General features: G+C 38.7%; 2 protein-coding genes, 1 long non-coding RNA gene and 1 pseudogene across 17 annotated transcripts; 3 read left to right on the top strand and 1 right to left on the bottom strand.

The window, feature by feature from the left end:
* Positions 1–20622: 20622 nt before the first annotated feature.
* LOC117080128 (60S ribosomal protein L18) lies at positions 20623–21303 on the top strand. The gene has a single exon (XM_033204745.1). It carries the CDS (start codon positions 20669–20671, stop codon positions 21233–21235), a length of 567 nt encoding a protein of 188 aa, XP_033060636.1. The 5' UTR covers positions 20623–20668; the 3' UTR covers positions 21236–21303.
* Positions 21304–26437: 5134 nt separating this feature from the next.
* EMSY (EMSY transcriptional repressor, BRCA2 interacting) lies at positions 26438–139026 on the bottom strand. Of its 13 annotated transcripts, none has more exons than XM_033207857.1 (22): positions 138824–139024; positions 137052–137160; positions 130762–130861; positions 129022–129096; positions 127619–127660; positions 124010–124185; positions 122271–122423; positions 118284–118543; positions 109507–109783; positions 88300–88554; positions 69799–69948; positions 67029–67199; positions 59803–59939; positions 56153–56326; positions 54007–54205; positions 42859–43023; positions 40969–41124; positions 39280–39321; positions 36556–36707; positions 33799–34362; positions 32323–32823; positions 26438–28676 (listed from the first exon to the last, which is right to left on the bottom strand). In XM_033207857.1, exons 2-22 carry the CDS (start codon positions 137119–137121, stop codon positions 28482–28484), a joined length of 4014 nt encoding a protein of 1337 aa, XP_033063748.1. In that variant the 5' UTR covers positions 137122–137160; positions 138824–139024; the 3' UTR covers positions 26438–28481. The 13 variants fall into 13 exon arrangements, with proteins under 13 accessions (XP_033063748.1, XP_033063756.1, XP_033063749.1 ...); XM_033207853.1 differs by having other exon boundaries at positions 26548–28676; positions 36556–36755; XM_033207854.1 differs by having other exon boundaries at positions 27249–28676; positions 36556–36755; positions 122271–122420.
* Positions 84485–85204, top strand: LOC117081660 (annotated as a pseudogene). Its single transcript, XR_004436236.1, has one exon. The product of XR_004436236.1 is annotated as a 40S ribosomal protein S8-like (transcript).
* A 128-nt stretch (positions 139027–139154) lies between the features above and the next one.
* Positions 139155–142314, top strand: LOC117081661. Of its 2 annotated transcripts, XR_004436238.1 has the most exons (3): positions 139155–139670; positions 140113–140272; positions 142264–142314. It is a non-coding gene; the product is annotated as an uncharacterized LOC117081661 (long non-coding RNA). The 2 variants fall into 2 exon arrangements; XR_004436237.1 differs by lacking the exon at positions 142264–142314 and having other exon boundaries at positions 140113–141815.
* Positions 142315–144179: the final 1865 nt, after the last annotated feature.

Raw genomic sequence — 144179 nt, 5'->3', positions numbered from 1 at the left:
GATAGGGTGTAGACTCAGCCAGGCCCCGAGGGAAGGCCTACCCTTGCATACTGGGGCAGGAAGGATGAGCAGGCAGGAATGAGCCAGGGATCAGTGGCTTCCCAGGGAAGAGCTGTCTGAAAGACCTCAAGCTAGAACATCAGACCTGGCTAGATTTTTGTCCAAATTCTGTCACTTAATGGCTGTGACTGGGGACAAGTCACCCATCATCTCTGACCCTCAGTTTCTTCATCTGTAAAGTACTTAACACAGTTCTGGCACATACCTCGGGAGCCTGCAGTGTAACCCTTATGGAAGCTGAGACACTCCTGGTTCAATCTCAGAGTTGCATCGTGTTTAAGAAGTACCCCTACATGGAAAAGGCCAGGAAGACACCATTCTTTGCTTGATTCTCTCAAAGAGAAAAATGAATCTAAATATGCAGTCCAGGCTGGGCGCGGTGTCTCTCACCTATAATCCCAGCACTTTGGGAGCCGAAGTGGGCGGATCACCTGAGGTCAGGAGTTCAAGATCAGCTTGGCCATCATGGTGAAACCCTGTCTTTACCAAAACTTAGCCAGGTGTGATGGTGGGTGCCTGTAATCCCAGCTACTCGGGAGGCTGAGGCAGGAGAATCACTTGAACCCAGGAGGCAGAGGTTGCAGTGAGCTGTGATCGCGCCATTGCACTCCAGCCTGGACAACAGAGCAAGACTCCATCTCAAAATAATAATAATAATAATAAATAAATAAAATACATATGCGGTCCATGCAGCAGAGTCCACTTTCTCCTCCTGTCCACTTCTATCCTAGGCCTGGTTTGGCTCCTTTCTTCTCAGACTCCCTGAAAACCCCACCCCCAAGCTATTCAGTAACTTATCATCTCCCCTACTCTGCTCCTCTCACCTCCAATACTTTATCCTGTGGATCCACTCGGCCTCTCATCAGCAATAGAGAAATCAAAGGGGAAGACTGCAGGGTCCCTCATAGGACTAGCTGGGGGAAGACCAGCCTGTGTTAGTGACCTGTGTCTCATTCCAGTTACCGATATTATTTATAGGTGTCACAGGACAAGACTTATTAACATATGAGAATTCAAGGCTTCTCCTAACTAACCCCTGCCAACTTGCACATCTCTGCCCTATTTCTTCTCTCCCTCTCCCATCCTTGCCGTTTATGGAGGGCCTTACACTGCCAGATAGGATCTTTTGGGGAATAAAGAATTGAGAATTGAGTTGATGAGCAGAGAGGAACCAGATCAGAGGGCAATAGGGAGGGAGAAGGACTTGGCAAAAGAGGTGAAGCCTGTTTGCTTTCTTAAGAATACAGGAGGGGCCAGGCGTGGTGGCTCATACCTATAATCCCAGCACTTTGGGAGGCCGAGGCAGGTAGATCACGTGAGGTCAGAAGTTCGAGACCAGCCTGGCCAACATGGCGAAACCCTGTCTCTACTAAAAATACAAAAACTAGCTGGGCATGGTGGCAGGCGCCTATAATCCCAGCTACTCGGGAGGCTGAGGCAGGAGAGTCACTTGAACCTTGGAGGTGGAGGTTGCAGTGAGCCAAGATTATACCACTGCACTCCAGCCTGGGTGACAGAGCAAGACTCCATCTCAAAAAAAAAAAATAATACAGGAGGGAGAGTCAGGCATGGTGGCACACATCTGTAGTCTTAGCTACTCTGGAGGCTAAAGCCGGAGGATTGCTTGAGCCCGGGAGTTGAAGACCAGCCTGGGCAAAATAGTGAGACTCCCATCTCTTAAAAAATAATAAAATAAAATAAAAATAATGAAAGAATGCAGGAGGAAGGTTTTACTACCACCCAAGATATAGGCAGCTAATAAAAACCATTGCTCCCATCCCAGCAAGAAAAAGCCAGATAAACTACGAATCATAACTTTTCTTGAATCCATCAGAGATCTGAGGTCAGAGAACAACCAAATACCCTGAATTCCGACCAAGGAGAGATGAGATCCAGGGATTGGGTCACTTGTGACAGAGCATAGGAAGAGGCACTGACCACCATACAGCTAGAGAAGAAAATAGCTTGAAATTTGGCTAAAAGCCAAGTGTTGGCTAGTTTGGCAGTCTACAGCCCCAGAGGAAAATTTTAATGTACTCTCAGGCCCTTTTCCTTGGGCTTCCATCAGGTACTGATGAGCAAGACTGGGGAAAGGCTGAGCGATTGTAGAGAGCAGCTTTGGGTAGTGCATATGTGCAGGCAGAGTTCAGTGATGACCACAGCAAAGACACACTGCCCTGTCTCCCTGCCCAAACCCTGCTCTCATATGGAAAAAACCCGCAATATATGAGGGGAGAGGTAGCAAACCCTGTTACCCTCAAGGGTATGGACACAGGCAAGATTCCATTGCTGATAGGTGAAGGATAGAAGAAAAGGAAACTGTTCCAGGCCCAGAATCCTAAACAAATGCCACTAGAGACTTCTTACCAATGGAAGAGGGCTGGAAACCCTATCCAGTACAGACTCTGCACAGATATGAGGCAAACTGTGGCTTCCACTGGGATGAGGGGCAGGAATCCTGAGCAAACCTCCCTCTTGCCACAGAGGCCCAAGGACACAGGGCCTGCCTAACACTGAGACTGGGACATAGCAAAGAGAACGCCTCCCTGTCCCCATGATGAGCCTGGAAAGCATTTGTAACAAGCAAGATCAGTCTGCTAACTGGGAGAAGAGCAAGAATGTGGAGAGGAAGCCCGTATGTAGTACAGGAGTACAGAGATGGCTGAAGCCTGAGATCACTGAGAAAAATCCTTCAGCATCCCAGTACCAGTCCTAAACCTGAGGCAATTCTAGAAGAATTAGCAGACTGCAACACACTGAAGATAACCCTAGTAACAACAAAACCCAAACCCAACTCAACTCCTGACTAGATTGACTCAATTCCACACACCAATGAGCTGACAGAACAGGAGACATGCCTTTTTCCAGGTGTAATAACTGTTTATCTCAGTGTCTACTGCTCGACAATGTCTGACATTCAATCAAAAATAAAAACACGCCAAAAAAAAAAAGGCAAGAAACAAACAACCCATTGTCCAGAGACAAGGTAATCAATAAATCCAGATGCAGACATGATCCACATGTTGGAACTATCATAAGAGAACTTTAACCCAAATAGGAGTAATATGTTACAGAATCTAATAGAAAAAGTGGACAATATAATCACCATACTAGAGATGAAAAATTCCTTCTGTGGCTTGTCAGAAGACTCAAAACAACTGAGGAATGAGTCAATGGACTTGAAGATGGTCAGTAGATATTACCCAAACTAAAAGAAAACAAGAGTAAAAACAAAATAAAACAACAACAACAATAAAACAGAACAGAGAATGCACGAGCTGTGAGACAATATTTAACAGTCTAAATAAGTGGAATTGGATCTCAAGAAGGAGGAGAAAGAGAATGGGACACAAGACATATTAAGTAGATAATGGCTAGGAATTTTCCAAAAATAATGAAAAACATACACAGCAAACCACAGATCCAAGAAGCTAAGAGAACCCCAAGAAGAATAAATAACCAAACAAAAGCAAAAACCAACCAGAAAATTGAGATATTTCATCCTCAGAAACAAAATAGATACACAAAAAAGAGAAGATCTTGAAGACCCCCGAGGAAAAAAAAGAAGGTACATTGCTTAGAGAGTAACAAAGATCAGAGCTGTAGAAGAATTCTCATAAGTAATTACATAAACCAGAAGACAGTTAGGTGACATCTTCAAAGTACTGAAAGAGAAAACAATAACAAGAACTGCTACCCAAAAATGTATTTCCAGTAAAAGCTATCTTTCCAAAGCAAAGGCAAAATAAAGACTTTTTCAGATAAACAAAAGCTGAGAGACATCATTGCCAGAAGACCTGAGCTGCAAGAAGTGTTAGAAGTTCAGGGAGAAAGAATACTACGCTAGACAAAATTTAGATATACACAAAAAAATGAGTAGCTCTAGAAATTTTTTTTAATGAAGGTAAGTGGAAAGATTTTTTTTTTTACTTCGAATTGCTCTAAAAGAAAATTGATTGTCTAAAGCAAAAATAGTAACATTGTATTTTGCGGTTTGTAGTTTATATAAAGGTAAAATGTGGACAACAATAACACAAAAAAAATGGTCAGGAGGAATTGAAAGTATATTGTTGTTGTTAAATGTTTGCACCTATGTGAAGGCATGTAATATTATGCACGTATATTATTTGAAAGTAGACTGTGACAAAGATGTGTATTTTAAACCCTAGGAACCTCCCCCCGCCACCAATTTAAAAATTGGTATGAGTAATAAGAAAATACTGGAGTGAAAATGGAATTTAAAAAAGACTCCATCCAAATGCAGGCAGAAAAAAGAAAAGTGGAACAAAGAAAAGATGGAATAAACCGAAAAATACTAGCAAAGTGGTTGATTTAAATTCAGCTCTATTAATAATTACATTAAATGTAGATAGTCTAAGCACATCAGTTAAAAAAGATTGTCAGATTAGAGAAAAAAGCAAGACACACTACTTGTCATCTACAAGAAACCCATTTTAATGTAAAGATATAGATAGGTTAAAAGTAAACAAATGGGGCTGGGTGCAGCGGCTCGCACTTGTAATCTAAGTGCTTTGGGAGGCTAAGGTGGGCAGGTCACTTGAGGTCAGGTGTTCAAGACCAGTCTGGCTAACATGGTGAAACCGCATCTCTACTAAACTAGTGCCTGTAATCCCAGCTACTCAGGAGGCTGAGGCAGAAGAATCGCTTGAACCGGGACATGGATATTGCAGTGAGCCGGGATCATGTCACTGCACTCCAGCCTGGGTGATAGAGTGAGACTTTGTCTCAAAAAAAAAAAAAAAAAAAGTAAATGAATGGGCTGGACAGGGTGGCACACTCACACCTGTAATCCCAGCACTTTGGGAGGATGAGCTAGAAGCGTTGCTTAAGCCCAGGAGTTCAAGACCAGCTTGAGAAACGTGGTGAAACCCTGTCTCTACTAAAACAATACGGGCATGTAGTCCCAGCTAGTCAGGAGGCTGAGGTGGGAGGATCATCTGAGCCTGGAGAGGCTGAGGCTGCAGTGAGCTATGATTACGCCACTGCACTCCAGCCTGGGTGACAGAGTGAGACCCTGTCTCAAAAAAAAAAAAAAAGAAGGGAAAAGAATGGGAAAGAATATACTATTAAAACATTAATCAAAAGAAAGCTGAATCCTGAATCAAAGACCAGAGAAACAAAATTCAAAAAAAGAAGAAAAAATTAAAAGAAGACAGCTGAAGTGGCCAAATTAATATCAAACTAGACTTTGATCAAAGCAATAACAAAAATCACGATAGTAACCATCTGTGTAAACCTCACAAACATAATGTTGAGCAAAAGAAGCCAGGCACAAGTAAATACATATTGTATGATTCTTTTTTTATAAGGTACAAAAGCAGGCAAAACTACTTAGGTTGTTAGAGGACATGATAGTAGTTACCATTTGGCAGGTCGTAGTAATGACTGAAAAGGAGCTTTCAGGGTGCTGATAATGTTATCTTTCTTGATCTGAGTGCTGATAACATGGATGTGTTCAGTTTGCAAAGTTCATCGGGTCAGCATTTTTCTATGTGAAAATTTCTGCAGTATATTATACTGTGAGAGAAAGTTTTTTTAAAAGACAGTGATAAAATACACAATAACAATAGCATGTAATTTAGGAGTGGAAAAAAATGTGTTTGAAGGTCCTTTTATTGCTCAAGAGGAGGGTAAAGATATTTACTACATTAGATTTTGGTAAATTAAGGATGATCTTTTAATTTCTAAGGAAAACACTAAGAAGATTACAACAGAGTGTATGTCTTTCAAAGCAGTAGAGGGAAAGACTGAATGATACCAAATAAGTCAATGAAGGGGAGAAAGGGGAGAAAACTAAATAAAACAGATGGAATAAACAGAAAGCACAAAATAAGTGATAGATATAAATCCAGTATGTCTGTATTTAAATTAAATGTAAATAGAGCAAATGCTCTAGTTCAAAGGCAAGTTTTTTGTTCATCAAAAAGCCTTATAAAGAGAAAAGCAAACCATAAAGTAAGGGAAAATATTTGTGATACATACCATCAGAAAAAACCTATACCCAGAATGCATAAAGAAGTCCTAAGAAATAATAAGAAAAAGATAAGAAATAGGCAAAATCTTGAACAGGCACTTCATGAAAAGACAAATCAGTTGGCCAGTAAATCCAGAAAAATAAATTCAACCTTAATAATAATTAGAAAAAGGGAAATTAAAAATACAATTACCCTCAAAATTATTTGTTATTAGGGGAATGCAAATCAAAACAACCATGAGATTCCACCTATTAGAGTGGCTGAAATACAAAAATCTGAGAATAACAAATACCAAGGAGGATGCAGAGGAACAGGAACTCTCATGCATTGCTGGTGGGAATGCAAAATAGTATAGTATAGCTACTTTAAAGACACTTTGGCAGTTTCTTATAAAGGTAAACATAGACTTACCATACAACCCAGGTATTTATTCAAGTGAACTGAATTTATAGGTATTTATACACTCCCAGGTATTTATTCAAGTGAACTGAAAAGTTAACTAAACACAAAATCCTACACGTGAATGTTTATAGCAGCTTTATTCATTATTGCCCCAAACAGAAAACAACCAAGATGGCCGGCTCCTTCAATAGGTGAATGGATAAACGGTGTGTATCAGTCAGGGTTCTCCAGAGAAACCAGAGGATCTATATCCTATTGGCTCTGTCTATCTGTTGAACTAGGAAAGAAATTGGCTCACATGACTGTAGGGGCTGGCAAGTCTGAAATTTGTAGGGCAGGACAACAGGCTGGAAATTCAGGAAGGAGCTGATGCTATGGTCTGGAGGCCAAATTTCTTCCTCTCTGGGAAATCTGTTTTTGTTCTTAAGGCCTTCAACTGATTAGATGAGGCTACCCACATGATCAAAGGTAATCACCTTTAGTTAAAGTGAACCGAGTATAGATGTTAATCACATCTACAAAATACCTTCACAGAGACACCTAAATTAGTGTTTGAATAACTGGGCATATAGCCTAGCCAAGCTGACACATAAAATTAACCATCACACTGTGGTACAATGGAATACTATGCAGTGATAAAGATGAACTAACTATTAATTCACAGAAAAATTATCAATGAATCTGAAATGCATTTTGCTAAGTGAAAGAAGCCAGACTTCGGAGGCCATATATTGTATGATTTCATATATATGAGAATTCTGGAAAAAGAAAAACTAGAGAGATGAAATATATGCAATCATGTGGTTTTTCATCTCCGGAAAAAGAAAAACTAAAGGGATGAATATGCAGTCGGTGCTTGCCAGGGGTTTGGGGAAGGGGAGTTGACTACAAAATTTAGGAAACTTTTGGGTGATTGAATTAATCTGTATGGTTCTGGATGATACATGATACAATGCAATGCAATGGTCAAAACCTTAGGAATTTACAGCACAAAAAGTGAACTTTAGTGACTGTAAAAATATTTTTTTGATACAAGGTCTCACTCTGCTGCCCAGGCTGGAGTACAGTGGTGCAATTACACTACAGCCTCTACCTCCTGGACTCAGATGATCCTCCCACCTCAGCCTCCCAAGTAGCTGAGACTACAGGTATGCACCACCACGCTGGCTAATTTTTGTATTTTCTGTAGAGACAGTGTTTCGTCATGTTGCTCAGGCTGTTCTCAAACTCCTGAGCTCAAGAGATCTGCCCACCTCCACTTCCCAAAGTGCTGGGATTACAGGCATGAACCACCATGCCTGGCCCAATGTTCATATATTTTAAAAATCAATCAACCAGGAAGTCAGGGGCTCCTAGGATGGATTCAGACTGTGACAAAAGAATCTAACTGTGTTACAAATGTATAATATAACATTTGAAGGGGATAGAGAAGAAAGGAGCAGGCCTAAGTAACTTTGAAAAAACAGTGTTTGGCCAGAAACTGTAAGGCTAAACACAAAGGAATTGTATATAGGCACTGTATTCTAGTTGGTAAAGTTATTTCTCACAGGGATATGGCTTAACAATTCTGAAGCTACTGTGCATGTATACTGAGGTTGAATAAATAAATAAATGGATGCTGGATGATTGGAGTTAGATTTATCACTGTTAGGGAGAGAAGTTACATATGCGCGAGAGGGGAAAGCTAGAGTGAACAGTGTAATATTGGATACAGCAAGACACATCAGTGTGGCTAACTTAATATAGATACAGAAGGATAGATACAGAAATAATTATAGATATGTATATGTATCTATGGATTTGATGTGCATATTTATTTCCTAGCTCTTTCCACTAAGAGGGCCTAGGATCAACAACAGCCCAGCAGCAGTGAGCACACTCAAGACTCAGGTCTTGGTTTTTAACACCATTCTCCAATAAAAGGAACGAGGGCTACTTGGGGAAATGGCTGGTTCTAGAGCTGGGGCAGGAAAAAATACAAGATAAACCTTGAGAATATTATAGAGGCAGAAAATAAGGAAGTGTCAAAGATATAGGAGCCAGTCTGAAAGAGTCTCCAATGGTCCAAGCTGGAACAATTTGAGCAACAAAATAAATAATGTACAAAATAAATATTCCTAAGTCATATTAATATAAATAAGTGATAGAGTAAATAAATGGAGAGAAGAGACAAATCTCCCATACAGAAGAACTGCAAATATTTTACATAGATATTTCCCTCCCCCAGAAGCTGGGGCATAATCTTTTTCCACCTCAAGTGTGGAGTATGTTTAGTAATTTTCTTCCAAAGAGTAGAGTGTGGAAAGGATGGAGGGAGAGTAACTTTACAGTGGAAAAACCTGGCAAGCACTAGCTTGGCCAGATGAAGAAGATTAACACCATCATTGATAAGTCGTGTGTCCCTTTGATATGATATGATGAGAAGAGAACTTCACTTCTGTGGTTTTCTTCCCCCAAACCCATTACCCAAGTCTAACCACGAGGAAAATGTCAGACAACCCAAATTGAGAGACAACCTTCAAAATACCTGACAAGTATTCCCCAAAACTGTCAAGGTCATGAAAAACTAGAAAAGACTGAGAAACTATCACAGACAAGAGAAGATTAAGGAGACATGATGACTAAATGGAATGTGGCTTAGTGGGTGGGTTCCTGGACTAGAAGAAAGAACATTCATGGAAAAATTAGTAAAGTCCAAATAAAGTGTGCAGTTTGGTTAATAGTAATGTACCAAAGTTGCTTTCTTGGTTGTGACAAATATATCATAATAATGTAAAGATTTTAACAATAGGAGAAACTGGCTGAGGCATATGCAGGACTTCCCATACCATTCTGGCAATTTTTCTCTAAATTTAAAACCATGCTAAAATTTCACTTATTTTTTTGAAAATATGGTTACCTATATATCATATTGCAAACATTATGTAGTGTAAAATTATCTATTGTTAACCAAGGTGGGGAGCAGTACTAATGGGACTGTAAATTAATCAATTAAGAAAATTATTTGGTATTATCTAGTAAAGCTGAATGACTCAACAATTCATATATATACACACACATATATTCATGCAAGTTTATATATAAATACATACATGTATGTCAACTAATTTTGATGAAGTTGGTTTGAATTCATCAAAATTAAGAAACATATATATTACATATTATATATCATACTGTATATATATCATGCTGAGCCTGAAGAAACTTACATATGTACAAAATATTTTTAGCATCATCTTCATAATAGCCAAAAAAACCTAGAAACCATCCACCTACAGTAGTAGACTGGAAAATAAATTGTGGTGTATCCACTCAACAGAATACTACACAACAGCAGTGATAAACAGCCGCATCCATCAACACAAAAGTATCTTGTGAACATAATATTAAGAGGAAAAAAAGCAAATCATGGAAGAATGCATTCATTATATCTCCATTTATATAAAGTTTAAAAACTGAATAAGATATTATCTAGGTGTACAGAAGTAGATGATAAACTATTTTTTGAAGCAAGGGATGATTATAACAAAAATCAAGAGAGTTGTTTTGTCTTAGAAGACAGGAGGAATGTGATCAGGGAGTGCTCACTGCAACCTCCGCCTCTAGGGTTCAAGCAGTTGTCCTGCCTCGGCCTCCTGAGCAGCTGAGACTACAGGCGTGCCCCACCATGCCTGGCTAATTTTTGTATTTTTAGTGGAGATGGGGTTCACCATATTGGCCAGGCTGGTCTCAAACTCCTGACCTCAGGAGATCTGCCCGTCTTGGCCTCCCAAAGTGCTGGGATTACAGATGTGAGTCACTGTGCCCAGCCTAATGTCCTATTTCTTAACTTGGGTGGTGGTTACATGGATGTTTGATTTACAGTCGTTCTTTAAAGTGCATATATATGTTTTATGCATTCTTCTGTATATATTAATTTCTAAATTTAAAAAATTATTAAATAAGAGTGCAGAAGCATCCATTCCTACCAACCGAGCCTCTCTCTAAGCATTTTATTTAGCCTGCTGACCTTCAGAGAGCAGCCAGCCCTGCCCTCCACCAGTCCCACTGCTGCTGGAGGTAATGTTGGTTTCATTTAGGCATGACTTTCACTCACTCTTGCTACCTTCATCCCTAGCTCCCTGCTGCTACTATTTCTACCCTCAATGCATACCTCTGGTAATTCTCTCTGGCCTGGATGGCTCTGTTTTAGTCAACAATCATGTGCCAGGAAATGTTCTATGAACTGTGGATACAGCAAGGGAAAGAAAAGAAACCCTGTCTTCACCAAGTTTACATCATGATGATGATGACGACGACGACAAAGATTGCCATCTTTATGTTGTGTATCATTGTAGCTTTGAATTGCATTTCTCGGATGGTTAATGATGGTACACACATTTTCTTTTTCTTTTTTTTTTTTTTAGTATACTTTAAGTTCTAGGGTGCATGTGCACAACGTGCAGGTTTGTTACATATGTATACATGTGCCGTGTTAGTTTGCTGCACCCATTAACTCGTCATTTACATTAGATATTTCTTCTAATGCTATCCCTCCCCCATCCCCCTATTCCCTGACAGGCCCCACTGTGTGATGTCCCCCTACCCTGTGTCCAAGTGTTCTCATTGTTCAATTCCCACCTATGAGTGAGAACATGCAGTGTATGGTTTTCTGTCCTTGTGATAGTTTGCTCAGAATGATGGTTTCCAGCTTCATCCATGTCACTACAAAGGACATGAACTCATGCTTTTTAATGGCTGCATAGTATTCCATGGTGTATATGTGCCACATTTTCTTAATCCAATCTATCATTGATGAACATTTGGGTTGTTTCCAAGGGTTTGCTATTGTGAATAGTGCCACAGTAAACATATGTGTGCATGTGTCTTTACAGTAGCATGATTTATAATCCTTTGGGTATATACCCAGTAATGGAATCTCTGGGTCAAATGGTATTTCTAGTTCTAGATCCTTGAGGAATCACCACACTGTCTTCCACAATGGTTGAACTAGTTGACACTACCACCAACAATGTAAAAGTGTTCCTATTTCTCCACATCCTCTCCAGCACCTGTTGTGTCCTGACTTTTTAATGATCCCCATTCTAACGGGTGTGAGATGGTATCTCATTGTAGTTTCAATTTGCATTTCTCTGATGACCAGTGATGATGAGCATTTTTTCATGTGTCTATAGGCTGCATAAATATCTTCTTTGGAAAAGTATATGTTCATATCCTTTGACTACTTTTTGATGGGGTTGATTTTTTTCTTGTAAATTTGTTTAAGTTCTTTGTAGATTTTGGATATTAGCTCTTTGTTAGATGGGTAGATTGCAAAATTTTTCTCCCATTCTGTAGGTTGCCTGTTCACTCTGATGGTAGTTTCTTTTGCTGTGCAGAAGCTCTTTAGTTTAATTAGATCCCATTTATCTATTTTGGCTTTTGTTGCCATTGCTTTTGGCATTTTAGTCATGAAGTCCTTGCCCATGCCTATGTCCTGAGTGGTATTGCCTAGGTTTTCTTCTTGGGTTTTTATGGTTTTAGGTCTAACATTTAAGTCTTTAATCCATCTTGAATTAATTTTTGTATAAGGTGTAAGGAAGGGATCCAGTTTCAGCTTTCTACATATGGCTAGCCAGTTTTCCTAGCACCATTTATTAAATAAGGAATCCTTTCCCCATTTCTTGTTTTTGTCAGGTTTGTCAAAGATTAGATGGTTGTAGATGTGTGGTGTTATTTCTGAAGCCTCTGTTCTGTTCCATTTGTCTATATCTCTGTTTTGGTACCAGTACCATGCTGTTTTGGTTACTGTAGCCTTGTAGTATAGTTTGAAGTCAGGTAGCATGATGCCTCCAGCTTTGTTCTTTTTCCTTAGGATGGTCTTGGCAATGCAGGTTCTTTTTTTGGTTCCATATGAACTTTACTTTTTTCCAATTCTGTGAAGAAAGTCATTGGTAGCTTGATGGGGATGGCATTGAATTTATAAATTACCTTGGGCACTATGGCCATTTTCACGATATTGATTCTTCCTATCCATGAGCAGGGAATGTTCTTCCATTTGTTTGTGTCCTCTTTTATTTCATTGAACAGTGGTTTGTAGTTCTCCTTGAAAAGGTCCTTCACATCCCTTATCCCTTGTAAGTTGGATTCCTAGGTATTTTATACTCTTTGTAGCAATTGTGAATGGGAGCTCAATCATGATTTGGCTCTCTGTTATTGGTGTATAGGAATGCTTGTGATTTTTGCATATTAATTTTGTATCCTGAGACTTTGCTGAAGTCGCTTATCAGCTTAAGGAGATTTGGGGCTGAGACGATGGGGTTTTCTAAATATACAATCATGTCATCTGCAAATAGGGACAATCTGTTCCTCTTTTCCTAATTGAATATCCTTTATTTCTTTCTCTTGCTTGATTGCCCTGGCGCGTGCTCATATTATGTCTCTGTCACATTTTGATAACTCGTTTCATTCTTTTTCATTATTATTATATGTGGTATGTTAATCTGTGAACAGTGATCTTTGATACTACCACTGTAATTGTTTTAGACTGCCACAGGGCACACCCATAGGACAGCTAACTTAATCAGTAAATGTATGTGTTCTGACTGCTCCACCAACTGGCCATTTTCCCATCTCTCTCCTTCTCCTCCAGCCTCTCTGTTCCCAGAGACACAATAATATTGAAGTTAGGCCAATTAATAACTTCAGTGACCTCTAAGTGTTCAAGTGAAAGGAGGAGTTGCACATCTTTCAATTTAAGTCAAAAGCTATAAATGATTAAGCTTAGTGAGGAAGGCATGCTGAAAGCTGATACAGGCTGAAAGCTAGGCCTCTTGCACCAGTTAGCCAAGTAGTGACTGCAAAGGAAAAGTTCTGGAAGGAAATTAAACATACTACTCCAGTGAACACACAAATAATAAGAAAGCAAAACAACCTCATTGCTAATGTGGAGAAAGTTTCAGCAGTCTGGATAAAAGATCAAACCAGCCACAACATTCCTTCATCCAAAACCTAATCCAGATCAAGGCCTAACTCTCTTCAATTCAATGAAGGTTGAGAGAGGTAAGGAAGCTACAGAAGAAAAGTTTGAAGCTAGCAGAGGCTGGTTCATGAGGTTTAAGGAATGAAGCCATCTATGGGACATAAAAGTACAAGGTGAAGGAGCAAGTGCTGTTGGAGAAGCTGCAGCAAGTTATCCAGTATATCTGGCTAAGATCGTTGTTGAAGGTGGCTAAACACCAGATTTTCAGTGTAGACAAAACAGCCTTCTGTCAGAAGAGGGTGTAATTTAGGAATTTCATAGCTAGGAAAGAGAAGTCAATATGTGGCTTCAAAGCTTCAAAGGACGGGCTGACTCTCTTGTTAGGGACTAATGCAGTTGCTGATTTTAAGTTGAAACCAATGCCCATTTGCAATTCTGAAAACTCTAAGGCTCTTAATAATGATGCTAAATCTACTCTACCTGTGCTCTATCGATGGAATAACAAAGTCTGGATGACAGCACATCTGTTTACACCATGGCTCACTGAATGGTTTAAGCCACTATTGAGACCTACTGCTGAGAAAAAAAAGATTCCTTTCAAAATATTACCGTTCATCGACAACGCACCTAGTCACCCAATGTACAAATGGCTCTGATGACCATGTACAAGATTGTTTTTGTGCCTGCTAATGCAACATCCATTCTAGAGTCCATAAAGCAAGGAGTAATTTCAACTTTCAAGTCTTTTTAAGAAATACATTTTGTAAGGGTATATTAGCTACCACAGATAGTGAATCCTCTGATGGATCTGGGCAAAGTCAATTAAAAACCTTCCTGAAAGGATCACTATTCTAGATGCCATTTAGAACATTCATGATCCACGGGAGGAGGTCAAAATTCAACATTAACACAAGTTTGGAAGGAGTGGGTTCCAGTCCTCATGGATGATTTTGAGGAGTTCAAGACTTCGGTGGAGGAAGTCCACTTCAGTAAATGAAGTCTAGAGATTTCATCTCTAGAAATTTGATCTGAGTCTTTAATATCTTCCATGTCTCCACTTAACTTTTGAACACATATAATGTAGCTATAACAAATGTGTTAGTGTTCTTGTCTGCTAGTTTTTACATCTGTGTCAATCCAGGTCCAGTTTTGATTGATTTGCAAGCCTGTAAATTTTTTATTTGATGATAGTAATTATGAATATTACCTTGCTGAGTGTTGGACATTTTTGTATTCCTATATTCTTGAACTTTGTTCTGAGATGCAGTTAAGTTACTTGGAAACAGTTTGATCATTTTGGTATTTCTTTTAAGATTTGTTAGGAAGGACTAGAGCAGCAGTTAGTCTAGGGCTTACTATTACCCACTACTGAGGCAAACCCTCCTGAGTACTGTACTCAATGTCTTGTGAAGCATGAGGTTTTCCAGACTGACCGGTGGGAACAGGCACTATTCCGGCCCTGTGTGAGTGCTAGCTATGATTTCCTCTAGTTCCTGTGGTGCTTCCCTTAGCTTTGGATATTTCTTCACAAGCATGTATGGATCACTGTAAATCTCAGGAGTTCTCTCTCTGTGAAGCTCTCTCCTTTACTACTTTGCCCTGGACATTCTAACTACCTTGGTCTCTCTGGACTCTTAGTCCAGTTTTCTCAATTCACGGAGCCCACCAGGCTCTACCTGGGTTCTCTTCCCTATGCTATGGCCTAGAAACTCTCTCTTGTGCTAGGACAACTAACTTCACCCTGTTTCTTTCCCATCTTCTGGCTGCTGTTGCTTGAGGCCCAGTGTCTTGACAACCACGGTGTCATATAGTGTTGTTGTTGTTGTTATTGCTATGGCTGTTTCAGGCACATGAGAAAATCCAGTCACTATTGCTCCATATTGGCTAGAATCAGAAGACCATGGCCTGAGGGGTCATCTCAGGGCCTGTTTCTAGGTTGACATATTCTAGGAGAGAGGGAGACAGAGGAGGAGAAAAGTGAGACAAGATGAAGCGAGAGGGAGAAGGAAAGATGATGCCACAGAGAAGGCAAATAATATCAAGAGGGAAACCTTGAGAAGGCTGTAAGGATGCGATCCAGGCCCCTCATGGAGGGTCTGACCTCACCAGGAACTGGAATACTTCTCCACTGTGATGAGAGGAAAATCAGGTATATGGGTTTAGATGTAAGTCAGTAGAAAGAGTGGTTGGGAGAAGTGCCTTAATTTGGGTCCCTCCAGCAGACCCTAAGACAAGGAGTTGAGTGCAAGACATTCCTTTAGGAAGGGATCCCAGGAACTAGTATTATGGGAGTGGGGAAGTGAGACATTATCAAGCAAGTCACCACAGTAACTGAGGCTTGATGTGGGGGAAAATGCCACAGAGTTATCCTTACTTAGAAGAGCTTGATTATTTTACATCAGTTTCCATTAGCCCTTGGTTGACTGAGGGGCATTAATTTCCCAGCACTTCAATGCCTTGTACAGGGCAAAGTAGCCCCAGTGGCCAGAGAAAGCAGATGCTGGCAGATCAAGCCCAACCAGCCTGCCGCCAAATGAGAAGGGGTGACGGTGGGGCAGCAACAGCATCTCAGCATGTGCTGCAGGGACCACTGCTGCTGGTGACACAGTATTTCACCCATACAGTAAGATGCCAGGGCTTCATTGGTACTGGGAGATGGAGCAGAGAGGAAATGTCAGTCTCTGCAAAAGGGTATCCCAAGTGAGACTACATGGGCCCCATGTGCTATAGCTGTTGCTAATCAGCCTTTCCTTTTAACACAGGCACGCACATCTGTGCACACATACAATTCTTCTCCCTTCAGCACTGAGAGTCCACAAGGCTATATACGGCACAGAGCACAGATAGGAGGGGAGGCAGCAGAAAGGGGTGAGAAGCGCACTAGACACGGAGCCATGAGCTCTGCCTCCATCTCCTAGGAACCATGTGATGTCAGGAATTGGTGTCTCAGTTGGTAAAAGGGTGCTAACTTACCTCCTAGGACAATTGGGAGGATGAAGAGAAATAGGTGACCATTTTATAAACTTTAGAAGAATTATTACCACCAGAGTCCACCTGGTGTGTGTGAGAAGCCCCAGAGAAAGATAAGCTTCCAGCAAAATCCACTCAAGATCACAAGAAGACCTTTGGGAGGTCAACTTGATACAGAAAGATTTGATATGGAAAAGGTGGTCTGTGGTCTGGCTGCACCAGCATCGCCCAGGATCTTGTTAAAAATGCAGAACTCAGATCCCAGCCCGCAGAGGAATCTGAGTCTACTGGATCGGAACCTGTATTTTAACAAGATCCCCAGGGGACTCTGGTGCACTTGAAGCCTGGGACTCACTGGCCCTGTGCTTGGGGTCTGGGCCTGCCTCTTTCCCTGACTTATCCCTCTGATTTCTGGGGCAGCTCAGCTCCTTCCACCATATAGTTAGGGCTGTGGTCCAGATCCGCTCCAGAGAGAGGCCAGCAAAGCTCTGTATTCTCATTGCTGAGCTGAAAAATTATTATAACTATGCTCATCATCATGATTCTGAAGAAACAAGAGATGGTAGAATCATACTGAGGAAAGCATGATAATACATTTCTGAAATTTACCTTCAAAAATAGTTAAAATTAACAACAACAATAATGTCCTGTTGCTTAATTTATTTGAACTGCAGCAATCCGGAAAAGTCGTCAGTGCACAATGACTCATTCCCTGAGGGTTCTGAATAAGATTCTAAAATCACCACCCATGGTTTTCCTGCACTTTGAAGTGACAGAACAAATGACAGCCAAGATGGGCACTGTCTCCTGAGTCCAGAATGGATGACACACACGCGCCTCACAACAATAACATCCTCATCTAAAAACAGCCTGAAAGGAGGTTATTTCTGGGCTTTACTTGTTAGTAAGCATTTGTGCACCTGTGGGTAGAGACCTAAGACCGAGATAGTTTGGCGGTTTTTTTGTATAGTCAATCAACAAACTTGTTGCCTTTTCCACACCAGGCCCAGTTCTAAGGACATGAGATGAATTCAACCCTCAGAGGAAAACCCTCACGGAGCAAAAATTGGGATAACAAATGAGAAAAGCCATAAATGAGAGAGAGGTGAGGAGGCTAAGGGAGAAAGACTCTGAAGAAGTGTCCCAAGAGGTGAGCACGGAGATGATGGGTGAGAGGGGGATTTGGTCAAAAGTCAGAGGGAAGGGAACTGCATGAAGAGGGAACAGCTGGCACAAGGTCCGAAGGTGGAAGGAGCTTGCAGGGTTCTTCTGGCAGAACAACAATCTAATGCTATGGAAGAAAAATTCAAGACAAGTAGCCTTTTGGATTACATAACAACCTATGGGAAACTCCACAACCCCTGACAATGCTTTGTTGGCATCTGGGAGTGTAACAGCCTCTAGGTGACTGCTCTGAGCTCACCACCCCCCAGTCATCCCCCAACCCAAGCTCAGTGTCCCTCCCCACCGTTGATGCTTTGCCTGTCTCATTCTTCCCTACCTTTTCCCACGTGATTACCCATCTTCCAGCCTTAGCTCTGGAATTGCCTTTTTCTTGATGCTTCCACCTCACTGAAAAAACTGACCCTTCCTCTTCTCAGCATGAATGGGCTGCCATGGACCGGGAGTAACAAGCAGAGAGAGCAAGTTGAAAGGAAAGGGGTTGATCTTGGTTTGGGACAACTTGAGGCTGACATACTTTCAGAAAATCCAGTCAGGGATGTCCCAAGGAAGTAAGTTTTGGCTCAAAGAAGAGAGCAATTGCAGATGTGTATTTGAGAGTCATCAGAAAATTGAAGCAAATGTATACCTACCTGCTTCTTCCTCTTCTAATAGATGAACCCAGCACCTCTACTAGATTCTGTCCCCTCCCATTATTCAAGGACAGTGCACCAGCAATTCTCTCCACTCCTGCATCACAAACTTTCTCCTCTCCATTGGATCAATCCCATCAGGAATCCCAGTTTCTTACATTAAACAAACAATTCTTGATCCCACTTGCCTTTCCAGCAACTGCTCCACTTCTCTGCTCCTCTGTACAGTGACTCATGAAATTATTTGCACTCTTGGTCTCCAATTCTCTCCTCCCATTCTCCTCCAACTCCACCAAAACTGCTTTTCCCAAGATTGCCAATGACTTCCACATGGCAAGCTCCATGAGTCCTCATGTTACTCGACTAGCAGCAGAAACACTTTCTTTACATATTTCCGAGACATCACAATCTCCAACTTTACCTTCCATCCTCTGGCTACTCCTGCTCAGTCTTTTCTGGTTCTGCCTCATCTTCCTGATCCCTATGTCCTTATCACCCCAAGGCTCAGTCCTGAGACCTCTTTTCTGTCTACTTGACTTCTCTTCTTGATATCCAGTAGCATCTTGAATTTAATATATCTATTAAATAGATATAGAGTAGAATATCTAAAACTGAGACCTTGATATTCTACTCTCCAAATTAGATCTTCCCACAGTCCAGTCTTTCTCATCTAAGTTAATAGCCATTCTCTTCTTCCAAGGTGCTCAGAACAAAAACCTTGGCATTAATAGTAATGTCAGCAAAATGGCAGGGTAGGCAGCTTCACAGAAATACCAAAAAACAAGCAGAAACTGTTAGAACCAACTTTGTCAGAACTCCAGAAAACAGCCAAAGGTTTACAGCAACAACTGAACACCGAATCAAGAAGAGGACAACTCCTGACTGTAGGGTGATTACCAGGGACTGGGGCAGGCAGGAATGAGGAGTTATTGTTTAAAGAAGTTTGGGTTGATTAAAAAGTTCCAGGGATGGATAGTGGTGATGGTTGCACCACAACATGAATGTGCTTCATGTCACTGAACTGTACACTTATTGATAAAAATAATTAAAACGGCAAATTTTATGTTACATATATTTTACCACAATAAAAAAATATGATACAGGTAAGCTGTGTGGCATTACTACTCCTTGCCCTAGTCCCGACTTGGCAGCAGTCTTAAAGACGGCAGCCCACATTCTATCGTGGATCCTGGTCCCTCTTTCTAGAAGGGGCAGACGAGACACCATTCTCAAATTACTGTGTAGGTCTGCTCTAATCTGTCTCAGGGCTATTCGAAGGACTGATGCAAGACACAGTTTGCTTTGCTTAATGCAGAATGTACTCAGGCCAGAAAAGTAGCAGACAGTACTCTATAAACATTACCAAGACTCACACACACAAAAAAAGTGCAGATGCCTGAAGCAGAAGATTAGATTTTGGCTGCAACATATAATAGACTGCCAAAAGCCTAGAAGAAAAAGCCAAGGAGAGTGTTTCTTTGGGACATTAGGGGACTCCAAAGCACCCTTGTATATGGAGGAATTTAGAAAGCTTCGTCAAAGACCGCAAACTTTCACTACAGGTTGGTCCGTAGTTTCAGTGGAAGTCTGCGTAAGTGTTGAAGGAGAGCCAGAGAACAAAGAAGCAACCTGCAAAGACTGAGAGAGGTGTTTTTGTTTAGGTCCTGTCATTCAAAGATATCTGTCAAAACACTAGTTAGACACAAGCTAAGAAAGAGCAACTTCAGTGACCAGTGACCACACATGAAAAGGAATACAATCTATGAAAAAATAAGTAGAAAAAGTCACTAGACAAATGGACTACTACAGCCTTCAACCAAATAATCAACCAACGAAACAAACTAAAAGCCCAGAAAAACCTGGAGGAGAGTTAAAAGATACTTATTTACATGATTTAAAAGATGAATGAATAAAAAATTATAAGTCTGTTATTGGTTACATATGCATAAAGATATAATTCGTGACAACATAAAAGGGGGACAAAGATACACTGGAGCAGAATTTTTTGTACGCTATTGAAGTTAAGTTGGTTTCAATTCAACTAGTTTGCTATAAATGTATGATGTTCAATATAACCCCCATGGTAACTACAAAGAAAATACCTAAATATCTTTAAAATAGCCACAAAAGAAATGAGAACAGAATCAAAACATTTCATTACAAAAAAACAAACACAAAAGTGACCAACACAGAGGTTAGGAGAAAAATTTTTTAAAGAAAGAAATAAAAATAGATTAATTTTAAATATCAACACAAAAGACAGTAATGAAGGAAATGCAGGATTTTAAAAGGTAAAAGACGTATGAAAATCAAATATCAAATTGTAGAAGTCTTTCTTTATCCAATAGTATATTAAATGTAAATGGATTAAAGCCTCCAATCCAAAACAAGAGATGGCAGAACGGATTAAAAAACCATGATCACTGTTCTCTCTTTCCGGACCTGGCAGAGCAGGAGGCGCCATCATGGGAGTTGACATTCGCCACAACAAGGACCGAAAGGTTCGGCGCAAGGAGCCCAAGAGCCAGGATATCTACCTGAGGCTGTTGGTCAAGTTGTATAGGTTTCTGGCCAGAAGAACCAATTCCACATTCAACCAGGTTGTGCTGAAGAGGTTGTTTATGAGTCGCACCAACCGGCCACCTCTGTCCCTTTCCCGGATGATCCGGAAGATGAAGCTTCCTGGCCGGGAAAACAAAACGGCCGTGGTTGTGGGGACCATAACGGACGACGTGCGAGTTCAGGAGGTGCCCAAACTAAAGGTATGTGCACTGCGCGTAACCAGCCGGGCCCGCAGCCGCATCCTCAGGGCAGGAGGCAAGATCCTCACTTTCGACCAGCTGGCCCTGGACTCCCCCAAGGGCTGCGGCACTGTCCTGCTCTCCGGTCCTCGCAAGGGCCGAGAGGTGTACCGGCATTTCGGCAAGGCCCCAGGAACCCCGCACAGCCACACCAAACCCTACGTCCGCTCCAAGGGCCGGAAGTTCGAGCGTGCCAGAGGCCGACGGGCCAGCCGAGGCTACAAAAACTAACCTTGGATCCCACCCTCTTATTAAAAAGATTTTGAATGCTAAAAAAAAAAAAAAAAAAAAAAAAAAAACCATGATCCAGGCCGGGTGCGGTGGCTCAAGCCTGTAATCCTAGCACTTTGGGAGGCCGAGGCGGGCGGATCACAAGGTCAGGAGATCGAGACCATCCTGGCTAACACGGTGAAACCCCGTCTCTACTAAAAAAAATACAAAAAACTAGCCGGGCGAGGTGGCGGGCGCCTGTAGTCCCAGCTACTCGGGAGGCTGAGGCAGGAGAATGGCGTGAACCCGGGAGGCGGAGCTTGCAGTGAGCTGAGATCTGGCCAGTGCACTCCAGCTTGGGTGACAGAGCGAGACTCCGTCTCAAAAAAAAAAAAAAAAAAAAACCAAAAAAAACCATGATCCAATATGCTGCCCACAAAAGACATTAATAAAAACAAAGAAAAGGGGCCAGGCGCGGTGGCTCATGTCTGTAATCCCAGCACTTTGGGAGGCCGAGGCGGGAAGATCATGAGGTCAGGAGTTTGAGACCAGCCTGGCCAACATAGTGAAACCCCATCTCTACTAAAAATACAAAAAAAATTAGCCGGGTGTGGTGGTAGGCACCTGTAATCCCAGCTACTTGGGAGACTGTGGCAGGAGAATCGCTTGAACCTGGGAGGCAGGGGTTTCTATGAGCCAAGATTGCACCACTGCACTCTAGCCTGGGTGACAGTGTGAGACTCTGTCTCAAAAAAATAAATAAATAATTAAAAATAAAACAAAGAAAAAATCCACATTGTTTCAACTGATGCAAAAAAAAAAAAAAAAAAAGGCATTTGACAAAATTCAACTCCTTTTATGATGACACTCAGAAAACTAGAAATGCTTCTAGTTTTCACCTTCTGTCCTACTACTCCCTTCCTCCCCATTCACTCTAATCCTGTCTCATTCTTCCATCTTTGAACATGTGAGGCACATTCCTTGGGGCCTTTGCACTTGTTCTGTCACCTGAAACACCTTCTGTAGACATCAGCTCGGCTAGCTCTCTCACTTCCATTTTGTTGTTGTTGTTGTTGCCTTCTCAGTAAGGCCTTCCTTGTCTAACCTATCTAAATTTTCACACGCATCTTGGAATTTCATGTTCTTCTTCCCTACTGTTTTATTATCACCAAGATACTATGCATTTTAAACTTATATTCATCGCCTGCTTAGAATGTAAGCTACATAGGGCAGGTACATTTTTAGTATTTTGTTCACTGCTGTAACCCTGGTGGCTAGAACACTGCCTGAGACACATGCACTCAATAAATATTCAATGACTTAATTAACCCATACATAGGTGGAAGTTGAAGCTATAGCATAGATGAAAGTCCCAGGAAGACTGTGCTTAGTGAGAAGGGATGTGGGTTAAGTACAAACCCTGGTGAATACCACCATGCAAGAAAATAGCAGTTGATCCTGTGGGGGACTAAATAGGAACAGTATTGGGTTGAATGAGAGAGTGAATCTTATCAAGATTATTTATGATTTCACTAAACCCTTTTCTAACTTGAACATTAAGCCTGAGATTTAATTCAACAGCATAAGAGAAAAAGAACTAAGAAAGCTCAGTGTCTATGATTTTAGGATGAAAAAAACTTTCTTAGAATGACTCCCTAAAATAATGCACCTCGAGGACTGACAGGCACATTGTGTGGGACTACAAAGGAACCCACATACTGAGTGATGGTGGACACTTGGAATTCCCATCAGGTATCATATAAGGTACTTGGTAACTTCAAAAAATAAAATGTGATTTCTTACACCAAAAGAGGATCATTATGCACTGCAAATAATTCATAGCAGGTAACCAATGGTAAGTGCAAAGTAAGCATGTGTTTCTCTCCAAATGCTAGAAGAACCCAGCAGTGGGGTGGGTTGAGTTCTCACTGAAGAGATCTGGGCAGTCTAAATGAAGGAGGTGGAATTCAAGCTGGACTTTGACAAATGGGTGAGACTTTCAAATGCAGAGCATAGCGTGTATGTGGTGGGTGGGAGAGGTAGGCAGTAGGTCAGGGTAGTAAAATGGGAATATGAATCTAGAAAATGATGCTTTAAGAGCCTTAAATGCTAGATTCATACCATTGTATTAGGGAACCATTGAAGATGTTTGAGAAAAGGACAGAAGGAGATAAGAATGTTATCAAAAAAGAAATGTCAAATACATTTTTCTGATCTAATCAAGCAAGACTCCAAATATTTTGTAAGTGTATTAATTCATTTTGCCACTTCCAGTGACTTAAACTTCTTGATGACTTCCCATTGTTCAAGAACAAAGACAAACACACCTCTATCACAACCTGCAAGATTCATATAGTTTGGTTATCACCATCTGTTCCCACCATGCTGCCCTTGCTGCTCATGCTGCAGCCACACTGGCCTACTTGAAATTTCCCTCCCACCATGCCTCTTGCACTACAGGACTTCTGCATCTGCTGTCCTATCTGTCTTCACAACTTATCTCCCTCCTCTTTGTCTAGTTATATCCTAATTCCTCTGGTTCTTTCTGATCACAGCTCGAGCATTCCTTCCTGAGAGAAACTCTCCCTAATCTCTCCATTGATATGCTATCACAACACTATGCATTTCTCCATCACAGCTCTTAACATTTAATACATCTAGTTTTAATTCTTGATTAACATGTCTCCTTCACTAGACTGGATGTTCCATGACAATAGAGGCTTTTCCCACCTAGCTGACAACTGTATCCCCAATGTCTGCACACAGAAAGAGCTCATTAACTACCTGTTGCAAGACAGAGAAAGAAAAGTCAGGACACCAGACAGAACCACTTGGAGAGAAGACTGCTTATCAGTTTTAAGTAATCAGATAACGTAGTACTATTTCATTCTGTCCTCTGCTGTTTTATGCCTTTTAGAGCTGATCCAAGCTCACAGGGCTTGTCTGGTTTAAAAAAAAAAAAAAAAAGCAGGTATATGTTTTCAGTTACAGTGCGTATGTGATGTGTGAGCATGGAAGAGGGAAGAAGGCAGAGCAAGCCTTTTCACAATTACAAATCTGATCCTGTGTTTCAATTCTTCTTTTTCAATATATAGGTCAAGTCTTGCTTACTTAAAGCTTACGAATCTGCAAGCAGAGGCAGCAGATTTTTTTTTCAATATCCTTTCTGGGAAAGGTCTTGCTTATACAGTGCTTTTTTTCACTCCACTTCCTCATATATGGGATTTATGACACATAATTAAACTAAAAAAAAAAAAAAGGCCTGAATCGAGCACCTCTGTGTAAAGGCACCCAAGGCTGATTAGTAGACATGTTAATAGTCCAACACCAAGTTCCTCCATCCTTTCAATGGCCAATCCTGCTTGGTAGCAAAAACACTTCCTTCTAGAGAAGGTAGTAATTCATGATTCAGCATGATGTCATTAGCATTTAATCTGAGTTTTAGTACATCATTTAACTTCTTTGAACCCTCAGTTTTCTATTTATAAAGTAGGAGTGGTGTAATTACTGGACTCAAAAATACTGAGCACCTGACTCTCACTGGCATTTTTACATGTACTGTTTCATCTTTTCTTCATAATAATCCCATGGGGTTAGAAATACTCACTTTTATTATGGATAAACTGACTCGGAGAGGAAATGTGACTTGCTAAAATTCACATGATCAATACACAGAAGAGCCTAAGGGTCAAATCCCGACTACTTGACTACTATTTCCTTTGTACGAAGTCTCCTACCTTAGCAGGCTATTGTGAGAACCTCACAAAGAAATGTAATTAAAAGCAAGTTTTCAATTATGAAGCTATACTGTTTTAATACTGCTAAGTAATTTGTTACATCAGAGAGGAAGAACTAGAACCCAACCCAGGATTTTAAGGGTGATAAACATTACTTTTCTCCTAAGACTAGTAGTATTTCCTGTACTTCAAAAATTCTCAATGTAAAATGAGAAAAGAGAAAATAATTGGAAAATGGTCAAGGAAGCTGAATAGGTATTTCTCCAAAGATATATGAACGGCCAGCATGCACATGAGGATGCTCATTATTAGCCATCAGAGGAATGGAAATTAGACCCACAATGGGCTACCACTTTACAATTCATACATGAGGATGACTATAATAAAAAGACAAATAGTAGCAAGTGTTGGCAAGGATGTGGAGAAACTGAAACTCTCATAGACTGCTGGCTGATATGCAATCCCTGTGGAAAAGAGTCTGGCGCCTGCACAGAAGGTTAAACAGTCACTGTGTGACCCAGCAATTTCACTTCTAGGTATATACCCATAAGAACTGAAAATACATAAAACTTGTACACTAATGTTCATAGCAGCATTATTCATAATAGCCCAAAACTGTAAACAATGCAAATATCCATCAACTGATAAATGGATAAACAAAATGTGATATATGTCACACAATGGAATGGCCAGAAAAAGAAATGTAGTACTGACACATTCTACAACATGGATGAACCTTGAAAATACGCTAAGTGAAAGAAGTCACAAAAGACCACATAGTATAAAATCTCATTTATACGAAATGTCCACATTTCTTACGGCACATCCATAAGAGGCAGAAAGTAGATGAGTGGTCACCCAGGGCTGGAGTGATGGTGGTGGTGGTTTCAGTTCAGGATTTCTTTTGTGATTAATGAAAATGTTCTCAAATTGATTGCAGTAATCGGTTGCCCAACTCTGTGAATATACTAAAACCATTAAACAGTATACTTTAAATGGGTGAGTTTATGGCATGTGGATATCTCAATGAAGCCCCCTTTTGTTTTTAATCCTCTAAGTTCACCATAAACTGCATCTGCAATACCAGGCACTTATTAGAGTTTACTTTAAACCAAATAGATTTTTCTTATCACTGCCTAATAGTTGTTAGGATTCTAAAAATTCTGTAGCATTTGCATTGTAATTTGTTAACATTCTTCAAAGAGATGACTTTAAATTACTTTTAAATTATGTACTTAAACATGGAATACTAATAGATATAATGCTAAGACTTTCAGTAAAGGGATGTCTGAAAATCCATATATGGCATCATCATCTATCCACTTACTAAAAAAACCTAAGTATTATTCTTATTTTCTCCTATCTTCATTCCTCGTATCCATTTCATCAGCAGGAAACCCTGTTTATAAACTTCATAAGGATAGGATTTCCTGTTTGTTCACTATGGTATCCCCAGTGCACAGAATGCTACCTGTCATACAGAAGATGCTCAATTAATATTTGTTGAATAAATAAATGAATGCATGTTCTATTTCGAATTAGCACCTTTAAAAGAAAAATTTCAAATCTCACTTGATAATTTCTTAGTATTTGTAATTTTTTTTTTAAATGTAGACGATGGCAGTTTTATTTGCCATTCCAATTGTAGAAACATATGAAGGCTAAATTCTCAAGGGACACAGGTATGCTATGCTGCCAAAATATGTAGAACATAACTTTATTCAAGTTTGCTCTTGTTACTTGATCCATGAATATTTAAAAGATACTTTATTTTATAAAAACTTACATCTGTAAGTAATGGATTGACCATAACAGAGGGCTTAACCTGGAATACATGGATAGGCTTAGAGGCCCATGAGCCCCTAAAATTGTATGCAAAGTCTAACATGTATTTAACATGTTGCATGTGTATATTTTTGGTGAGAGTTCATAGTTTACCAAAGAAGTCTATGACCCAAGAAAGGTTAAAAAATTACTTAACTAGAAACAGTCACAAAGGTTTTTAAACATGAATTTGTACAATAAAATAATATCCAACAGCTCCATCTATGGGTAAATCATTATCACCTAGCAGAACTAGTGACAACCACCAGAGATCAGTGCATCTTATGAATGCTTGTGTTTAAATCTTGAGCGTCACTCCAGTGGGAATTTATTAACTATAGTATCACAGCTCTTTTTCCCCCCAGATGTAGATGCAAAAATTAGGAGACTGTTGATGAATTCTACTTACAGTACTTCAGCACCAAAAAAACTGGGCAGTTATGCTGATAAATGTATGTACAATTCAACATTTGTCAGTCTTAAAATGCTTATTTATAGTGAAATCTATATAAAACCGTTAAAAACTTTTCTATTTACATTTTAAAAAATGAAAAGTATAGTTTCCTTTGCCACAACTTGTCAAAACTCTTACCCTCCCACCCCCTTACCCCTTTCACTCTACTTGTGACAGACAGTGATCACAAGACCAAAACATATTGCTTCAACAAACTGTGTCCTAAAAAGGTAGAATGCTTAAAAACATTACATTTAGAACTGTAAATGAACTTTTTACACATTTCAAAGGGGCTTAAACAAAAGTATGTAAAAGTTATTTTCAAAGTCTCAGTCCAATGTGAATGTGCAATTTCAACATTAAGAAAGCATCATATGAATGAAGAATTTGTTTTCTTAACATGACCGAACATTTCCTTTAGGTCTGAAAATGTTTCTTTTCCTCTGCTTCACAATGAAACATTTCTTAGTTTCTTAAAGGAAGAGGGAAAGTGGAGAGAGACGACAGTGGAAAGCGTAGGCAATCCTGGTTTACAAGAAATTTGTCAGAAGGAGTACGGCCTGCTTTGAAATGTTTACACTTAAATAAATAGAAGGCAAGTGTGCTGCTTAGAGCACAAAGGAACAATACAATAAATTAGCACACAACTGATGAGAATGCACAAGCCACCCAAAAAGTACTTCCCACTGGTTAGGGATCTGATTTCTACCATCCAAGAAGGATTCTTTAATGCCAGTATTATTCTAGGTGTTTATAAACTAATTATGAACTGAGCAAATGTAAAATTTTAACCAATTCAACACTTCCAGAGATTTGCAAAAACACACAAGTTTTTAAAAAACTTTTCCTGACACATCATTTCAAAATACAACTATTCACATACTCCTTTTAGATGGTATTTTGCTCAGTAGAAACCAGTTGAGAAACATTCACAGGAAGTCTCTTTCCACTGCAAGACAAAACTTTTTCACCGGCCATGATCCAACAGAGAAAGAAGACCAGGTCTTAAGTCACTGTAAATGTGCAGCTTTTTTTTTTCTTTTTCATTTTTTTTTAAAAAAGTACATTCCTCTGTGAGTTTTATCTTGTTTTAAAATGCTGCTCCTGCAGCAATATCTTGTTGAAACACTGCTGCTTTAGGGTCCACAGCCTAAGTACAGGCAAAGTGCTCTTTTTAGTCATCAAAATACAAGGGTTTCCCTGGACACTTGGTAACCAAGCAGGTTTTAAAGTGCACTATTGTGTCCAAACACTAGGACCGTTCAGCAGAGCTCTGAGAAGGGCTGGGTTCAGTTCCATCCTCCGTGCTACTGTCTATGTCCTGCTCCATTGCTGTCTCCTCATCATCCAGCTGTTGACTGGTGAAGTTGTTTAGCTCAAGAAGCCCACTGGGCTCCACCACCACATTGGAGCTGGAGTGACAAGGAATAGCATACTGAGGAATGGCCTGGAAGAGAAGACACAGGAGAATCTTCATGGTAAGAAAAGGTAACAGAATAACTTCCTCAACAACACCAAGAAAAAAAAAAAAAAGAAAAGAAAACTGACATTTATTGGACAACTGGACAACTACTACATGCCAGGCACTGTGCAAGGTGCTTTCACACATCATATTCTACTTAATCCCTGTGACAACACTATAATGACATTATTATTCCCATTTACAAATGAGGAAACTGAGAGGGTAGGTGACTTAACCAAAGTCACACAGTTGGTTAATGCCAAGATTCAAATCCAAATCTTGTACAACTGAAAGCAATATTTGCACTCCTTTATGGTGCCTCTTCTAACAAGGAGGCTGATATCTATTGCCTAATTCAACAGGAGAACATTGAATGAAGCTTTCATTTGATTATTAAGCAAACGTAAATGTAGCCTAATTTTTCCCTTTATTATCTGCAAGACGAGTACCAGCAGAAGAACACTTGCTGTAGGCCTCTGTGTAAGAAGATATCATAGGTATACTGCCTTGTCAGATTCTTTTTCCTCCATATTAGACATCCTTTAAAAAGGTTTATCAGTTCATGTCATACTCTTGTTTAAAACTCTAAAATTGTTTCCTATTGTACTCGCTATACAACCAAACACCTTACCATGGCTACCAGTTTCATGCCAAACTCCCTTGTACCTTAGTGCTTTTGTACTAGTCCTTCCCCTCTTCCTGGAATATTCTTCCTCTAAATCATGGCATGGCTGGCTCTGTCCTCCAAATCATGACATGGTTGGCTCTGCAACTTGGTTCAAATGCTTGGAAAAGCTTTCCTTCTATGACCACCAACCCAAAAGTAGTGGGTTCATCCCACCCCTATATCTATTACATTCTGTTACATTTTTGTTCATTGCATTTATCTTTTGTTAAATTGTTTCTTACTCTTAAAATGTAAGCTCCAGGAGAACGTGGACAGAGCACAGATCTTGACTATCTTATTCATTGCTAGATGCCCAGAGCTTTGAACAAGGCCTGGCACACAGCAGAGGCTCAATAAACATTTGATGAATAAATATACATTTTTAACATTAAAAACCCCAGAGCAAAGTTGAATATCAGCACTTTGCAAATATACCTGACCAAAATAGCCCTTTATTGGGGAAAGATATAAATTACACTATCAAGAAAATAATGCAAGATGCCTACGCATTGATTCTGGAGTCACAAAGTTCTGTTTGTTTGTTTCTGCTCCTTTCTTCCACATACCTGATAATTGTGTAAGACTGTTAGACAAGGTCAAGAGGCCTGGATTTTAGTTCAGCTCTGTCTCTGGCTTGCTGTGGGCCTCTGAGTAAGTCACTCTACTTCTTTGAGCCCTACATTAATCTTATGTAAAATAAGATAGTTGGAGGATACGCTGTGAAGATCCTTGCAGTTCTAAAAGTCTATGAATTCCACATACATAGACTTCTTTATAATAGAAGATACATCTTGTTTACTTCCCTATTCTCAGCACTTAGCACTGTGCCTGGAACACAGTAGTTAAATATACATGTGGAATAAACAAATAAATGAATGAACCAACCAATGAATAAAATACATACTGTCCACAAAGAGCAATGCTTTTCATTCAAAGTATTTAATATCAAACACATTGAATTTTTATAGAGCATTCTTCTAGAATCAAAGCACTTTACAGGACTCAGCAAATCAATACTTCAGATCAAAGCTAAACATAACTAATAAGACCTGAAAATGCTCTAACAATATATTAATGACGAGTATAATAATAGGAGCTATTTTTATTGAGCATTGCTCTACACAGACACTTGACCAGGTGCTTTATATATATTTTCTCACTTAATCCTAAAACAACCCTGTGACGTAGATGTTAATGTTTCCACTTCATAGGTAAAGAAACAGAGAGATACAGGTCAGTTCAGTTGCCCAAACCCACAGTACTGTTACATAATAGGTACAGGTAGAAATCACATCTAAGGATCTCTGACTCCAAAAGTTTGGTTGTTAATCACTCTGCTGTCCTTACCTCTGACATAGCACACCTAGCACATGGGACATGCTAAAAGCTGGCTGTGAATTCTGTAAAGAACCTATCCATTAACTATCATCCTTGATACATGAAGCAAATTACATTTTCACTCCTGTTTATAAAGTGCAGAAAAATAATTCCCAAATAAGCTGTTCAAAATGATTTTTAATTTAGTGAGTAAAGGAATCTAAGCCCCCAGTAGGCATGATCATTTTGGTAAAAACAGTAATAGTTACCATCTGTTAGACAACCACCATGAGCCACATACTGTGCTAGGTGCTTGATTTTGTGTAATCCTTGTATCAATCCTGTAAAGTAGGCATTACTGATTCCCATTTTACTGATGAGAAATCCAAGGCAAAATGATGTTAAGTAGCCTTGCCCAAAATCATACAATGAATGGCAAAGCTAGAAAACCATTCCTTTTCCACCACACCTTACTTCTTCAGGGGAAAATACAAAAAATCACAAATCCTTTTGTTAGGAAATATTTACTTCATTTACATTTCTTTTTACAAAGGGAAACACAAATTATTGTAATAATTTAATGGCCATTTCTACTTGCCTTTAAGCACTTCCTCTATACTTAATTCTATCTTAACTGGTTTACCATTGGTCAATTTGCATTCTCCCATAGCTTGGGATCATGGCAAAGAGAAAGTTTACCATAATGAATTGATGGTAAATCCTAGTCTACTCACATTTCAATAAATCCAAATTCTCAATTAACTAAAATGTGCTATTCTGATACCTTCCAAGCTCTACATCTGTTTAGCAAAGAATGACAAACGTCAAGAAAACAACCTGATACCTTGCAAGGAGAGAGGGAGATAAAACACAATTTCTAAGGGGTAGCCTGGACTCAGTGATTCTTTAGTCTTGATCTATTATGCATGACAAGAGATGATTTTTAGAATCAAGGAAATGTGAGATACCATCTATTATCAATGAATAATTCTATTGTGTTAATTAGCCTGTATTTACCAAGACATGAGAGTAACCAAACAAGATTTTTAAATAACAATGATTGAATTAAACAGTAAAGTTCATGGTTAGTCCCAAATTAAATATAAACATTATTTAGAAATATCCCCTTAGAACATGTCTCTCCAGACACTGCAGTTGAAGTTTGATTGTCCTGAGTCATAAATTTGGATCGAGAACAAGAACTGTTTTTCCAAGAAAAGGGTCCCCCAAATTAACCTGAAATAGAAGTGCAATCCAGTCACATTCCAGAATTTTTTGGGCAAAAATTGAGGAATACAAAATTTGAACCCAGGAACTTCCTATCTTCTGGGTTGACTTAATGAGTGAACACATTGGCACGTATAGCTTGTATCTTACAAAATCAAACTGACACATGGGCCCTTTATTGCCTTTACAGTGTGCTGGGTGACAATGTCCATCAATTTTCTGATTCTATTCCAGAAAATAAATACATTTGTATTTTTGTAATAGGTGTTAAACCAAATTTGTCAAACATCATCTCAAAGATAATATCTATGTCTTCTTGCTGTCTTGGCTTAACTCTTCCTGTGACAAGTCAAAAGTATATCAAACAAACCCACAACCCCCAAGATGCCCAAGATTTCTCATTTTCCTTCCAATTCTTACCTGGATGATAATTTCTGCTGGACTCTCTTCAGCTTTCTTTTGGCCTACATTCTGAATATGCATGAACTGGCCTGTTGTAGGCACTGCTGGTGCATCAATTTTCCTTGTCGTTAGGGAAGAGCCAACAGTGGATGGACTTGAACAGGACTCTCTACATTTCTGTTGCTGGGGAGTGGAATTCGCCATCCCTGCCACCACCATGTGGGTGGAGGGTAATGATACTGCTTCACCAGAGAGCATGCTAGTGGCAAGAGCCTTCTTTGGGGGATCCACTATCATATGTTCTACATTTGTATCAATCTGAGCTTCCATCAAAGACATTTTCAAAATGTCAGACACTGCTGTCTTCTCAGAGGCCTGAATGGGAGATATGCTTGTAACTGGTGATGTCAGCTTAGGCACAGAACTGCCACCAGTTATCTTTGTAACTGTGGGAGGCTGGCGCCCCTCAAAAGTTATCTTTGTAACAGAGGATCCTTGGGTTATAATTGGCTGCTCCACCTGAAAATAAATTGGGGTTGTGTGTGTTACAGCTACATCTCTTTGAGAAAATCTAATCAAAACACCCCAGACAATACGGCAAAAGAAACATTTGTGCGCTATACTAGGAAGACAGTTTTGAAGCTTGCTGTTTTAAAAAAAGAGGGCTGGATAGGAAGAATCTGGTTACTTTTATAAAACCTAGAGAAAGAGGAGGGGTTGAAAGAACCTTTGTTCAGCCAGCCAAGGTTTATAGCAGTAAAGAAAAAAATAGTCTCAGCAGCCTAGTTTTCCTTTGGGATTTACAGCCCTAAACAGTACACCTTCAACCTGGCTCAAATTATTTCATATAATCTTCTGCTTTTTAAAATAAAAAGATTTTTCCAATCTTTTGCTTCAAAATACATGTATACAAACATATCCTATATACATATATTTATAATATATACATACATATACATCACTCCAGCACCACTGGTTTTGCTAATATAATTTTGCTTTCAATCATCCACCAATAATTCCTCTGTAATCTAGAAGATAAATCTAAAACATAAATTTAACTAGATGGCTATGATATAAGCTACAAAGAAAGATGTTCAAGGAAGTTCCTTTAAAGACTGCAGTTTACTTAGCATTATTACCACAGAAATCAGAGTTCTTACAGGCATGGAAATAAATATTTTATACCAAAAAATAAAAATAATTTAGGGATATCGCTTCTATGCACTGTTGGTCAATGCTGAAGTGATTTCAGTAAGAACTGCCTGGAAAATCAAGTTCTGAGTGCTATGCTTTTTTTTCTTCCTACATATTAAAGCGTGCATTTCTTCCCTAATGTCAACCTTCTGATGGGGCAAAGTAATACCAGCGTAATGAGGCTTTTGGGTTTCCTCTTGCCAGGAGAAAGCACTGATATCATGATAGGGTCGTGACGTTCTCATTTTTTTTTCCGTGAACAGAGAAGTTTAACTTTGCATGCTATCAATATTCCGTTACCTGGCTTGCCGTCTGTTTCTCTGACGAAGCTGGGAGCGACATTTGGCTCTGGGGGGTTTGGGGTTGCACGTAGATTTTTGGTTGGTTCGGAGCCTGCTGCAGTTTAGGGAGCTGCTGCGTGGTTTTCACTGCAAGCACCTGTACTACAGTTTGCGGGGGCTGTGCCATTAAGGTAGGAAGCTGCCTGTCTTTGGCCACCATGGGATGCTGTGTGTGCTGTACATCTGGCTTGGGCTGTGCTTGTTCTTGCTGGAGAGGGGTGAGTTTTTGATGCCTGATGGAAAGCTGGGGCATTTGCGGGAGTTTGTGCTGGAGCTGGTCTGCCTGCAGGTGGATGGTCTGCTTCTGTTTAGTCTGGAAGCACTGCAGAGTTTTCACTTGCAGCTGAGTCTGTTCCAGCGGGGGCTGGCTAAGTTTCTGCTGTTTAGCTGACTGTGACTGAGTCAGGGCAGATCGGTAAAACAGACCTGTCTGAGGGTCTAAAGTGTCCATCTCTTCAACCTCGCCCTCCTCAGTTCCAAGTTCCTCGCTGTGTTTGGTAAAAGCAGTGTGACTGCTTAATGCCTAAGTAAAAAAGGCACAAAGTAAGAATGAAATACGAAAAACATCTACATTGCTACATTTTCCTCTTAACTGAAAAAGACTTACGAGATTCACTCAAAAATTTTCAGAAGAACCTAGAAAGGCCAAGAAACCTAAAGGAGCTTTCGAATGAAACTTGCAATTTCAACTCTCAGACACAGTACTTCGAAAACTGGTCTACTTACTACTATCAGAAAAGTCTTAGAGGGTCCAGAACTTACAGATTAGAAGAATAAGATGGCCCTGCAAGCATAGCCTAACACAGAAAAAGAAGAGAAAGGCTCCCTGGCTCAGGAAACAGCCGGTGGCCTATTCATGATGTTAACCTGTCTAAAAGCAGCAACCAAGCTGTGAGGTCCCGAGAAAAGCCAAGGTTCAGAGAAGCCCACTGTGGCCGTGTCCAGTGCTGTCTGGAAGGTCAGGGAGATTGTCTGAGACCCATGCCTGTCCCAGTCCCCACAGAGAGCCCCCTGCATGGGTGGAGACCATTCTTCAGGCTTCACCAAGGTCTGTATGAAGCACCTCTCGACTAGCATTCCTTGCCCCTTTCCTCAGATCCCAGAGCCCTGGCTCCCAGGAGGGAAGGACACTGAGGAGGGGACAAGAGCATTCCTGTCAGTAGAAAGGCAGAGTGCCCAGTGTCAGTGCTAAGTGTTGTGAGGAGGCATCATCTTGAGTGACATGGTTAGGGCCAGCCTGTCAGAACTCTCTAGGTGTCTGGAGAAAGGTCAATGTCAGGAGTTGCCGGGTGAGGGCCGGACTCCAGGCTGAGACCTGCCGCCCAACAATACCTCCAGCCAGTTGGCTTTCCTCAGTGACAAAGCAAGATCCACCCTATCCCCATCCTCCCTACTGCCTTATCATATGCTACACTTAAATCCTAAGTTACAAAATTTTGAGATTCAATTGTGATTCTCCCCTATATCATAATGACTTTGCACACACAGGCTTTCTTTTTTTTTTTTTTTTTTTTTTTGTTGAGACGGAGTCTTGCTCTGTCGCCCAGGCTGGAGTGCAGTGGCCGGATCTCAGCTCACTGCAAGCTCCGCCTCCCGGGTTTACGCCATTCTCCTGCCTCAGCCTCCCGAGTAGCTGGGACTACAGGCGCCCGCCACCTCGCCCGGCTAGTTTTTTGTATTTTTAGTAGAGACGGGGTTTCACTGTGTTCGCCAGGATGGTCTCGATCTCCTGACCTCGTGATCCGCCCGTCTCGGCCTCCCAAAGTGCTGGGATTACCTGGCAGGGGAGATACCATGATCACACACAGGCTTTCAATTCAACATTCTTTGTTGCCTTTCTTTCAAGTAGTTTGCCTACAGTTAGATTCACCATCATGTGAGTGATGGTGACTTATGTGACTACTAATGATAAGTCATGCTTTAATCTGATATCCATAATATAACTATTTAACAGAGGCAGTTCACTTTGGGTTTAAATCCTGGCTCTGCCACCTGGAGCAAGTTTCTTACTTTCTTACTGAAGAGAGCATAAGTTTCCTCACTTGTAAAAGAGGGATAATCCACCCGCCTTGCAAGATCATAGTAAGAATCAAACAAGTTAATATACTTAAAGCTCAAAGCACAGTATCTGACACAAATTCAACCTATCAACATATTTTTCCTTTTCCCCATTACCCTTAATACCAGATGTCCTGTTTTACATTAGATTTATATTCTCAACTTTCTGTTGCATCTCTTCCTCTGTAATTGACCATGTATAGTTAAAAAAAAAAATCAAGTATTTATTTTCCTATTTATTCATAATGTTACTATGAGGATTCATTATAAAAGCAAAAACAAAACAAAACAAAAACACAAACTCAGCAGCAAACAGCTAAACAAGCCAAATGTTATTTCATTTGAAAATCTTATTTACCTCGATGACACATTCTTCCACAGTAAAATACACAAAAACAGTGACCAATTCTGATGTCATTAGATTCATCTAGATATTCTCACCTTTTTGAAATGGTAAGAATTCACGGATTTAAGAATACTGTTTCAGAATTATTTTCTGATGTTAAGACTCTTAATTTCTTTTACTCATTTCTTAGAAAAGAATTAGGCAAACACTCTACATTTCAATTATTTCTCCTCCTAAAATACAAGATGACACTGAATCTTATTTCAAGCATGGGGAGTTACAGAAGATAGAAAGAAAAAGAAGAGATACAACCTGCTGCATAATATGGGTGATTGCTCCAGGGGAAGATGCTGGGATGGACTTCACCACCACCGAAGTCTGTGTTGCAGTCTGTGACTGAGCCACATGCTGGAGCAGGGTCCGCTGGGGCTGGGAAGGCTGTTGGGGCTGGGAGCGATGGCTGACTGAAAATAGAGGAGGTGATGATATTTCTCCAGAAATCACCACAGCATCTGTAACCAGTAGTCATTTTAAACAAATGTCTGTGAGCTTGTATCACAGAAACAAAGTGTAGCATTGTGAACTAGGAGGCAGAAGACCACAGTCTGCCCATCTATGAGCTGTGTGACTCTAAGAAAGTCTCTTATCTTCTCTGAGACTGTTTCCTCATCTGCAAAATGGGAATAACAGAGCTATTATAAGGATGAGATGAGAAATGTATATGGAAGCACTGTGAAAACTCTTATCACAAAGGAGGAACAAACCCCTTAAAGTTGCATCCTCCTGTGAGCTGTACTCACTTTCTCCAATGACTTTCATCCCATTAAGGTAACAAAGCAGTAATCAATTTCTGTAATCCCAAAATAATATCTTTAAGTAAGGCAATTCAAGTTCTTTAATCTCTTGGTCTCAGTTCTACATGCAATAAAGACATTAGTAGCATTCACTCCTTTGTATTAAGGGATTCTGTCTCACAACCTTACAGTTCCTAAAAATCTAAAGGTCTGGGTGATACTGCAGAAAATAAACTGAATCAAGAATCACACTTGGATCCTGTTCTATTCTACTACCAAAGAGCCAAGTGAATTTGAAGAGCTCACTCATCCTCTATTAGCCTCAAAAACTTAAGAGGTTTTGTTTTGTCTGATTGATTTTCTTTTAATGGGATAATAAAAGCTTGCTGTTTCTATCTAGAAGAGGACCAAATGAAGTAACACACTGAAAAATTGTCCTTAAACTATAAAGTACTAAACAAATATAAAGAGTTAACAAAAGAATAGAAAAATCTGTTCTATCATCTCAAATTTAGCTCACCTGGCACAAATGGATAAGCATGCAGTATAGAAAACATCCCTGCTTCTTATTCTATTGCTACAAAGGTCCCATGAAGTAACCAATCTATCAAATTTTACCAGCTTCAGCTTCAACTTTTTATTCATTTATTATTTATTTCTGAGACTCAGTCTTGCTCTGTTACCCAGGCTGGAGTGCAATAGCACAATCTCTGTTCATTGCAACCTCCACCTCCCAGTTTCAAGCTATTTTCATGCCTCAGCCTCCTAAGTAGCTGGCACTACAAGTGTGCACCACCACACCAGGCTAATTTTTGTATTTTTTAGTAGAGTCAGGGTTTTGCCATTACGGCCAGGCTGGTCTTGAAATCCTGGCCTCAAGTCATCTGCCCACCTCGGCCGCCCAAAGTGCTGAGATTACAGGCATGAGCCACCATACTCGGCCTCAACTTCAACTTTTTACACAGTCCACAGAGCTTTAAAAATGCATATGATTACTGGGAAACTAACCCTTTGAATTAGAAACAGATAAAAATATAACATATCTGTAAATTAGCTAAGGATTTTAGGATTATTGAAACTCTCTCAATAATCCATGATTCTAATATTCATATACCCTGATCTATAATTTCAAATAGCACTTATTTCCTGTTTAGAAAAGTCATAGTGGGGTGTTTAAGAGTAAGATGATCACTATGGAAATCAATGTAAAAATGCCATTTATGTATTATAAGGACTAACTTTAAAACTATCCAGTGAAATATAAATAGGCTTTATTTATTTTTTATGACACATTCTATCTATATTCACAAATGCAGTGTTTCTATTGTTGCTATACATATATCTACATGTGATTTGAGAGTATAGGCAGCATTACCAGTATTCTTTTATAAATGTACTGTACTATCTTACAGTATTTCACAGTATGCTTTGTATGCACATGTTAAATTATGTGAGTTAACAAAATTTTCCACATGTACTCAACAGAACCGAAAAAAAGATAGTCAAGGTTTACATTAAAACAATGACTGAAGTAATTTACAATATGACTGAGTAGAAAAAACAAATTATAATATTAAAATTAAGCAAATTAATAGTTTTTAAATGAAAGCATCAGAAATGGCATGTGAAAATAAATAACATATTTCAGATGAAATTATCCGATTATATGGGACACTTCTACCACCCATACTAATCTTCATAATTATTACATTAAGCATTTTTTTATTAAGAAGTGAAATGGATTTTAAAAAGATCAACTAAGTCTATTTAAAAATAATTCTCCTTCAACTATAAATTACTTCATGGTAATTCTCCAGAGTTCAGGAAAGTTAGAAAGAACTAGTACCCACTGCAGAATGATACAAAGGGCAGGTCAAGCAGAGCAGCTGGCTTTTAATTCAAACAAATGGTCAATATGGCTGTGGATATCATGGGTGGAGATTACGGAAGAAGGTCACAGAATAAACACTTGGAATATAGCTGAAGTGACCTTAACTGGGCCATACAAACACCATAAAACAGTCATTTTTATTATTTTAAAGAACTCTTTTCCACTGTCAAAATGCTAATTTCTGAGAAAGAATTCCACTATTCTACAAAAGAAAAATCTCTCTACCTTTCACTAAGTGGAGCTTACCTTTCCTCTACCAGATGAGAGTAGAGCGCATCCATTTAAGTGGTTCCCCCCAAAACAATCATCTTTTACCTTCAGTGATACTACAAATGGATGCACACCACTTACCTAGAAGGGGAAAAGCAACCTCTGTCCCCTCATCAGTGCGTTCTGAAAGGATAAGTAAGGGAAGAAATCATAGGTCTTTTCATCCGTTCACCATGCAATAATCTAGTCTACCCCCAGAGGTTAACATTAAGTTCCCCAGAATACTGGCCTCTGCTTTAATTAGCTTTCTGCTAAATAACTCTAAAGAAAGATTCTATCTAGATGGCTTTCCATATCTTACCTGGATTTTCCCCTTTGGCAATTTTAATCCATTAGTCTTAATAATATTATCTCCTAAAATGATGCCAAAGAATTCCTTTTCTCTTTGGTATTTATGTCCTTCAAATATCTATAACTTTATGTTCTCCTTTAATCACTGCTAAAGAAAAGATAGGAGTCCTCTACATATTGCCTCATAAGTCATCTCTCTTAAACTCTTTAATTATTCACATTACTACTCCCTGAACTATTTCAAATTTCAAGGTAATAAAGTGTTCAAAAGAGAAAGCAGTATTCCAGGTGTGGTCTAATCAGAATAGGGTAGAAATAATATATCTTGTTTTATTTCTCTATATATGCCATCTAAAAATCTCAGTGTTTTTCTGCCAGACCACATTTTAAACAAATACCTAATCTGCTTTCCACCAGAACTTGTAAGTATTTACATGGATTTAAGGGTTTTTTGGTTTTTGTTTTTATTTTGAGACAGAGTCTCCCTCTGACACCCAGGCTGGAGTGCAGTGGCACAGTCTCAGCTCACTGCAACCTCTGCCTCCTGGATTCAAGGGATTCTCGTGCCTCAGCCTCCCGAGCAGCTGGGACTACAGGCGAGCGCCACCACGCCCAGCTCATTTTTGTAGTTTTAGTAGAGACGGGGTTTCACTATGTTGGCCAGGCTAGTCTCAAACTCCTGACCTCAAGCAATCTGCCCGCATAGGCCTCCCAAAATGCTGGGATTACAGGCGTGAGCCAACGCACCTGGCTAAGGTTTTCTACTTTTTGAAAAATATTAAAAGGACTGGATTTTACTACTCCTTTCCCCCTTGACTCACCTTCCCACAAAACTAAAAAATTTAGATGCATAAAAATACTTATTCTAGGCCAGGCGCAGTGGCTCATGCCTGTAATTCTAGCACTTTGGGAGGCCAAGGTGGACGGATCTCTTGAGTCTAGGAATTCAAGACCAGCCCAGGCAACATGGCAAAACCCCATCTCTACTAAAAATACAAACAATTAGCCAGGCATAGTGGCACACACCTGTAGTCCCAGCTACTCAGGAGGCTGAGGCAGGAGGATCACCTGAGCCCAGGAAGTTGAGGCTGCAGTGAGTCATGATTGCGCCACTGCACTCCAGCCTGAGCGATGGGAGTTAGACCCTGTCTCAAAAAACAAACAAACAAACAAACAAAAAGCAAAACTCATTCTTAGACAAAAGATATTTTATCCTCTCCCTATAACTGTTGCTGTATATTCACAGTTGTTATTTATGGCTGACTTGTAGTTTTATATTACCTACAAACTTTGTAACATCCTATTTTTTTTCCTAGTCATTAAAGACAGGGTAAATCCCAAGGATGTTGAATTTGCTCTGAAAACAAACAGGAAAAAAGCTAAAAATATAAAGAATATATTCTCCCCCAAACAATCATCCCATGAAATTCAGAAAGGTAGTTCTCCTACCTTAATACTATCTTTTAAGAGGACACCTACCAGTAGTGATGTATTCAGCTACTAGTTCTGACTCTACCACAGCAATTGATGGACTCTCAGGAGAATGTCTCTTTTCCTGGGTCATCTGAATAGGCACTGCCATTTGACTCAGGTCAATAGTGGGTTGTCTTGGTTTAGATTCCAATTTTTCCTTTACTGCATAAAAAAGTCAGGGGAAAAGTTAACTTTTATTATAAACAAGTACCAAAACCAGAGTTGTCCACAGGAATAATGAACCAGACCTCTGGGGTGCCACACTTGCAGTGACTAAGTAGACAGTGAATTGAAAAGAAAAAAGCAGATTGCTATGTATGGCTGTTTAGTGCACAACTTGCATAACCATACTCAGCAGCCTAGTAAGAAGGACTCACATACAATAACACAAAAATCATCTCTTTTTTATCTCTAAGCCAAACAACTGAATTTTTCTCTTGTACAAGCTCCTTAAGGTATTTCCTATACCCTTCCTCAAGGTATTCCCTGTGGCCTTGAGTTCATCAACCTAAAAACAAAGGATGAATAAGCAGTACATAACATGATTTGCTCTAGGACACATCTACCCAGAATAGCACAACACAATGACCAGTTTAATTTGCGCTATTAAAAATTCAAGATATCTCCAAATGAATGTTGCAATATCTTCAACAACTCCTAAAGAATACAAATTTTCATGGTTAGAAAAAAATGGCTTCTCTGTTTCTACAAAAATGTCTGATACAACAGTCTGGAATCAGAATGATTTCCATGAGTGGATTCACTTTCTATATACCTTGTTATCAACTTTTCTACAAAATCTATGTGTTCAAAGTCCCCACCTCTATCAGGTATTAACAGAAATGGCTGAGTATGTCAACGACAAAGAACTAAAGAAATCCCTAAGGTCAAAAATAACACCGACAGAAGGATGAACCAAAGACTTACATTAAATGCTAGTAATCTTTGGATCAAACAAGGTGGAAGTTACAATAAACGGTAACCAGTAACTAAGTCCACTGAATGTTCATACCCACTGAGTACATAACCTGACAAAAATCAAAACAATTAAACAAAATAAGTAAAACAACAAAAATACAAAAGTCACCCTATGAGTAGAGAGGACATTGAACTAGGAACCAAAAGATGAGTCTCACTCTGCCACTAATCAGCTGGATAACCTCTCTAGATCTCAGTTTAGTTATCCATAAAATGAAAGGGTTGGATGACATAATTGCTAAGGTCATTTAAATACTCTGAAAATCTTTGACCTATTATAGTAGAAAAGTCAGTACAACTTCCACAGGTTTGTTCTAGAGTTTATCAAAGATATTTAGTAATTAGAAATACTGATAGGATCTTGTTATATGAGGACAACTTTGCATGACAGCTCAAGTGGCTAACCTATACTATTCAAAGAAGTAAGTCTGGAGATAAAATTAAAACAAATCAGAATGTTAGCAAGGGCCACTAAAGGTGTTTTGTGCTTTACCAATATCAAGGAGGATGGCAAGGCCCTTCAATCTGCCTCCTGCTACTCTTAAATGCAAGTGGCAACTGTACTGTATCTAGCCTTGTGCTTAGAAGTGATAGAACTACTCCTTTCTAGTGCTAAGAAACAATAGGACTCTCCATTTTAAGCAAGAGACAAAGAAGACAGAGCTGTCAATTTTTTTTCTCCTTTCTACAGATAGTCCATTTGTACTTCAATATTCCTGTGCACATCTTATTGAACAAGTAAACCAGACTGTACCAATGATTATAGACAAGTCCAGAGGGGGGAAATGTGCTCAAATAATAGCAATAATAATAATAATAATAAAAAATAATAGTAATAATCATAACAGTGGTAGTATTTTAGCACAACCCGTCTCTACAGAAAACATGCTTCATTCAGTTGAGCATGTGAATTCATACCTGTTGTCTGTTGGAGTTCTAACAGAGCTTTGATTGTTGAAGTAGCTGATTGTGATTCACTGGATACATCCTGATAAATTATGGTAGGGCTAGTCTCCATTGCAATCTCATGTTCTGACCAATCCTGACGCCGGGAAGCAATTACATGAACTACAGGCTGGGAATCTGTTTTATATTAGTTAAAAAAAAACAAACCCTATAAACAAAGTTTCTCTTAAAAAAAAAAAAAAACAATTTTTTTTTTGTCTGTTTGTTTATCTTTCTATTTATTGTAAACTACATGCTTTATCTCCCCAAGAAGACTATAAGCCCCTAGAGGGCATAATGTCTTTCACTTCTGAATTCACTTATTCATTCACTCATTCATTGATTCCACAAACTGGACACTTATGTGCCAGAATCTAGATATGGCATTGAAGATATAAAGGAGCTCACAGAATAATCAGAGGATGCTCAAGAAGCACATAGTCTGGTTGGGGAGACAGACATGTAAAAAGACAAATTACAATTCAATGTGATAATTGCTATTATAAATAGGTATGCATATGTGTAGGTGAATGTATGTTTGTGTACAGTAAGAACAAAATGCTGTAGGAGTCTTACTTTCTCCAATGCACCTGAAAATATGTGTTGTATTACAGCCTGAGCATTCGGTCAACACTTATTGGATGGCTGAATTACTGAAGGAAATCCTGTTCACTGCCAGCAAGAAAAGACAGATGACCTAAAACCAGCATGATATAAAAGGACAAGTGTAACATCTGGAGCTCAAAGTCGTGGGTTATAGCCCCAACTATATCAATTATTAGCAAGTTGATTCTTTGGGTCTTAGTTTCACTATTTCTAAAATGGGAATAAAGTTACCTCTCTTCCTCATAGGATTTCTGAGTATGCAATGAAATGATACATGGAAATGAGCTTTATAAACTATGAAGGCCAATAGAAATGTTATTATTGTTTCTTTGTAGCTTATAAGTTCTCAATTCTAAGACCGTTTGTTAGTTTCAAAATAAATTATAGCCGTAATTCAAGGCTTATTATATTCATGCTATACAGGTACACATATAAATACTACATGTGCATCAAATCAAGCAACAAGTTATTTTTTCAGTTTTCCACCTATAAAATAAGCAAGTTGGACTAGACTATTATGAACTTCCTAAACTCCTTTGTCCAAGACACCAAAGAGGAAATTGTGGAGGATATAAAGGCATGATTCCTTCTTCTAAATTCAGATTATAATGGAGGAAACGTCAAATAAAGATATATGGCTTTGTAGCTTGGGGCAAATATCAAACGATTAGGCAAACAAGACAAATAGAAAGTAAGAGGCTGCTTTGAATTGGGATGGTCAGTGAAAGCATCACAGAAGAATGAAAAGAATTCAAGTAGCTCCCAAAACAAGAATAAATATAATAAACGTTTAACCCTCTATGAACCTTATATTTTTTAAAGCCACAAAGTTGTTGAAAAATGTTGGGGCAAGGGGAACAACTCTTCCAACAAAACAGCCTTCCTGAAAAAAACAAAATCAACATACAATAGATCTAGAATTTTTAATTACCATGAACAAACTACATTTTTCTCCCCCAAACTCCAGGTAGAATATATGCCACACTAAAGACAAATAATTTTCCATTAAACTTCCCCAGAAATACAGAAGACTGGATGCTATCCTGCAATATCAAATGCCACGTGAAGCACACAGCAGCTTTTATTTATTCATTTTAAGTAGATATGTAGAATTTAAACTTAAGAGAATAGATTACATTATGAAATCATTCCTTTTATATAACTTAAGCCCTCAAACTTAAGAAAATTTCATAATGATATAGGCAAAGAATGACTTTGCAACCCAACCCTACAAGACACACTGAATATCCACAAAAAGGCAGGGATTGTGTTTATAGAAATAAGGTAGAAAGAGATAGAAAAAGGGAAAACAAATTTCCATAGGAGAGCATCTATCAAAGACCATTATCCCAAACAACATCACCTCGTAGGTACTAGAGAGATTGCTACATCTCTGTCTGTCTGTACTCAGAAAGAGCAGCTGACCATCATAAGTATCACTGTAGCAACCCTGTGACACAAGATAAGTGTGTGAACCTACTTGAAAACTCGTCTTTAAATGATTCTCTCTCCTACTTTTGGCTTATGCTTAGACCTAAATGAATCTACTGTCTATCAAGTCATGGAATGCAATGACTAGGAAATCAGGAGCTTGATCTCACCAGTAACACGTGCTTATGCAGTGTGCATTCATCTAGACTTCCTGCATCTCTTGCAGATGGTAGCCTTCTGTCCCTCAGATGTCTTTCTGAACTGAACAAGTATTTATTGGATACCTACTACATATTAGATACTAGAGATAAACACTTTAGCATTATACTCAAAGGCAGACTCAGACATCTCTGTGGAAGAATACCTCCTATGTCTCTATTATAAATGGCCTATATCATGCTTTCATAGAATCTTAAGACTTCTCCATTAGAAGAGATCTTAAAGTTTGTCCAATGCTGCCATCAATCTTATACTAAAATCTTCACAATATTTCCATGGGTCTGAGAACTCTAGCACCAAAGTACTCACTACTTTCTAAGACAGTTTCCTTACAACTCTCCACAGTTATGACAATCAGAAAGTTTTTTCATATTGAGTAGAAACAGGTCTTGTTGTGACTTCTACTTAGCACTTCTATTGTCTGTTCCTGTATCCACAAAGACCAATTCTTTTCCTTCTTCCACATCACAGTCCTCAAGATAACTGACAAAAGCTCCTATGTCCCCACCAACCCAACCCATCCCCATCTTCTCTTCTTCATGATAAATATCCTGTTTCCACCAACTATAGCTCATACAAAGTGATTCGAAATACCTTACACACCTAAATCATTGCTTCTAAACTAAACCTAAGATATCTATCTATATCGCTTTTACGATGTAATATATACCTTCCCTCTGAAGCACTGTCATAAAGCTCAAGGACTTCACAGTATTTAATTGCCTAGACAGCAAGGCCCAAAATGTTCCAGAGAACATTTGTTCCTCAAGATGTTTGCAAAAAAGGGTTCCATGGTCAAAAAAGTTGGGGAACATTTTATATTGTATCTTCCACTCTTCATCTTTCATATACATATTAGCACATAATTGCTCTGAAAAGTTCTGCAATAAGTATGTTTCTGCTCAACCTAGATTTATTCCCTACCCTCACCTTGACCTACTGAGATCATGAAACTTCAGAAAGAAATCATTCTAGAAACTGACTTATGACTTACTCAAAGCAATGTCTTTACAAGATACATTTTTATACTTAACTCATGCCTTATTCCATCATAAATCTCTGCCCTTGGTTTTGTCTCATTTTCTTCCACTTCACTTAATATAATCTTATATTTTAATCCACCTTAAAACCTTTTGGAAACAAAGCATAATATAAATAATCTTTAATGCTTGTTTAAAAAAAATCTGGAACACATTCCCAAATACGTTCTAGGCTACCCCATTCCCAAATGAGAAAGGGGAAAAAGCCCATTTAGGAAGAAAAGCACAGGAACAATATGACACATGATCTGATCTTCAGTAAGTGACCAAGGCAAGGATGGCCTTAATCCATTAGGTTTGGTCACCTACTTATCTATCCATATCTAGGTGTATACTACTTACTACTTAACAGCCCCACTCACAAGGTTAGGGAGAACTCCAGAAAAAAAAAAAATCTGGACTCAGGCAACAAAAATGAGTTTATAAGGTGCAGCTTAACCCAGTGCCACAGTTATTATGGTAGATGCTCTGCTACTTTTTCATTCAGTGAAATTTTTACTGAGTACCTTCTCAGTCCTAACTGAACTCTTTGATAAATACCAGACATGTATGAAGATGAATATGATCTTTAAGCTTGAGAAGCTAGTAGCCTAGTTGAAAAGAAAACAATTATAATACACAAACAAACAAAACATACAAAATAAAATGGTCAATGTTAAAAGAGCTGATGCACAAAGCAATATTGGAAGCCTAACATAGAAGAATGAATCCTTTCAGGGTGATCAAGGAAAGTCTCAAAATAGGGTGATGATATTCTAGCCTATAAGGAGACAGTTGAGGAATAAAAATTTCTCTTCCTTCGGGGTGGAGGACAGTAGGTGAAGTTCAGAAACCACAAGTGGAATCAAGGCATTCTCTTGGCATACGTTGTCCTTATTCCAGGACTTGTGTAGCAGAAGTCACCAGAAAAAGGACCTGAAGTCAAGAAAAGATTGATTTTTCCTTAGAGTAGAATGCCAACTATTAAATGTGCAAAGAATAATGAACTTAGGAAAATCATCTATGGATGCTAAAACTACTGGATAAGTGTTTGATGAGGAACATGATATTTATATCATGGACCTTCCTACAAATTACTATTAATCTCAAAGGGAAACATGTTAACTTCATAGTGGAGAAAACCAGATGACATCATCTTAACCAAGTGATCAATGTGAACATCACCTATGATGGGACAAGCCGGCATCATGTTTCTCCTGATAAAACTGAGGATATAACATCCTATCTGTGGAATTCCTGATGAATCTAATCATGAGGAAACATCAGACAAAACCAAACTGAAGAATATTCTACAAAGTAACTGATCTACACTCTTCAAATATCAAAGTCAAGAAATACAAAGAAAGGCTGAGGACTTATTCCAGGTTAAAGAGAATTAAAAAACTATGACAGTTAAATGCAGCTAAATGCAACGTGTCTACCTGAATTTTATTGAGTACAGGTGGAAACCATAAAGAACATTATTAGCTAATTAACAATATTTGAATATGGATTGTAAATTAGATAATATTACTATAACATTAAATTTCTTGACTATGATAATTGTATCTTAGTCATAAAAAGAAGAATCCTTAAGAAATATAGGCCTACAAATTTAAGTAAATATAAGAAACATGATAGCTCAACTTACTCTTACATGGTTAAGAAATTTTAAAAACATACACACACACAGCAGAAGGAGGGCAGAGAATCAACAACAAAGTAAATGTGGCAAAATGTAAATAAGTAGTAGTCTAGGTAAAGCCTATACACAGGAGTTCTTTTTACTATTCTTGCAACTGTTCTGTAATTTTGAAATTGTATCAAAAGAAAAGGTCACTTTAAAAAGAAAAAAGTGGCTAAAAACTACAAAAGCAACAATGTAACAGAAAAATAAACTGCTATATAGTACTTACATTCCTAATAAGTAGGAATATTCTCACATACTTTGAAAATCAGCATGACCTGAGACTAACCAACATCTTAATCCCTTTCTCTTTAAATCACAGCATATATATTCCCAGACCTAGTCTTTGTAAGAATGTAGTAAGCAGCTATACAAGGTGATAAGGGGAGGGGAAAACAGATTATAAAAATCTGCCTTACAGTCAACTATGCCTATTCTAAATTGTGAAATTTTCTGTTATAGAATATTTTTAAAAGTAATATACAATGAAAGATATATTAGGTTGGTGCAAAAGTAATTGCAGTTTTGCCATTAAAAGTAATGGCAACTGCTTTTACACCAACCTAATAGAAGAAATAAAAACAGAAGACACAAACTTATGTCCCATTCTTAGAATAAAAACTGAAGATTCGGTCAAGCACAGTGGCTCACACCTATAATCCCAGCACTTTGGGAGGCCGAGGTGGGTGGATTACTTGAGGTCAGGAGTTCAAGACCAGCCTGGCCAACATGATGAAACCCCATCGCTACTAAAAATACAAAAAATCAGCTAGGCATGGTGGCACATGCCTGTAATACCAGCTACTCGGGAAGCTGAGGCAGGAGAATCGCTTGAACCCAGGAGATGGAGGTTCCAGTGAGCTGAGATCGCGCCACTGCACTCTAGTCTGGGCAACAAGAGCGAAACTCCATCTCAAAAAAAAAAAAAAAAAAAAAAAAAGACCCTAAAGATTCAACTAATGAAATAGCATGTTTGGGAAGTACTAATTGGTTCATAGATCTCTTAGGAAAGGACTAACAATTTCAAAGGATAACCTGGGATTATGTATATACAGACTTCTACTGTTCATGTCTCCTTTTTGCACCAACTCATACCAAACATTTCATCTGCCCTCTTTGAAAATATATCTTGAGTGTAAAAAAGGCCAGTACAGATCAAGAAACTGCATACCAAAAGAAATGATTGGAGAATAAGCATCAATTAAGTATAACCAGCAGATAATTGACTCATAGTCAATACAGAATGATAAAGTCCATCTTAGCAAACAGATTCAGAAAATACTACTATCACTGATAATATGCTGAAGGAAACTATCCACTCTCTATAATGAGGGCAATATTATGTTTGTTAAAATCAACATTTTCATTTATTTTTAATTGATGAATTTTCAAAGAACATTTTGAATGCTTTCTTATCCTGTCCTCTCCTCACTGGAGTGTCAACTTTCAGTCTTTGGCATTTTTTTGTTTGTTACTAATAAAATTCTTATACTAGAGCTGTATGTGGATTTTTTTTATTTTTAATTTTTTTTATTATACTTTAAGTTCTAGGGTACATGTGCATAACGTGCAGGTTTGTTACATATGTATACTTGTGCCATGTTGGTGTGCTGCACCCATCAACTCGTCAGCACCCATTAATTCATCATTTATATCAGGTATAACTCCCAATGCGATTCCCTCCCCCCTCCCCCCTCCCCATGATAGGCCCGGTGTGTGATGTTCCCCTTCCCGAGTCCAAGTGATCTCATTGTTCAGTTCCCACCTATGAGTGAGAACATGCGGTGTTTGATTTTCTGTTCTTGTGATAGTTTGCTAAGAATGATGGTTTCCAGCTGCATCCAAGTCCCTACAAAGGACGCAAACTCATCCTTTCTTATGGCTGCATAGTATTCCATGGTGTATGTGTGCCACATTTTCTTAATCCAGTCTGTCACAGATGGACATTTGGGTTGATTCCAAGTCTTTGCTATTGTGAATAGTGCCTCAATAAACATACGTGTGCATGTGTCTTTATAGCAGCATGATTTATAATCCTTTGGGTATATACCCAGTAGTGGGATGGCTGGGTCATATGGTACATCTAGTTCTAGATCCTTGAGGAATTGCCATACTCTTTTCCATAATGGTTGAACTAGTTTACAATCCCACCAACAGTGTAAAAGTGTTTCTATTTCTCCACATCCTCTCCAACACCTGTTGTTTCCTGACTTTTTAATGATTGCCATTCTAACTGGTGTGAGATGGTATCTCATTGTGGTTTTGATTTGCATTTCTCTGATGGCCAGTGATGATGAGCATTTTTTCATGTGTCTGTTGACTGTATGAATGTCTTCTTTTGAGAAATGTCTGTTCATATCCTTTGCCCACTTTTTGATGGGGTTGTTTGTTTTTTTCTTGTATATTGTTTGAGTTCTTTGTAGATTCTGGATATTAGCCCTTTGTCAGATGAGTAGATTGCAAAAATTTTCTCCCATTCTGTAGGTTGCCTGTTCACTCTGATGGTAGTTTCTTTTGCTGTGCAGAAGCTCTTTAGTTTAATTAGATCCCATTTGTCAATTTTGGCTTTTGCTGCCATTGCTTTTGGTGTTTTAGACATGAAGTCCTTGCCCATGCCTATGTCCTGAATGGTACTACCTAGGTTTTCTTCTAGGGTTTTTATGGTATTAGGTCTAACATTTAAGTCTCTAATCCATCTTGAATTAATCTTCGTATAAGGAGTAAGGAAAGGATCCAGTTTCAGCTTTCTACTTATGGCTAGCCAATTTTCCCAGCACCATTTATTAAATAGGGAATCCTTTCCCCATTTCTTGTTTCTCTCAGGTTTGTCAAAGATCAGATGGCTGTAGATGTGTGGTATTATTTCTGAGGACTCTGTTCTGTTCCATTGGTTTATATCTCTGTTTTGGTACCAGTACCATGCTGTTTTGGTTACTGTAGCCTTGTAGTATAGTTTGAAGTCAGGTAGCGTGACGCCTCCAGCTTTGTCCTTTTGACTTAGGATTGTCTTGGCAATGGGGGCTCTTTTTTGGTTCCATATGAACTTTAAAGCAGTTTTTTCCAATTCTGTGAAGAAAGTCATTGGTAGCTTGATGGGGGTGGCATTGAATCTATAAATAACCTTGGGCAGTATGGCCATTTTCACGATATTGATTCTTCCTATCCATGAGCATGGTATGTTCTTCCATTTGTTTGTGTCCTCTTTGATTTCACTGAGCAGTGGTTTGTAGTTCTCCTTGAAGAGGTCCTTGACATCCCTTGTAAGTTGGATTCCTAGGTATTTTATTCTCTTTGAAGCAATTGTGAATGGAAGTTCATTCCTGATTTGGCTCTCTGTTTGTCTGTTACTGGTGTATAAGAATGCTTGTGATTTTTGCACATTAATTTTGTATCCTGAGACTTTGCTGAAGTTGCTTATCAGCTTAAGGAGATTTTGGGCTGAGACAATGGGGTTTTCTAAATATACAATCATGTCATCTGCAAACAGGGACAATTTGACTTCTTCTTTTCCTAACTGAATACCCTTTATTTCTTTCTCTTGCCTGATTGCCCTAGCCAGAACTTCCAACACCATGTTGAATAGGAGTGGTGAGAGAGGGCATCCCTGTCTTGTGCCAGTTTTCAAAGGGAATTTTTCCAGTTTTTGCCCATTCAGTATGATATTAGCTGTGGGTTTGTCATAAATAGCTCTTATTATTTTGAGGTACATTCCATCAATACCGAATTTATTGAGCGTTTTTAGCATGAAGGGCTGTTGAATTTTGTCAAAAGCCGTTTCTGCATCTACTGAGATAATCATGTGGTTCTTGTCTTTGGTTCTGTTTATATGCTGGATTACGTTTATTGATTTGCGAATGTTGAACCAGCCTTGCATCCCAGGGATGAAGCCCACTTGATCACGGTGGATAAGCTTTTTGATGTGCTGCTGAATCCGGTTTGCCAGTATTTTATTGAGGAATTTTGCGTCGATGTTCATCAGGGATATTGGTCTAAAATTCTCTTTTTTTGTTGTGTCTCTGCCAGGCTTTGGTATCAGGATGATGTTGGCCTCATAAAATGAGTTAGGGAGGATTCCCTCTTTTTCTATTGATTGGAATAGTTTCAGAAGGAATGGTACCAGCTCCTCCTTGTACCTCTGGTAGAATTCAGCTGTGAATCCATCTGGTCCTGGACTTTTTTTGGTTGGTAGGCTATTAATTATTGCCTCAATTTCAGAGCCTGCTATTGGTCTATTCAGGGATTCAACTTCTTCCTGGTTTAGTCTTGGAAGAGTGTAAGTGTCCAGGAAATTATCCATTTCTTCTAGATTTTCTAGTTGATTTGCGTAGAGGTGTTTATAGTATTCTCTGATGGTAGTTTGTTATTTCTTTTTTTTTTTTTTTTTTTTTTTTGAGGCGGAGTCTCGCTCTGTCGCCCGGACTGGAGTGCAGTGGCCGGATCTCAGCTCACTGCAAGCTCCGCCTCCCGGGTTTATGCCATTCTCCTGCCTCAGCCTCCCGAGTAGCTGGGACTACAGGCGCCCGCCACCTCGCCCGGCTAGTTTTTGTATTTTTAGTAGAGACGGGGTTTCACCGTGTTAGCCAGGATGGTCTCGATCTCCTGACCTCGTGATCCGCCTGTCTCGGCCTCCCAAAGTGCTGGGATTACAGGCTTGAGCCACCGCGCCCGGCCGGTAGTTTGTATTTCTGTGGGGTCCGTGGTGATATCCCCTTTATCATTTTTTATTGTGTCTATTTGATTCTTCTCTCTTTTCTTCTTTATTAGTCTTACTAGCGGTCTGTCAATTTTGTTGATCTTTTCAAATAACCAACTCCTGGATTCATTGATTTTTTGGAGGGTTTTTTGTGTCTCTATCTCCTTCAGTTCTGCGCTGATCTTAGTTTTTTCTTGCCTTCTGCTAGCTTTTGAATGTGTTTGCTCTTGCCTCTCTAGTTCTTTTAATTGTGATGTTACCAGTTAGAGTGTCAATTTTAGATCTTTCCTGCTTTCTCTTGTGGGCATTTAGTGCTATAAATTTCCCTCTACTGTATGTGTATTTTTTAAATCCCCTATTATAGATCTAGATTTTATACTCCTAGAGGGCAAGAACTATATTGTACTCCTCTGTAGGGTCTAGCACAATGCTTAGTATGTAGTATAAACGAATCAATAATTGTCAAATTGAATTAATGGACTAATCAGCAATGTGAACCATGTAAAACTAATCTGGGAAGACTCCACCAAAGAGTTAAAATACTAGTGTTTGCACAATCTGAAGACTGTGTATAAGAAAAGTGAAGTTGCTAAGAAAGTACTCCAGAGAGAATAATGGGGAGGCAGAGAGAGGGAATGGAGAGAGTGTGGAAAGAACAAGGGAAGATAAACAGCTTTGCTTAGATGCATCAGAGTACATAAGCACAAACCTAAATGTACCACCCAACAATAAGAACAATTAAGATAACTGAGAGACGTGAGTACTAGATTTGTAGAAGGTCTCAAAGCTTATGATCATGAGCTTACTTCAAGAGATTTCCTAGAAGAGTAACATAATTCAAACAGCACTGAGGACAAAGAGTTTCCTGCTGTAGAATCTAGCTTCATATTTCCTTCCGTATAATTAGGACAACCATATGATTATCTGGGATACTTTTCAGAGTGAAAGGGAGTACTTTAATAACTGTGCCAGAACAACATAAACTAGGACTTGTTCCATGCAAATAGGAATGTATAGTCACCCTACTTACAGCCCACTTACAGTCTACCTCTGACCACCTTGATTCTTTCTCAGGGTATAGCAACAACCATTTCAAAATATATATTCACTTCTTTGCATACTTTTTCTCCTACTTACCCAAACCAGAGAGGAAGAATATGAAAATTACCATCTGGGAATCATAACTCTATCCAGTTTAATATTATCTACCTGACAGATTCATCATCTAAAGTTAATTATTTGATGAACACATTCCATGCAGGAAAGAATGGCAATCTTTACCAAAAGTAAAATTTCAGCTCACCGATTTAACATCAAACAACAACAACAAAAATAAAGCCAAAAGAATCGACAGAGCATACAAATTTGTTGTGAAATGCATAGAAGCAACCTCTAAAACCTCTATTTTAGAACTCAGGCACTATGTCAGTAGTACTTATATAAATCAGAAGTAAAATAGATCTTACCTTGGGAACTCTGGGAGGACTCTGTAGAAGAGGAACTACTATCTGTATAATTATGTGGTTCTTCTTTTCCTTCCTGAATAGATGAATTACCAGCCTCTGCTACCCTGGATGCTTGCTGTAATGTTTCTGTTACTAGTTGTCTTGTTTGTTCACTAACAACTGTCGCTTGAAAAGTCACTGGTTTGGGTTTAATAAGAACCTAGGAGAAAAGCAGAAATATACTGAGATAAAATTTTAGAACACGATTTAAAAATGCTAAACTTCTAGGTCATAAACTAATATTTTCCTGGTATGGAAAACATTCTGTAAATTATGCTTTTTAGGCACTGTATTGCTCATCAAAGAGTAATTTAATCCACAGACAAATTACAGTGTAAGCCATATACAATGTTTTAAAGTGGTACATGCCAGACTGCAATAGCCATAATTCTGACAAGAACCTTTGTGCCTGTTTTCCTATGACTTCAGGAGTCATTTTAAAATCTGTAGACTAGGCCGGGCGCGGTGGCTCAAGCCTGTAATCCCAGCACTTTGGGAGGCCGAGACGGGCGGATCACGAGGTCAGGAGATCGAGACCATCCTGGCTAACACGGTGAAACTCCATCTCTACTAAAGATACAAAAACTAGCCGGGTGAGGTGGCGGGCGCCTGTAGTCCCAGCTACTCGGGAGGCTGAGGCAGGAGAATGGCGTAAACCCGGGAGGCGGAGCTTGCAGTGAGCTGAGATCCGGCCACTGCACTCCAGTCCGGGCGACAGAGCGAGACTCCGCCTCAAAAAAAAAAATAAAATAAAATCTGTAGACTATATAGTAAAATGATATCCACAAGCTGAGGATGGCAGAACAAAAAGACACAAGGAGTCTAGATTCCCAGTGGAATGTTTGTGCTGCAATATCAGTCCAGGACTTCCTCCCTCTGAACTTTTATTAATATAATAAAAATAAAACCCTAATCTATTTGAGCCAGTGTTCTTCAAGTTTTTTTTATTTCTTTTTTCTTCATTAGAAACTAAATCAAATTCCTAATTGACACACCTGCAAAAAGTAAAACTTGCTTGGGACCTAAACTAATCTTTGAAGAAACCCCAGATGAATACTGATTTGACAACGATCAGATGCAACATGGAACATGTGTTAGATCAACTCCTGGTAAAAGTAAAAAACACTGAAACAAGTGAAATGGGAGAAAATTTTCAAACTGGGCCATTCTACTTCAAAATCTGAACTCTAGGAGTTAACTTCAATTGGGTCTATGGAATAAAAACTATTAACTCATCACAATTATTTTTGTTTCTACCATTTTCTCAGACTCTATTAAGTTACTCATTTCCAAGAGTTAAGAAGGAAAACATGGTTTATATCATACTTTAGATGATGAAGCAAATGAAATTATTACAATTGAACTCCATAGGCAATTTGGACTTGTCACAAAAGCTTTTTTTTTTTTTTTAGATACGTAAAGTATTTGGCTATAATTCTGAGGAAACAGATTCTAAAAGTAAATTAGTAGTTTATAGGTAAATTAATACCTCTTATACAAATTCCAGGATGGCATTTCTCAACCAAAACATACTGCTTCCCTCAATATTCTCAGAAAAGCAAAATACCTACAAAATAAACAGTAGCCTAGCAACATACGATTAGATTCTGAGCCTCAAATTCCGAGGCAAATTTTCAGAAAAGTTCCCTTATCTTCTATTAGTTGAAAAATAAATACATCTCTAGCTTATCTATTGTTCAAGGGGTCAAGCAAAGCTAATTTTATAAGTAAATAAAATGCTTTTGAAGGCCATGGTAGCTTATAAAAAGTAAATATTTTTCTTTGAGTGATTCTGAATGACTATGATCCTCCTTCAACCACCCCCCTCAAATCACAAAATACACCTTCAGCAAATTGTATTCCCAGGTAATTATTTCCCCATAATCTTTGCTGATAGCACGACATAAACATTTAGATATCTTTAAGAAAGTACTGAAAAGATAAACGAAGTTTTGACGATACGTGAATAATTAACACATTCAAACGTAACTTTTAACAATCTGATTTCTTAAAGATTGCTGATCTTTTCCTTCAAATTTCTACCTGGGAATTTTAGGAATTGAAAATATTTAAGAGCCAAGAAAAATCATCATATCTTATAGCATACCTGTGTTTTCCCTTGCTGCCCATAAACAATTTTTGTTGGGATGATTTTAGCTGCTGGTTGAACTGTGGAACCTATTCCTTTTGGCTGCGTTACAATCATTTTGGTGATGGGTCTTGTAGCAGTGAGGATAGCTGGCTTTGCTCCTGTTGGCACTGTCTGAATAGTCTTTTCTCCCTAAATTGAAGTCAATGATTACATAAGAGATTTATATGCATATAAATGATAAGTCCTCTCACTGAAAAATCAGTAAGGTTTTACCAGGATGATGAAAAAAGGGCTGCAGATTAGGTAACAAAGTATAATGTTTCCAGGAAATCAAAAATCCTAGACTTGGTCGAAATGATCTAGAAAGTCATCTGACCAACTTTCTTATTTATTTATTTATTTTTTTTTTTTTTGAGGCGGAGTCTCGCGCTGTCGCCCGGACTGGAGTGCAGTGGCCGGATCTCAGCTCACTGCAAGCTCCGCCTCCCGGGTTTACGCCATTCTCCTGCCTCAGCCTCCGGAGTAGCTGGGACTACAGGCGCCCGCCGCCTCGCCCGGCTAGTTTTTTTTTTTTTTTTTTGTATTTTTAGTAGAGACGGGGTTTCACTGTGTTCGCCAGGATGGTCTCGATCTCCTGACCTCGTGATCCGCCCGTCTCAGCCTCCCAAAGTGCTGGGATTACAGGCTTGAGCCACCGCGCCCGGCCCATCTGACCAACTTTCTACCCAAAGAAGGAATTAATTATTCTCTGATGAGTGAATTTTTAAAAATTATCACATGCAAAAATACTTATTACACTGTCCCATTCATGGAATACATATAATAGTCAGAAAATTCTAGAAGAAGGTATAGTACACTGTTAATGCTTGTCTCTAAGAATTGGGATTATAAGTCTTATCCCCCATATACATATTTATTTGCTAATATATTTCAAATAAATATTTATTTGTGTAATTAGAAAATTACTGTGTAATATACCAGTAGCTAAATGTACACACACAAAATAAATCCCCTAAGTTCTACATATATGAAATTATAAGGATATATAGTAGAACGTCTACATGAAAAAGTATGGGCAAGCAAAATCAGCAGAAGTATTAACATTCTTTCTAAGGTTATATATAGGAAAAATTTGATGAACATATGTCATGAGGAAAGAATGTTATATATTGTTAATAATATATAAGGTTATATGTAGGAAAAAAGGATGAGAAAACTCAGTGCTTCCTATGTTGTACTATTCATATATTACTAATATCCTTTTAGTCTATTAACTAGATAGCTTATATCCATTAACTTTTCATCATTTTCTATACTTTCATCTACTTTATTCTTAAGTACCATTTTCTGGTCACTCATGAAATCAACATCTTTTTACATGAACTTAACTAAATTAGGTTCAAATACAGGGATTTTATTAAATTATTAAAATTTTTAAAATTAAAATTCATAAACTTAAGATGGAAATGAAAAGATCTGAGAATGTGCACCTCATCAGTTTTCCTTAATTTTTAGCCAGCATCATCTAAACGTGTGCCTATCTAAACTTAGCAGCCAGTAAACACAAAACACCCAGGTGAGCTGGCTAAAAAGCAATCACTGTGAATTCAGAGCTAAATATAATTACAAAAATCACAAGTTTAACTATCTGCTGTAATTATTTAAGGGAAACATGAAGCATCTGCCAATGGTGTTATTACTTATTTCAACACATGCATACTCTTCACAGTGCCATCTCTGGAAAGAGCTCTAGTTCATTTGCCAAGAGCCACTAGTTTGCAAGTGAGCATACCTACCTATTAAATAGCTCAATGGACCCTGTCCAAGTATGATGAGCCATTCAAGCCAAACAAACCAACTAGCGGCCTGTTTTTCAAAAAAGCTCTTCTGATGTGTGTTGTGGGCATGCACAGGTGAGCAAGTGGTGAGTAGAGGTGAATGTGCCTATTTGGTCTTTGGCAGGGGTGGCAGGGGCAGAGTCTTGCTCTGTCACCCAGGCTGAAGTACAATGGGCTCAAGTGATCCTCCACCTCAGCCTCCCAAGTAGCTGGGACAATAGGCACGTACCTCCACGCTAATTTTTGTAATTTTATAAAGATGGGGTTTCACCATGTTGCGCAGGCCGGTCTCAAACTCCTGGGCTCAAGTGATCCACTTGCCTTGGCCTCCCAAATTGCTGGGATTACAGGCATGAGCCTCCAACCCAGCCCAGAAAATGGTCTTATATGTTGATTTGCTTGTTTTACTAGCACTGCCTGTGTCAAACAGTTGTTATCAGAGATATCTAACAGCTATGAATCATACATGACTCTCAGATCTTTGTGACCACAGGGACTAGAATACAAAGCAGCCCCTCTTACATATCAGTTCTTTGAAATTGCAAACCACATTACAAAGGGTTCTGAAAATCTGAATTCTAATCCTGGCTTTCTTTTGGCTTACCATGTAAATTCAGGCTAGGAACAATCTGTTTTCCCACACATTGAAAAAATCTAATGCTGGACATAAAAGCTTCAATGAAGCTTTTATGAGATCTACTTAAGTGAAGTAGAGCATTCCACGTTCTAGTGAAGTCAGACAAGGTAGGGACACTAACAAGCCAAAACAGTTAAGTACCAAGAATAACAAGAAGAAGAAAATCAGTGATTGAGGACTTCTTATGTGCCAGGCCCTATTCTAAGCACTTTCACAATAGCTACCAGTTACTAAACAACCTCCCTGGTAAATATCATCAACCTCAATGTACAAATGAGGAAATTAAGAATGAGAGAGGTTGAACATGTCACCCAAGGTCAAACAACTACAATATGAATAAAGCCCTGGTTTGTCTAACTCCAAACCTTCTACCAACTGCCTTCAGAACTATAAATAAATCTGTTATTTCTTTGATTTTTTTTTTTTTTTTGAGGCAAAGTCTCACTCTGTTGCCCAGTCTGGAGTACAGTGGCATGATCATGGCTCATAGCAGCCTCAAACTCCTGGGCTCAAGTGATCCTCCCACCTTAGCCTCCAAGTAGCTGGGACTACAGGTGCATGCTACTATACCTGGTTAATTTTTTAAATAAATTTTTGTAGAGGTGGGGGTCTTGCTTTGTTGCCAAGGCTGGTCTTGAATTCCTGGGCTAAAGCGATTCTCCCACCTCAGCCTCCCAACCAGCTGGGATTACAGGCATGTGCCACCACATCCAGCCTGATTTTATTTTTTAATAGCTCAAAGAGGTAAAAATTAAAAAAAAAAAAGAAAGAAAGAAAGAAAGAAACAAATTCCCATCAATTAATTTAGTCTTAATCCCACATATTTCTCTTTGCCCACCCTAAGCCAAATACTAGGTCAGTATCTATTGACCATAAGCTGGAATAAAACAGTGCTGCGACAGAAGTCCCCCTACAGTTAAGCCAATGGAATTCTCTATCTGGACAAAGCTAAGCATCTAAATCATGGTCACAAGCAACTTAGCTATGAGCAAGTATGAGCAACATGCTTTAGAAATTACTGTGAAAAATGGCATCAGTTGGTAGTGCTTTAACAGTTATTATATCACAGCAGTAGTAAATCAAGCCATTCTGGCTATTGTGGGGTTCTCAAGTCCTTGTGCAAATATTTATATAGCTGGTCTTTAAACCCTCTGTGAATTGCTAAATCTGCAGTTGAAGCTCTTACTTACTCCAGCATTTAGCAACGTTGTGACAACATTTTTGCCCGGGAGGCCTTGAATGGTCGTTCCTTTTCCTGTAGTCTTTTGCACAACAATCACATTGGGCTTGGAAGTCATTGGGATTGTAGTGATTTTGGTAGTTGTTCCTTAGAAAAGGGGAAAGAAAAGGAGGCCTGAGTTAAGGACTAGAGATACTTGGTTATTTCTATTTATATTATACACAATTAGTACATATAGTAAATGTCATTCCTAGATGACATGAAAGCTGTCATGACGATGAAAATGAAGGCTTGGAATAGTAAGTTATAAGTCATACCAGAATGAAAGAATATTAAGAATTTACTCTTAAAGCAGTCATCTTTTTAGAATCTGAGAACCTATACACAAAACTCAGAATCAAAAAACATCAGTTTCACCATCAATATTCTTTGACTAGTTAAAAGAAACAAATCAGAATCTCTATTCTATGGCATATATTTCCCCTAGACCCAGTATTATATCTGTGACTGAAGTGATGGGAAAACCCTTCAAAAAAGAACATGAAGTAAATACTTAAATTTACATAATACTAGATTCTAGAAAAAATGTATGAAAAGAAATAAGCCATTATTTTTCCGTGATTAAAAAAGACAAAGTAGACCAGGCATGGTTGGCTCACGCTCATAATGCCAGCACTTTGAGAGGCCGAGATGGGCGGATCACCAGAGGTCAGGAGTTCAAGATCAGCCTGTCCAACATGGTGAAACTCTGTCTCTACTAAAAATACAAAAAAAAACTAGCTGGGAGTGGTGGCGGGCGCCTGTAATCCCAGCTACTTGGAAGGCTGAGGCAGAAGAATTGCTTGAACCTGGGAGGTAGAGGTTGCAGTGAGCCCAGATCGCGCCACTGCACTCCATCCTGGGCTACAGAGTGAGACTCAATCTCAAAACAAAACAAAAAAAAGACGAAGTAAACGATATACAAAACAAGTCACAGATTCACTGTATGCTTCTGTAATCTGCAGCACTCTGCAGAGTGTGAGGATAAAACTCTAATTTACATATATAAACTTATATTGTCAATTATTAAAATCTATCTAATAGGTCTATACCTACTGATCCAAACATAGTATTACTTTGCCCTCTCCCACATATCCTTCCATAATTGGCTTCTCTTCTACCTATCAAATCTACCTGCCAACCTTCAGATGTAAATTCTGGTGCAAATCTTTGATTTATTCCTTGTCTTCTTCTCTTTTTCAAAAAATTTTATTTTTATTTATTTATTTTTAAGGCAATGTCTCGTTCTGTCACCCAGACGGGAGTTGAGTGGAGCAACCACAGCTCACTGCAGCCTTGACCTTCTGAGCTCAAGTGGTCCTCCCACCTTACTCTGATTTTTTGTAGAGACGAGGTCTCACTATGTTGCCCTGGCTGGTCTCAAACTCCTAGGCTCAAGTGATCCTCCTGCCTTGGCTTCACAAAGTGTTGGGACTATAGGTGTGAGCCACTGTGCCTGGACTCTTTTTTTTTTTTAAAGAGAGACGGGGTCTCACTCTGTTACCCAGGCTGGAGTGCAGTGGCATGATCATATCTACTGCAGGCTTCAACTCCCGGGCTCACACAATCCTCCCATCTCAGCCTCTTAGGTACCTAGGACTTCAGGTATGTGCCACCATGCCTGGCTAATTTCTGTATTTTTTGGTAGACATGGGGTCTTACTATATTGCCCAGGTTGGTCTTGAATTCCTGGCCTCAAGTGATCCTCCTGTTTCAGCCTCCCAAATTGTTGGAATTACAGGCATGAGCCAGCAGGCTTGGCCTGTTTCCCCGTCTTAACTCCCTATACCTCTCAACAAGATGAAAGCCCCTTAATCTCCACACTGTACCTTTTTATGATTCCTCAGTGCTTAGGACAGTGGATGACAATTACATTCTTAAAAAAAATTAAATTTATCATGCCAAGAACCTGGATTATGTCACCTGGTTAAACTCCCTAATTTCCCATTTCGTCCCCAGTTCTAACTTTCCCTCATGTTTCAAAATTCTATTAATACATAATCTGTCCCTTAATCTACCATCTTAATCTAATTAGCATGTACTCCAGAGTACACACCATAAACTTTAATCTAACAAGTAACTTCTTCATTATGGCTTCCCGTTACCTACCACACAAAGCCCAAACTCCTCTGCCTAGCTTTCCAGGCTTTGTCAGACCTTAATTTTTAGAATTAACTAATGTACACCTCTCCTTTAATGTGCTGGTTTCCACATTGGTCTTTGAGCATACAAATTCCAATGCTACTTTTGCTCCTGTAATTTCCTCTTATTATGAAAAGAGGCATGTCGAGTTCTTCTTCTATAGGCCTATATATCATCTATCAAATGACTAAGCACAGAATTATTATGTCTTCAAAAAATAAACACAATTTTATTATTTTCCACTGGAAAACCTTAATATTCCTTACCTAAATTTTTTAAACAAAGTTACACTAAGAACAAGAATATTCTAGCTATATGTTAATTTTGGCAATACTGCTACAAAAAATGTCTTTATAATATACTTGCCATTATATAATGTCTCATTAGTCCAAGGTAACATGCTCTGAGCTTACATAAAAGAGCATTTTAATCTATGAACTAGCTTCACAACTTTTTCCATTTATTTGTAGTCTCTGAATAGTCAGCTGTTAAGAACTTCAAAAACCAAGCTGCCCATGATTCACTTATACTAACTTTAACTCTTAATTAACTTTAATCCCTCACATGTGATTAACTCTATAGACCTTTTTTGACACGGTTTCATACAGACCTCTTTTGACATGATTTACTATGTTTTTGACTTTATGCCAAAGTACAAGGGCCACTTTTTGACAAAACTTGCTTAATGAATTATATTTTTACCTACTAAAATGTCTAATCCCCTCCATTACAGAAGTTTTTCAATTTATATGATAGTTGCAAACCAAGTCCACAAGCTTAACAAAATGTGGTGGGCGGGGTGGCAAATGTCAGAAAATAGAAGAAAAAGGAATAGCATAAGGAAAAGCAAGTCTAACATTATATTAAAATATAATATAATTTATAATTGATACAATGATCAATTATAAATGTCTGAAATTCCAGTGAACATGTTTCTATATCAGGGGATACCTACATTATATTGAAGAAGTATTATTCATTACAAAAAAGTCACCTTCTGTGCTTTCACAGTAGACTGCCGTTCCCATGTTACACTAGAATTATACAAGTTCACTTGCTTAGCATTCTTTAGGGCAGATAATAAAACTCATGCATATATTCCTCTGTATCACAACACACAACAGAGTATCTGGCTCGTAGCATATCAGAAGGACCCACCTATATAGTCTTCACTTATAAAACAATCGAGATATAATGCGTGCAAATAACTGTAAATCCCATTTGGATAATAATGAACTATGATATTGATGCATTCCAGGCATTCTTATTTTTAAAAAAGATCCCTGTAAAAGTTTGGGCATTACAATAGGTAGGCTTAAAGAAGAAGACAAATTTATTGGCTCAGATTTTACTATTCTATTTATAGATTCTAAAATTACCTGACAATCTTGATCTCTTAGGTGAGGTTTTATGTTGCATTGCTCAAAGAATGAACGAATGAAAAAGTGCAAAAACAACAGCTTCTTTCCTGGACACTGTACTAAAGATCAGGAGAATTAAACTTTTGCTATTGTCACAGGTTCTCATAATGTCCCCAGAATCAAGGTAGTGAGTTCAACTCTGAAGAATCCAATATAATTATTCATCTAACCCACAACAAAGCTCACAAAAAAATGTACAAATCTGATAATCTAATATATAAACATGTAAATAAATACTTGATTCTATAAAATATGAATTGGCCGGGCGCAGTGACTGACGCCTATAATACCAGCACTTTGGGAGCTCGAGGCAAGTGGATCACCTGAGGTCAGGAGTTTGAGATCATCCTGGCCAACATGGTGAAACTCCGTTTCTGCTAAAAATACCAAAACTAGCCGAGCGTGGTGGCAGGCGCCTGTAATCCCAGCTACTCAGGAGGCTGAGGCAGGAGAATTGCTTGAACCCGGGAGGCAGGGGTTGCAGTGAGCAGAGATCACACCACTACATACATTCCAACCTAGGTGACACAGCAGGACTCTGTCTCAAAAAAAAAAAAAAAAAAGATATGAATCAACTCTAAAGATAGTCATGGATTCCATTTAACTGCTTGTTCTAATAAAAAGAACAAAGTGATCTTTCTAGAAAGTACTCTGGAAGCATTAAATTGCATTCTAGGATATTTATAAAGAGGAAGTAAGAATTCCACAAAATAATTTATGTACAATAATGTTCATCATAGAATTATTTATAACGACACACACACACACACACACACACACACACACACACACAAGACAGCCTGTAAGCAACCTGAAACTTGCTACAATAAGAAAATGGTTAAATATGAGGGGGGGTGTCAAAATACATTTACTAGCATGGGAAAATAACACTACTACAGGAAACAAGGATAAAATCTGACTATATTGGATCCCAATTAAAAAAATACACACACACACACACACACATTTATACAAATAAATGAACAGAAAAATGAATAAAAAGAAATATACCTAAATTTTAACAGAGTCCTATGGATAGTAAAAATCATAGGTTTTTAATTTTCCTTGAACCTTGCTGTAGTTTCCAAATTCCCCCACAATGAGAGGGAAAGTATCTTTTTTTAAGCCTTCTATTCTTATAGCTAGATGTGTGAGTGTATTTTAAGAAAAAAGCCAGACACAGTGGTTCATGCCTGTAATCCCAGCACCTTGGGAGGCCAAAGTCGGCAGATCGCTTGAGCTCAGGAGTCTGAGACCAGCCTGGGTGACACTCAAAACCGTCTCTAGAAAAAATACAAAAATTAGCCAAGCATGGCGGTGTGGGCCTGTAGTCTTAGCTACCCGGGAGGCTGAGGTATTAGGATTGCTTGAGCCCAGGAGGCTGATGCTGTAATGAGCCAATCACACCACTGCACCCTGGCCTGGGCAACAGAGTGAGACTTTGTCTTAAAAAAAAGGGGGGGCCGGGCGCGGTGGCTCAAGCCTGTAATCCCAGCACTTTGGGAGGCCGAGGCGGGCGGATCACGAGGTCAGATCGAGACCATCCTGGCTAACACGGTGAAACCCCGTCTCTACTAAAAAAATACAAAAATCTAGCCGGGCGAAGTGGCGGGCGCCTGTAGTCCCAGCTACTCCGGAGGCTGAGGCAGGAGAATGGCGTAAACCCGGGAGGCGGAGCTTGCAGTGAGCTGAGATCCGGCCACTGCACTCTAGCCCGGGCGACAGAGCGAGACTCCGTCTCAAAAAAAAAAAAAAAAAGGAAAATACTTCTTTTTTGTTTGGGGAGATGGGACCCTAGAAAAAGCATCTGCTCATGGATGCAGACAGAAAACTGTGTAAATTCATTCAACCAGGCTTATCAATAAACAGGCAATGAAATGTTTATAGTAAACAATAAACAGTTTACTATAAACAGGCAATGAAAGATTTTAAAACTAACCTATAATCCCAGTATCATAGATCAACAATAATATTATAAAATAAGAAAACTGTCTTTATAGAGAACAGTGAGATGTAACACAAGGAATAAAACACTTTGGAATAAAAGTGTCAGTGAAGCAGAGATACAGACGTAATGAACACCATGCAATGAATAAAGTTGTTTAAATTGTATGCCAAGTATATCCTGTAATGCTGGAAAAGTCTCTACTCATGTACACTCATGCACTTGAAGTAGCAACTAACCATGAATGGTTTTATAATTCAATACAAAGATGGATAACACGTTATACCTGTATAAGATACATAAATTTCAAATGACATCTCTGCTTTTAGGAAAATGTGCTTGCTTGTATTGCTCTAACCAGGTACAAAGCAGCTACATTATGAATTAGGTCTGAAAATAGAGGACTCGTGACATCTAAACATTCCTTCAAGCTATATGAAACTACAAATTCACGTATAAGTAAAGAAAAATCCTTAAGATCATAAAAAACTACCTACCAATGAAATATATGATCCCTTTTTGACAAATGTTTGAGTAAGTGCTTTATACTATGTAAAGATACTGTCAAGTAATAAATTATAATTTAAGTTTTAACTGTTATTTAAAATATCCTCTTAAAAGCTTGAGTACGATGATTCTTTCCCTACTGGTTTCACCCTCCTCAGTCTGGCAAACATTGAATTTTCTCATTTACACTTAAAAGTAGAGCCAAAAGTAACAGCTTTAAATACAGCACTTTATGCCAATACCATGCTCTACTTTGCTTTTTTTTTTTTTTTTTTTTTTTAACTCCCTGAGTTATCAACAACATCAAATTACTGCCAGGAACTTCAATCCCTTGACTTTAAAATGTTAGAACAACTCACCTGGGGCATACAAAATATGACTCGTCTACAAAAATGTTAGACAATTAAAGTCTACAGTCTTGCTTAATCAGAGATTATTTACATCATTTTAATTAAAAATAATAATCGATGAAAACAGATGCCATGTTAACATTCCACATTAGGGTTCACAACCCAAGAACTGCAGAGATTAATGAGCCAATAAAAACCAGGTATGGTTTCCACATACCAATAAATAGGCAGACGGTTGGCTTTCACTATTGAAGTAAAATATTTCTGAAAAGCAAAGTTAATATAAATGGCAAAAAGCAAATAAACTATTCAAATATTTTTATTTTTAATAAACTAAAGTGACATTAGTAATTGAAATTATGAGATATGTTCCCTAAAACATATTTAGAACAAATAATAATTCTTCCACTTTCTAACTCTAATTGGTCTTGGACAGGTCAATTTGATCTCTCTAAACCCAAATCTATCTTCCTTTGTAAATTTAGCACAACAGCAACCACCTCAGAGTTGTTATGGGGTCTGAATGGGTTGACAAATAGGAGAATACTTTGCAAATGAAAAATCTCTACGCAAATATAAACTATAATCTTTCCACTCTGACTAAAAGCAACTAAAGTTTCTTTCCATTTTAAAACTATCAAAAGCTTTATATGTGAATATTGAATATTAAAACTAAAAACTATATTTAATCATGAAACATAAGGACTAAAACAAAGCTTTAGATTTCTAAGCAAAAAACTGAGATCAAATATAATCCTTCAACGAAATAAGTTCTTTTTTTTTCTCTCAATGAAGGCCACCTATACCTTTAACATATTTCAGATATACCTACCAGAAACTATATTACTGCTAATTATCTTGCCCCCCAAGGTAGCTAATGATTTGGGTACTACTGTAATGATGCTACCACTCGTAGTTTTCACATAGGTTGCAGCTCCAGGGGTTGCAGCCATCCGACCAATGGATGGGCTCACTGTTGGCCGGGTATAGGTTGCTTGTGTGCCTATAGAAAGGGAAAAGCCAAAAGAAAAAGTTGTCATTGCTTATAGAAGAATGATAACTAATACAGTTTAACTGTAATTCAATATAATCTATATTGCTCTAACTTGAAAATGGAATTTCAAGGTGTCAAGACATTAATTTATAATTTTACAGCCAGTTTTCAACACATATAGCAAGTACTACAGCCAAGTCAATTTAAATTAATTTTACACATAAAATTTTGTGATGTGTTGCATCAAATTACTAACCCAAGAAAAAGTAGAGTTAACTCTGTTCCCTTCTCCCACTACCCTTCTTCTACTAGTTTTATGCCAAAAGAAACAAATTTAATCATCTTTCCTGCCAGAGTATTTTAGATATTTCTGTCATAGATTTTAAGGTCTCTGCATCTGTTTTATGCTGTCTTAGTGCCAAACCCAATGTTGGCATTGAGCAAATAAGGCAATATTGTTTGTCTAAAATGTCACAAACTTTCATTGCTTTGTAATCTGCTACCCTCTAAATACACATCCATCTTTTAAAGGGTTGGTTATTCTATCATTTTAGTAAAGATTAAAGTTAAAGCTGCCTAGAGTTGCCAGGAATATTTCTCTTTAGCCTAAAATTTTCTCTATTTACATATTTCCTCAACTTTAGACCTGTTAGACTATTTTTCTTCATGTGTCTCAAAAGATTTTATATCCTTCCCCACTATTTCTAACACTTTTTTCTTTTTTCCAAACAGGAATTAAAAGCTAACTACATGAGTCTGTTGTAGTTTCTCACAAATCCAGTAACTCAGAAAGGCTATTCCTAAACTAAGCATCAATGCCTTAGGGAGAATGAAAAAAAAATGACTAAGATAACATCATCTTCACTTGAAGAAATTTCTTTCATTATATGACAATCAAATTCATGGACCACTCTGATAGCCATTTTCAACACTCACCTCCTCCCCCCCAAAAAATGGTTTTACCAAGTTATTCACCTTTGAAAAATACAACCATTACCCAAAAAGGGAGAACGGGAAGAACAACAAGGAGAATTAGTTTAAATTGGTTATAAGCATACATCTGAATGAAAAAAAAAAAACCCCACAAAACTAGTGCAAAGTAAATATGCTATATGGATACATAGTTTGAATTTGGCAAATTACATCTAGAAAAAATTCAAATTAAGTTTTTGTTTAAAAAAAGAAACACTTATTATAACACAGACACATAAACATAGACAAAATATTATTTTTCACTACTTTTCCATAACATGAGGAATCACATATGCATAACACTGTTATCTACTTAGAAAAGTTTAGGGGAAGTATGATAAAGTTAATACTAAAGAATAATAGCGTTTAAAAGCACAGGCTTTACATAGAGACAGAAAGCAGAATGGTGATGCCAGGGATTAGAGAAAGTGTGGAAATGAAGCATTATTGTTGAATGAGTACAAGAGTTTCAGTTTTGGAAAACGTTTTGGAGATAGATGGTGCTGATGGTTATACAACAACGTCAATGTACTTAATGCCAATGAACTATATATTTGAAAATGGTAAATTTCATGTTATATATATTTTACTGCAATTTAAAAAACAAAAGAAAGCACAGATTTTGGAGTTAAACTGGTTCAAACCCCAGTTCTGCCTATTTTTGGCTATGTTGCCTTAGGCAAGTTGCTGAAAATGGAGATGATAAAGCCTAAAGGAGACTAAGTGCAATGTATGTAAAGACCTTTACACACTAGCCAATAAATGACAGCTTATAAGCTTGAGACAGGTATCATTTTACACTATTTAAATTCTGTCATCTAAATACTAGCCATCCTCAAAAAGTTTGGTTAAAGAGTCATACATTTAAAATAACAGTAATGGCTAATTATAATATTAATAGTGACAACTATTGAGCACTATGCTGGGGACTTTCTACATATCTGATTTCATTTAGTACTTATAATAACCTTATGGCATAGGGATTATTATCCCATTTAAATAAACAGGAGAAAAAAACAAAAACAAATAAACAAAGAAAAATATTTAGAAGGATTAAGTAATCTGCTCAAGGCTACATTTTAGATAGTGTTACTATCCAAAATGTTCAACACTCACTTCCTCCAGCATATGCTGGTTGCTTGCCTATCAGAGCACAATGCCATTCTGTGCTTCCCTCAGTCTCAGCAATGCTTAGTAAACTGTAACGTAACATATACGCTTCTCAACTTCATCAGACTGAAATCCTTGCGGGTTGGGTCAATTTCATTCAACAAATCCTGACTGAGCACCTACTTCCAGACTAGCTCTGTATATATGGTAAATAAAATGGAGATGGTCCCTTACCCTCACAGAGCTTATGGTTCAATAAAAGGAACAATATTAAACAAACCAACATACAACTAGATAGGTAAGAAATTATGAAAAGTGCTATAAAGCAAAAGAACAAAGGATCATCAGAAAGAATAACAAAAGAAAGTTAACATCAGGGTGGTAGGGGTGTAAGAATCAAGAAAGGCCTCTTTGAAAAACTGTTCCATAAATCTCTGTATCCCAAGTGTCAAGTATATTGCTGGTATAGAGAAACAGTTTGATGAACGTATGATGAATAAATGAACTGATGCTCAAGAGAACTTACCAGTAGGAGTGGTTACCAGTTTAGTTGTCATAATTGCACCATTACTGCTAACCACCATAATAGGAGAATTGCTACTGGTGGGTAGAGTTGCTGTCACCGGTTTGGGTAAGATTTTACTTGGTTGAACCTGTTGTGTGATGATTTTAACACCTTTGAAAGAAGAAAGATAAATCTCAGCACAAATTATTTTTAAATACATGTCCCTTATACCAACCCAAGAGGGCAGTAGTCACACACATTTACTCAGTCTTGCCTAAGGAGAAGTTTTTTTTAATACTGATGAAACTAAACTTTTATTCCTCAAATTTCTATCTTTCTCAGTTTATTTCTCATTTCAGAAATGCAACTAAAACACTTACATTAACAAAGTTCATAAAGAAAAATCTTTTGTCTATGATTGTATTATATAAGAGCTTTCAAACCAAATTATCCACTGGACTTGAACTTTACAGGCAAATAATCCTTTCCATACAAATACTTAGGATGAAAGGACTAGCGTAAGAGGTCAAAAACAAAAGGTAATGTGCTTTTATGTATCCCCAACTTCGCCAAAATATTTGTACAACTCCTTAAACTTACATAAAAGCTGTTGAAAAATATAAAGACAAAGAACTTTTTTTGTTTGAAATTTTTAATTGCCTTCTTTTAAAATAATTTTTAATAGCTCACTTTGTCAAATACAGGATACAAAAAAAGATACATTATTTTTCTACCTATACAAAAAATGTGTGTGGACAAGAACTTGAAGGTGATAGGCAAAAATAAAATTAAAGTGCTACGGTGGTGATGTTATTATTTTTTTTAATTTTCTAAATTTTTCTTTATGCTATAATTGTTACATTGACTTTCCAAACATAAACATTCCTTTAACCCTTTTTCCATTTAGAAAAAAAAAAGTGTAACTTGCTGCCAGCATTCATTAATTTTTTTTTTTTTTTTTTTTTTTTTTTTTTTGAGGTGGAGTCTCCCTCTGTCGCCCGGACTGGAGTGCAGTGGCCAGATCTCAGCTCACTGCAAGCTCCGCCTCCCAGGTTTACGCCATTCTCCTGCCTCAGCCTCCCGAGTAGCTGGGACTACAGGCGCCCGCCACCTCGCCCGGCTAGATTTTTTTGTATTTTTAGTAGAGACGGGGTTTCACCGTGTTAGCCAAGATGGTCTCGATCTCCTGACCTCGTGATCCGCCCGTCTCGGCCTCCCAAAGTGCTGGGATTACAGGCTTGAGCCACCGCGCCTGGCCCATTTAATTTTATATAAACACATTCTCTGAGGCTGAAACAAATCTGAGTGATTTTCAATATGAAAATAAAATATAAAAACTGTTTTTGAGAACTACGTTAACATCACACATAGGAATGCTGGCTTCTAGGATTTGACATTTTCTGCAACTGAGAATTACTATATTTTGTAAATGGAAATACCACTACTAAAAACAGAATGCTATAAATAGAATAATGTCTTTTGTTTCCAAAGTCAATATAATAGAGCAATGCAAAAATAATAATCAAAGCAAGATATTTCATGGCAAAGTTATCTTGGAGTAAATGCTACAGCTGCAAGCGTCACCAGCAAGTATTCTCGGGGTAAATGAGAAAGGGGTTAAAAGAAAATTTCCTATGCCAACTATAAAGTTAAATTGGTAGCTAATGAAGGAAATTTTTGGTAACACTCTTTCCCCACTACTATCTTCACTGAAATAATTCATGAGTTAAAATATGTTATTATAGACAACTAAAAATTATATTACTTTTTGAGATGGTGATTTAGGTTAAGACATTAGGAAGCAACCAGATCTATTTATTTAATAGCATTAAATAATTTTACATTTCTTGTAGCCAACAAAGTTGCTACAATTATGACATTTAAGTATCTAATTAGACAAGTTACATAATCTCTGTGACTCAGTCTCCTCCTCCATAAAATAATGATCCTATTAGTATATACCTCGTAGGGCTATTGTTAAGATTAAATAAATCACACCTGTAAAGTGCATAATGAACAGAAAAATTCAGTAAATAATTATTATGGAAATTTTAAAAATCTGATTATAATACATCTTAAGCACTCAGGTTTGTGGGGGGAATAATTTCTAGTATTTATTTCATTAGTGAATTACAGTAATTATTATTATTATTATTTTGAGATGGAGCCTCACTCTGTCCCCAGGCTGGAGTACAGTGGTGCAATCTCAGCTCACTGCAACCTCCACCTCTGGGTTTAAGTGATTCTCCTGCCTCAGCCTCCCGAGTAGCTGGGATTACAGGCGCCCGCCACCATGCCCGGCTAATTGTTTTGTATTTTTAGTAAAGACAGGGTTTCACCATGGTGGCCAGGCTGGTTTTGAACTCCTGACCTCAAGTGGCCTACTGGCCTTGGTCCCCCAAAGGGATTACAGGCGTGAGCCACCAGACCCGGCCAGAATTAAGTAATTCTTAAAGCACATATAAAAAGAAGCTTCTAAAGAAATAACCACACAGAGAAAAAATTAAGATAATCATAAAATGACTTTACTCAATTATATGCAAATAAGTTTAAAATCTGAATTAAATAGGTAATTTTCTAGGAAAGTATTACTTATCAATATTGACCCCAGAAAAGAGAAAAAATGTAGACAAATTTCCACAGATAAAATTTCAGGAGCTGTGCCCCCTTGCCAAAAAGAAGCAGGCCCAGATAGTTGCATTGCAGAATTCTACAGTCCTTTTAAAGGAAGTAATTCCAATGTACTTAAAGTCATTCCGAATACTGATATCTGGCATGGCGGCATGAGCTCTGCTGGCCCCCTAACCCAGTGAAACTGGTAAAAATTATAAAACAACCACCATTGAAAGGCTCCAGAAATGGTGCCAAGGGCAAATAGTAAATGAAAAAACATCTACTCAAGAAAAACTCAAAAAATTCATTGAGAAAGGCAAGATCTGTGGTATTTAAACCAAGACCATTTCCTCCTTCCCCACTACTAGCTCAGCAAGGGGGACATTCCATTCCAGATGGCCGCAGTGAAGAACTCAGGGTTCCTTCTCTGCCAGCTCCCAGTTGAAAGGTTTTCTTCTCAGGAGAAACCAGACTGCAGATTATATCATCCTGCCCTCAGCTACCCACTGCTAAAGCTAATTTCTGGGCAAGAGAAGTATGGATGTGAGAGCTCTCTTATTCTGTCCAGCCCCCAGTTTGGGGACAAGGCTCTACCTTGGGCACCGTACCACTGAGTATATTAAAGTACTGACAGCTCTTGCTCTGGCTTGTGAGGCAGTGACTCCACCACCAAGCGAGGCAAGCTACAAGGACCTCAGGCTGCTCCCCAACCCCTCACTCCCACTCAGTGAACACTCAGTGCCTAAAGCAGGGGTCTGTCAGAGAAGTCTGCCACTTACCCCACCCCAGATTCCAGAGTCCTGGCTCAGAGACTTTGCCAAAGGATAAAAATAATTCATAAAACAGATAGCACCTAATCTCTTCCCAAAGGAACTAACTCCATTTATATCAGAGCATGGAGAAGTTCAAGACCAAGGGCATTCTCAAGAACAGTGAAGGAAGCGGTGCAAGGCAACCAGAAAGAGATTCACAGATGTCATGAACATATAGTCTAGACTGCAGACAGTTTATAGGGAAGAAGCAGATAATATAAAAGCTGGGAACAGCTTTTGTGAGGTTAGAAGAAATATCAAAAATGAACCCCAGAAATTATTCCTTCAAAGGAGTCAAAATTTGGATTATAGAGTAATGCATGCTCCAAAGCTTTCTGAAAACAACAGAGCAATCAGCCAGCAGTTAATAGAGTTTAACAGCTGGGTGTGGTCAAGGAAAGAACAGAAAAAAGCCAAACTAACACCACTGTCATCCCAAAGTGACTGTAAGTATACCCAGAGCAGTGCCTCCTTGAGGAGTAATACCAGATGCCTGGATGAAGGAGCACAGGCTGGAGAGGGAATAAAGACTTCACTAAAATAACTGATCCCATCACTAAACAAATAACTAGGCAAATAACAATAACAAATCCCTGGTGAGGGGAGACCAGTACCCAGGTACTGCATGGTCATCCCTCAGTATCCATGGAAGATTGCTTCCAGGACCCTGTTGATACTCAAATCTGTGGATGTTCCAGTCCTTTATAAAAAATGGTGTAGTATTTGTGAAACCTATGCACACCCTCCTGCATACTTTAAATCACCTCTAAATTACTTATAATACCTAATACAATATAAATGCTATGTAGCTGTTATGCTATATTGTTTCTGTATTTGTATTATTTTTTACTGTTGTATTATTATTTTTGTTGTCTTTTTCCTAAATATTTTTGATCCATGGTTGCTTGATTCTGAAGATGTAGAAGTTACAGATACAGAGGGCTGTATGTATATTATCTAAAATGTACAATTTCTAACAAAGACATAAGGAGGCAGGTAAAGAAACAGGAAATATTACCCATGCCTTAGAAAAAACAAACAACAGAAACTATAAGAGCAACCAGATGTCTGACTTAACTGAAAAATACTTTGAAAGAGCCATTACAAATATGTTCACAGAACTAAAGAAAAACATGTTTATAGAAGTAAAAATGGCTATGAGGACAATATTACATCAAATAAAGAGATAGAAATTATTTTTTAAAAAGAGCCAAACAGAAAATCTGGAGGTTAAAAGTAAAGTCACTGAACTAAAAAATGCACTAGAGGGGTTCACATGTAGATCTGAACTGGCAGAAGAAAGAATTCACAAATCTGAAAAACGATCAGTAGAGGTTTATGTGAGCTAAAGAACAAAGAGAAGAAAGAATGAAGAAAAATTAACAGAGCTTCAGAGAAATGTGGGACATTAAATACACCAACATACATATAATGGAAGTACCAGAGGTGGGAAGAGAGAGAAAAAAAGAAATACTCAAAGAAATAACAGCTGAAAACTTTCCAAATGTATTGAAAAGCAGTAACATATATGTTTAAGAAGCTCAACAAATTACAAATAAGATAAACACAAAGATCATAAACAGATATATGTCAGTAAAAATGCTGAAATTCAAAGACAAAAAGAAAATCTTGAACATAGCAAGAGAAAAACAACATACCACTTACAAGGGAATTGCAATAAAGTTATGTAAGAGCTGACTTCCCAGAGGAAACAATGAGGCCAGCAGGCAGTTGGATAACACATTTGAAGTGAAAAAAAAAAAAACAAAAAAAACCCACCAACAAAGAATCCTATATTCAGCAAAGCTAGCTTTCAAAAATGAAGAAAGACTTTACCAAATAAACAAATCCGTGAGAATGTGTTGCTAGCAGACCCACCTTACACGAGACACTAAAAGAAATTCTATGAATAGAAAGAATAAGGAAAAAGACAGTGATGTCTGCTCTTGACACTTCTATTCAATATTATACCACAGGTTCAAGTCAGAGAAAATGGGCAAAAGCAAAAAAAAAAAAAAAAAGCATCCAGATTGAAACAGAAGAAACTCTACCCCATTTAAAGATGACATGATCCTTTATATTATTAAAAAAAAAAAAGCATCCAGATTGAAACAGAAGAAACTCTACTCCATTTACAGACGACATGATCCTTTATACTATTTAAAAAAAAAAAAAGCATCCAGATTGAAAAAGAAGAAACTCTACCCCTATTTGCAGATGACAGGATCCTTTATATTATTAAAAAAAAAAAACAAGGAATCCACTAAAAGATATTAGAACTAATAAATGAGACATGAGTTTGGAAAGGCTGCAGGAATACAAAGTCAACACACAAAAATCTATAAATTAGCAATATACAATCTAAAAAGTGAAATTAACAATTGCATTCATAATAGCACCAAAAGAACAAAATAGGAGTAAATTTAACAAAAGAAATACAAAACGTATACTCTGAACACTACAAAACATTGAAAGAAATTAAAGATCTAAATAGGAAAGCATACCATGCTCACAGATCAGAAGATTTAACATTGTTAAGATGACAATACTCCTCAAATTAATCTATAGATTCAATGCAACCTATATCAGAATCTCAGCTGACTTCTTCCTAGAAATTGACAAGCTAACTCCAAAATTCATATGGAATTTCAAGAGACTCAGGATAACCAAAACAATCTTTAAAAAAAAAGAATTAAAAATCACAGGTGGGAGCCCCAGCACGGTGGCGCCTGCCTGTAATTCCAGCACTTTGAGGGGCTGAGGCAGGTGGACCACCTGAGGTCAGAAGTTCGAGACCAGACTGGCCAACATGGTGAAACCGTCTCTACCAAAAATACAAAAATTAGCTGGCCATGGTGGTACGTGGCTGTAATCCCAGCTACTCGGGAGGCTGTGGCAGAATTGCTTGTACCCGAGAGGCGGAGGTTGCGGTGAGCTGAGATCGCACAGCTGCACTCTAGCCTGGGTGACAGAGCGAGACTCAGTCTCAAAAAAAAAAGGAAGAAGAAGGAGAGGACTCAAATGCTTCCTGATTTCAAAATTTACTACAAACCAATGGTAATCAAAACAGCATGGTACTGGCATAAGACATGTAGATCAATGGAACAGAATTGAAAGGCCAGAAATAAAACCATACAACTGCTTTTTGACAAAGATGCCAAGATCATTCAATGAGGGAAAAATAGTCTTTTTAAAAAATTCTGTTGGGACAAATGAAGAGATATGTGCAAAGGAATGAAGTGAGAGAGACCCTTACATCACACATATACAAAATTAACTCAAATGAATCAAACATTTACACTTAGAGGTAAAACTACCAAACTCTTAGAAAAAAACTTAGAGTAAATCTCTAACATACTGGATTTGGCAAAGGATTCTTGGATATAACAATAAAAGTATGAGCAACAAAAAGGAAATAGAAAAGTTAGACATCAAAAACTGCAGTATTTAATTTAACTTATTTATTTGAGACGAAGTCTTGCTCTGTCACCCAGGCTAGAGTGTAGTGGCGCAGTCTTGGCTCACTGCAACTTCTGCCTCCTGGGTTCAAGCAATTCTCCCGCCTGTCTTCCGAGCAGCTGGGATTACAGGTGCACATCATCACGCCTGGCTAATTTTTTTATTTGTAGAGATGGGTTTTCACCATGTTGGCCAGGCTGGTCTCAAACTCCTGACCTCAAGTGATCCACCTACCTTGACCTCCCAAAGTGCTGGGATTACAGGCGGGAGCCACTGAGCCCAGCTAACTGCTGTGTTTTAAAAGATACCATCAAGAAAGTAAAAAGACAATTCAGACAATGAGAAATAATACTTGCAAATTACCTATCCGAAGCAACTGTACCTTTTTACATTCCCACCAGCAGATATAAACTGTACCATTTTACATTCCCACCACCAGAAATAAAACCATACATGTACATGTAAAATGGTATAGATATATATATTGCTCAATGGTAAATAGACACATAACCCAATTTTAAAATGGGCAAAGGATCTGAATAGCCATTTTTTCAGGGAAAATATATAAAAGATCCAATAAGCACACGAAAACATGCTAAACATCATTAGTTATCAGGTAAGTACACATCAAAACCACAGTGAAATATACTTTACACAAAGCAGACTGCCTAGAATCAGTGTAAGAGAATAACAAGTGTTGACATGGACGTAGAGAAACCAGAACCCTCATACACTGCTGGTGGGAATGTAAAATGGTACTGTTGCTTTGGAAAACACATCAGTTTATCAAACAATTAAACACAGAATTAACATATGATCCTGAGATTCCACTCCTAGGTATATACACAAGAGAACTGAATACCAAAAAACTTGCATACAAATATTTTTAGCAGCATTATTCGTAACAGCCAATAGGTGAAACAATCCAAATGCATATCAAAGGGCAAACAGATAAACAAAATGTGAATTTTAATTCGCCACAAAAAGGAATGAAGTACTGACACATGTTAGAAGATGGATAAACCTTAAAAAGATTATATTAAGTTCAAGAAGCCAGTTACAAAAGACCATATATTTCTTTGATACCAAAGTTCAAAGTACAGAAATCTACAGACAGAAAATAATTAGTGGTTACTCGGGGTTGGGGGCAGGAAACTGAATGAATGGGTGCAAGGAGTAGTAGATCATATTATGGGGTTTCCTTTTGAAGTGAAGTGTTCTAAAATCAATTGTTATCATGGCTGAACATATCTGTGAATATATTAAATAACATTACATTGTACACTTTAAATGTGTTCATTGAATGCTTAGTCAATTATATTTCGATAAAGCTCTTTAAGAAAAAAAAATTCCAGGTTGAGCACAGTGGCTCACACCTATAATCCCAGTACTTTGGTAGGCCAAGGCAGGAGAATCACTTGAGGCCAGGTGTTTTAGACCAGTCTGGGCAACATGGCAAGACCCCAACTCTACAAAAAAATTTTTTTAAATTAGCCAGGTATGGTGGCATATGCTTGTAGTCTCGCCTGAGGCTAAGGCGGCAGAATTGCCTGATGTACTTAAGCCTGGGCAACAGAGTGAGACCTTGTCTCTAAATAAATAAATAAAATTTAAACAAAAAATATTCCAGGGCATTAAAAAAAAAAAAACACTTTCAAAATTCTTTCTTGGAAATACACATAATGCTCAAAGAAAAACCTGGCAAACACTGGACACAAAAAAGAGAATTACAGACTCAAATCACATTTGGTTATCAATATATTGTATTGTCTAACTTCATACCAGTTTAAATTTCAAAAGACTTAAATACAAAAATTATAAACCGTGATGGAAAATCTGGAAGCATTGAAGACCACAATGACAAATTCAACTACATATAAACAAATAGTGTTTTGCACAGAAAGCCCCATAAAGTCAAAAGACAAACAAATAAACTGGAAAAAAATCTGCAAATTATGAAACGCACAGAATGCCAATTATCCTGACAGTATGAGAATTCCCAGAAATTGATCCAATAGGAAAGTGAACAATGGATACAGATATCACACAAAAAGTGAATTACAAAGGGCACTAAAACATATAGTTTCTCAAACTCACTCTCAGTAAGATAAATGAAAAATAAAAAAAATACTAACATCCCCTTGCCACCATCACACTGGCAAAAATCCAACTGCTTGAAAATATACCGGCGGGAAGGCAGCACTGTGAGGAAACTGGGACTCATGTACATTACTGGTAGGAAAATAAATCGAAAATCCCGATAAGATGAAAACTTGGCAATATCTATCAAAACTGACATAGCAATCATACTTCTGGAAATTTATCCTACAGATACACTTACACACACAAAATGACATTATATAGGCTTGTTCACTGCATTTTGTTTGAATTTTAAAAAAAGAAAGACTGGAAACAACCTTACAGGGGATTCATTACATAAATTACGATTCAGGTATACTTTGTAGAGTTTACAGGTTCAGTTCCAGACCACTGAAATAAAGCAAATATCTCAACAGAGGAAGTCACACGAAAGTTTTGGTTTCCCAGTGCATATAAAAGTTATGTTTATACTATACTGTAGTCTATTATGTGTGCAATTGTATTATGTCTAAAAAAAAGTACATACCTTAATTTAAAATACTTCATTGCTAAAAAATGCTAATGATCATCTGAGCCTTCAGAGAGGCATAATCTTTTTGCTGGTGGAGGGTCTTGTCTCAATGTTGATGGCTGTTGACTGGTCAGGTTGGTGGATACTGAAGGTTGGGGTGGTTGCAGCATTTTCTTAAAGTAAGACAACAGTGAAGTTGGCTGCATGGATTGATTTTTCTTTCTGTAAAAGATTTCTTTGTAGCATGGAATGCTGTTTCACAACATTTTACCCACAGAACTTCTTTGAAAATGGAAGTCAATCCTTTAAACTTGCCATTGCTTTATCAACTAAGTTTATATAGTACTCTAAATTGTTTGTTGTCATTTCAACAACATCCACAGGACAGGGCACTATTACTTCATTAGAAGATTCCATCTCAAGAAACCACATTCATTGCTCATCCATGAGAAGCAACTCCTCATCTAGTCAAGTTTTATTATAAGACAGTTATTTCTCCCACTGAAGACCTGAACCACTCAAAGTCATCCATAGAGGTTGGAATCCACTTCCTCCAAGTTCCTATTAATGTTGATATTTTGACTTCCTCCCATGAATCAAAAATGTTCTGAATGCATCTAGGACAGTGAATCCTTTCCAGAAGACTGACTTTGCCCAAATCCATTAGAGAAATCATTATGGCAGCTGCAGCCTTACAAAACGCTTTTTTTTTTTTTTTTTGAGACAGCGTCAGCCAGGCTGGAATGCAGTGACACAATCATAGTTCACTGCAGTCTCAACCTCCTGGCTCAAGCAATCCTCCCACCTCAGCCTCCCAAGTAGCTGAGACTACAGGCATGAGCCACAGCATGCCTGGCTAATTTTTAGAAAAAATTTTTTTGTAGAGACAGGGTCTCACCATGTTGCCCAGACTGGTCTCAAACTCCTGGGCTCAAACAATCCACCTGCCTCAGCCTCCCAAAGTGCTGGGGCTGCAGGCATAAGCCACCACACGCAGCCAAAAATTTATTTCTTAAGACCTGAAAGTTGAAATTATTCCTTGTTTCATGGGCTGCACAATGGATGTTATGTTAGCAGGCATGAAAATAATAGTAATCTTGTACATCTCCATCAGAGCTCTTGGGTGACTAGGTGCATTGTCAGTGGGTAGTAACATTTTGATAGGAATCTTTTTGTTTTTTCCTGAGCAGTAGGTCTCAATAGTGGGCTTAAAACATTCAGTAAACCATGCTGTAAACAGATGTGGTGTCATCAGGGTTTTTTGTTTCATTTATAGAGCACAGGCAGAGTAGATTTAGCATCCTTTTTAAGGACCCTAGCATTTTGCGAATGGTAAATGAACATCAGCTTCAACTTAAACTCAGCAACTGCATTAGTCCTTAACAAGAGAGTCAGCCTGCTCTTTGAAGCTTTGAAGCCAGGCATTGACTTCTTTACCTATGAAAGCCCTAGATGGCATCTTCTTCCACTAAAAGGCTATTTTGTCTGCATTGAAAATCTGGTGTTTAGTGTAGCCACCTTCATCAACCATCTTAGTAGATCTACTGGATAACTTGCTGCAGCTTCTCCATCAGCACTTGCTGTTTCATTTTGCACTTTCACATTCTGTAGACGGTTTCTTTCCTTAAATTTCATGAACCAACCTCTGCTAGCTTCCAACTTTTCTTCTGCAGATTCCTCATTCTTCTGGCCTTCATAGAAAAGTTTATTAACTGGCCTAATTTCAATATCATTGTGTCTTTGGAAACAAGTGGGCCCAAGGAGAGGGAGAGAGATGGGGGAATGTCCAGTTCGTGAAGCAGTCAGAGCACACACAACATTTATTGATTAAGTACATCATCTTACACGAGCATGGTTTGTGGTGGCCCAAAACAATTATAATAGTAACATCAAAGATCACTGATCACCGATTAAAGTAACAGATATAAAAATAAAAAAAAAAAACTTTGAGTTATTGTGAGAATCATCAAAATGTGACACAGACATAATGTGAGTGCACACTGTTGGAAAAATGGTGCCTACAGACTTACTCGACATGGGGTTTCCACAAACCTTCAATTTGTAAAAAACACTTTGGGAGGCCAAGGAGGGCAGATCACCTGAGGTCAGGAGTTTGAGACCAGCCTGACCAACATGATGAAACCCTGTCTCAACTAAAAATACAAAAATAAGCCAGGTGTGTTGGTGGGTGCCTATAATCCCAGCTACTCGGGAGGCTGAGGCAGGGAGAATTGCTTGAACCCAGGAGGTGGAGGCTGCAGTGAACCAAGATTGCACCACTGCACTTCAGCCTGGGTAACAGAGCGAGACTCCATCTCAAAAAAACAAAAAACAAAAACAGACAAACAAACAAAAAAACCCCACTGGTACTGGGAAGCACAATAAAGCAAAGTGTAATAAAACAAGGTATACCTGTATCACTGTAGAATGAAGAAGCAATTTAATTTTATGTATGGACTATATTAAAAAGATCTCTAAGATACATTGTTAAACGTTGGGGGAGAAAAGCAAGGTGCATGTGTTATGCTTTACAAGTGTGTAAAGGAGGGGAGGTATAAGAATCCATATTTAAATTTTCTTGTATATGTGGAGACTCTGACAATATATAAAAACTAAGCTTTTCTTTTTTTTTTTTTTTTTTTGAGACGGAGTCTCGCTCTGTCGCCCAGGCTGGAGTGTGGTAGCCGGATCTCAGCTCACTGCAAGCTCCGCCTCCCAGGTTTACGCCATTCTCCTGCCTCAGCCTCCCGAGTAGCTGGGACTACAGGTGCCCGCCACCTCGCCCGGCTAGTTTTTTGTATTTTTTAGTAGAGACGGGGTTTCACCGTGTTAGCCAGGATGGTCTCGATCTCCTGACCTCGTGATCCGCCCGTCTCGGCCTCCCAAAGTGCTGGGATTACAGGCTTGAGCCACCGCGCCCGGCCCAAAACTAAGCTTTTCTTAATGGCAAGGGAGAACTAGACAGAAGACAAGGATAGAGGACAAGTTATTCACTCTTAACTTTTTATACTGGTCAGTTTTTAATGAATGCTTTCTCTATTCAAAAAAATAAAATATAGACCAGGTGCAGTGGCTCATGCCTATAATCTCAGTGATTTGGGATGCTGAGATGGGAGAACTGCTTTAGTTCGAGAGTTCAAGGTTACAGTCATTATGCTACTGCACTTCAGCCTGGGTGACAGAGCAAGACCCTGTCTCTAACAAAAAAATTAATAAACTGGCCGGGTTTGGTGGCTTATGCCTGTAATCCTAGATCTTTGGGAGGCCAAGGCAGGGGGACTGCTTGAAGCCAGGATTCAAGATCATCCTGGACTATAAAGCAAGACGTATCTCTACAAAAATAGTAAAATTAGCTGAGTGTGGTGGCATACGCTTATAGTCCCAGCTACTCTGAAGGTTGGGACAAGAGGATTGCTTGACCCTAGGAGTTCAAGGCTGCAGTGAGCCATGATCACACCATTGCACTCTACCCTGGGTGACAGAGTAAGACCTTGCCTAAAATTAATTAATATAGTATAATGTAATAATTCATTCACAAATGAAAATGCCACTGATACAGACCTTAGAAACTGGTACCTTGCAGAAATAGCAAGTATTATATTAAGTAACTTTAAGTATTATATTAAGTAATTAATATAATTACTTATAATCTATTAGATATGCTGAAATCTCCCTTTTTTACTAGAAAGATAAAATTATTTCAAATATAGAGTAATTTGCAGTGTAAAGGTCAAATGTGATAGGCAACACAAGTATTTTTTTTTTATTGTTTTGGGTTTGGTTTTTTTTTTTTTGAGATAGGCTCTCACTCTGTTGCCCAGGCTGGAGTGCAGTGGTGTAATCATAGCTCACTGCAACCTCAAACTTCTGGGCTCAAGCAATCCTCCTGCTTCCTCCCAAGTAGCTAGGATTACAGGCACATGCCACCATACCTGGCTAATTTTTAAATTTTTTGTAGACACCAAAAAATGGTCTCTATAAAAGAGGTCTTGTTATGTTGCCCAGGCTGGTCTCAAACTCCTGGCCTCACATGGCCAACACATGTATATTGTAATACCATAAGCAAATGCTAAGAAAACAGAACAAAACAATATACTTTAAAATAATATATATAAGTCAAGATGAAACCCTAAAAATTCTTCAAGTAAACTACAAATAGGCAAGAAAAAAGAAACAAGAAATGAAACAAACAAAATAATAAAATGACACATGTAACCACTACCATATCAAAATTACCTTAAATGTAAATGATCTAAATAATATCACTTAAAAGTTAAAGATTGGGGCTGGGTGCAGTGGCTCACGCCTGTAATCCCTGCACTTTGGGAGGCCGAGGTGGGCAGATGACGAGGTCAGGAGATCAAGACCAACCTGGATAACACGGTGAAATCCCGTCTCTACTAAAAATACAAAAAATTAGCTGGGTGTGGTGGCAGGCGCCTGTAGTCCCAGCTACTCGGGAGGCTGAGGCAGGAGAATCGCTTGAATCCGGGAGCCTGAGGTTGTAGTGAGCTGAGATCACGCCCCTGCATTCCAGCCTGGGCGACAGAGCAAGACTCCGTCTCAAAAAACAAAAAAAAGTTATAAGATTGGTTGGCCGGATGCAGTGGGTCACACCTGTCATTGCAGCACTTTGGAAGGCTGAGGTGGGCAGATCACTTGAGATCAGCATTTGAGACCAGCCCGGTCAGCATGGTGAAACCCTGTCTCTACTAAAAATACAAAAGTTACCTGCGTGTAGTGGAGTGCACCTGTAATCCCAGCTACCTTGGGAGACTGAGGCAGAAGACTTGCTTAAACCCAGAAGGCGGAAGTTGCAGTGAGCCGAGATTGCACCACTGCACTCCAGCCTGGGTGATAAAGCGAGACTCCATCTCAAAAACAAAAAAAAAAGTTATTGGCAAAGTTGATATGAGAATATATAACTATACTGTATGCTGTCTACAAGAAATTCACTTCAAATACAACAATATAAGTAGGTTGAAAGTAACAGGATAGGAAAAAAATACACTATGTGAACATGAATGAAACAGGAGTGGCTATATTAATTACAGATAAAGTATACTTTACAAGGCAATAGAACTCACTCCCCTCCAATCAATATAGTTATCTATTACATGCACTGAATATACTAATGCAGGCTAGTTACCATCATTTAGTTTATATGGCGGACTTTACAAGTTAAATTGGAATTAAATTTTAAGAACGGAAATTTTAAAAATCAGCCTTTGCTCTTTCCAGCCAGCGCCGAGCGATGGGCATTTCTCGGGACAACTGGCACAAGCGCCGCAAAACCGGGGGCAAGAGAAAGCCCTACCACAAGAAGCGGAAGTATGAGTTGGGGCGCCCGGCTGCCAACACCAAGATTGGCCCCCGCCGCATCCACACAGTCCGTGTGCGGGGAGGTAACAAGAAATACCGTGCCCTGAGGCTGGACGTAGGGAATTTCTCCTGGGGCTCAGAGTGTTGTACTCGTAAAACAAGGATCATCGATGTTGTCTACAATGCATCTAATAATGAGCTGGTCCGTACCAAGACTCTGGTGAATTGCATCGTGTTCATCGACAGCACACCGTACCGACAGTGGTACGAGTCCCACTACGCGCTGTCCCTGGGCCGCAAGAAGTGAGCCAAGCTGACTCCTGAGGAAGAAGAGATTTTAAACAAAAAACGATCTAAAAAAATTCAGAAGAAATATGATGAAAGGAAAAAGAATGCCAAAATCAGCAGTCTCCTGGAGGAGCAGTTCCAGCAGGGCAAGCTTCTTGCATGCATTGCTTCCAGGCCGGGACAGTGTGGCCGAGCAGATGGCTATGTGCTAGAGGGCAAAGAGTTGGAGTTCTATCTTAGGAAAATCAAGGCCCGGAAAGGCAAATAAATCCTCGTTTTGTCTTCACCCGTGTAATAAAGGTGTTTATTGTTCTGTTCCACCCCCCCCCAAAAAAAAACAGCCTTTATATTTAAACAAATAGAGAATTAATTGGAGAAAAAAAGGAACACTACATAATGAGACAGGATCAACATACCAGGAAGACATAATGTTTCTAAATATGTAGGTATCAAACAATAGATACATCAAAATATAATACATGTAGCAAAAACTGAGAGAGCTGTTTTTGCAGTACTAGAATCCAACAATTAGTTGGGGACTTTAATACCCCACTCCCATCAACTGATAGAACTATTACGCAGAAAATTCAGCATAGATATAGGAGAACTGAACAACATAATCAACCAACAGAATCTAGTTAATATAAATATATAGAATACCCCACCTAACATCAGCAGCATAGGTATTTTACAAGCACCATGGACCACCCACCAAAGTAGAACATATTCTGGGAGAAAAAACAAACCTCAATAAACATAAAAGAATTTAAATGATACAGAGTGTGTTTTCAGACCATAATGAAATCAAACTCGAAATCAATAGCAAAACAAACAAACAAACCCAGAAAAATCTCCATTAGAAATTAAGCAACACAATTATAAATAATCCATGGGTCAAAGAAGAAGTCTTACACAAAAAAATGAATAAAAATGAAAACAGCACATATTAAAATATGTGGAACACAGCTAACAGTGCTGAGAGAAATTTGTGACAAATGTCTTTACATAGATGGAATTAAATGCTAAGTAATTAGAAAAGACAGTATGTCTTGAATCAATAATTTAAGTTCACACCTCAAGAAATTAGAAGAGCAAAATAAACCCAAAGAGAGTAGGACAGAAATAATAAAGATAACAAAATTAACAGAAAAGCAAAGGAAAAATCAATGAAACAAAAATCTAATTCTTAAAAAATTCAATAAATTTTTGAATGCAATAAATAGCAAGTCCGACAAAGAGAAGATACAAACCACTAATATCAGAAATGAAACAGGACATTAATATTCATCCTGTAGCCATTAAAAGAATAATAAGGAACTACTACAAATAAATTTACACTAAAAAATTAGACAACTTAGAAGAAATGGATCAATTCCTCAAAACCACAAACTATCAAAACCGAGATGAAACAGATAATCTGAAAAGTCCCATAACTAATCAAGAAATGGAATTCATCAATTAAAACCTTCTGAAAACAGAACTCTCTGGGCCCAGATGGCTTCACTGGAAAATTCTACTGAACATTTAAAGAATTAACATCAATCTTACACAGGCTTTTCCAAAAAATAGAAAGGAAATAAATACTTCCAAACTCATTTTATGAGGCCAGTATTACCCTGACCAAAATCAGACAAAGGCAGTATAAAATAAGAATACTATGGCTGGGCACAGTGGCTCACGCCTGTAATCTCAGCACTTTGGGAGGCTGAGGCAGGTGGATCACCTGAGGTCGGCAGTTTGAGACCAGCCTGACCAATATGGAGAAACTCCGTTTCTACTAAAAATACAAAATTAGCTGGGTGTGGTGGCACATGCCTGTAATCCCAGCTACTCAGGAGGCTGAGGCAGAAGAACAGCTTGAACCCAGGAGATGGAGGTTGCGGTGAGCCAAGATCGCGCCATTGCACTACAGCCTGGGCAATAAGAGCGAAATTCTGTCTCAAAAAACAAAACAAAACAAAAATAATAAGAATACTACAGGCCGGGCGCGGTGGCTCAAGCCTGTAATCCCAGCACTGTGGGAGGCCGAGACGGGCGGATCACGAGGTCAGGAGATCGAGACCATCCTGGCTAACATGGTGAAACCACATCTCTACTAAAAAAATATAAAAAAGTAGCTGGGCGAGGTGGTGGCGCCCGTAGTCCCAGCTACTCGGGAGGCTGAGGCAGGAGAATGGTGTAAACCCGGGAGGCGGAGCTTGCAGTGAGCTGAGATCTGGCCACTGCACTCCAGCCTGGGCAACAGAGCGAGATTCCGTCTCAAAAAAAAAAAAAAAAAAGAATACTACAGACCAAAATGTCTCATGAATAGTGAGACAAATTGAATCCAGCAATGTATTTTAAAAATTATATATCATGACCAAGTGGGATTTATTTCAAATACGCAAGGCTGGTTTAACAGAAAATCAATAGACTAAACAAGAAAAAACTTAAGAGAAAAAACACTTCACAAAATCTAACACTCATTCATGATAAAAACTCCCCAAAAACTAGTAGCAGAAGTACACTCTGTCAACCGGATAAAGAGCATCTATAAAAAGCCTACAGCTGATACCATACTTAATGGTTAAAGACTGAATGTTTTCTCCTGAAGATTAGGAACAAAGCAAGGATGTCCACTTCCCTCACTCTTTTTCATTCAGCATAGTATTGGAAGCTCTTGTCAATAAAATAAAACAAGAAAAAGAAATAAACAGCATATTGATTGGAAAGGAAGAAATAAAACTGTCCCTATTTACAGATGACCAGTTGTGTACACAGAAAATCCCAAGGAATTTATGTAAATACTGTGAGAACTAACAAGTGAATTCAGCAAGGTCAAAGGATACAAGATCAACACTATTTTTATATACTAACAAAAAACATGTAGAAATTGAAATTAAAATCATAATACCAATTATAATCACACCAAGAAAATGAAATCTAACAAAACATACACAGAATCTGCATGCTGAAAGCTGTAAAACATTGTTGAAAAAGTCAAAGACCTAAATAAATGAAGAGACATACCGTGTTCATGGACTGGCAGACTCAAAAAACTGGTGAATAAAGAAGAATGACCATATCTTTTTTTTTTTTTTTTTGAGACGGAGTCTCGCTCTGTCGCCCAGGCTGGAATGCAGTGGCCGGATCTCAGCTCACTGCAAGGTCCGCCTCCCGGGTTTACGCCATTCTCCTGCCTCAGCCTCCCTAGTAGCTGGGACTACAGGCGCCCGCCACCTCGCCCGGCTAGTTTTTTTGTTTTTTTTTTTTGTATTTTTTTTTAGTAGAGACAGGGTTTCACCGGGTTAGCCAGTATGGTCTCGATCTCCTGACCTCGTGATCCGCCCGTCTCGGCCTCCCAAAGTGCTGGGATTACAGGCTTGAGCCACCGCGCCCGGCCAGAATTACCATATCTTATAAACATTTTCCAGTTACCTGACTCCTGTTTGATTTGGATGGTAGGTTTAATACCAGGTGGCAAAGGAGACTGCTGCGGCTGTTGCTGATGAGTTACTGGAGAAGGTTGGGCCACTTGCTGCTGTGCCTGCTGTTGCACTTGATATAACTGCTGCTTAGGAGACTGTTGATGTTGTTTAGGGAACTGCGCAAGAATCTGAGTTGGAGCACTCACTAAGCTTTTGGGGGAAGGAAGTCTGGTTGATGCCATTTTGATTGCTGATGTAGATACACCTGTAGAAACGGAGTAAGGGAAAAGAGAATTTGATAGGAAAGCAAAATTAAAGTTACTTCTGGTTATCATAGTAGATAATAGTTTAAAGACTAGGGAAATCAACAAAAAGTACAATTTATTGAGCACCTAGTGTCAGATAAAATGTGTGGCACCTTACATATATGATATCTAGTCCTCAAACTCTGCAAGGAAGGTAACCATTGTTCTCAGATTTTAAAAACAAACTGATTTTCCCTTGGTGAAAAGTGAGAATGAAAGAAACAAATTATCAGACAGGATGTTCCCAGACCTGTCTCTTAACAGATTTTCTATTAGAAAATGTAGGTTCTCAATGTGAATAATATAAGAACAAAGCAATTTTATTAATTTTTGCATCTTATTTATATGTTATATATTTTCAAATATTATTTTTCAGGTACTAATCAGTCAATTTAAACATAGTATCCATGAAATAACTCACATTCATCTTTTGAACAAGATAAACTCATTTCCTTTTCTCTGAGAATGGTGAAGAGGAAAAAAAAATTTAAATAAAAACAGAAAAAGTCATTTCTTAAGAACTCTGAATCATTAAATAATCACATGAAAAGTTGTAAATGGGCATACTCAGCATACCCACAGTAAAAAGATTCTGATGATATGAGGTTCTTTTCAGTGGGATTCTAATATTAGCAAGCACACATAGGTAAGGAGTACTAGTAACTTTCACTAAAGATGTATGAGTTTCAGATATTCTTCCCTCTCCCAGTTTTTTCATCTGTAATTTTTCTGAATTCATCAACTATTTAAAAGGACTATTATCTGTCAATAAGTTAATATTCCTAACTGAGAGAACCTGGAATATAACTCATCATATTAACTTTTTAAGCATGCTGAAATGATAAAAAGAAACTAACAGCCTAATTCTCAAGTACTTAGGATGTTTTTCACACCTTCCTCTACCACATCCCCACCATGACAAATACACTGTCTTACAGAAAAGGTTTTAAATAATATCACGTTCATATGTACAATGTCTCTAGAGAATTATAAAGATGGAGGATAAAACTTGAGAAATCACTATGACTCTCTAGACCTCAGCATCCTCATTTGTTGAATTTTTCCTTGCCCTGTGTCTCTAAGAGATGTTGCGCAGATCAAGATCAATCACAGACTGAGGGACACTTTGAAAGGAGACAAGAAGGCCAGGCATGGCAGCATGCACCTGTAGTCCCAGCTACTGAAGAGGCTGAGGTGGGAGGATCCCTTGAGCATAGGAGTTATAGACCGCCGTGAGCCACGATCATGCCACTATACTCCAGCTTACGTGCCAGAGTGAGACCCCCGTCTCTTAAAAAAAAAAAAAAGAAAGAAGAAGAGAAGAAGAAGAAGAAGAAGAAAGAAGAAGAAAGAAGAAGAAGAAGAAGAAAGAAGAAGAAGAAGAAGAAGAAGAAGAAGAAGAAGAAGAAGAAAGAAGAAAGAAGAAGAAGAAAAGAAGAAAGAAGAAGAAAGAAGAAAGAAGAAAGAAGAAAGAAGAAAGAAGAAAGAAGAAGAAGAAGAAGAAGAAGAAGAAGAACTCAGCTGGGCTGAGGTAGGAGTATGCAGATGTCAGAGCCTGAGAGGAATGAGGACAGCATCTGCATAGGAGAGGAGGCAACAGCAGCAATAATGTGAGATTGGTTACATATCAGGAAACTGATAAATAAGTATATTCAAGATAATAGAAGTTAGGTTTTTCACTATCAAAGAGAGAGAGGAAACAAATTAACATGCAATGTTTGATTGAAATTGGATGTATCATTATGAACTCAGCTTTTAATATATGAAAATACAGATGTACATGTGTTCACACACACACACACACACACACCCTAGCAATGAGCATATCCAGCACCCATCTCTTAGCTTCTAATTATTACTTTCTACTATAAGAAACCAAGACTTCTTGAAAAAATGACTGATTCCAAGGCTGGAGTAGGAAAAGTATAAGATGAACCTGGTAAACCTAAAAGACCTGTTTTCCCCTCTTTTGTAATTTCTTTAAAAGAAAATCACCTGTTTGAAGCAAAAAAATTAAGGCAATGTGAAGTTTATAAATATATATAGAATTAAAGTGTATGACAACCATAGCACAAGGAAGGGAAAGAGGAAATAGAAGTACTCTTTTAAGATTCTAACACAATACATGAAATGGTATATTATTTCAAGGTAGACTGTTATACATTGAAAATGCATACTGTAAGCTCTAAATCTGGATTCTCAACCAATAGTAATTTTTCTGCCTCTCCTCATCCCACAGGATATCTGATAATCACTGGAGACATTTTTTATTTTCATAACAGAGGTGAGGGGGCATATGCTACTGGCACCTAGTGGGTAGAGGTCAGGTCTATAATGCATAGGTCAGCCTCAAGAACAAAAAATTATCTGGTCCAAAATGTCAACAATATGGAGGTTGAAAACCCTTCTCTAGAGCAACTATTTTTTTTTTAAAGTGTAGCTACCGAGTGGAGGAAATAAAATGGAATCCTTAAAAAAAAAAAATCAATAAATCTAAAAGAAGACTGGAAAAGAGAGGAAAAGGAACAAGGAACATGACAAATAAAAACAATTGCCAAGATGACAGACTTAAACTCAATCCTACTGATAATTAATATTAAATGTAAATGGACTACACCTTCCAATTAAAGGTCAGAGATTATCAGACTGGGAAAAAAAGACCTAACTATACAACGTTCGTAAGAGATATATTTTAAATACAAAGGCACAGATGGGTTAAGAATACAATAGGCCGGGCGCGGTGGCTCAAGCCTGTAATCCCAGCACTTTGGGAGGCCAAGACGGGCAGATCACGAGGTCAGGAGATCGAGACCATCCTGGCTAACACGGTGAAACCCCGTCTCTACTAAAAAAAAAAAAAAAAAAAAAAAAAAAAAAAACAAAAAACTAGCCAGGCGAGGTGGTGGGCGCCTGTAGTCCCAGCTACTCGGGAGGCTGAGCCAGGAGAATGGCGTAAACCCGGGAGGCGGACCTTGCAGTGAGCTGAGATCCGGCCACTGCACTCCAGCCTGGGTGACAGAGCGAGACTCCGTCTCAAAAAAAAAAAAAAAAAGGAATACAATAATGAAAAAAGGTACATCAAGTAGGCCGGGCACGGTGGCTCACGCCTTTAATACCAGCACTTTTGGAGGCCGAGGTGGACAGATCACCAGAGGTCAGGAGTTTGAGACCAGCCTGGCCAACATGGTGAAATCCCGACTCTACTAAAAATACAAAAATAAGCCAGGCGTGGTGGTGCACGCCCATAATCCCAGCTACTCAGGAGGCTGAGGCAGGAGAATCGCTGGAACTTAGGAGGCGGAGGTTGCAGTGAGCCAAAATCACGCCACTGCACTCCAGCCTGGGCGACAGAGCAAGACTCCGTCTCAAAAAAAAAAAAAAAAAAAAAGATACATCAAGCAAACAGTAATCATAAGAAAGTTGGAGTGGCTATATTAACATCAGAAAAGGCGGACATGGAAACACTGGTGATAACATCAAGGGTTACCAGAGATAAAGAGGAATGGTTCATAATGAAAAGGGGGTTAATTCATCAAGAAGACACAATAATCCTAAGTGTATGTGTATAAAAACTGACAGAATTAAAGGGAGAAATGTACAAAGCCACAAATATAGCTAGAGATTTTTACACTTCTCTTTCAGTAACTGACATAACAAGTAGACCAAAAAAAAAAGTGAAAACAAGGAGAATCTGATCAAGTCCATCAAGTAACATGGACATGCACAGAACCAAATGAAAAGTCAATTGTTCTAAAACCATTTACTAAATAATTGAATGCAGCATACACTCTTGGTTGCCTGTCTAATTTTCTTTCTCCTCTGCCCTCCTCTTTTCTAATAGAACCTGTTTTCTTTCCCAAAGAATCCACAAGGCACTGGCATGTACTTTCAGAGGGCTGGCCCTAAGCCAGTCATACAGGCAATTCCTAATTGATCAAAGCTAGTCATGGTGGCCCCATTACTTTTGCAAAGAACTAGTTTAGGTAGGACATATGACACAGTTGTGGCCAGCATACCATAAAAAGAATCTCATGGAAGACTTCTGGGAAAGATGTTTTCTTTCCTAAGATAGACCCACAGAAGGGGATTGTCTCTTTTTTCTCTGACATTGTCACAGCTGGATGTAGTACCTGAAATGTACTCAACTTGCCCAGGATGAGAATTACCCAAGAAAAAAGCCAATATACCAAGAAAAGCAAAGAGAAAGGTGAAAATAAATTCCTTGATGGCTCAAATGAGCTAATGCCTAACTTGAGCCTCCCTTCTGGACTTCTGGTTTTGTGAGATAATAAATTTTATTGTGAAAAACTAATCACTCGATCACTGCAGATTTATGTAAAGATATTCATTCAATCACATCATATTTTGCAAGTAAGTTTAGATATTAACAATCCATATAAGAATCTCCAGATCTAGCTAAAAAATAAAAAATAAAAAAATAAAATAGCATAAATAATCCATGGACTCTGTAACAATAACTTTATTAAACTTTGCTTTTATTTTTGAGACAGTCTTGTTTTAATGCCCAGGCTAGAGTGCAGTGGCACAATCATAGCTCAATGCAGCCTCCAAATCCTGGGCTCAAGCAGTCCTCCTGACTCAGGCTTCCTGAGTAGCTACGATTACAGGTGCATACCACCACGCCTGGCTAATTTTTGTATTTTTTGTAGAGATGAGGTCATGCTACATTGCCCAGGCTGATGTTGAACTCCTAGCTTCAAACAACCCTCCCTCTTTGGCCTCCCAAAGTGCTGGAATTACAGGCATGAACCAATGTACCCAGCTTAAATTTATGAAACATTTAAATGCACAAAAAAAATATGGGCTACTGTGAATATCACTGAAACCAAGATATTAATCCATGTTTGGAAGAACTGTGGTTTAGGCTACATTGGTAATTTTGAATAAACATGAGATACTCAGAGTTTTTAACATGAGCCCTAGAGAAATATGAAGTTCAAAGAACATGTTTGAAAAAGCCATGTAAGTGAAGGGGAAAGATAATGCATAAATGTTAAAAACATTACCTGTGTTTTGTGTTATACCCATAGATATTAAAGAAAAAAATCAGGTGTAAAATGATATAAAGTTTGAGTATCACTTATCCAAAATGTTTGGGACCAGAAGTGTTTCATATTTTGAATCTTTTCCAGATTTGGGAATATCTCCATAGGCCTAACAAGGTATCTTGGGAATGTGACCCAAGTCGAAACATGAAAATCATTTATGTTTCACATAAACCTTATACACAGCCTGAAGATAAACTTTATAAAATATTTTAAATAATTTTGTGCAAGGTTTGTATACACTGAACCATCAGAAAGCAAAGGTGTCACTATCTTGGGCATCCATGTGGACAATCTGCGGTTATTAGGTATCACCACCATTCCTGACTCTGAACTTGTATGCTACTGATAAGCAATCATTTTCTTACATTTATTTACACGTAAGTATCTAACAGTAAAAAAAATTACATACTACTGATACAGTTAAAAAATAATTATGTTCAGGGTAACCTAGCAGCACGGTAGTATCACCGGAATACTTGTATCAGCTGTTAAACAAGAGCAAGAACAAATGAAGACAGGCTTTCAGTCTACATCTGATGTGTGTTTTGATTAAAAGGCTACTGTATCCTGTTTCTGTCTCTGTGTTTGTTTTTAGGTAATAAGAAGCATCAGAAGCAGATGAGAGACCAGGAGACTCTGTCGCCCAGGCTGCAGTGCAGTGGTGCGATCTCCGCTCACTGCAAGCTCCGCCTCTTGGGTTCACGCCATTCTCCTGCCTCAGCCTCCTAAGTAGCTGGGACTACAGGCACCCACCACCATGCCCAGCTAATTTTTTGTATTTTGTTTAGTAGAGTTGGGGTTTCACCATGTTAGCCAGGATGGTCTCGATCTCCTGGCCGAGTGATCCGCCTGCCTCGCCTCCCAAAGTGCTGGGATTACAGGCATGAGCCACTGCACCCGGCCTCATCTGTCTCATTAACAACAGTTTTTGCTTTAGAATTTTCTCTCTGATTATATAAACTGACATGATTTCTTACTCTGTTATAAATGAACACTGCTCTAGTCCTTCAGTAAGATCATCACACATTTTCACCATGTCATGTATAGGACTTTTTTCTGCAGTGTTAATGTCATCTTCATCATCACTATTATGACCACCTTGATTCAGATCCATTTTGGCTATTTCACTATCAGTCAACTGGAGTAACTGGAGCCTCATTATGATGTTAAAAACTTCTTAAATATCCACTTCAGCCACCTTCCAGACAGACTCTGAAGGTATATTTTTTTTTGCAAATATTAGGAGGAGAGGTCAGACATCATTTTTTTCCTAATCTGACATACAAGATCCTTCAAAGTCACTACTTTGATCATCATCACTAAACATAGTCCCAGGTCAGAGGTTGTGCCAGGCATGCACAACTGTTTTTAGATACTATGTTCCAAGCATTGGCAACAGCATATATGGCATCCTTCAATTTAAACTCTTGTTGAAAACCTTCCACATTCATGCCTCTGTTCACTGCTGTTACCATGCTGTTCAAGAAAGCACTTTTTTATTACTGTATTTTAAGTTCTGGGATAGATGTGCAGAACATGCAGGTTTGTCACATAGGTATACACATGCCACGGTGCTTTGCTGCACCCAACAACCTGTCATCTACATTAGTTATTTCTCCTAATGCTATGCTTCCCCTTTCCCCCATCCCCCAATAGGCCCCAGTGTTGTGATGTTCCCCTCCCTGTGTCCATGTGTTCTCATTGCTCAACTCCACTTACGAGTGAGAACATGCAGTGTTTGGTTTTCTGTTCCTGTGTTAGTTTGCTGAGAATGATGGCTTCCAGCTTCATCTATGTCCCCGCAAAGGACACGAAATCATCAACTTTTATGGCTGCATAGTATTCCATGGTGTATATGTGCCACACTTTCTTTATCCGGTCTACCACTGATGGGCATTTGGTCTGGTTCCAAGTCTTTGCTATTGTGAACAGGGCTGCAATAAACATACATGTGCATGTGTCTTTATAGAAGAATGATGTACAATCCTTTGGGTATATGCCCAGTAATGGGATTGCTGAGTCAAATGGCATTTCTGGTTCTAGATCCTTGAGGAATTGCCATACGGTCTTCCACAATCATTGAACTAATTTACACTCCCACCAACAGTATAAAAGTGTTCCGATTTCTCCACATTGACTTCCTCTCTTCCTATTTGAATACCCTTTGTTGAATACCCTTTATTTCTTTCTCTTGCCTGATTGCCCTAGCCAGAACTTCCAATACTATATTGACTAGGAGTGGTGAGAGAGGGCATTCTTGTCCTGTGCCGATTTTCAAAGGGAGTGCTTCTAGCTTTTGCCCATTCAGTATCATATTGGCTGTGGGTTTGTCATAAATAGCTCTTATTATTTTGAGATACGTTCCATCAATACCTAGTTTATTGAGAGCTTTTAGCATGAAGGGGTGTTGAATTTTATCAAAGGCCTTTTCTGTATCTATTGAGATAAGCATGTGGTTTTTGTCATTGGTTCTGTCTATGTGATGGATTACGTTTATTGATTTGCATATGTTGAACCAGCCTTGTATTCCAGGGATGAGGCCAGTTTGATTGTGGTGGATAAGCTTTTTGATGTGCTGTTGGATTCAGTTTCCCAGTATTTTATTGAGGATATTTTCATTGATGTTCATCAGGGATATTGGCCTGAAATTTTCTTTTTGTTGTGTCTCTGCTGGGTTTTGGTATCAGAATGATGCTGGCCTCATAAAATGAGTTACAAAGGAGTCTCTCTTTTTCTATTGTTTGGAATAGCTTCAGAAGGAATGGTACCAGCTCCTCTTTGTACCTCTGGTAGAATTTGGCTGCGAATCTGTCTGGTCCTGGGCTTTTTTTGGTTGGTAGGCTATTAATTACTGCCTCAGTTTCACAACTTGTTATTGGTCTATTCAGGGATTTGACTTCTTCCTGGTTTAGTCTTGGGAGGGTGTGTGTGTCCAGGAATTTATCCATTTCTTCTAGGTTTTTTTTTTTTTTTTTTTGAGACGGAGTTTCACTCTTGTTACCCAGGCTGGAGTGCAATAGCACAGTCTCCACAACCTCCACCTCCCAGGTTCAAGCAATTTTCCTGCCTCAGCCTCCTGAGTAGCAGGGATTACAGGCATGTGCCACCATGCCTGGCTAAATTTTTTGTATTTTTAGTAGAGATGGGGTTTCTCCATGTTGGTCAGGCTGGTCTCAAACTCCTGACCTCAGGTGATCCACCCATCTTGGCCTCCCAAAATGCTGGGATTACAGGCATGAGCCACTGCGCCTGGCCTTCTTCTAGATTTTCTAGTTTATTTGCGTAGAGGTGTTTATAGTATTCTCTGATAGTAGCTTGTATTTCTGTGGGATCAGTGGTAATATCCTCTTTATCATTTTTTATTGTGTCTATTTGATTCTTCTCTCTTTTCTTCTTTATTAGTCTGGCTAGTTGTCTTTCTATCTTGTTAATCTTTTCAAAACAGCAGCTCCTGGATTCACTGATTTTTTAAAGGGCTTTTTGTGTCTCTATCTCCTTCAGTTCTCCTCTTAGTTATTTCTTGACTTCTGCTAGCTTTTGAATTTGTTTGCTCTTGCTTCTCTAGTTCTCTTGTGATGTTAGGGTGTCAATTTTAGATCTTTCCTGCTTTCTCCTGTGGACATTTAGTACTACAAATTTCCCTCTAAACACTGCTTTAGCTGTGTCCCAGAGATTCTGGTACGTTGTGTCTTTGTTCTCGTTGGTTTCAAATAACTTATCTATTTCCTTCTCAATTTTGTTATTTACCCAGTAGTCACTCAGGAGCAGGTTGTTCAGTTTCCATGTAGTTGTGTGGGTTTGAGTGAGTTTCTTAATCCTGAGGTATAATTTGATTGCACTGTGGTCTGAGAGACTGTTACGATTTTTGTTCTTTTGCATTTGCTGAGAAGTGTTTTACTTCCAATTATGTGGTCAATTTTAAAATGAGTGTGATGTGATGCTGAGAAGAATGTATATTCTGTTGATTTGGGGTGGAGAGTTCTGTAGATGTCTATTAGGTCCACTTGGTCCAACGCTGAGTTCAAGTCCTGAATATCCTTATTAATTTTTTGTCTTGTTGATCTGTCTAATATTGACAGTGGGGTATTAAAGTCTCCCACTATTATTGTGTGGGAGTCTGTCTCTTTGTAGGTCTCTAAGATCTTGCTTTATTAATCTGGGTGCTCCTATATTGGGTGCATATATATTTAGGATAATTAGCTCTTCTTGTTGCATTGATCCCTTTACCATCATGTAATGTCCTTATTTGTCTTTTGTGATCTTTGTTGGTTTAAAGTCTGTTTTATCAGAGACTAAGATTGTAATCCTTGCTTTTTTTTTTTTTTGCTTTCCATTTGTTCGGTAACTATTCCTTCATCCCTTTATTTTGAGCCTACGTGTATCCTTCACATGGGATGGGTCTCCTGAATACAGCACACCGATCAGTCTTGACTCTTTATCCAATTTACTAGTCTGTGTTTTTCACTCGGGGCATTTAGCCTGTTTACATTTAAGGTTAATATTGTTATGTGTGAATCTGATCCTGTCATTATGATGCCAGGTGGTTATTTTGTCCGTTAGTTGATACAGTTTCTTCATAGTGTCAATGGTCTTTACAATTTGGTATGTTTTTCCAGTGGCTGGTACTGATTTTTCCTTTCCATATTTGGTGCTTCCTTCAGGAGTTCTTGTTAGGCGGGCCTGGCGGTGACAAAATCTCTCAGCATTTGCTTGTCTGTGAAGGATTTTATTTCTCCTTCGCTAATGAAGCTTAGTCTAGCTGGATATGAAATTCTGGGTTGAAAATTCTTTTAAGAATGTTAAATTTTGGCCCCCACTCTCTTCTGGCCTGTAAGGTTTCTGCAGAGAGATCTGCTGTTCGTCTGATGGGCTTCCCTTTGTGGGTAACCCTACCTTTCGCTCTGGCTGCCCTTAACATTTTTTCCTTCATTTCAACCTTGGTAAATCTGACGATTATGTGTCTTGGGGTTGCTCTTCTCGAGGAGTATCTTTGTGGTGTTCTCTGTATTTCCTGAATTTGAATGTTGGCCTGTCTTGCTAGGTTGGGGAAGTTCTCCTGGATAATACTCTTCAAGTGTTTTCCAACTTGGTTCCATTCTCCCCGTCACTTTCAGGTACACCAATCAAATGTAGGTCTGGTCTTTTCACATAGTCCCATATTTCTTGGAGGCTTTGTTCATTCATCTTTTTTCTCTAATCTTGTCTTCACGCTTCATTTCATTAAGTTGATCTTCAATCTCTGATATCCTTTCTCCTGCTTGATTGATTCGGCTATTGATACTTGTATATGCTTCACAAAGTTCTCGTGCTGTGTTTTTCAGCTCCATCAGGTCATTTATGTTTTTCTCTAAACTGATTATTCTAATCAGAAATTCCCCTAACATTTTTTTCACAGTTCTTAGCTTCCTCGCATTGGGTTAGAACATGCTCCTTTAGCTCAGAGAGGTTTGTTAATACCCACCTTCTGAAACCTACTTCTGTCAATTCGTCAAACTCATTCTCCATCCAGTTTTGTTCCTTTGCTGGTGAGGAGTTGTGATCCTTTGGAGGAAAAGAGGCGTTCTGGTTTTTGGAATTTTCAGCCTTTCTGTGCTGGTTTTTCCTCATCTTCATGGATTTATCTACCTTTGGTCTTTGATGTTGGTGACCTTTAGATGGGGTTTCTGTGTGGACGTCCTTTTTGTTGATGTTGATGCTATTCCTTTCTGTTTGTTAGTTTTTCTGCTAACACCCAGACCCCTCTGCTGCAGGTCTGCTGGAGTTTGCTGGAGGTACACTCCAGACCCTGTTTGCCTGGGTATCACCAGCGGAGGCTGCAGAATAGCAAAGATGGCTGCCTGTTCCTTTCCCTGGAGGCTTTGTCCCAGAGGGGCACCTGCCAGATGCCAGCCAGAGCTCTCCTGTATGAGGTGTCTATCAACCCCTGCTGCGAGGTTTCTCCCAGTTAGGAGGCACGGAGGTCAAGGACCCACTTGAGGAGGCAGTCTGTCCCTTAGCAGAGCTCGAGTATTCTGCTGGGAGATCTGCTGCTCTCTTCAGACCTGGTAAGCAGGAACGTTTAAGTCTGCTGAAGCTGCGCCCACAGCGGCCCCTTCCCCCAGGTGCTCTGTTCCAGGGAGATGGGAGTTTTACCTATAAGCCCCTGACTGGGGCTGCTGCCTTTCTTTCAGAGATGCCCTGCCCACAGAGGAGGAATCTAGACAGGCAGTCTGGCTACAGCAGCTTTGATGAGCTGCAGTGGGCTCCGCCCAGTTCGAACATCCCTGTGGCTTTCTTTACACTCTGAGGGGAAAAACCACCTACTCAAGACTAAGTAATGGTGGTCACCCCTCCCCTCACCAAGCTCCAGCAACCCAGGTTGACTTCAGACTGCAATGCTGGCAGCGAGAATTTCAAGCCAGTGGATCTTAGCTTGCTGGGTTCCATGGGATTGGGATCCGCTGAGCTAGCCCACTCAGCTCCCTGGCTTCAGCCCCCTTTCCAGGGGAGTGAAGGGTTCTGTCTCGCTGGTGTTCCAGGTGCCACTGAGGTATGAAAAACAAAACAAAACAAAACTCCTGGCTGGGCGTGGTGACTCACACCTGTAATCCAGCACTTTGGGAGGCCGAGGTGGGTGGATCATGAGGTCAGGAGATCGAGACCATCCTGGCTAACATGATGAAACCCCATGTCTACTAAAAATACAAAAAATTAGCCGGGCATGGTGGCAGGTGCCTGTAGTCCCAGCTACTCCAGAGGCTGAGGGAGGAGAATGGCATGAACCTGGGAGGCGGAGCTTGCAGTGAGCTGAGATGGCATCACTGCACACCAGTCTGGGCAACAGAGCAAGACTCCGTCCAAAAAACAAAAAACAAACAAACAAAGAAAAACTCCTAAAGCTAGCTTGGTGTCTGCCCAAACAGCTGCCCGGTTTTGTGCTTGAAACCCAGGGCCCTGGGTGGTGTAGGCACCCAAAGGAATCTCCTGGTCTGTGGGTTGCAAAGACCACGGGAAAAGCATAGTATGTGGGCCTGAATGCACCATCCCTCACAGCAGGGTCCCTCACGGCTTCCCTTGGCTAGACGAGGGAGTTCCCCAACCCCTTGCGCTTCCTGGGTGAGGTAACACCTCACTTTGCTTTGGCTAACCCTCCATGGGGTGCATCCACTGTCTTACCAATCCCAGTGAGATGAGCCAGGTACCTCAGTTGGAAATGCAGAAATCATCTGCCTTCTGTGTTGATCTCGCTGGGAGCTGCAGACCACAGCTGTTCCTATTCAGCTATCTTGCCAGCCACTGCCCCAAGAAAGCATTTTTATGTAACTCTTCATTGGTCTAAGGCTACCTTGGCTGCATGGCTGAATTAATAAAGTCACATTGGGAGAAAGTACATGGCACAAACATTATTTTTGAGGAGAATTTCAACTGGAAGATGAGAACAGTCATCAAGAAATAAAATCTTGCCATTGTTGCACAGTCCAGCTGCCCTGCAATGAACACAAGCTGCTGGTACAAGATGTTTGGAAACCAATCAGAAAAGATATCCCCAGTAATACATGCTTTTTTGTTACCATAATAACAGACTGGTAAGAAATTCACTCCTTAAAAACAGCAAGAATGCAAGCTTTTGCCCATCATAGCATTTATGAGTGCCTCCTACATTACCACATCCCATCCCAGTTATTCTGTCCTTGGCATCCTCAATACCTGTATTGGCTGTCTCATCAGCTGTAGTCAGTATCTTTCTGGGGCATTAACACCAAAACAGTGACGTTTCATCAGCATTATTGACTTGTTCTGGCATAAGATAGTAATCCAGCGGTGACTATGGCAAACTTGTCAATGAACTTCTTGCTGCTTTGTTATCAAAAAATGCTTTATCACCACAAAGTTTTAAAACTGTAATGCCGCATCTCTTCTTAAATTTCTGCAACTGGCCTGTTGAATATTCACAGCTTCCTTCAATTTTTAGTTAATCATGATAGATCTTTGCTTATTTCATGATCAGTATTACCATTAAGTGACATAAGTTCACTACAATGCTGATGGATCCACTCTTTCAATACGTGATCGAGATTTTCATTTTTAGCTTTATGCAGCGTATTTCTATTTTTCATTAACTTCTGTTCATCATTTCAGCACAGAATTTCAATAGCTTATCCTTTTGTTTTTTCAGGTCACATATGGTAGTCATTCCAACACCATACTCTTCTGCAACACACTGCACACTTAACACCACTGTCCAGTTTCTCCAACAGCTTGTCTTTCTGTGCTATAGATAAACTTAAGTGCTTCCTCGTTTCCGTGTCACTATTACCCCTCAGAGGTATCTGCAGGCCTTTTTGACATTTTCAACATCTTTACACCACAGAACAGAAAATAAGCAAAAAAACCATGGTAAGTGATGCACATAGGTCTTGGCCCCATGTGGAGCATTGCGGGGAACCTGTTATTGGCACATCTAGCCTGCATACACGCCATTTTATTACCCACTGTGGGAGTGCTTGTGTCAGGGGAATTTGGGTGTGCAAGGAAAAGATATATTACTGCTACAGAAGGCAGAAAGAGTCTTTTTTCCCTTGGGAATACTGAATAAACTGTGTGGTGTGCACCTGTGTTTTGATTACAATTTACCACATGAAGTCAGGTGTGGAATAGAAAGCTTCAGATTTTAGAGCATTTCAGATTTCAGATTTTCAGATTCGGGATGATGCAACTGTACTGGTTAAGCAGTATGCTACTCAATTTTTTTTAATCGCCAAAATTATTCCCTCCGCCCTATTTTTTTTTTAAACAAGAAGAATAAGGACTTAATAGTGGCCAGATACTAATGAAATATTCCGAAAGGGTATAGTTCATGGGGATAAAATACAGCATTTAGTAAACTCTACAAAAAAATTCCAGTTCTTCTATTTGGTAATCCTGATCCTTCCTGAGTGCTGGTTCTAAGAAAAGGGAAGGCTCAATTAAATTCACAAGGATGTTAACTATAGTTAAATCTAGAATATCAAATCCTGGAAACACACTAGATACCCAACAATAAGGGAATAATTTAATAAATTATTATGTATTATATAATAAATTTAATAAATTATGCAATAATAAAAATATTAAACAGCTCTGAAAATAATTAGGATATTTATAGAAAAATAGAATAATGTTAATGAAGCAACGATATATGAAGAAAGCATGCTACCAAATAGAATATGAACTTTTTATTCCAAATATGTAAAAATTATTATTCACAGCCAGGTGTGGTGGCTCACGCCTATAATTCCAGCACTTTGGGAGGCTGAAGCGGGTGGCTCATGAGGTCAGGAGTGCAAGGCCAGCCTGACTAACATGGTGAAACCCCATCTCTACTAAAAATACAAAAATTTGCTGGGTGTGGTGGCACACGCCTGTAATCCCAGCTACTCAGGAGGCTGAGGCAGGAGAATCGCTTGAACCTGGGAGGCAGAGATTGCAGTGAGCCAAGATCGCACCACTGCACTCCAGTGTGGGTGACAGAGCGAGACTCCGTCTCAAAAAAAAAAAAAAAAAAATTATTCACATAGGTAAAAAGGTAATAATACAGAAAAAGAAAGTGCTATTGTGGTACAGTGGTGGGATTACTGGTAGCGCTTTGTTCTCTATTGTTCTCCGAAACTGTCTGACCTACTAATATTGTTAGGTTTTAAATAACTTCTTTTTTTTTTTTTTTTTGAGACGGAGTCTCGCTCTGTCGCCCAGGCTGGAGTGCAGTGGCCGGATCTCAGCTCACTGCAAGCTCCGCCTCCTGGGTTCACGCCATTCTCCTGCCTCAGCCTCCCGAGTAGCTGGGACTACAGGCGCCCACCACCACGCCCGGCTAGTTTTTTGTATTTTTTAGTAGAGACAGGGTTTCACTGTGTTAGCCAGGATGGTCTCGATCTCCCGACCTCGTGATCCGCCCGTCTCGGCCTCCCAAAGTGCTGGGATTACAGGCTTGAGACACCGCGCCCGGCCGGTTTTAAATAACTTCTAAATGCTTTTATTTTATTTTTTATTTTTTATTTTTTTTGAGACGGAGTCTCGCTCTGTCGCCCAGGCTGGAGTGCTGTGGCCGGATCTCAGCTCACTGGAAGCTCCGCCTCCCGGGTTCACGCCATTCTCCTGCCTCAGCCTCCCGAGTAGCTGGGACTACAGGCGCCACCACCTCGCCCGGCTAGTTTTTTGTAGTTTGTAGTAGAGACGGGGTTTCACCGTGTTAGCCAGGATGGTCTCGATCTCCTGACCTCGTGATCCGCCCGTCTCGGCCTCCCAAAGTGCTGGGATTACAGGCTTGAGCCACCGCGCCCGGCCTCTAAATGCTTTTAGATACTAAATGGGAACCATGTTGAACTGATAGGGTTGGGGGATTTCACAGGGAAGGTATTTTGTGAAACTGGCAATGGAAAACAGAAACTGCCTTCAGGGCCAGCCTAAAGAAAGTAAATAAAGTGCAGACAGCGGGAATATTAGTGGAAACAATGTAATTGGAAGTAACTTGTTAGGTTGAAAACAGGTCAAGGAGGGAAAATAAAAGGTCAGCAGAATATTGTCACAGCATTGGGTAAATAATTCATGAAGTCCATAAAATAACATGAAAAGAACAAGATGAGAGCAAATTTTTCTCACCAAAGTAAAATTTAAAAAAACAGTAGCAACAATTAATCTAAGAAACAGGCAGAATAAAAAGTGGAATCAATCTAAGAAATAATAGCCCATTTGAGAATGGATTTGAGAGATAACAATAAAAGCTAATTACAGCTTCTAGTCTGTTAAGTACAAAATCTGGAGGAAAAAGGAAGATGAATCAATTGTGAAGAAGCAGTCATCTAAGATATAAATTATTTCCTTCTATACACACAAACCACATTTCAGCTATTACCTCTTCGTATATTACCAGCACCAGACTTATAACCACCAAATTAAAAATCACTCCTTCCAAATATTAAAGTGCACAACAGTTGCATAATATATTACGTTTATCTAAGAAAAAGGTAAAATATAATAAATACACATTTGCTTATATGTTAAAAAATGAAAGGAGAAATAAAAATTAAAAAGATTACCCATTATGGGGACAGAATAACTGTTGGAAGAAGAAGTCACAGATAAACAGACTTCTCAGAACATACCCGATTTTGTGGATTTGATTTTGGAACTACATAAATATGTCATATAACTATAAATAAAATTTAGTGAAAATTTTCAAAATGACAATCTAAAAAAAAAAAAACCCAGAAACAAATTAAACTATAATGCTTGACTACAGAGAAAAGAATTATTTCAAGTGACTTTTAAATACAGTAATTTGTATATCCTTACAATACCCTTAAAAATGAAATAACTACAATAAAAATTTATGTTCAATAATCATATTGGTTCTATTATTCTGAAACTATTATGTATTATACATTAAAGGTATAATTTTATTAATCATTAGAAATCAGGATTTTCTAAGAAAGTTCCTAAAGATTCTTCCTATATCATCAGAAGAAAAAAGATACAAACATACAAATAGAAAAAGTTAAAACCCATAATTATAAATTAGAATTAGTAATATCAGCATGAACTGATGATATATTTCCTCTCAAACAAAAAAGAACTCTAGCTGTGTCCACCAATAAAATGCAGAAACAATGACCAATGCAGTAGTAATGAACAACCCCACAATGCCCAGATTGTGGTATCTAAACACCATTTTTCACGAAGAAACCAGGACTCCCTGAAAAAATGTCTAATTTCAAGTCTAGGGGAGAAAATGTACAAGATGAACCTGGAACATCTCAACATACCATGAAACAAGGACACTATTAAAGACTAATGGAGTTGTGTCAAAAGAATTTAGAAACCAACTTAAAGAGGCTCCCAATGCAAAGGATGGAACAATGTGAGCACCAGAAGGAAGATCTGCAATGTATTGATAGACACCAAAAATCTTAATAATGTGGGGAGTTAAAATCTTATTGGCCGATGAACCAATTCATCTGAAAACATACGAATAAAGAGAAATAATCAGGCATGTATCCTGCTTTTCCCATATGAATTGTACCTTAGGGTAAGCAATAATAATAAAGGAAAGTTCTTCTTTTTTTTTTTTTTTTTTGAGACGGAGTCTTGCTCTGTCGCCCAGGCTGGAGTGCAGTGGCTGGATCTCAGCTCACTGCAAGCTCTGCCTCCCGGGTTTACGCCATTCTCCTGCCTCAGCCTCTGGAGTAGCTGGGATTACAGGCGCCCGCCACCTCGCCTGGCTAGTTTTTTGTATTTTTAGTAGAGACGGGGTTTCACCATGTTAGCCAGGATGGTCTCGATCTCCTGACCTCGTGATCCGCCCGTCTGGGCCTCCCAAAGTGCTGGGATTACAGGCTTGAGCCACCATGCCCAGCCAGGAAAGTTCTTCTTTAAGAATTCTAGCTAATAAATGAAAATAAAGATAAAATGCATTTTGCAATAACCAATAAAATAATAGATCTAGGCAAAGATTATTAATAGCTATTAAAACCATTTGGTAACACTTGTATCCTCTAGTCAATGTTAACATCACTAAAGGGAAAAAACAGACATTATGTGTCTCTTAAAATGATGCAACAAGAAGCATACACCACCACTTATGAAATGTTCATTCTTCCTGTTTCCAAAAACAATCATACTTGAATCTAATCAAGCTCCTAGATTTGGCTACCAGTTTTATGGAAATAAATTGAACAGGAGACCTTGTTAAACTACACTACACAAATGAAATCAGTAAAATCCAGACTATGGGAAACTCTCAGGAAAAATTAGTTATTTCTTCAACAAGTAAGTTGCAAGGACAAAAGAGAGAGAAGACCACTAAGTTAAAAGAGACATAACTACATCAATTAATGTAGTGTGGACCATCACTACACTTACAAAAATGGAGTCATTTACCAAGTTACTGCTAAGACCCTTTCCCCTCTACCACCAGCTACCCCTACAAGCATAACCAGAGATACATCAGCTCTAAAACAATATGTCTGTAGTCCTTAGTAGAAGCAGACACTGAATGCCCTCTGGCCTGATGTACCCACACAGAAGCTGCTACAGAAGCCCTGCAGGCAGAATCACAAATGCAGTCTATGTGTTACCACTTCCACCAATAGTACCTTTTAAAAAAAAAATAAAACTCCTTGATTTCTTAGTACTAATAACACCTAAATTAAATATGTCAAACAGAAACAAAATAATCACATCGTTTACTTGAGTATCTATATTCAGAGTTTACTTTCACATCCTTCATTCTCTATTAACTTCCAGTGACTTTAAGAGAAATCTCTGAGATGTCACTTCCAGCTCCCCTATAATTACTTAAGACTCAAACAGATGTAGAATGCTAAGAAGCAAAGGAGAAAATGAAGAAAGTCGTAAGTTCCTAAGAGATTCAGTGGCTACCTGGAGAAAATTAAGAATGAAAAATAGAAGCCTGGAATATTCATTTTGCTTAAAGATATTTTATTAGTAACCAAGAGAAATATCTCTTACCTCAAATAGTAACATCTATCTTGGAAAAACAATAATCTTTCTAATACAGTAAAACCAGCAAACTGTTTGATGAGTATTGGCAGAGAAAAACAACTATCAATAGATGATAATTCCTATTAGGGTTGATACACGCATCAGTCAAGTGAGGAGTCAAGTGGCCTTTCCTTCTCTCAGCTTTCAAATGATAAAATGGTGAATTCGGAACATGTTTGTAACCAACATTTTAAACAAATTTTCTGTATAAAAATTATTTTTATATTTAGGCCAGGCATGAGGGTGCATACCTGTAATCCCAGCACTTTGGTAGGCTGAAGTGGGGGGATCTCTAGAGGCCAGGAGTTCAAGACCAGCCTGGGCAACATGGCAAAACACCACCTCTAGTAGAAATATAAAAATTAGCCAGGCTTGGTAGCATACACCTATAGTCCCAGCTACTGGGGTGGCTGAGGCAGGAAAATTGGTTGAACCCGGGAGGCGGAGGTTGCAGTGAGCCAAGATCACGCCACTACACTCTAGCCTGGGCGACAGAGGGAGACTCTGTCTCAAAAAATAAATATTTCTGTATTTAACAGGACTATATTCTCATTCACTGCTGTATAAATAGAAATGTTGGAATTTTTTTTTAATTACTTAAGGTAACACAAAAGGAAATTTGAAGACTGCTATTTCTTGTCATTGATTGAGACATTAAATGGGTATCAGAACCAGAAAATGACAGATGCTCCCATATCCTACTATATAACAGCTGCAGAGTGAAGAAACAGTGACTGCATCATATCTATGTAATCTCTTCCTTGCTTAGTTACATAAAACACACAACACATCATTAAAGCAATCAAGACACTGTTTTCCTACTCAAGTGCTTGCATTCACGCCTAGTTCATAAACTAGAATATTTCCAAGCCCCAGTCTGTCTTGAGTTATGTATTATTCACATAAAACTCAATGAAAACTAATACCAAGTACCCTTCTATATTGCTTCTAAGCTCCCTTTAACAGACTCTAAATATGGGTATGAATTCTATATAATATATGCTTCCCTCTGATCACTCTCTTAAGACCTACCAACACTGAAAAAAGGAAGTTTCTGACGATATACTATTTGTCTTTCATATGGGAGGAACACAAAGGTATTAGGAAACTAAGCTAAAATGGAACTGAGATTTCCACATTTCCTTTCCTTTGCCTTTTTTTTTTTGAGACAGGGTCTTGCTCTGTCACCAGGGCTGGAGCGCAGTGGAGCAATCTCAGCTCACTACAATCTCTGCCTCCCGGGTTCAAATGATTCTCCTGCCTCAGCCTCCCGTGTAGCTGGGATTAAAGGTGTGCACTACCATGCCCGGCTAATTTTTGTATTTTTTTAGTAGAGACAGGGTTTCACCATGTTGGCCAGGCTGTTCTTGAACTCCTGACCTCAAGTGATTCACCTGCCTCCGCTTCCCAAAGTGCTGGGATTATAGGCGTGAGCCACTGCGCCCGGTCTCCTCTGCTATTAAGCAGCATTGCCCTTGAGTTCAGGTCTCAGTTGCTCTTCAGTTAATATTTCCATCATCTATCCATACAGAAAAATTTAGGAGACTAGCAGAGCGCAGTGGCTGGTGCCTGTAAAACCAGCACTTTGGGAGGCTGAGGTGGGTGGATTGCCTGAACTCAGGAGTTCCAGACAAGCCTGGGCAACACAGCGAGACTCCGTCTCTACCAAAAATACAAAAAAAAATAGTGGGGTATGGTGGTGTGTGCCTGTGGTCCCAGCTACTCAGAAGGCTGAGGTGGGAGGATCACTTAGGCCCGGCAGGTGGAGGTTGCAGTGAGTCAAGATTGCTCCACTGCACTTTAGCCCGGGTGACAGAGCAAGACCCTGTCTCAACAACAAAAAAAAGAAAAATGTAAGAAAAAGAAAAGAAAAACGTAGGAAACTGAAGAAAAGGCAAATGGCATATCCTTGAAACCGTCTTCTTCCTCCTACTTCTTACCATTTACTTTGAAGAGGTTGTGTATTTGATGTTTCCTCTGAAGAACCTATGGTAATATAATTTCAAATTTCTCATTTAAAAATTTCATTATATTAAATATATTTGTACAGCCCTTTGAAATTCATTGTGACAAGATTTAACCTACATTTTGTAAATGTTAGCAGCCCAGGTCATTAGGTACTGTGCAAAACAACTTGGGGCAAGCATATTAATATAAGAAAATGGAATCACCTACCATCTTGACATACTCAAACTGGGGTACATGGGGTGGTGATCTTGGGTCTAAGAGTAGGGACCTTCATATCCAAAGCAGAAAAACACATCCACCAAGTTTTCTTCAAAATTCCATATAGCAACTGTGACAGAATTGTGAAACAGCACTCACCTTGTGCTACTGTTGACATGACCACAGATGGTGTAGAGGACACCACAGCTGTTACTGCAACTGTATTAGGAATAGGTGATGGTGTAGAACTGCTGCTGCCACTGCTGCTATTACTGACCAGAGAGGACTGTGAAGCAGTTATAACAACTGGAGGCTTCTGGGTTGTAGAAGCAATGACTGACGTTGGTACAAGCTTAGTGACTGCTGCATAGTTATGGGATTTGGAGAGAATGTTGGGGACGAAGGTTGAGCTTGGTGATGTGGTGACTATAATAACCTAAGGAATAAAAAATAAGTTATTTTTATGTACCTACTATACTACAAATGTATCTACACTCACAGTTAGCTACATACAATTCAAAAATAGCTTATGAAAAATGAAGAAGCAATTCAACAGAAAGAATATACAACTAAAAATATATTAAAAATTTCCTTTACTAGTAATAATCAAAATGTACTTAAAAGCAACAATTTTACAAATCAAATATTTTAAAAGATAACATCAATGCTGTATAAGATACAGCAAAGTAGACAATTCAGCATACTACTTAGGGAGTCTAAACTGGCACACTCTTTCTAGAAAGTAATTTAAATATACATTCATTTATAAATATTTACTGAGCGCCTACTATGTGCCAGGCATGGTCCTAGACGCTGGAGAATAGAAGAATGAACAAAAGAAACAAAGTTCATACCTTCAAGTAGCTTACATTTTAGTAGTGGGAGAGAAATAAACAGAAAACTAAGTATATGTCACATAGAGACAAATGGAAGAGACAAAAAAGTATGGTAGGAGAATAAAGAATGATGGGAGCACTGTATGATTTTTTAAAATAATGTATTCAATAAAGACCTCTCAGTAAGGTGACATATGAGCAGAAACCAGAAGGAAGTAGGGATATGAACCATAGTGCTACCCAGAAGACCATCCATCGGCACAGGGAGCAGCAAATACAAAGGCCCAAAAGCAGAAGCAAGCTTGGTATGTTCAAGAAACTTCAAAGATCTAGTGAACAGGATACAAATGTATAGGGTACAAAGTAGTAGTAGACAACTGCAGAGAAGTAATGGAGGACTAAACCATTTAAGAGCATGTTGACAGTATTATACCCTTTATGTGATGTGATGAAAAAGGTACTTTCTCTCTGAGGTCTTCTGTCCAAAAGCCCATAATCATAGTCTAATCATGAGAAGAACATTAGACAAATTCTAATAGTTGGAGTATCTACAAGATACTTAACCAGTACTCCTCAAAACTGTCAAGGTCATCAATAAAAAGGAAAGTCTGAGAAACTTTCACAGTAAAGAGGAATCAAGAGGAGCCTAAGGAGAAACGACAACTAAATATAATATGGTATCCTGGAACAGAAAAAGACAATAGGTAAAAAACAAGGAAATATGAATAAACCATGGACTTAATTTTAACATCAATGCATTAATACTGTTCATTAGCTATAACAATGTATCACACCAATGTAAAATGTTCAGAATAAAGGGAACTTCTCACGAAGTGGGTAAAAAACAAAACGAAACAAAGAGAACAAGAAAACTAGGTGCGGAGTATATGAGAACTCTCTGTACTATCTTCTCAATTTTTCTGTAAATCTACAACTGTTTTAAAAAATAAAGTCCATTTTTTTAAAACTCATTACCTGTTAGGTAAAAAGTACAGTACGGCAATGAAGGTAGAAACAGGGAGACAAATTAAGAAGCTCCTGTAACAAACTAGGCAGGGATGATGGCGACCAAAGTATCTGTGGCGGAAGGAGGTAAAAAGTGAACAGATTCTGAATACACTGCAAAGGTAAAGCCAAGAGGATTTGCTTGTATGTTGAAATGAAGAATGGAGAAAAAGAGAGGCAGGAAAGAGATGTCAAGGTTTTGCCAGTATAACTGGAAAACTGTAGATGATTTAGCGACAAATCATTCCAGACAGAGAGAATAGTATGAAGGAAAGGACCTAATGTCAGAAGTAGCTTGATAAATTTAAAAACAGAAAGGAAGGCAGTGTAGCAAAAAGCACATAGGGCAAAGAGGAATTGGAAAAGCAAGCAGAGGCTACATTAAATGCAGAATTTAGATTTTTATACTAAGTATAATAGAAAGTCACAGAAGATTTTAAGTAGGAAGGAAAACAAAATTTGACGTATGTTTTAAAAGATCACTCTAGCTGCTACATGATTAGAGGCAAGAGGGGAAACAGTGAGACCAGTTAAACTATTGCATCAGACCAAGCAAAAAATGATAGAGGCTGCTTGCACTGGACTGTTAGTAGTAGAAATAAAGAGAAGAGATCAGAGTCAGATTATTTTGAAAAGTAGAGAGAATAGGATTTGTTGATGAATGGAAATGGCAGTGTTAAGGAAGAGAACAGAATCAAGAATAGCCCCTAGGGCTAATATGTATCAGCTTATTTAAATCTCCCAACAATTCTATGACACATGTACTATTATTATCCCCATTTTACAAATGAGAACACAAAAATTATTTAGAAGTCTGTAGTATCACATTTCTATTCTGGGGTGGTAGAGTAAAACCCAAAACAGAGCAGATTATCTACTTCCTCTTTAAATGACATTATTTGTACCTACCTAGAAAAGAAAAACTATTTTGAAAATCTAAAGAATTTAAGGGAAAATTATTTTGCATTTTTATATCACTTCTAAAGAAGGCCGGAAGTTAGTCAGTCAAAATTTACTAAATATGTCTGTACTCAGGACCTACATCTCAAAGAAGCTCTGACCATAACATTATTATTATACACTTTGGGTGTTACAGAGAATTACAAAATATAAGTACTTATCCAGTGTTACAGAGAATTACAAGATATAAGTACTTGTCCATTACTTTAAGGAGTTTGTTAGTTAATTATTTGAGGCATCAAGAAAGATACATAAGATCAACAAACACCTGTATAGAGTCGATCAGCATATTTATAGATAGACTTGATTAGCAAACACCTATATAGCATTATTAGAAAACAACAATCAACCATGATACCAAATGAGAAATAGACCAATATGGTAAAAAGACCACAAGTTTAGGAGTCAAATGAACCTGAACTTAGATCCTGCCTCTGCCACTTAAAAATGGCAGGCCCCTGGACATGTTGGAATCTCTGCACTCTGATTTTCATCTATAAAATGGGGATAATAATACCTACCTTGCAAAGTCATTACAAGGATTAAAAGATATAATGATGTTAAGCATCTGACATAGTGCTAGGCACATAGCAGGTGGTCAATATTTGGCAGTCAACAAATGGTACTTAGTAGCTTATTACTACTACTTAATAAATGTGAAAAGGATATCAGTAAAGGCATTATGCATCAAATCAATCTGAAAATGTATTTCAATATACTTTGTTTCACTTAAAACTTTTCTTATTTTTTCCCCAAATTCTGATACCTCTGAGAATCTAAAGAATTCACAGCTGCTGCCACAGCCAAACCCTTAGAGTAGCAATGGCAATTAGGGTTCACTTTTGCCAGTTCTGAACTAATTGTAGTAGCCTCCTGGAGCACAATGCTTATAAGGACTCTGAGGCACAGATAAGAATTCACCAACGCTTAGCAGGAAAGTATGCCACAGTTAATTAGCAATGTCTGTCATGGGCAAGGGCAAGGGAAGCATTCACACTTGTACCAAATATTTGCAATTTCAGAATTAGAGTATACATGTAGGCTTTAACATTAAGACAAAACTTCAGCAAAATGAATCTAGAGTCTTTAAGAGCATATTTTAGATTACAGATACAAATGATAAAATCTATTTTGAGATTTCAGTCTGCAAGATGATTTCTGATCTGAAAAGAAGTTATCCTTCATTAGAGATCCACCTTGGAGGAAACCTACTTGCACTTTAAAGTTACTCATTACAACAGGGGGAAGTATAGGGGTTTAAAACCAAGTGAACCAAACAGTGTTTATTCAGGCCATAATTCAAATTACTGACCTTCTAGCACTCACAAAAACTCCTTAAGAGTGCTGGGACTTGCACCCTAAGGACAAAATGAAAAATATCAATCAAGCACATGAAGGCATAAAGCTAAATTCTGCTGCTTTGATATATAAGTGCTGCATCAATGTTATATTTAAAATGAAGGCACCACATTAACACAGGTGGAAATGTGTCTACCCTGAAAATATATTACCTATTTGAATTTGAATAAAGTCCACAAATTCATAAATAATTATACTTAACATAAAAATCACTTCACCTACAATAATTCCTAAGTTGCCTTATACAGGATTTGTGACAAATCCAAGGTGAATGCAATAATGGCAACAGCCTTGGATAGATTTCAGAAAAATCCAATTACCCAAGCAAGAGGAAAACATAAAACTCCAAGAACATTTATTAGTCCTACCCATATCGGCTTGTCCATAAAATGATAAAAGTAATGGCATTGAGTACACATGAAGTAAAAGAGTACAGTTTTACATCTGGAACATAGTAGGTGCTCCATAAATATTTGTGGAATGAATGAGTCTTATTTTTAATTTAATTTATTTCAAACATTTGTTTTTTAACCACAGTAAGACAAATCTAAGGTTCTGAACCTGAACTCTCATGGTATGGCTCATATATAACTGGGGAGATAAATATGCCCTCTTATAAATATCACAAGTCTGAAAACCTCAACTATCCATTCTCAATTGAAAATTCAGAAGAAAAAAATAAAAATAAATATATGGTAAAGTCAATGAACTTAAAAAAAGTTCACAAACTTCACTGAGCCCTCATCTACTACATGTATTTTTAGCTTAGTCTACCAAAGAAGACTGAAAAGTTAATAGTATTAGGTGACATTTACTGCACACTCACTGTATGTACTATGTTAAGTATTTTCTTTTTTTATTTTCTTTTTTTGAGATGGAGTTTCACTCCTGTTTCCCAGGCTGGAGTGCGATGACATGATCTCGGCTTACTGCAACCTCTGTCTCCCGGGTTCAAGCAATTCTCCTGCCTCAGCCTCCCGAGTAGCTGGGATTACAGGCATGCGCCCCCATGCCCAGCTAATTTTGTATTTTTAGTAGGAACGGAGTTTCTCCATGTTGATCAGGCTGGTCTCGAACTCCCACCCTCAGGTGATCCGCCTGCCTTGGCCTCCCAAAGTGCTGGGATTACAGGTGTGAGCCACCACACCTGGCCTATGATCATCTTTATTTTATAAAGAAACAGGCTCAAGGGCGGTAGCTAAGCCAGTATTGGAACCAGATACATCTATTCGTTCATTAATTAATTTACTCATTCAACAAACATTAATTAGCACTTACTATGTGCCAGGTACTATTCTAAATACTAGAAAATACATTGAAGAATAAGACAAAGTCTCTATCCTTAGCAGCTTATAGTCCCTGGGAGAAATAGAAGATAAACAACTTTGCAATATAATATCAACTAGTTATAAGTATAATGAATAACAATAAAACAGAGCACGGGAATAGAAGGATATGGATGGGAGGTAAGTAGTCTTTTAGCTATTGCTTTGCTTTACTATTTCTCAAATACCAAATTAAAAGGGTAGACAAGAAGCAGGGAAGAGAGAAGAATTACTGAGAAAATAAGATCCAGCAACAAAGGCAGTAAAAACATTTAAGTAAGCAGACTTAAAAATTCAGGGTAGAGCAGAATGATGCCACCTAATACAGGGCCAGCTTAGAAAGCAATAACTATAATAGCATATAAAAAGTGACATTCAGAAAGATTGTCTTGGAGTCATCAAATAAAAATGTAAAAATTATCTTCAGTATAAAACTGAAGAAGTCATCAAAAATAGTTAATTTCTATATATGAAGGGATATGCTTCAATGAAGTGATGAATTCATTTATTTGGAACAGCTATTAATCAACAGTGTAAATAAACAAAACTCTATATTACATAAAATACCTGCAAGGGAAGGAACCAACAATTGTTGAATACATACCTTATATTGCTCTTTAAATATCCAATCTCATTTAATCCTTGCAATAACGTCCTAAGATGACATCATTCTCATCTCATAAATGAGTGAACAGATTTAGAAAGACTAATTTATTTAGGTCATACTAGAAGAACTAGGGTTCCAACCCAGGACTCCTGACTCTAAACGTTTTTGTTTGATTCTAATACCATACCATAATCCCTCATCTTCAGACTGAAAATAGAATTACATCCCACAGATCAGCTCATTATCATTTCTAGTTACTAAGAAAATAATGATAATTTTTAATATATTATATAATGACATCTTTGCAGGAAACTTGAGGAGGTTCTTTAAGGGGAAGTTATCACAGGAATAAAGATTCAAAGGTTGAAAGACCACACAATTTACCTAAACTTCTTCCCCAAAATCCCTCTAAAATAGCAAGAAGGGATTGTTTTTTAAAAAGGGAAAAGGCACATAAACCTGTAAGGTCAAAACAAAAAGGAGACAACAGCTATATAGTTTGGAAACTGAAAAACAGACAAATAGGAATGGATTAAGCATATCCAAGAAAGTAAAAACCTAACGCAGTAAACAATAACAAAAAATAAGGCAACCTGCATTTGTGAGCCCCAGAAAGACTCAGGAATTGAGAACACCAGATACTTCTGAAGTGGGGATAAACGTGCAACTAAAGAGAGGAAAATTAGTTGAAAATCTATTTAAGAACCATTTAGATCCCTAGTTATTCTCTCCCATCCTAAGGAAGGCTAAGAATTTAGTGTCATGAGGGAAATTGACAAAGAAATCTAATGACATCAGGCACATCTGAGAGGCCAGGTACTATGCTAAAAACAGAGGAGTTAAGTGAAGTATATATATCATGAATGGTGAGCCCACCCAGCCCTTTCCCTCCATTTAACCCCCAAACAAAACACTGCCACCCAGGCTTATATTACTCAAGGTAGGAAACTGGGATATTTCTGAGCAATCTACCAGTCCAAACAAAAGCCCTAAAGACAGTGACAAATGGTGGAGGTAAAGGGGTAGTGGATGTTCCTGAACAAAATAGTCCAGCTGGGTCAATTTATGATGAAAGTCACCAGTCAGCATGTCCCACCCATACACACAGAGCTTTCTGTCACCTTTTTAGTGCCTATTTTCATTTGTAAGCAGACAGCCAGACACTTAAGAAAACTAAATAAAAGAGATCAAAACAAATAGATAAAAGGAACTTACAGAGAGAACATGAAAGAAGAAAACATTTAAAAAATTGTCATGAATCTCATTAGGTAAGAAAATACAATGCTTCTATGAAAGAGCAGGATGCTTTTTTTTCTAAAGGAACTTTCAGAGAAAAAGAGTTACTAGAAATTTAAAGTATGAGAGCAAAAATGAAAAATTATATAAATGTAGTGAAAAATAAAATTAAATGATAAAGAAAATAAAAATACTGAGCATTTACTATGTGCAAGGCTCTAACAATTTTTCATATATTATTTCATGTATTTACACCCAAAAGTCCTATAAAATAAATACATTGTTTTCTCTGTTTTATAGATGAGAAAACTCAGGTAGAGAGTTTGGTTTTCCCACAGTCACATAGCTAGTAAGTGGCAAAAGCTGGGATCTGAATCCAGGAAGTCCAATTCCAAAATATAGGCTTTTAACCATTGTATGAGAGTAGGAAAACAATGCAAACAAATGGAAAATAGCAATGAGAAAGATAAATGGATCAATCCAGTCAGTTCAATAGGCAAGTAACAGGTGATCCAAAAAGAGAAAACAGAGATAAACCAAATAAATAACTCAAGAAATGTATCAGAATTGAAGGATATAAATATTCAGAATAAAAGGTCCCACTGAGTATACAACCTAATGGATGAAATAAAGACCCACACCAAGGACATTACCTTGAAATTTCAGAATTCCGAAAGTTATTGAAAGTTTGTAAAGAGAAAAACAGGATCTGAAATTAGAATGGCACTGGACTTCCCAAAATCAATAATGGAAGCTGGAAGCCAACAGAGCAACAACACCTTCAAAAATTGACAGGGAAAATGACCTACAACCTAGAATACTTTTCCTAGTTAAACCATAAAAAAAGTGGGAAGGTAGAATAAAGAAATTTGCAGTCTACCATGCAAGGCCCCCAAAAATTTACTTTCCATCCACCCATACACCAGGTAGCTACTGGAGGATATGCTCTAGCAAAATGAGCAAAGAAACTAATAAAGATCAGAATGATGGTTAAGGAGAGATCCCAGAAATATAGGTGTGCAACAAGCCTAGAGAGCCATTATGGTCCATCCAGATCAGTGTGGGAAGACAGAGGGGTCTAATAACATGAAACTGACAAAATACTAATGACTTCAACATATTTAGATAAGAGTTTAAGAATGAATTAATAATAGCATACAAAGAATTTAAAAAGAAGATAACAAAAGTTATTCACTTAATTATATCCTTCCTTTCTTCTATGAAACACCTGACAACTTTACTATTTTGGCAAATTAAAATCTGAGTTCCTACAGGGAAGGTCATACAAATAAAGGTTAAAATTGTTTTTCTATTTAAATTTTTTTCCAAATAGGATTACAATGATAAAACAGAGCACAATTCTTAGAAGAGATCGGCTAGCTGTGTCATATTAGGCAAGTCATTTAACATCGCAAAGCCTCATCTGCAAAAGTGAAATAATAATACCTATCCCAAAGCCTTATCTGGAGAATTAAACAAAGTAAAAGATGTGAACATCCCCAGCATAATGCCAAGCACATAGTAAGCACTCAGTGCATGTTTATTAAATCTGAATCACACTGTCTGAAAGAAACAATTGGCAGGCAGAGACTCCCTTCCACTACATACCTTCTGTGTTGTTGTGTTTGTTGTCTGTGTTGACGGTTTAGTGAAGGTTATTTTCACAGGAGACATGTGGGGTGGTAAGGAGTTGGCAATGCTCTGCATGATGTTGCTCATCTTGGGACTACCACTCACAGGCACAGTGATCGTCTTTGAGACTGGAACAACGGCCTTTGGAACTTCCTTTAGAACAACAGGAGAGGAGCTGGAAGAGTTTGTTCGCCTTCGTTTTCTGGGTTTTTCATCTTCATCTGAACAGCTTACACCTGAAGGGCAACGACAATACTGCTATATGTATACCAAACTAATCTTGCATTTTACACTTTATTTTTAAAATCTTTATATTGTCCTTGACCTCTCTCTGTCTTAAGCCGTTAGCCAATAAGTTCTATCAATCCTCCCTCAGAAAAGTGGTCTCTGAATGCCTTCCCTCCTTTCCTTTAAGACAAAGTCTCACTCTGTCACCCAGGCTAGAGTGCAGTGGCGTGATCTCAGCTCACTGCAACCTCTGCTTCCCATGTACAAGCGAATCTCCTGTCTCAGCCTTCCAAGTAGCTGGGATTACATGCACCCGCCACCATGGTCAGCTAATTTTTATATTTTCAGTAGAAACAGGGTTTCACCATGTTGGCCCAGGCTGGTCTTGAACTCCTGACTTCAGGTGATCCGCCCTCCTCGGCCTCCCAAAGTGCTGAGATTACAGGCGTGAGCCACCGTACCTGGCCTTCCCTCCTTTCTTTAAACCTATGGCCACCTCAGGCCTTCTTAACTCCTGCCTGTATCTTGGCAACAATCACCTAAAAGATGTCCATGCTTCCAGTCTGTCCACTTCTATCTACCCTCAATCCTACTACTAGTTACAAAATTTCACATCTAATCATTCCTATGCACTGCCTAAAATCCTTTAGTAGTTTTTTTTTTTTTTTTTTTTTGAGACGGAGTCTCGCTCTGTCGACCAGGCTGGAGTGCAGTGGCCAGATCTCAGCTCACTGCAAGCTCCGCCTCCCGGGTTTACGCCATTCTCCTGCCTCAGCCTCCCAAGTAGCTGGGATTACAGGCGCTCGCCACCTCGCCCAGCTAGTTTTTTTTTTTTTTTTTAGTAGAGACGGGGTTTCACCGTGTTAGCCAGGATGGTCTCGATCTCCTGACCTCGTGATCCGCCCGTCTCGGCCTCCCAAAGTGCTGGGATTACAGGCTTGAGCTACCACGCCCAGCCCCTTTAGTAGTTTTTATCTCCCTACAAGATGAGGCACAAAATCATTACCATATCATTCAAGACTCCATATCTTTCCAAGAACACAATACCTGTTACATCCAACCCCATGTACCCCTATTAATCTTGGGATTCTGAACTGCTCACCATTCCCCAAAGCCACCTTAACCACATTCTATCCATCTCTGAGTATCCATATACTATTGTTCCTTGGGGAATACCACCTACCATCAATGACCTCTTCATCATTCTGCAATCATCATCCTACAAGCCATCTCCTTAGTGAAGCTTTCCCTTATTCCTCTAAGCAAAGCTAATCCACCTCTTTCCTAAGCTGTACCACTTACCAGATGGCAATGTGATTGTCTACACATCTCCTATTAGTAAGGGGCTCCCAGAGGGTAATGACTAAGTCTTATTTGTTTGTTTCCCCAGTATAGTGCCTTGCACATACAAAGTTAGGCAAATAAATGATTATATACCAAACTAACGTTGTTGGTATGACTTCTGAGCATAAAGCAATCATCTTCCAGGTTACTTAAAACTACATATTATGTGAAATAGTTTCTTCATGTTTGCGATGCACTTTCAGCATTTTACTTATTTACTTATTTAAGAGATGGAATCTCACACTGTTGCCCAGCCTGGAGTGCAATGATGTGATCTCAGCTCACCACAACCTCCATCTCCCAGATTCAAGTGATTCTCCAGCCTCAGCCTCCCAAGTAGCTGGGATTACAGGCACCCGCCACCACACCTGGCTAATTCTTTTATATTTTTAGTAGAGACGAGGTTTCACCATGTTTGCAAGACTGGTCTCAAACTCCTGACCTCAGGTGATCCGCTCGCCCTGGCCTCCCAAAGTGCTGGGATTACAGGCATGAGCCACCATGTCTGGCCTAGTATTTTCTTTTCTTTTCTTTTATTATTATTTTTTTAAGATGGAGGCTCGTTCTGTTGCGCAGCCTAGAGTATATGGCACGATCTCAGCTCACTGCAACCTCTGCCTCCCAGGTTCAAGCGATTCTCCTGCCTCAGCCTCCCGAATAGCTGGGATTACAGGTGCCTGCCACCACACCCGACTAGTTTCTGTATTTTTAGTAGAGACAGAGTTTCACCATGTTGGTCAGGTTGGTCTCAAATGCCTGACCTCAAGTGATCCACCCACCTCAGCCTCCCAAAGTGCTGGGATTACAGGCGTGAGCCACTGTGCCCGGCTTCAGCCTAGTGCTTTAAAAATGATCAAAAAGTAAGTCTCTACAGTTATTTTAAAAGACAACCTTGGCTAAATCCGCAGAAATCAGATATAAATTTAATTATAGTCCTAGATTCTGCATTTTTTCTTTATGAACTAAAGCCTCGACTGTTTTTTTAGACTTTTTAAAAATCAAGTGAGAAACATAAAACATAGCAACTTAACACAGGAAATCTCTGCAGAGCAGACATAAACAATTATGTAGCATGACTCACGAAATTAGTAATAAAATATAACCCTTACCTCTTCAATTTTTTAACTCCTAATTTAAACAGGGCCAACAAAGACCTAGAATAATTCCTGCCTAAAACAGCAAACTTTACCTCTAAGTTACAAAGAAATCAAGTTTATAACTATATTGAGAAAAATGAAAATCAAATATTAATGACCTCCAGTTGACAGGAAAAACAAAGCAAAAAATAAAAAATTTAAAAAGATTCTGGCTTCCTCAGTTTCTGTCTCTCACTTCCTCTCCTACCATGGGATCTCTCTGCATACACCTGCTCTCTTTCCACTTTCTGCCATGAGTTGAAGCAGCATAAGATCCTCACCCAAACTTGGACCTTCCAACCAGCAGAGTAGTGAGCCAAATCAACCACTTTTCTTTTTTTCTTTCTTTTGAGACAGAGTCTTGCTCTGTCGCCCAGGCTGGAGTGCAGTGGCGCAATCTCAGCTCACTGCAACCTCTGCCTCCCAGGTTCAAGCAATTTTCCTGTCTCAGCCTCCCGAGTAGCTGGGACTACAGGCATGTGTCACCATGGCTGGCGACTGTTTATTTATTTATTTTTTTTCTATTTTTAGTAGAGATAGGGTTTCACCAGGTTGGCCAGGTTGGTCTTGAACTCCTGACCTCAGATGATTTGCCCGCCTTGGCCTCCCAAAGTGCTAGGACTACAGGCGTGAGCCACTGTGCCCAGCCCCTTTTCTTTACAAATTAAAATATATATATATATAAAGCAACATTGTCATAACCAAAATTAAAAACCAAAAAATGAAAAAAAAAAAGAGCACGACACCAAACTGCTTCATAGGGTAGAATCAAGGAATTAAAAACTACAAACGAAAGAAACTTCAAAAATTACAGTCAATTAGAAATAAGGATAGGCTCTCTAAAATGTTTCACTGAATCTAATAGTTGGATAATACATAATCTAAGAAAATACTACAAAGATTAAAATTATAGGAGAAATATTGAATAAATCACATAAGCACATGCCTTCAGTTTCTATTCACAACATTTCTATTTCATGACAATCAAAAAAGTGAATTCTTAAGGATAGCACAGTTCAAAGGCAGATTACCCACAGGGAACAAAACTGAAGTTACTTCTCAAACCCCAGAACTGATTAAAAAAGCAATATATACCTAGTCATACGTAAAGAAAGGAATTATTTAAAATCTTCAAAAACTAACCCTGCTAACAGCTAGTGGACCAATGATTTAATCCAGGAAGGCAGGTCTAATCAGAGCCTAGACTGCAGCATTTAGCCAAGACGGCCCTGATAACACTGAGAATATCACTTACTTTTGACATAAACAGTACTTCCACTTGGCAAGACAACTACATTGGAGGCAGGACTGGCAGGTCTTGGAGACTTAACCGTTGCTATGCTGCCACTTGGAACAGGGGTAGAGGTTGGGGTTGACGTGGTACTTGTGTAGGAATAGCAAACCACTACTGAAGGAACGATAAAAAAGTTTGCTGTTAACTTTCACCAAAACTGTCCAGGCATACAAAAAAATTATTTTTATTGCAGGCCAATTTTAACATTTTCATGTGATCAGAAGTCAGAGGCCAGTACTAGGTATTAGGTCCACAGATTAAAAGGCATTAATAACCTTTCCTGAAAATTATCACTTAAATAGATTTTTCCCAAGTACTTAACAAACTGTCAACAGATGGCATTGCTGATGGAGAAAAACGCAGTTACAAAGAAATAAAGTTTAAAATTATACTAAGAAAAATGAAAATAATTTTCACTCATGGCAGGAGTTGGACAACAGGCACTTACTTGTATTCCCTTTTAATACTAACAGCAGCACCGATGACATGGGTGGATAATTTTTCCCTAACCTTAGCAATTTCCAACGTGGCCACTAAGGAAGAATCAAGGTAACGTTCTTTTCTATAAATCAACTCACTAGTCATTGCCATCCAAGCAGCACAACAACTCAACTAAAATAATGACAACATCATATTTCTACCTATCATTCAATGAAGGGATACAGCTAAACAACAGTAAGAATAGGTTATAGGCATCATTTATTGAGTACCACACACTAAATCCTTTCCATACATCTTCACTAATTCTCACAATATCACATTCTCATTTTAAAGATGAGGAACCCAAGGCTCACAAAAGCTCAAATTTGCTGGAGGTCATACAGCTAGGAAATGACAAATTAAGATTCGAACATGGATTTGACTAGTGGAAACTCTATATTCTTTCCACTCTACCTGAGAGTCGGTAGATGGAGGAACTCAATGGAGGCCAAATTTATACACTGTCTTCCTCCAAATATACCTTTTCTCACCCTAAAACAGAGCCTGTCATGCATAAAAAAGAGTGTCTTACTCTGTTCCATGGCCATTGCTAGGCAAGCAAAGACAATTCCAATTCCCCAGAGTAACCTGACAAATGCATTGTTTTTAGGGTCATTGTCATGCAACATCAAACTAAACTACTTGAGTCAATCCAAATATGCTCTGTCAAATTTAATATTACTCTTGGTGGTCACTAGAGAATTGGAGGATTTTTAAAGCATGTGTCAATTACTAGATAAATAATGATAAGAAAGCCCTTCTGCCAGGGAATGGATTCAGCACATTCATTAACCAGAACAAAGAAGTAGCATATATCATTGATTCCAGAAAATGAAAACGGAGCTTTATTTTCTAAAGCTATCAGTTCAGAATCATTTTTTAGCAGCTAAATGACTTCTGTTACCTTATTTATTTTCTAATATCATCCATTAAGGTCTTTTATTCATTTTTAACAAGACACACTGATATCAAAAATCCATTCCAAGGTTTCTGCAATTTTGATGATTAACATAGTTCACACCTTCGACAAAAGGGAGACTTACATTTTGTCTAAGACTAAAAATCTGGCAGTCTAATTTCAGAATTAGAGTTTCCTACTATGTTTCATAACCTTTAAACACTTGAATATAAGTAGATGAAAAATAAGACAACTTTTCTTGAAATTGTATTGAAGATTCTAAGAAAAGTACTCTCTAACACAGGCATATTTTTCTACTCACCTTCCTTGCTTCCTGTTTCCGCAGGCACTGGAAGAGATGCGTTGTGCTGGATAGCTGCATTAGCAACAGCATTAGCTGTTACAGTAAAGGCGGTTTGGGGAACGAGCCGGGGCATCAGTGGTACCAATCGACGACCTTCAATGGACCATTCTGAAGAGCTATTAGGTCCAGACATACTAAACAAAAAAGAAAGCGCTGCTACAAGGGTTTTCAATCACTAAAAACAAATCAAACATATAAGCTCAAACATATATAACTTTTTAAATTATAAAAAGTGCCCTGAGGGAATAGGAGAGGCTTTATTTTAAGCAAGCAAGATCAAAATTATGAATAATTATAATTCAAGGAATGTCACACACTTAGGTTCTTACACAGTTTATTCTATAATCTGAATCTTATCATGAACATAACTGAAACTACAAAAAATCTTCCTATGCCTTCTAAATAAATATTGGCTTTGGTTTCATTAACTTAAATCTGCTATCACTAATGAAAACTAGTATTTCAACTAATATTTAGAACTTAATTTTATAATTAACACCAGAAAGTAATAAGCTTATACTTATTACTTATAAGTATAAGTAATATAACTTATAACTTATAATTTTAAAAGTCAGATTTTCCTTAATTAAGGATGGAATTCACTGAACCTTTTGAAAATTATCTAACTGCCTGCATGGCCAGAGGTTCTAAGGCTTTCAAACAAGGGACACTGAGGCAGTAAACGAGGGAGCCTAAGTAGAAAAGAATGGAAGAGTACTGTATATATAACCATATGTGTCACTGACAATGTATTATTATCCTTCTTGTTAAAAATAGACTAGATCTAAGTACACTAGAAAAAACGCGCCATTATTTTTATGTATTTATATTACTCTTCACTCTAAGAAGGAATTAAGACAATTGAACTCTCTCTCTAAGCAAACACCACTCTCAGTTTATCTACCCTAAATTCCTTGAACAAATTTTATCCCAAGAATTCAACCAGAAGTTGGAATAGCAAAAGTTAGTTGTATCATTTCTCTTAAATTGGTTCCATGAAAGACTCTGACTAATGATTAGTGCTGAAGTTTAAAATTCACTCAGAAATAATCAATCTCTTCACTAAATCAGAAATATTTCTGCATTTGAAACCATAGGTTCTTCAAACTAACTTAGAGTTTAAGATTCTGTATGTCCACGCATTCTCAGATTTAGATAAGAGTATAAAACCCCTTGTTAGTGGGCAGTAGAATAATGATAATGATAATAATGGTAGTAATGATGATAGTTATCATTAAGCACTTATGTCAAGGATTGTTCTAAACATATTACATGTATTAACTCTTCAATCCTATGAATTTGGTAGTATTATTACCTCCATTTTACAGATTAGGAAACTGAGTCAGAGACATCAAATAACTTGCCTAAGGTCACACAACTAATAAATGTCTCCTTCGACCAGCATAATCATACTACTGAAATTATTTGACAGACAAGTAGAAAGTATAAAATTTTTCAAATGGGTTTTGCCTTTGATGTATACCAATTGGATACTGCTGTTGAATTACTACCACCTTTCATTGAATGGAATAAATCACTTTTACAATTTAAGGATTTAAGTTCAGTTCAGAAAGGAATTTCTAAGAGCTGATGAATTCAGTTGGCTTACTGTGGAAAATGTGTACATTCCCTTATGGTTTAACACAGTCCTACCTAAGATAAAAGAAAGGGGAATTCCTAAAACTTTAGTAACACTCACAAATTTGTTATTATATAATCCCCAAGTTGATGCTAGTTTTGAAACAAAGAATGGTACAAACAAGAAAGAGACATAAAAGCTAATTGTTAGAGGAAAAAATTCTAAAAGCTATTCAGCATATTCTTGGTTTACTTTTATTTTGCTATCAGTTTATTAGAATATCACTAATAAGCTTGCTTGGTGAGAGTTTACCACACAAATTAAGTGACATCTACACTTACCTGGTGTATTGTTTAAGTGGTGGCAGAAATTATGGAAGATTAATAATTTGAAGCACATGAACATATGCTACTGAAAAGACAAAACTTGCAGTGCAAAAGACACCACTGCAACTTTTAGAAAGATCTATAAATCTTCCAAATTTCTACTCATGCAAACATGCTCAAACTTTGAGTGAAAAATTAAGTATTATCTTAGAATTAGATCAGAAATTCCTATTTGCTTAGTAATGAAGATGTAAGTGTAAATATGCATTAGTTACACAAGTTATCTAAACTAGATTTTATAGACTAAACATCTTCCTGGAGGGCTTCACTGAGATACCTTAGTGTGAGTATAAGAATGTCTCTCTATTTATACTAAGTATGACAGGGGAAACCTTGCTCCAGTCCCTTTTCTGAGAAATCTAAGATTATACTAATGAAACTACCTTGGCCCACATATCCTTTGGTGTACAAGGCACCAGCAAGAAATCTTCATCCTCACACAGAAACTGACGCAGTATCCTGTGAATGTTTGAGTGATGGGGAAAGGATTAAGAGAGCAGAAATTCCAGATAGCCACTTTCTCCTCAATCTAGAGACAACATGGGCAAGAGTGGTCCAATTAAAAAATCCGAAGCTCCTTGACATCCAAGGCGTTAATACTGTAACATTCTGACGTAATTAAAAACTGAATTAAGAGTATCAAACTACTTAATAAGTGGCCTGGTGCCAAACAATAAACACGTGTTATATTTCAAGCCACAAGAAAGGCTTTTCTTTGATCCCAGATATGCCACTCCTTTTGTTTTCCCCTCCTTTGTGCTCAATCTTCTCAGCTTTCTCATCACCTTTCAACCACATTCCTTCTGACCTAAACTCCTATTTTGAGTGGGGGGAGGGGAGGGGAGGAGAAAGAGAATGCAGTCAGTTCAGATGCATTCCTTTAGTTGTTTTTCTAGGCTTGGAGTATGAAGCCCTCCTATAGATAATATTTGGAACTAGGCTCTGTAGCTACTTCTGAGGGGAAGAGGGCAGAGGAGACGAAAAGAATGAGAGATCTATTCCTTCCTCATCAATCCCCACTCACTGACCCCTTGAGCTCAACAAGTAAATAAAACATCTGATCCAACTAAAACAATAATATATTAAAACAAGAATATAGAAAAACCTAAGAAGCTCAAAATTATGCACTAAAGTAAACTCTTTCCAAAAAAATGAAATTTATGTATTAAAGAAATCATAAAGGAAAGAAAAAAGAGGAAACACAGGCAGATAAAAGCCAACTCTCAATTATCCATGCTAATGGAGAGAGGAGGGAAAGGGAGAGGTCAAACAGATTAAAGAAACTCAAATATTATCCAAAAATATTTTGGCAAATACTTGTAAATTCTTCCACCAAACCTTTTCCAGGACAACTAACAAGTAGTAAAATGACTAATTAAAATTTTCACCTCCTCTCCCTTCCCACCCTCTGACTAGAAGTACTCCCAAGCAGCAAAATGGCTAAAGGGTGGGCAGTATTAGGAGGGGGAGGAGGGGAAGAGAAGGAAAGCAAGGGGCATGGTTAATTCATAAATGGAATAATGTGCCCCTGAATAATTGAGAGCTTCAATTTGGAAATAAATACAAGAAAAAGCCTGAAATAATAATAACCTATTTGCATACCTGTAACTTGGTCTTTCACCCAAATATAAGGATAAATTCATTCTTTAAAGGGGAAAAAAGGAAAAGGAGACTAAATAAATGTTATCCTTTAAGTATGAAACTGATGCATCAACTTACAACTAGTTGCCCCACAATACCGTTCCAATGCTTCTACAATACTAATTGGTTTCTAAGTGCCTCTGAATGCAAGCTAAGGTTTACTACTTTATTCTCTAGCACATACATTTCCTATTACCAGTTCTCAAATTAGAATCTAGGCTCAGTTACCATTACTTCTAGAACACCCCAAGTCAAAAGCTTAGAGCAAATTAAAGAAGGAACACATTAATTAACATTTGAGTGTTTCAACCATGTTAGCCTAGCAACTAGATTACAAAATGTCTCTAATGGAAAATTCTCAAACTTCTACAGCGCATACCTACCACTGAAGAATCTCAAAATTCCAGAATAAACAGCTCAACCTTCAAACTATGCTGTTGAAAAGGTAGCACCCCATTTTATGTTAAGTAAAATGACGGACAGTGAAGCACAAGATGAAGCTCTTGGGGGTCAATTCAAATATTGCCAATTGGTTTAAATACAATGTTTAAGTTCTCACATTATGGAAATGCACTGAATTTTTCCCTTTAGTTTCATTTAACATTAAAATATAAAAATAAAAAATAAATGAATTATACTATAACATATTTTATGAAATGTTTTATCATCTTGTATAAACATTTAAAGGCTAATTTCTGTTCCTTTGTATTCTTTAGGAGGCACTGTCTCCATACGTACTCAATTCCAGCTTGATCCCTGCCCTCAATCGTCTACCACCCTCCACCCCTCCTCTTAAATAGTTATAATGATCAGAAAACAGTTTGGTAAGAATCTTTAATCGTTTTATTTTTTTGGCTTTTTAAAAATAAATTAAGAGATGTTATATTCATATTTCTTAAAGACAGAATACAAATTTTACATTTTTTTCTGAATCTCAAAATACACGAAATAATGAGTCAGATATCAAAAAAGTTACAATGCCTGTTTATAAGGTAATAACATATCAAATACCATTACAAAGAACCTCTATAGGGCTTTCAATTTTAAGGGACACAATACTTTGTTATTGAACTCGGTCTCAAGTAAGTGAATCATCCGCTAAATTATGGTGATTTTTAGTTGGACAGAAATTACATTGTAACAGGATTTGACCTGAGTACTTAAAGCTTGCCTAACCAAATGCAAAAAAAATAACCAACTGAATAAACAGTTAATATCACTTTTACTGCTATGATCAGGATCCCTGAGTATAGAGATATTGTTACTTAAAAGACTCAGGAATCTGCTACACAATAGGAAGACTGTTTCAAAACTGTGTTATACTATGTCATAAAAAAATCAGGATGGTATGACTAATGGCTTACTTATGTGCAATTGTTGTTAACCGTTCATCGTTTACTGCTCTCCGAACTTCAGCACGGTGGCGTTCTGTTGAGATGCTATGAAGAAAAATAGCCATTATAGAACTCTGTCAAGCAGGCAGCTCTTTTCTATACTTTCATTAATGTTTAAGTCAACATTTCTGGGGGGAGAAGGGAGACAAGATTGCTTTGTGAAAAGATACAGACAGGAGTCTAATATGTATCTTCAAACGCTTTAACATCTTAGAAAAGGATTCATACTAATTCTGTGTAACTGCAGAAATAATTAGTTGCAAATTACAAATCATAGGAAGACAAATTCAGCCTGATATCAAGGTATTACTTCCAAATTTCAGAAATGTCAGACCATGGATAAGATTAGCAGTGCTTCCTGCTATCTAAACATGCAAACAGATGCTGAATGGCTTCCTAATTGTGAATGCTGAGAAGAGGATTTTGTCACTTACAAGAAAGTTTTCTAAGGTCTTTTCTTTTTTTTTGAGACGGAGTCTCACTCTGTCGCCCAGGCTGGAGTGCAGTGGCTGGATCTCAGCTCACTGCAAGCTCCGCCTCCCGGGTTCACGCCATTCTCCCGCCTCAGCCTCCCGAGTAGCTGGGACTACAGGCGCCCGCCACCTCGCCCGGCTAGTTTTTTGTATTTTTTAGTAGACACGGGGTTTCACCATGTTAGCCAGGATGGTCTCGATCTCCTGACCTTGGGATCCGCCCGTCTCGGCCTCCCAAAGTGCTGGGATTACAGGCTTGAGCCACCACGCCCGGCCTCTAAGGTCTTTTCTAAAGCTTAAGAGTCTGTAATTTAACGTTCAATGAATATAACAGACAAATGAGAGTGGTAAGATAATCTGTTTCCTGTGGCTATATGCTATACAACTTAACACCAGGGTAATATTCCTTTATTACTCAATACTTTAGCTGCATATCTTCTACATTACATTATGTTACCAATGGTAAAATGTGCTTATATTAATCCTGATTAAACACACATGTAAAGTTAATAATAGGAAACAACTTTTTAAAAGGTTACACCCATTCCATTCATAAATACTCAATAAAATGAATACCACTCTTCAAATTGTATTCCATACTACTTAAGCTAAATCTCTAACATGGACCAAAACATTTAAGAGGCTAGAAAACAGAATTTAGGAGAAATATAAACAACAAACAAACACAAATTGTTAACTATGAAAACAACAAAACTGAGAATTTGGTTTAATAACATCCCTATATTAATGTTAAGTAACAGGAAGAACCTCTTCCATATTTTCACTTTAAAAACACTATGTTTAAGGCAATGACCACATAATCACTACCCATTTATGTAAATTAAGGCATCTTCCTCACATCACCTCTTCCCTCCAGCAAATGCCACTCTAGATCATCATATCCAGTTACTGCTCTTCTTTCTTTCACCTATGTCAAAAGCACCTCCCTTTCCCAGGTGGGCCAAAAGTAAGAAAACCTGCCTTCAACTCTTTCTGAAGAGTTTGCACGCTCTTCATTCTGGATTATATTCATTCTGGATTACACAATAAATGGTAAGTTATACAATTTTCTGTAACAGAGCACACAACTGGGATGGAGTCTCTTACCACCAACAATTTGAACACCTCTGTTCTTCAACTTAATTTGACAGTTACTTAATTTGAGAGTGATAAGTAATAAAATCCCTCAAAATGAAATTTCTAGAGTCATGTCTCACAAACGTTTATGATAATTTACCTAAGAACTTTTGATAGTTCTCCAAGAAGATCTTTCTTTTCCTTGGTGAGATCCCCCTGTGCCCGAAGTGCACTGATAACTCCAGCATATGCCTCCAATTCTAGAAGAAGAAAATTATTTTATCAAGATAGGCCTTTAATATTTTAATACTGTGGCTATGTATAGTGAAACTTCAGGGAAAAAAACTAAAAATAATCAAATACAAATATTGTTTTAAATTCCTTTCAAAAATTTTATCTATTTTATAATTTTATATCATTTTGTTTTTCATTACCTCACAGAAGTCATGTATATAAAATGTTTAGGCAGAAAAATCTAACAGTAGATATTTTGTTTCATACATTGTCACTGAAAATCATATAGCACAAATGATACCAACAACTGGGAATAGGCACCAAGTGATGTAATAAGGCTAAGAAGTTTTCAGCATTACTAAAAGGGATCTTCATTAATCAACTCTTAAAATAATTCCTCAGGCTTGCCTAAGAATTCAAACTATATTCTACCTCCCTCCTGTGTAGTTGAAAGTACTGTAAATACTATGCAATGGAAAAAATATTGGAACAAAATATTCTGGCTCCAGCACTGCCACTTATTAGTTGTGTGACACTCAGCAAGTCTTTTCTCATCTCTAAACCTGTTTCCTTACCTAGAAGGGACTTTGTAGGTCCCCTCCAGAAGTAAGATTCTCTGCATCTATAAAAACTATCATCAAAATGACTAATTGGGAAACATAAACATGAAATGCTCTTGCAGCGACTAGGACATAATATACTGAATCCTAATACCAGACATCTCCATTTCACTCTTTCCACAGAAATAACCATTAAGAAATAAAACTGTCAAGCCGGGCACAGTGGCTCATGCCTGTAATCCCAGTACTTTGGGAAGCTGAGGCAGGTGGATCACCTGAGGTCGGGCGTTTGAGACCAGACTGACCAACATGGAGAAACTCTGTCTCTACTAAAAATATAAACTTAGCTGTGGTGGCAGGTGCCTGTCATCCTGGCTACTTCGGAAGCTGAGACAGGAGAATCGCTTGAACCTGGGAGGCAGAGGTGGCGCCACTGCACTCCAGCCTGGGTGACAGAGAGAGAGTTCGTCTCAAAAAAAAAAAGAAAGAAAACTATCAGTCTCCAGGACTGGTTAAAATATAAAGCCAAAAGTCCCCAATGGCCTCCAATAAACTATACATGCCTCTCAGTGTCGCCCTTGTGTACTACCCTTGTGTAGTACCCTCCCACATTGACTCTAGTCTTGACATATTACTTGCTTTGGCCAAGGGAACAACAGCGAACATGATGCAAACAGAAGCTTGCTAAGTACTTGCATACAGGGCCTTGCCCTTCAGGAACTTTGAGATCACCAAGCTGTGAAGATGCCCAGAATGAAAAGCCAAATGAAGAGAGAGGCCAGCTACCTCAGCCTAGTCCCCATATAAGCTACCACTGAATACCTGAAAGAACTCAGACAAGGCCAGCAACCCACAGAATGGCAAGAAATAATAAAACAGTTGTTGTTTTAAACCATTAACTATGAAACAGATATATCTGAGCAAACCAGAATGGTGGGAAATAAATGTCCAAACTAGAGTTGTTTTCATAGTCAAGTTATCACGAGTATTTGTTATTTGCAAATACTTCACACACAAGAGAAACTCAAAAAACGTGAGCCCACAGACTAAGTACTACACCAAAAATAAACTAATAGTCTCATTTAGTTGATATTATTCACAGATCTATCAAAAATAAGCTTTATATAGAAGACTGGGCTGGGCTGCCTACCTTAAATATTTTTACATTAAATAGAAATGTCTGGCCAGGGCCAAGCATGGTGGCTCACACCTGTAATCCCAGCACTTTTGGGAGGCCGAGGTGGGCAGATCGCTTGAGTCCAAGAGTTCAAGACCAGTCTGGGCAACATGGCAAAACCCTGGCTGTACAAAAAAAATACAAAAAATTAGCTGGGTGTGGTGGTGCACACCTGTAGTCCCAGCTACTTAGGAGGCTGACATGGGAGGATCACTTGAGCCCAAGAAGTCCAGGATACAGTGAGCTGTGATCATGCCACTGCACTCCAGCCTGGGTAACTGAGCGAGATCCTGTCTCAAAAAACAAAACAAAGCAAAACAAAAATCTGGCCAGGCACCATGGCTCACACCTGTAATCCCAGCTCTTTGGGAGGCCGAGGCAGGAGGATGGTTTGAGCTGCGGAGTTCAAGGCCAGCCTGGGCAACATGGCAAGACCCCATCCCTACAAAAAATTTAAAAATTAGCTGGGGGTGGTAGTGCACACCTATGGTCCCAGCTACTCAGGAGGCTGAGGTAGGAGGATCACTTGAGCCTGGGAGGTTGAGGATGTGGTGAGCCATGTTCATGCCACTGTACTTCAGTCTGGGTGACACAGTAAGATCCTGTCTCAGAAAAAAAAAAAAAAAAAAAGGAATGTCTGGTCCAACCAAATGACCCTAAGTTTAAACATCCTGCATGTTCAACCTGTGTTGGATACTATGTAGACATTTCAATGTGGCGGTCACTCTTGAAGGACAAAGCTCTGCTGCTCAGGGTAGTGAAGGAAATACTTAGTTTCAGGAAACATATTTCAGCTTTTATCAGACTCAGAATAGAGTCCAGAAAAAGCACTAGGGATAACCAAGAATGCAGTATACTCTAAATGTTTATGCCCTCCTCCATTTATGAAATATTTTATTCAACAGATTAGTATTGAGTCCTATTATATATACCAAATGGTGTGCTAATCGTGCCCTCAGGGAGTTAACTCTAGAATAGAGAGCTACAGTGAAACAAGTCATCAGGCAATTATGATACAGTTTACATACAACGGTAAAAGTACAGAGGAGAAATACATCATCTAGTGTAGAAGCAGAAGCTTTAATCAGAAAGAGAATTGTGCGCCAAGCAGGCAGGGTTAAAAAAAAAAAAGAAAAAAGCAAATGTACGAAAGAAATAGAGTAAAAGAACAGACAACGTTTCATATTATTCCAGTAACTTCCAGTAACAGTAACTATGTTTGAGAGTTTTACACTAAGCGCAGTAAAAATATGTCTGTACTTGGATAGTCACTAGCTCAAATCAAACTACTAACTGAACATTACTGCTACAAGGTACCATGGAGAATATTTCTAGGAACAAAATAAAATCCCTATCCTCAAGGTGACTAAAATCCAACAAGGAACCTAAGAAATATATCCAAATAACTATTTTAAAGATTTTAGTTCACACATGTAAGAGAATAGAGAACGGTAAAAATGGAAAAGTAGTTTGTGGTCAGACTGAGAAAAGCCTCTGTTTCCAGTCTAAAATGTTTTTATTTGATAGGACTCAGTAATTGATTGATTGTGGGAAGTAACAGCAGAAGGAAGTCAGATTCTGCAGCTTGCAAAATGTTTAGGAGAACGGCAGTGCTGTAAAAAGAAATGAAGAGGTCAAAGTGAGGGAATAGTTTGAGAAAAACGAAAAAGACGTTCACACTTGTGACTTGTAGAATTTATGATGATCAAGACAGTACTTCAGAAAAAATAAAATTAACTAAAGAAATACGACAAATATTTCTGACATTTCAAGTCTCATTTCAAGTCTAAGAAGTCATGTACAAAAAATCAAGAGATGGCAACCTCACATACACAAAACTGGGACTCTGAACACAGTTACCACAGATATAGGATCCACATCACTTCCTCCTCTTCACAAGAAATTCACTCATTGTAAAGAACCCTATTAGCTTCCCAACCTCCTTCACATTTACTGATGTCCATTTTGATGAGTATCCTTAGATCCTTACATACCTCAAATTTAGCTGAATTTCTGTAATTATTTTTCATGCCATTCTATTGCAAACACAAAAGTAGAATAAAATAATAAATACATATGAACATTCCAAAAACGAAAGATTTGCCAAACCATTTATATAAAGCCCTCAATTTGGTCCATTAAATCAGCCATTCAAATACACTATAGTCCATAAAGTCCCATGTTGGAGCTACAGCTCAGGAATGATCACAAAAATAGGCAAGGGGAGAGGCAAGACAAAGAGAAGGAAGTATTTATCTAGCACTGACACATTCAGTATATATAAGAAATTCTCTATCCCAATTCTTTATATGTATGTAAAATCTAAGTATTTAACATCTTATATTAAAATGATTTATAACTATTTTTTAAAGGATACAGCTAATTTTTAAAAACTATATGTACCTTTTCTAAACTTTGGACCTAGAGTTAGCATTTGAAGACAATTAAAAGGTTTCATTGTTATGATAATAAGCCAACGGGTGGGGAGGAAGTCTGGCTAATCACTATCAAAGCTCACCCCCCAAAGTGAGGGGTCAGTGAAGATTATATTACCATACAAGATGACTGTTTTCTTTTGTATTGAAGCAGCTCTGCAGCAACATTACCCACACAGCTCTGACTAAAATTAGGAATAAATTTAGACTTAAAGGTTACCATATTTAAACATAACCTCTCAATTCAAACGCCCCCAAACCCAGAAACCCCAATCTAATCTACTGTCTTTGTGATATGTTCTGCAATTTCAGCTATTAAATAAATATGAATCCAACTTTATAATCAGCAACTAACAAGTTATATTAATTGTATGTAAGTGTGTAGAAAACTATCTTCAGATTAGCACTAAAAGTTTGGATATAAGGTTAAAAAAAAAAAAAGATTGACATCCCCAAACCCTCTCCAAAAACAACTCTCAGACTTGCTTTAAAAGATGCTGTTGGCCCAGCGCGGTGGCTCAAGCCTGTAATCCCAGCACTTTGGGAGGCTGAGATGGGCGGATCACGAGGTCAGGAGATCGAGACCATCCTGGCTAACACGGTGAAACCCCGTCTCTACTAAAAAATACAAAAAATTAGCCGGGCGAGGTGGCGGGCGCCTGTAGTCCCAGCTACTCGGGAGGCTGAGGCAGGAGAATGGCGTAAACCCGGGAGGCGGAGCTTGCAGTGAACTGAGATCCGGCCACCGCACTTCAGCCTGGACAACAAAGCAAGACTCCGTCTCAAAAAAAAAAAAAAAAAGACGCTGTTAAAAAGTGATTTGAAATCCTCATAGTGGCCTTGGGTGGAATAAAAACGACAGACAGGGCCAGAGCCACTATGATTCTACCTGATTTACAAAGAAAAATTCCCAACAGATTTACTATGATGGGCCCTTGATGTATATTGTTAACACGCGTAACAAACTAATGAGACAGACAGTGTTATCCTTTTTTTTTTTTTTAACAAAAATATCAACAAATTTAGGAAGAATAAATAACTTGTCCTTGGTCACATGGGTCATTCGTAATAATATCAAGACCCTAGGTCTGTGTAAATTCAAGACCTATACTTTTCCTTTAAAATCACAGCTATCTAAATAATGCATATCCACTGCCAAAACATTTAATCTCCTTTTTCAAATTATTTTTTCAATTATTTCATTTATTGTGCTAGCCAGAAACTACAGTGATACATAAGACAAGGTCCTCACAGTCTAAGGCAGCATTTCTCAACCAAAGATCCTCATCTGAACCACAGAACACAAAATGATTTGAGTAATAACTCTTTTTCTCAATTTTCCCAAGGAAAGCGATAATTAATAGCATTCTAGATGCACAGGACGAAGTTAGTTCTTTACATACAATGGATACCTTAGCATTAGGGCTTAATTCTTTCCCTCAATACTGGTTAAGAAAGGTTGCTGAAAGGGAAAAGAAGCACTAAATAATAAATTACAAGCATAAAATGCTTTATTATTGATAGTAAAATATAATTTGAAAAAGTGAGCATAGCTTACATCAACTTAGAATTCAGAAATAGTATATAAGTGACACATACAATCATGAAGGTTAACAGTATGTTAAAGTGAGACCGAAAGCATATTCCCTGGTTCAAATAGCGACTGGATGTCTATCACCATCACCTTGGCTTCTAAGCTTCATCTGTAAAATGGAGACCAAACAAACAAAAACACCTACCTTTCAGGCTTTCAAACGACAAAGTTAATTCTTAAAATATTTAAATTAGATGTTGTATGAAAAAGACTCAGAATAGCCAAGTAGCCCTCAATAAATGTTAGCTACTAGTATTATTACAATTCACATACCTACTATTTACAAAGCACTATGTTAGGCACTGAGGGAAACAACAATGATTAAGATGGGAACTGTGTCTCCAAAGACTTTCTGATGTAGTGTGAGATATGACATCCATGCCAACAGCCATGACCCAGGCAGAAAGGGAAAAGTATCATAGAGAGGTAAAAAAACAATGAAAGTCATACCCAATTTTCGAAGAATCCTTTTGCATTCATCCCTGCTGAGATCCAAAAGGGTTGGCCACACAACAGGCATTGCTGCTTCTGTTTGGTAGCCCCAAAGAGCTTGTCCTCCCTACCAGAACAAAATTTTAAAAAGTCAAATTACCAAAGTACCAAAGTATATTCAAGGGGCCACTCACCTGGAGATCCAGCCACAGGCTGAGAAGTAAACCAAAAATACATTAATATTTTACAATGCTTTCTCACCACCACACTTTCCAACTTCTGACAAATCAAGAATTAAACCATTTGAACTATCACAGTGGAACGAACACAGGCTTTAGAGCCAGACACCTCTAGGTTTCTAGTCCCAACTTTTCAACTTACTGATTGAGCCTAAGCTTTACACATCTATAAAACAGAGGTAATACCACCCAGTTTGTTATGCGTATTAAAGAACACTATACGTAAAGTTCTTTCATAGTGGCTGGCATTTAATTTAATAAATAGGTGGTACTACCAACCTTGGGCAAGTTGACTCCTGTCAGCTTCCTCACTTATGAATTACATGAGATAAAATTTGTGAAGCTCCTAGCAAGTTAAAGAAACGTAATAAATAACTCTCTCCTCAAGTCTTAACAATGGAATATGAATCTTGATCCTGTAGTTACGGAACAACCATTTACCAAAAGTTTAGCTGCCAGGAACTTACTTAGAACTGGGAATTTTCTAGTGTAAAAGACAAAACGACACGGCGCTGGGGACTCGCGCAATACCTGCTTAGCACAGAGTACAGCCGCTGTAAAGTATTTGTTAAATGGGTAAGTGAATGGTTGACGCGACTGAGTAAAACGAATGAATGAATGAATGAATGAGCCCACTGTCTAGCCTAGAAGTCAGACACAGAACCGAAATAACTGCTATATCCCGTTCCAGGCGCTGGGGCTGCTAACTCCAACTCTGTGTCCCGAGGTGAGCCCTCCTCCCCCTACTTCCCATAGTCCTCTCAGCTCAGAACCAACCCAAGGCAAGGAGAACTGGACTGCGCGCCCCAGCCGGCAGTATGACATAAAGAAAAGGGGTGGGGAGGAGGAAGAAGGGGCAGAGCCAAAGGAATCCGCTCCCTCCACAAGCCAGTCCCCGCCTCCCGACAGGATCTTGGAGGCGGTCGGAGGCTGCTAGAACCGAGCACCACGTCACGGCATCCCGGCGCGTCCCAGCCAGGGGACCCCACATTGGGGCCGCAACGCATCGGAAACCCGGGCAGTAGTTGCCGGAGCCCGCTCGGGGAACCGGGATCTTGTAGGATCCTTCCCCACTCAAGTGTCAAGGAGGCAAGCCCGCCCCGCCCCCTCTCCAAACACGCACTCCCTCGCAGCACCACAACAAGAGCAGCCCGCCCAGGCTCCTCACCCGGGCCTCTCGGCGCCAGTCCCAATGTCAAGCCCACGACCCAAGCCCCTCGGGGCCAGTAGCTGTTGTCAGGGGTCCCGGCTGGCACCCACGCCTCACTCCCTCCCCAGCGGAGAGGACAACGGAGAGAGAGTAAGCCAGCGGACAGCCAGCCGGACGACCTGGACTTACCGGGAGTCTCCCAGAGCTAGACCCCCGGAGTCCCAGCACCAGGCCTGCCAGAGTTCCCCTGAGTCCACCTCGGGGAGCCCCACGATCCCGTTAGGAAACAACGGAGGATGGGGCTGGGAGCCCCAAGCCGGGCTCCGAATGCTTGGCCCGGCGCTCCTCTACCCTGGCTGGCCTGCCAGCTCTTTCCAGGACCCTGCCTGAGAGTCACCCACCTGCCCGGCCTTTCGGGGCTCATCTAAAAGGCTCCTCCGCCAAGACTAGGGGACACCAGGAATTGGGTTTGTTTGCGGTGCCTCTGAAGGGGCAAGATGGCGACAGGTAACAGGGCGCAGGCGCAGCCGCGCGCGGCCCTTCGGGAGGTGTAGTTCGCCTTTCCCGCCTTTCGGAGAACAAACACCAAAAGGCTTCCATTCATCTTGTCCTTCTTTTCCTCCGCGTTATGAAAGAAAAGGACAGACATCGCGGAGGGTGCTGGGAGTTGTGGTCCGAATACAAACTCCAACCTCTTTCGCTTCGGGTTTGCTGTCGTACGCGCAAGGAAGGCCGGGATTGTAGTTCCCTTGGCTTCTCCTGCATACCCTCCTGTCTCTAGCTTCGCGCGCCTCTCCTGGGCTGCCTTCTCCCAGCCAATCGGCTGCCCTCTCTGCTACGTGTGGCGTCACACGTAGCGGCCAAGATGGCGCTAGCGGCTGTAGCAGGGTTTTTGCTGCGACCTTTACTGTAGCGAAGTTAGGGACGATGGGAGAGCAGCTTTGTTCCTGAAGTGCCGTCGAGGATTAGGATCGAGTTTCTTCGATAGTGAGGGCAATTATTAGCGGCCTCTAGCCCCCCAGACGGCATCTTGAGGAGAGAGAATCCACGCTACGAGAACTAGCATAGTGGACATCGCAGTTGTCCGTAGCCGATTTGCGGGTTACGGAGTTGCAAGTAGAGAAGAGGAAATCCGAGCGTTCTCGAGTTCGGTTTCCTCCACGTATGAAATGGGAATGGTAGTGATATCCCGTGCTATCTCTGTCAAGGCAAGAAGGAGAAGGAATTTATTTGAGGCCCTACGATGTGGTAGGTTCACCCTCTACCTTTGTTCTTATTTTATTTGTGGAAAAGGTCTTGTCGTTCCTATTTTACAGGTGAGAAAGGGGGCCCAACATATAGTTATTTGCGGCCATAAAACCGAAGCCAGTTGCCTGATAGTGAAGATTCAATGAAATCTTGTGATTGACTTCCCTCTTTAAATTTTTTACTTTGGGTAACATCGGATCCGGTAGAAACTCTTCAGAAAGAGTTCTTAATATGCATTCTACAATTTCCAGACATAGTTTCCTTCTTAAAAAATTGGGTTAATACTACCCTATAGGGATCTTGTGAAGCACCACATAAACGTTGTAAGTTGTGAACCACTATACAAACGTATGAGACTCTTCATGTTCTTGAGTGGAACTGTAGGTTAGGAAGAGAAGGTAAATAACAGCATTTAAGTTTTCTACTACTCTTTGCCCATTAGCTAAAAATACTCTCCGAAGTCTAGGAAAATCACTGTTGTTGAAACCCGACCTACACCTTCAGAAAATCGTAAAGTGGAACATATTAATCACCAGGCCCTTCCTCCACTGTCTCCCTGATCTTCCTATGCATCCAGCTGCTTAAGAACTCTTGGAAAGAAAGTAAGTGAAATCTTCATAGAGGATTTTTGTACTTTCATTTGAGCCTGGCAACATTTCAGTGCGACATGTACAATTAAGGTGTTTCATACTATGAATGAGAAAAACATAGATGTACCAAGAACTCACTAAATTTCACAGAGCTAGGAATTGGAAGAGAGCTAGGCTTTGTAATCCCAGGTCGTCTGACCTCCAGGTGTCCTTTCCTCTACAATGAATGTCTACTCCTCTACAGTGGAGTAGAAATTGAAAGACAAGGGGCTTAAACTGACCCTGACTTTAAGAAGTAGCGTATGAGTGATGAATTATTATAGTCAATCCTTGTGCTTACTAAGTGCCACATACTGATCTAAGCATTTTACATATTAATTCAGTCCTTAGAACAACTTTACGAGGTGGAAACGTTTATTATCTCTAATTACAAAGGAGGCAACTAAGGCCTAGGAAAGAAGTAAAATAGCTTGCCTAAAGTCACACATAAGTAAATGGTGGCTCACACCTGTAATCCCAGCACTTTGGGAGGCCGAGGCGAGTGGATCACTTGAGGTCAGGAGTTCAAGACCAGCCTGGCCAACACGGTGAAAGCCCACCTCTACTAAAAATACAAAAAAATTAGCTGGGCATGGTGGCATGTGCCTGTAATCCTAGCTACTCGGGAGACTGAGACAGGAGAATTGTTTGAACCAGGGAGGTGGAGGTTGCAGTGAGCCAAGATCACTCTACTGCATTCCAGCCTGGGCAACAGAGCAAGACTCCATCTTTAAAAAAAAAAAAAAAAAAAGGTAAAGCTGGAATTTAAACTTGATTAGGTTGGCTCTAGAGCCTATGCTCTAGACCAGTGGTTCTAAACTTTAATATTCAATAGGAACCGCTTGAGGATCTTGTTAAAATGCAAATGTTGGTAGTATAGATAATAAGTAAGGCCTGGATCCTATAGTCCTAACAGGCCCCCAGGTGATGTTGATGGGGCTGGTCATTACATACTACAGTTCACATCTTCCCTTTTCTCCTAACCATATTTGTTTTGCAGCCAGAAACGACATTTCCCATGCTGCCTGTGACTGCTTTATAGTCCCAAATGTTGCCAACATGCTCTTCCCTAAGGATTAGACTCAAACTTTTTCCTCAAGAAGCTTATCCCGCCCCCGTCTTTCCCTCTAGGATAAGACAGATATCCCTGCCTCTGCTTCCCCACCGCTTACTGTACACCTTGTTACAGAGCTCAGAACACTGAATTATGGCCATTTATTTGAAAATCTTCCTGGCCGGGAGCAGTGGCTCATGCCTGTATTCCCAGTAGTTTGGGAGGCCGAGGTGGGTGGATCACTTGAGGTCAGGAGTTCAAGACCAGCTTGGCCAACATGGTGAAATCCCATCTATACTAAAAATAGAAAAAGTAGTCAGGCATGGTGGCATGCATCTGTGGTCCTAGCTACTCGGGAGGCTGAGGCAGGAAAATCACTTGAACCTAGGAGGTGGAGGTTGCAGTGAGCCAAGATTGTGCCACTGCACTGTAGCCTGGGTGACAGAGCAAGACCCTGTCTCAGAAAAAAAAAAAAAGAAAATCTTCCTGACTGGACAACGAGCTCTTTGAGGTCAGGGACCAATCAGGTCTGTGTACTATAGAGTCTAGCACATAATAAGAATAATAGCTAATACTTAATATAGAGCCTTCTGTATTCCAGATCATGTTATACACATTAACTTGTTTAATCCCTGATAAAGCCTTACAGATACAGTTTTATCCCCATTTTATGAATGAAGAAACTAAGGCATAGAGAGGTTAAATAGCTGGCCCAAGGTAACAAGCTTGTAAGTAACAGAGCCATGATTTTAAATAAAGGCACTTTCACTCCAGGAAATGTGTGATAAATAAAATGAGAGCCACTCGACACTCAACCAAAGAAGAAAAACTAAGACTTACTATCCTATTAGACATGAGTATAACTACCTGTAGTCTGGCAAAATACATAGAAATCTGTTCCCCTGGCCAGGTGCAGTGCCTCACGCCTGTAATCCCAACACTTTGGGAGGCTGAGGCCGGCAGATCACCTGAGATCGAGAGTTCGAGACCAGCCTGACCAACATGGAGAAACCCCATCTCTACTAAAAGTACAAAATAAGCCGGGTGTGGTGGCACATGCCTGTAATCCCAGCTACTTGGGAGGCTGAGGCAGGAGAATAGCTTGAACCCAGGAGGCGGAGGTTGTGGTGAGCCGAGATTGTGCCATTGCACAACCCGGGCAACAAGAGCAAAACTCCATCTCAAAAAAATAAATAAAAAATTTTTTAAAAAATCTGTTCCCCTTTGCTGGATTTACTTTCTTTCCTTTCTATCCTGGACCCCATTTTTATTTATTTCAAATTCAGTCTCAATCAGTACTTTCAAGTTTATTCAACCATCTCTGTCCTTCCGTCGACCCTGAAATAGTTCTCAACCTGTGATCAGTTTCCCATCTTTCCCCAAGTTTGATATAGCTGTTAGTCAACTCTTAGTGCATAAGAAATATTATCCCAAACTTTAGTGACTTAAAACAAGAATAATTTTTTAAAGTTTTATACGGTTTTTGCCGTTTGTATTGAAATCAAGAGTGGCTTAGCTGGGTGGTTCTGGCGTGGGTCTTCCAAGCAGTTGCAGCTATCTGACGGCTGACTGGGGCTGGAGGATCAGCTTCCAAGGTACCTCACATTGGTTGGAAAGTCAGCAAGGAAAGAGGCCTCAGTTTCTCACTATGTAGACCTCCCTATAAGGCTACTTGAGCATCTTTGGGATATAATAACTGGCTTGCCCCAGAGCAAGTGATCCAAAAGAGTGTTACAGAAACTATAATGTTGCAATATGTATGCAGAGAGATTTAGATATAAAATCAGATTTTATATGTTTGTATAAATGTGTATAAAACTCACATACTATGAAGGTGAATTTGTACAAGCAGTAAAGCTAGAACAACTGGTGGGAATAAGTTGAAGTAATACTACGTAGCATTTATTACAGACCCATTATGAAAAGAACACCTTGCTTATTTAAACCTTATAACATTCCTATGACTTAGTAATTATTGTTCCATTTTACAGTTCAGGAAACCAAGCCCTAGAGAAAAATCATTTGTCCGAATACAAATATCACCAGAAGACTCTTCCCCCAAACACACAGGTGTTAAGGAGGTCTGGTTATCTATGATTCCATAACCATTGCTGTGGCCTAAATTATCTGTTTTGCTCATGAATCTCCAATTTGGGTAGGACTTAGTGGGGACAGTTAATCTCTATTCCTCTTGACATCAGCAAGGGAAATTTGAAGACTGAGGTCTGGGATCATATGAGGGCGCATTCATTCATAAGACCAGCAGTTGACATTGCTATTGTCTGGAATCAGTCACAGGCCCACCCAGGTTCAAGGAAAGGGGAAATAGATTTTATCTCTTGATAGAAGCATAGTAGCATCCTGGAACACCTATTACTGTGCTCATTTTTAGAAATATCAACTGCCATAATCTGTCTTCTGTCCACAACAGTTCATGTCCCTCCCACTTGCAATGCACTCATTCCTACCACCCAAAGTCTTTCCATTTTGGCAACATGCTTAGGCTTGAGATCCAGGATCTTGTCACCTAAATCAAGTCCAGATATGGGTTAGGTTTCTTAGGTGCAGTTGCTTTCAATGTAAAGACTCAGGAACTAAAGAGACAAGTTATCTTTTCCCCATGCATCCAACGTACAATGGTGGGACAGGTATGGAAAAACCGCTGTAGACCTTAATCAGAAAGGGGGAATAAAGGAGGCATGCCAGGGCCACTGGTTCATAACAGTTCTGATGCTAGTTCCTTGATCAAGAATGATCTCTAGGAATGATTCTCCACAGCTCTTGACTCTACCCTCAAGCCCTAGGTTCTGCCCTCAGAGGCGTTCT

Source organism: Trachypithecus francoisi, unplaced genomic scaffold (genome assembly GCF_009764315.1).
Source record: "Trachypithecus francoisi isolate TF-2019V2 unplaced genomic scaffold, Tfra_2.0 Lachesis_group8, whole genome shotgun sequence".
NCBI lineage: Eukaryota > Metazoa > Chordata > Mammalia > Primates > Cercopithecidae > Trachypithecus > Trachypithecus francoisi.
The sequence above is the reverse complement of the archived record's forward strand: the minus strand, read 5'-3'. Positions and strand labels throughout refer to the sequence as shown.

Bases quoted from the DNA above. Each gene is read 5' to 3' on its own strand.
- LOC117080128 (XM_033204745.1), top strand. From the start codon at position 20,669: ATGGGAGTTGACATTCGCCACAACAAGGACCGAAAGGTTCGGCGCAAG.
- EMSY (XM_033207853.1), bottom strand. From the start codon at position 137,121: ATGCCTGTTGTGTGGCCAACCCTTTTGGATCTCAGCAGGGATGAATGC. The intron at 39,322-40,968 runs GTAGGTGTCCTC...TTATCCTTTCAG, and splicing joins AGCTGAATACATCACTACTG to AACGCACTGATGAGGGGACA. The intron at 28,677-32,322 runs GTAAGAATTGGA...CTTCTCTTCCAG, and splicing joins CAGCAGAAATTATCATCCAG to GCCATTCCTCAGTATGCTAT.